At 45.7% G+C, this 144,179-nt stretch overlaps 1 protein-coding gene across 1 annotated transcript; it reads right to left on the minus strand.

Moving 5' to 3' along the window:
- Nucleotides 1–5,182: 5,182 nt before the first annotated feature.
- Nucleotides 5,183–76,023, minus strand: vipr1b (vasoactive intestinal peptide receptor 1b). Its single transcript, XM_068052195.1, has 13 exons — nt 75,961–76,023; nt 74,562–74,664; nt 56,468–56,575; nt 54,058–54,161; nt 42,770–42,867; nt 41,611–41,743; nt 16,848–17,001; nt 15,453–15,513; nt 12,907–12,973; nt 11,700–11,791; nt 9,727–9,856; nt 8,403–8,444; nt 5,183–5,371 (listed from the first exon to the last, which is right to left on the minus strand). The coding sequence occupies exons 1-13, from the start codon at nt 76,021–76,023 to the stop codon at nt 5,183–5,185; spliced, it is 1,344 nt and encodes a 447-aa protein (XP_067908296.1).
- Nucleotides 76,024–144,179: the final 68,156 nt, after the last annotated feature.

Genomic DNA, 144,179 nt, shown 5'->3' on the forward strand with positions numbered 1-144,179 from the left:
TTTTCAAAGAAGATGGAAAAACCCATAATTATCATTAATGATTCCAGGATTTTTCTCCTGGAGTTTTACTGGCAGCAGATAGATCTTTAATTCCTGGAGACTCCAGGGGAATCCTGGAGGGTTGAAACCTCTCAGTTAGCTGCCCTTCTGATACAGGAAGGGGTGTGTGTCTGTGTGTGTGCTGGGAAGGAAGGATAACACGCAGTCACCCATTTTATAGTAAGTGGTTCTGCTCACTATTGCACCCGGGGATGCTTCTGGATTACTTCCAGAGAATGAGAGTTCGAAACCCACTGTGTCAGTTTTGAGAATTTGAATTCAGTTTTGTTTCAAATTTTGAAATTGAGTAGCTGACATCTATAAAAGTGACCAATGATGCCGTCAGATTGCTCTTAAAAACATAATGGGTTCAGTAATGGCTTTGTAGGGAAGAAAACCTGTCGTCCTTGCCTGGTCTGGCCCATATGTGACTCCAGATCTACACCAACAGACTCTTAACTGCCCCTGAAGTGGCTTAGTGAGTCACTGAGTTGTATCAACCTCAGAACAACTGGGGACAGGCAATAAATGATGGCCTCATTGGCAACGTCCACATCCCCAGATCAAATGTTAAATCTAATGCTGTCTACATAAGGAAACACCTATCAGTTGCCTCATGACTAACTAGTTTCTCTCCTCCTTGTGGGGGAAGGGGCAGCCAGCTCCAACACAACACAGCTGACGCTGGAAGTCGGAACTAAATTAAGCTTCCATGGTGGACTTGTCAATCTGATACCTCAGGCAGTCACCTCTGCATAGCACTGTGGATGATTGACATGCTAGTCTGGATCACTGATGAAATCAGGATTCAAATCCTATCAATAGGATGAATTCTCCTTTCCCTGCTAGTTTGGGTCAGTGTCCACCCAGCTCCCAAAGGCATGGCATGGCTTCACAGCTACTCGTAAATTGCTTGGGGGCCTCCCGAGAGAGGTAATGGTTATACGGGTACTGTAACACAGTGCTTAAAGAAGAAGAGAACCAGGGAGTCCAACAGGACTAGACATAAACACAACCCCTTCCCATCATATTCTTCAAGCAGTTTGAAAATATAAAACTGACATTCACCAATGCAAATTACAAAGCAACATGACTTAGACTCATTAAACAGCTGTCAGAATTGTCGAGGAGTTGGCCGTTTGCTGCACTGTTCAGAAATATTTCATCCACGCCCTTTTCAAAAGTAGACCATGAAAGCAAGGCTCAAAATCTTGCTTCTGTAGTCAGCTGAGAAAATGATAATTCACCAGCAGTTTATTGCAGTTTTTTTTATGAAGAGCAACAACGTTGTTTGATAATTACATCTCCAAGTGGTCTCATGGAAACGAGAACCTCAGTCCAGTTTCCGGTCATGTACAATGGAACACACCACAGAGGATCATGGCATTTACATTCAGCCTCATTGTGGAAGAAGTCAGTCGGGTTTGTTGTGGGTTACCATGTTGAGTCAACATAACACGCACATCTGCACTTCATAGTATTGATACTCAGTTTATTGAAGGCATCCTCATTTCAATGAGTATCTTATTTCAATCTGAGGTTATAATGCCAAGAGAATTCTTAAGAAGCATCGGGCTGTTGCTGATATCTAATTGAGAAGGTCCAGTTCTCCAGCAAGCTTGATCCTAACTTCAATGTACAGTGAAGGACAAACTTTATACAAGGAACTCTGCTTTGGTATTTACAATGAGCTGTCATGGCATCAAGAGAAATTACATTCATTGCAAGGCAAATTAACATGACAATTAGATGTCCCCACAGACAATGAGGCTGATTTACAACATGGTCACTAAGTTGAACTGCAGACACAATACTTCCACTTTTATGCATACATTGACTAAAGGCAGCATGGATTTAGAGAACCAAACTATCAGCAGATTTCACTAACTGAGAGACTCTCTGTCAAGTGTGAAAACATGTTTGTTCTTTCTAACCAAGAGCATTGTCTTTAGACAAAAGGGTTCTTACATTCATGACCATTCCTCTGAATTCTTTTTTTAAATTCACTTTCGCATTCAAAGTGTTATTAAATTGATTTTGACTAAAGTCTGATGATATTAAAGGTACCTTAAGTGTATTGTATTTATGCTCACCAAGGTAAGAGATATTAGCCATGGGAACTGGAACACTGGGCTGCATCTTACAGACCCCCCAGCATCGGGGGTCGTGGCGGGGTGGGGGAGCTGGAAAATGCCTCCGGGAAAGGGCCGCTACGCACCCTGATGCCGTGAGGGCTCAGCCCGGTATTGCCGGTGGCAGCGAGGCCCTGTTACAGCTTGGCGACGGGACCGCCATTAACATATGTGAATAAATTTAAATCACTGAATTAATTACCTTTACGTTCCCGCTGTCTGTTTTTTATGGGACTGCTGACTTTCCAAATACAGCAAGTTAAGTTTTCTCCGGGGAACTGAGGCGGAGCACTGGTGGGGGCTGGGTGGGGGGGGGGAGCAGGTAGGTTTTTCAGTGTGGGAGTGGGGGCAAAGTAATATCATTGGTGTAGGGGATGGTGGGAAGGGTTATAGTGTAAAGTTTATGCATTTTTGAGGTGGGGGAGGGAGGTGTTCTGGGGGGGGGGGTGCGGGCGGAGACTTCAAGCAATTAAGTTGATGGTTATTGTGGAGTGGGAGAGGGGCAATTTAAATGGATTTACATTTTTTTATTACCTGTTCCTTTAAATTGAATTGTAGGGCTCGAAGCCCTTTAAAAATGTCTTGGGGGAGGGGGGTGCTGGGGGAAAGTGGTCTGCCCAGGCTATTTAAACGAATCGCCGTGCTGAATATCGCAATGGCTCTGCGACGTGCGGCCTGCAGGGGGCAGACCGTTATTGTTTTCATAGTAGCGGGGGTGTAAATTGCAGCTCACTTTCCTACTGCTGGCACCCATTGCCAATGGAAAACATTCCCACCTCAGGTGTATTCATAGATCATCAGTTGGGTTTGGATGAACAGGACTGTCCAGTCCCACTCAATGAAGCCAGAATATCAATGCAGATGCAGAGTAAAATTCCTGCTGTGATCTCAAAGCAGCAGACTGCAGCAATGTAACACTTTGCTATTTCCTCATCCTCGCGGCATCCATCCAGTGCGACTCTAAATATCGTGTCGATGTTTGCATTATTACAGCACGGAGCTTTGTGAGATGCAAATGTGAGTCAGAGATGGGGTGACAACGTCTGGCACGCCCTAGCTGTATCTAGCAGAGCTTTGTGATAAAGCAGGAAAGATTTGCATTCTTATAGCACCTTTCCTGACCACCGGAGGTCTCAAAGTGCTTCACAGCCAATAAAATACTTCGCTGAAGTGCTGTCACTGTTTTCACATAGAAAGTGCCATTTTATGTACAGCAAGCTCCCGTAAGTAGCAATGTGTTAATAGAATAATCTGCTTTAGTAATGTTGGTGGAGGAATAAATATTTGCCAGGGTCCCGGGGAGAACTCCCCTGCTCTTCTTCCAAAGACTGTCATGAGATCTTTTACATCCACATGAGGGGGCAGACTGGAGGGACCCAGTTTAACATCTCATCCAAATGTGCAGCACTCTCTTAGTACTAGGAACAAAGAACAGCACAGCACAGGAACAGGCCATTCGGCCCTCCAAGCCTGCGCCGATCTTGATGCCTGCCTAAACTAAAACCTTCTGCACTTCCAGGGACCGTATCCCTCTATTCCCATCCTATTCATGTATTTGTCAAGATGCCCCTTTAAACGTCACTATCGTACTTGTTTCCACCACCTCCCCCGGCAGCAAGTTCCAGGCACTCACCACCCTCTGTGTGAAGAACTTGCCTCGCACATCCCCTCTAAACTTTGCCCCTCTCACCTTAAACCTATGTCCCCTAGTAACTGACTCTTCCACCCTGGGAAAAAGCTTCTGACTATCCACTCTGTCCATGCCGCTCATAACTTTGTAAACCTCTATCATGTCGCCCCTCCACCTCCGTCGTTCCAGTGAAAACAATCCGAGTTTATCCAACCTCTCCTCATAGCTAATGCCCTCCAGACCAGGCAACATCCTGGTAAACCTCCTCTGTACCCTCTCCAAAGCCTACACGCCCTTCTGGTAGTGTGGCGACCAGAATTGCACACAATATTCTAAGTGTGGCCTAACTAAAGTTTTGTACAGCTGCAGCATGACTTGCCTATTGTTATACTCTCTGCCCCTGCGCTTTGCACTGGATGGTCAGCCTACATTCTGTGTGTAAGTCTCTGGAGTGGGATATTGAACCCACAACCTTCTAACTCAAAGGCAAGAGTACTACTCAACCAGCCCCGATCAAGATAGTGAAAATCATCAATACTACACCCATAAATTGGGTGGAAGGGTTAGCGGGGAAAAAAAGCATGCTTTTTATATAACTATTTAATTGACACAAGTCAATAAAATTTTTCAAAGCCATAAACATGGGCTGTGTAGGGAATAACCTGATTAGAAATTAGTGACTTCAGTTTGTATGCCCTAACGTCACACTCCCCGATATCTGCGTTAACCTGTGGAAAACCAGATCGACTAAAATGGAAAACATTTTACAGAACAAAGCTGGGATCTTGCATTTTGTTTGAATAACTGGCATCTAAAACCAGGTTTGTATATAACAACAACATACATTCATATAGCGCCTTTAACATAAGAAGACATCCCAAAGTGCTTCATATGAGCATTATAAAACAAAATATGACACCCAGCCACATTAGGATATATTAGATCAGACATTCAAAACTTGGTCAAAGAGGTAGGTTTTAAGGAGTGTCATAAAGGAGGAATGTGAGATAGAAAGGCAGAGAGGTGTAGGGAAGGAATTCCAGAGCTTAGGTCCTTGGGAACTGTGCAATTATACAATAATTTAACCTTGTCAATTAGTCACTCACTCAGTGATATCTGTTGGAATTGGTTTGCAGTAAATGACCACTGTCTGCGAAGCCAATCTTGACCCATCTGAAGATGATTGCCTTACCTTCTTACCATGGCAATTCAGAGACAGAAAATATCAATTCCCATTCCTTGGGGACGTTTGTTTCAATTTCCCAGGAACACTGGCTTTCAAATCAACATAGTTATGAAGTTTCGCTGTGATTTTTAAAGTTCCAACTCGGGATGTGTAGGATTTAAGTTTAACTGAACGCTCAAGGTGAGGTGTCCTGTGCTACGCAATGGAGGACTCAGCTTGAAAGCTTGACGATCTGGTTTTAGGACTGCATTTGGTAAGCATTGAGATCTGTGTGGTGCAATTGGTCCCATTGCTGCCTATGGAAGGGTGGTGGTACTTCAAGTCTCCTCCCACGTACCTCTCAATGTGCCATCGCCTCCACTTCCTCTTCAATTCAGACTGAACCTATACACAGTTAACAATAAAACAAATCAGCAAAATAAGCAATTCTGATTATCGTCATTTAAACAGAAGGGCCTTTTTAATGCTTTTTCCATCAGTTTGAAGGAACACGAGTGGACCATTCAACATTCAAGCCTGTTCCGCCATTCAGTTAGATAATGGCAGACGTGCACCTCAATCTCCATTTATCCACCTTTGCTCTGTATCACTTGATAACCTTACCCAACAACAACCGATTGATGCCAGGCCTACTCGTGTCAGCTGTGCCTCAGGTGGTAGCATTCTTACCTCTGAATCAGAAGGTTGTGGATTCAAGTCTCAGTCCAGAACTTCACCACAAAAAGCTAGGCTGACACGCCCAGTGCAGTACTGAGGGAGTGCGGCATTGGTAGAGGTGCTTTCTTTCAGACAAGATGTTAAATTAAGGCCCCGTCTATCCTCTCAGGTGCCCCAAGGCACTATTTCAAAGCAAGAGCAGGGGGGGCTATCCCTGGTATCCTAGCCAATATTTATCCCACAACCACTGGATGTCTCAAAGTGCTTTACAGCCAATCAAGTACTTTAGAAGTATAATACCTGTTACAATATAGGAAATGCAGCAGGCAATATACACAACAAGTTCCCACAAACATCAATGTGATGATGACCAGATCACCACATGCCAAAGACTTGCAGGTTGATAGGTAAATTGGCCATTAGCAATTGCCCCTAGTATAGGTAGGTGGTAGGGAAATATAGGGACAGGTGGGGATGTGATAGGAATATGGAATTAGTGTAGGATTAGTATAAGTGAGTGGTTGATGGTCGGCACAGACTCGGTGGGCCAAAGGGCCTGTTTCAGTGCTGTATCTCTAAACTAAACTAAACATCTGTTTTTGTGGTGTTGATTGAGGGATAAACATTGTCTAGCACACCAAGGATAACTCGCCTGCTCTTCTTTGAAATAGTGCCATGGGATCCTTTACATCCACCCGAGCAGGCAGATAGGGCCTTGGTTTCATGTCTCCGACAGTGCGGTGCTACCTCAGCCTTGATCTTAGCACTCAAGCCCTGGAGTGGGACTTGAACCCAGGACCTTGTTCTACCAATGAGCCACGGCTGGTTCATGTTTCAATTTTCAAAGTGCACTCTGGGATTGGGGGAGGGGTGCAGGGTGGGAGATGGGGAGAGTGATCTAACTATGCCAGTGCACAGACAACAAAAAACCTTGGTCGACTTCTCTAACAATGTGGATTCAGAGAGATGGAGGAAGGGGTTTATTGCAGGCAGAGTATTTATTGAAAACGGGAAGTTTTTTCCACCCTGCAGCCAGGAAGAACATCTGGTACCTCATCCATTGGAATATATGTTACATGCTGGAAAAAAATACAATATTTTTATAGCATCTTTCAGGACCTCAGGATGTCCCAAAGTGCATTACAGCCAACAAAGTATTTTTTGAAGTGTAATCACTGTTGTAACACAGTTGCCAATTTGCACACTCCCTCAGCACCGCACAAGGACGGTCAGCCTAGACTTCATGCTCAAGTCTCTGGAGCAGGACTTGAACCCACAACCTTCTAACTCAGAAGTGAAGAGTCAATTTGCCCACAGGAAGCTCCCACAAACACCAATGGGATAATGACCCGATAATCTGTTTTTAGGGATGTCAGTTGAGGGATGATCATTGGCCAAGACACTGGGGCAAACTCCCCTGCTCTTCTTTAAAACAGTGCCGTGGTATTTTTTACATCTGCCTCAGGGGCCGATGGTGCCTCATTCAGAAGCCAGCGGCACTGAGAATGCAGCATGCACTCAGTACTGTCAGCTGAGATTATGTGCTGAAGTCTCAGGAGTGGCGCTTAAACCTACGACATTCTGACTTAGAGATGAGAGTGCTGTCCATTTCACCATGGCTGACACACAGATATAACAGATGCAGCAATTATTTTCACTGATAAGGGTCCAACAGGACACAAAGCAGGCAGTCAGCAGGAAATAAGACTCAAAAAAAGTTATATTAGGCTTGACAAAATAAAAGAAATAACCTGCACCACATTTTCATTATTATTAATATATTAGCAGACCTCCCGCAGCATTGCTCATGGCATGCCAGAGGATAGAGGATATAACCCTACCTAGTGGTTGCAGCATGTAATTACAAGGTCACCGGGAGCTGTTTACATAGAGAATTTGTATTGTGACAGATTGCATTACAAATTCTAACGGTAAATGTTGACAGGATCTAACATTGCGACAACAGGAATGAAGGTTGCAGACAAGAAACATGCACCGATACCAGATTTTTAATTTAATGGAAGTTAATCATCTGTGGCATTGAGTCCAGATCAAGTGTTGTATCAAGGGCGAGATGGGCTTAGAGGGCTGGGAACAACTGAACAAGGTGCACAGATCTCATTCAGTGCTCAGTTTAAAGTCACAGAATCACGGAATTATACAGCACAGGAGGAAGTCATTGTCTCATTCTACCTGTGCCAGCTCCTTGAAAGTCACAATTAGTCCCACTCCCCACCTTATCATTGTTTCTTTTTCCAATTATCTTATATCTGTGTCCTCTGGTTACTGACCCTCCTGCCAGTGGAAACAGTTTCCCCTTATTTACTCTATCAAAAACCTTCTCTGCTGTAAGGAAAACAACTCCAGCTTCTCTAGTCTCTCCACATAACCGAGTTCCCACCTCTATCCTTATCTTACTGTAATATTTTGTGTTATTATTTATACTCAAAGCAAAGTTTGAGCTAATTGCACAGGAAAAAAAAGAGTAGAGTTTATTGGAACATAGATTTTTCTATGTGTTACAGGCTGAGGACCTGGGAGATGCAAAACCCACATATTACAGTGCCACAACTGTTGGGAGGATGTAATGACAGTGTGACAAGTTCGCATTTATAAATGTTGACACAGGAATTTGGAATGGGCAACAAGTTGACACAAACTGTGACAAAAATGTGTCATTTGGAAGTAGAGTCTTGTAGAGAGGCAGTGCTCATATATGTATTGTATATAGCACACAATAACTGTCTCTTTCTCTTACCTCTCCATTCAGGAAACAGTACAGCACGGCCACAATGAAACCCTGCGGAAAATAACAAGTGGAAACCATTATTATAGCATGGGCAATGTTTCAATGTTTAAGCAAGATACACTATACTATAACAGATACACTACAATCTACATTTAACATAGTCAATCTATCATAAAAAGAACTGATAACAAAGGGACATAATTACATGAATTATCAACAACTACATGCATGATTTTAATGGCTAGATTGAACTTTAACTGCGTGATTGACATAACCATAAATTCCGTCATTAGATACATAGACAAAAGCTCAGAAGGCCAAGTGAAGAATTTAGATCTCACTAACTTACACAGAGGATGGTGAATATATTTTTATATATATACTTATATATATATTATACATATTATATATATAATATATATATATAATAAATAATATATATATATGTATAATTAATTCTTTCCCAGGATATGGATATAGCTATCAAAGCCAGCATTTATTGCCCTTCCCTAGTTGCTCTCGAGAATGTGCTTCACCATAACCAACCAATAAAATCTACCACAAGGGCCTGCTTTGAACAGACAACAACTTACATTTACTAAGTGTCTTTAATGTCAAGGACAGGTGAGCAAAGAGGCAGGTTTTAAACAGTGTTTTAAAGGTAGAGGGAATTCCAGGGTTTAGGGCTTAGATGGGTGAAGACATGGCCGCCAATGATGTTGTGAAGGAAGAGAGGATACACCAGCGTTGGAGGACCTCAGAGTTCTTGGTCGGTTGTAGGGCAGGAGAACGTTACAAAGATAGTGAGGGACAGGGTCATGGAGGGATTTTAAGCATGAAAGTTTTAAAATAGAGGTGCTCGGGGTCCAGGATGATAGGTTAGCGAGCAAGAGGGGTGATGTGTGAATGGGACTTGGGACGAGTTAGGATATGAGAAGCAGAGCTCAAGTTTAGTAAACTAGGGTTGGCACAGTGGTTAGCACTGCAGCCTCATAGCTCCAGCGACCCGGGTTCGATTCTGGGTACTGCCTGTGTGGAGTTTGCAAGTTCTCCCGGTGTCTGCGTGGGTTTTCGCCGGGTGCTCCAGTTTCCTCCCACAGCCAAAGACTTGCAGATTGTTAGGTAAATTGGCCATTATAAATTGCCCCTAGTGTAGGTAGGTGGTAGGGGAATTGAGGGAAGGTGGGGATGTGGTAGGAATATTGGATTAATGTAGGATTAGTATAAATGGGTGGTTGATGGTCGGCACAGACTCGGTGGGCCGAAGGGCCTGTTTCAGTGCTGTATCTCTAAATAAATAAAGGGTGCATGAGCAATGGCAGGAATTTCTTACTTGAAAAGATCCGAGAATGAGATCAAAAACCAGCTTTATTTCCACTTCAAAGTTATCAGGGAAGAATGCGAACACAATGTAATTGACTCCAAATAGAGGAATCAGCAGAAGAGTTGACTTTGCGAGCCTCCTGTTTAAAGAGGAAAAGAGAAATCACACGTAAAGTCAGAGATTCTTCTAATAATATTGTTACGACCAGCGGGAGGAGTGCAGTCCCGCTTCTCCACAGGTCACAACATATATTTAAATTTTCCCACTTACCAAAACAATCAGATACTCTATTTTCCCCAGAATAAAGCATACCGACCAGGTTTCTTTAATAAAAACAACAAAATTATCTGTTTATTATAAACCAAGTCTTAACCAATAATAAAGTAAAACATGCACATAAACTGAAATATTAAAGCCTCTAATTTATCCTACTTCTCACACGCACACACACATGCATACAAAACCGTTAACTGGGAAAAAAATAAAAGCGATTTTTGTTTACAGCTGTTACAAAGAAATAGAAGGTCTGGAACTATGGCCTTTGTTCTGGTGAGGTGTCCCAAAGGCGAATAGGTGGTTGTCAATGGGATCTTCCTAGAACAGTTCTTTCCAGGCGATGTTGATGATCAGTTTGGGTAGGCTTCCAAGACATGCAGCTACAGAAGGTTTCAGTCAGGTTGCAGTTGCAGAAGGCTCCAAATATGTCTTACAGCAGGAAATGCAGCAACAAGGTTTTAGTTTCACACATTCAATGCAAGACTTCTTCATAGATGCAGGAATTTTTTTCAATAAAAGGATGAGCTGGCTGGATCTTCTTCTGTTCTCCTGGCAGGTCAATTACCAAACTTCTTCTGTTTTTGCCATTCAAAAATGAAACCAAAACTTTTCCTGAAAGAAGTTTTGTGACATCTATAAATCTTGGCTTGTCACTTCCCTGCAAACATCCCTTCAGGTCAAAACACAACTTCCTGCTGGACTCTTTGAAAACAGATGACTTCCAGTAATTGTTTATAGTTCCACTCTCAGTCCAAACCTTCTGGTAACTTCTTTAAAACAAAACACCCAAAGTTCAGCTTCAAGATTCCAGCATTCATGGAATCCCTTTTCAGTTTTAAAATATAGATTCTCAAGTTTCAATAAAAAAATGGAAACCCTCTTAACAATATGCTAAATGTTAATTACTGCCAATGAATCTCTGGCACTGTGACAAGTGACAAGTGTGGAGTCTCATTCCTTCATCTTTTAATTGTTGGATTTTTTTTAAAAATGGCAACTCGAAAAGCATATATCTTATCAAATTTTCCTTTTCTGTCTCTTTTTTCTCTTTTGGAATCCATCTTTCTTTCCATCTCTTTGGGCTGAATTTTGCCATTGGGTGGAAGGGGGTTCAGATGCAGGCATGCCGGCCATTCTGCACAAGAGGATGGCGTGTCGGTTATCCCGATTTGTTGCAACCTCTACACGAATTTTCCCGAGGCAGCTTCTCGGGAATGATGGCCACCTATCCAGAAGTGGTGGGCAAGAAATTAAGGTGATTAAGCTGGAAATTGAGCGGTATTTTGCCATGGAGGTGCAGCTTTGTCAGAGGCACATGGGCCCCATGCTGTGTCAGCAACTTGTCCAAGCAGATAAGGTGGCTGCACAGTGGGAAGCCATTGACCAAAGCAGCATCCATTCAATCCTTTGTATAAAAGGGGAAATCAGGAAAGAGGAGCTCATCCATTACCACTGACTGGCCGTTGTAGAAGCAGAGCTCTCGGATTGGGAGTGCTGAAAGTGCGGGGGGGTTGGAGTTGGGGGTCAGTCTGTTTACTCAGATGGCTGGTTTCCCTCACAGCAATGTCATCAGTTCACACTTCCAGCAACTTGCAGCGCGAAATAAAGTCAAGATTGAACGGACGAGGACAAGTCTAACCAACGGTGAATGGATGCAGCTGTTGCCATGCTACCGTGCATTATGGGCCATTAAGGAGAACACTTACGAGTACTGACTGGAATCGTTCAGTCCAACATCTGGGGAATGGAGCTTCTGCACCAGAATTCGAATGATACAGATGAAAAGAATAAAGTTGACCTAAAGAGGGAAAAACGAGGTTAGAACTGGGAAGCTCAGTGCAACTCTAACCAATGGATTGCAGTGATAGGCTGATCCTTTAACAGCCACCTCCCATCTCCCTGGCTACAAACTGACGCTCTTAACCAAACAGTTACAGGGTCCCTTGTACTGGTGTTAAAAACAAATGCTGCATGTATACAACAAGCCAGCGACTGAAAGGGAAAGGTGAGTTAAAGGGTTAACTCAGATCCCTTGGTGGGCCAACTCTGCTGAAAGAGAGCCACCCAGGCCGTTTTTTCTCCTTTCCAGATCTGTTGCCCGATTTGAACATCTTTCTGGTGTTTTCCCGGGATTCACCTATTTTTTCATTCCACCATGTTGAATGCGGAGCGGAAACTGCTTCACTCTCTAGCACTCCATCCACGCAAGCGTCAGCAGAGCTTACACTAGATATTAAAAGCAGCAGTACGGTTAACATGACCTGTCTCATAAATTAAAGTGGGGGGGGAATTTTAACTCCTTCTGCCAGACAGAAACTAGGTAAAATGGGAGTTAAAATCCAAACGGTGTGCCTCCTGCCTGTTTCCCACCCCCGTGGCTATTTTAACGCTGTTGTTTTGTCGGGTGCTTGCTGTGACTGCCTCATTCAAACCAGTGCCTCCTCCATATATGCAAATCGGGGGTCCTACCATTTAATTAGGACTCCAATGTTATTTTAACTGCCTACTGAGCAGGCTCAGTAAAACCAGGCAGAAACTCAATACAGGTTCTGCAATGTGACTGTAAAACTTGCTTTTCTGGGGCCCAGAGGAGGGACCGCTCTTCTGGGGCCTGGAGGAGGGACCCCTCTTCTGGGCCCCATTAAGAAAAGGTTTGGGCCACTGCTGCGTCGGGCCTCCCCTCCTTAAACTCCTCACCCCCCACCCTGTGTGGCTTACCTTACCTACTGTCCTCGTCACCCTATCCTTGTAGGCCCAAATAACACCTATTCCAGGAGAGCAGCTGGCCAGAGGGAGGTTAATGAGCCCTGCTCTCGCCATGCAGCTCCTGGGATGGTATCCCACCTGTCCCAAAGGCTTTAATACAAGAGTTAAAATCCCCACTGAACATCAACATGAATGGTGCTTCCATACCAAGATGGATATCAGAATTGGGGCCCGAATGATCCACCAGTACGGAGAGTCGATACTGTGCCAACATCTGAAAGGCAAAGAATGATTCAACAGTTAAACCAGCTAAGACTCATTTGGCTGAAGTTTATTGTCACAGAAAAGAAAGAAAAAAAGAAAGAACCTGCATTTTTTGAACAAAGATGTAACATTTGCAATTCTCCAGTCCTCTGGCACCACCCCTCTCTCTAAGGAGAACTGTAAGATTATGGTCAGTGCCTCCGCAATTTCCACCCTTACTTCCCTCAGTATCCTTGAATGAATCTCATCCGGTACTGGTGCCTTATCAACTTTAATCACTAGCCTATCTAATACCTCCTCCTTATCAATTTTTAGCCCACCCAATAGGCTGGATTTTACAGACCCCCCCACCCCCGACGTCGGGTTTCGTAGCTGGGGTGGGGGGGCTGGAAAATGCCTCTGGGAGAGGGCCGATTTTGCGGGAGGCAGCGAGGCCTCATTGCGCACCCCCACCCCTGCCGCTCAGTGACGGGACCCCCATTCACATATTCAAATAAATATAAATGAATGCATTAATTATACTTATGTCATCGCCTGAGGTCCCGCTCCGATCTTCGACTCGGTTGCCGGCACTCCTGCGGCTTCGGATCCCCATCTGAGGAAATGAGGCGGAACACTTGTGGGGACGGGGAGGAGGTAAATTTCTCAGTGTGGGGGGGGGGGGGGGTCAAAGTAACATCATTGGTGTAGGGGATGGTGGGAAGGTTTTGAGGTTAAAGTTTATGCACTTTGTGAGGTGGGAAGGTCAGGTGGACAAGGTAAGTATTTTGTTGGGGGGAAGAGGGCAAGTAATTCATTTAATTGTTATTGAGGGTGGGAGAGGGGCAGAAAAAATGTCTTTATTTATTTTTATGTCCTTGCGCTACAAATATTTAAATTTGACTGTCGGGCTCAAAGCTCTTTGAAAATGGCGTCAGTACCTGCGCACAGGCAGCTGACGCCATTGCTGGGGACAGATAGCCCCCCTTCCATGTGGTTGGGGGGGTGGCCCACCCCGGCTATTTAAATGAGCCACCATGCTTAGGATCGCGGTGGCTCCGCATCGTGCGGGCCGCGCGGGTGGACCACCATTGTTTTCACGGCAGCGGGCTTATAAAACTCAGCCCAATGTCTTAATTACCTTTTCTTTCACTATGACTTTGGCAGCATCTTCTTCCTTGGTAAAGACAGATGCAAAGTATTCATTTAATACCTCAGCTATGCCCTCTGCCTCCATGTGTAAATCCCCTTTCTGATCCCTATTCGCCCCACTCCTCCTTTTACTACCCTTTTACCATTTATATGCTGATGGAAGACTTTTGTATTCCCATTTATGTTAACTGCCAGTCTCTCTTCGTACTCTCTCTTTGCTTCTCTTATTTCCTTTCTCACTTCCCCTCTTAACTTTCTATATTCAGCCTGATTCTCAATTGTATTATCAACCCGACATTTGCAGAAACCCCAGACAGTAATTCACACCTGATGTTATTGCACTAAGTTGAACACATTTCTCTTCATCCATGCCACACACCCATACCCACTCAGTTCACTGCCAACCTGGTCATGGATCAGCAGCAACTACCCTGGCTGATTACCTCTTTCTAATCGGTGGGTGCTGAAGGTTCAATTACATCGTGACTCCTGTTGAGATGAGCCAAATCAACACATAATGCTGGCCAGCTTATTCACCTCGTGAATATTATGTCATTGTGAGAATTTCAAAATGTCTGATTTGCTAGTCTTCTTAATCCAAGTTATATCAAATCTACAGCACAGAGACAGGCCTTCAGCCTAAGTGGTCTGTGCTGGTGTATATTCTCCACATTGGCCTTACCTCAGCTAACCCTATTAGCAGATTTGTCTATTTTTTCCCTCATGTATTTATGTACCTTCCCCTGAAATGTATCTATACTATTCCCCTTAACTACTCCTTGTGGTAGTGAGCTCCACATTCTCACCACTCTCTGGGTAAAGACATTTCTCCCAATTGGATTTATTCGTGATTACCTTACATTATTATCCTCCAATTCCGAGCTTCACCACAATTGGAAACATCTTTGCTCCACAGACTGTATTGAACCCTTTCCGAATTTTCAAGACTTTGATCAGGTCACCCCTCAGCCTTCTCTTTTCTATAGAAAAGAGCCCTGGTCTGTTCAGCCTTTCCTGATCGGTATAACCTTTCAGTACTGGTATCATCCTTGTGAATCTTGTTTGCATCTTCTCCAATGCCTCTATATTCTTTTTATAATATGGAGAGAACTGTTCACAGTACTCCAAGTGTGGTCGGTGTCTTTTATATTTGTGGGGCCAGAATGAGCAGGAGTCTTCCATCTTTACCTTCCAAAGAAACACTGCTCCCTTCTTCCCTCCGCCGCACCCCCTCCAAAATTGAGGAAGGGTTGAGCAGCTCTGCTGACTTTATACCCGTTTTGGATGGGAGATGAAAATCGCTCCACATTGGGAATCCTAAAACTTGCTTTGTGGCTGAGTGAACAAACAACACTTACCCAACATCATCATAATGAATTCTAGTGATGGTCCAAGTGGCAATAAACAGCATCGGAGTCCCTGTCAAAGAATTAAAGATGATTTTAGTTCGGACACCATCCAGGATAAAGCAGTCCATTTAATGTTCATCACATCCACTGGCTTAAACATTCACTCCCTCCACCACCGTCATACAGTGGCAGCAGTGTGTACCATCTACAAGATGCACTGCAGCAACTCACCAAGGCTCTTTCGACAGCACCTTCCAAACCCGCGACCTCTACTACCTCGAAGGACAAGGTCAGCAGATGCATGGGAACACCACCATCGGCAAGTTCCCCTCCAAGTGACACCCCATCCTGACTTGGAACTATATTGCCGTTCCTTCACTGTCGCTGGGTCAAAATCTTGGAATTCTCTCCCTAACAGCACTGTGGGTGTACCTACCCCACAAGGACTGCAGCCATTCAAGAAGGCAGCTCACCACCACCTTCTCAAGGGCAATTAGATTTGGGCAATAAATACTGGCCTAGCCAGCGACACCAACATCCCATGAATGTATATAGAAAGATGGAATCAGGTTTATTTTTTCCGTATGATTTTGGAAGAGCAGGAAACCCCATCCTGCCCTAGCTCTGCGAGCTGTATTTATTGGGTGACTTAGGACACTGATCTCCTGTTCTGAACACAACTCTCACCTGTGGTTTTGCGAAATGGTTAGTTTATTCTATCACTCTCCACTCAGTATAGACTGGAGATGAAATCTGAGACCTTCCTGGTTTACATGGCTCAGCCACTCACTGGAAAATCTAACTGAGCAATCGGAAGAACTGCCCTATAATTCCTCAGCTATCCGGATCCTGTTGCCCTTTAATTCATTCTTGGGATGTGGACATCAATGGAAAGACTACCATTTATTGCCCATCCCTCTATTTGCCCCAGTGGATCTTCTTAACAGTTTGATATAACTGACTGGGTTGCTGGGTCACTTCAGAGGGCAGTTAAGAGTCAACCACGTTGGCATGGGACTGCAGTCGCAGATAGGCCAGACCGGGTACGAATGACTGGGCTCCTTTCATGAAGGACATCAGTGAACCAGTTTGGTTTTTACAACACTCTGGTCACTTCTAAGTTATTGGCATTTTTGCTGAAGATGTTTCAAACTAAACTCAAATTTTCAAAGTGCAGAGTTTGAGATCTGAACTTGTGTTGTTCAGATTATTTAGAGCAGTAGCAGAACCACAATGTCACCGTATTCATTCGCCAACGAGCATCCATCTTAATGTTTCAAATACGCTCCGAGGACCTGCAGCTCTCTACAAACCTGTGTGTGTCAAACACAAATGACAGGAATAGCCCCAAAGGGCAAATGGGAACCAGAAAAATTTGACAGCCTATGTATGGACCTTACTTACCCCAGCCGATTAGTATGTACCACCAGAAGTACTTTTTCTCCGAGAAGAACGATATAACCAGCAGCGTGTGCAAGTAGAGGCCTTCCACCAGAAGCCAGAAGAAGTTTGCCATGATGCAGTATTGAAAGAACACCATTGCAGCTTTACAGCCAACCTGAGGTGAAGAGAGAAATACATTACAATGGAAGCAAGTCGCCTTTTAGTCAAGTTTGGGAAAGCACAAGAAATGGTAGCTTGGCTCATCAAGCTTTGTCCTTCTAAAGACCTTGTACATTCTGTCCTTCAATGGACTCTACTCCACCGATTTCATTTCCTACCACAGGCACTGTATAATCTTCCCTAGCCTAGTATTTAGTCCATTCATTGAATCTCCTCAATAAGAGAGAGAGTCCAGTGCAGACATGATGGGCCAAGTCAAGAGTGTGATGGAATACTCGCCATTTGCCTGGATGGGTGCAGCTCCAACAACATTCAAGAAGCTCAACACCATCCAGGACGAAGCAGCCCACTTGATTGTTTGTGCATAGGGTGACATTCACTCCCTCCACCACTGCCACACAGTGGCAGCAGTGTGTACCATCTACAAGATGCATTGCAGCAAAGCACCAAGGCTCCTTAGACAGCACCTTCCAAATCTGCGACCTTTATCATCCAGGACAAGAGCAGCAGATGCGTGGAAACACCACCACCTGCAAGTTCCCTCCAAGCCACACACCATCCTGACTTGGAACTATATCGCCGTTCCTTCACAGTCATTGGGTCAAAATCCTGGAACTCCATTCCTAACAGCACTGTGGGTGTACCTACCCCATATGGACTGCAGTGGTTCAAGAAGGCAGCTCACCACCACCTTCTCCAGGGCAATTAGGGATGGGCAATAAATGCTGGCCTTACCAGTGATGCCCACATCCAACGAATGAAAAGTGGTCTCTTTCTTTGCCGTAAACTTTCTATGATTCTTCAATAGACACCGTTCAATCTTCTCTATCCCACCCACTTCATTTCCTTTCACAGACCTCATACAATCTATCCTCACCTAGTCTTTAGTCCATTCATTTAGTTACTTGAAGGAAAGTTATGCACAGTTTCGCCAAAGGTAGTCAAGCGAAACTCCGTAACATTTCCCACCATTACTCGAGGGCCCAGCCATTTGCTCCGATGGCATTTCCAGCAGTCTGGTAGCACCCGGACCAATGGAGTATTTCATTATCTCTCTGTATAGTCATGCTACAACTATACTTTGTTTTCCTCTTTTCAAAAGGAATGCAACTAGTGGACAGGCAGTGGCAAAGCAGAGGACATTTGGGGTCCTACTGCTTACCGGGAGACTATCAGACACAGTTACAACCTGTTACCCGAAAACACAAATTTAACAGATCACTTTAAGTGTAAATTATCAGCAGGTCTGCATGGAGCTTCTGCTTTGAACTATCTGAGTCAGGAGGAGTTATCTTTGACTAAAGGCTCATTTCCAGTCAAGTTATGATAATTATTCTATTAGACAAATATTAATAAAGCAATTTGAGATGTGACGGGGTAAGTATAATGTGCTTGGGAGGAAGGGGTGACTTTGGACCGATGCTTAATAAAGCTTTTCACCACTGGGGGTTTTCCACACCTGTCTGGCTCTATTGTACACTAATCAGTAGAGACTGATTACTATGGTTAGTCAACAACTCCATTATCATTGTATTGCGTCACTACCAGGATGGAAGAGGGCGAATAAAATCAGAGAATGGTTACAGCACAGAAGGAGGCCATTCAGCCCATCAAGTATCAAGTCTGTGCCGGCTCTCTGCAAGAATTTTTTTTTTTTAATTCATTCATGGGCTGTGGGAATCGCTGGCCAGACCAGCATTTATAGTCCATCCTTAATTGCCCTTGAGAACGTGGTGGTGAGCTGCCTTCTTGAACCGTTGCAGCCTATGTGGAGTAGGTACACCCACAGTGCTAGCGGTTAGCTATAACTGAGCGGCTTGTTAGGCCATTTCAGAGGGCATGTAAGATTCAACTACATTGCTGTGGGTCTGGAGTCACATGTAGGCCAGACCAGGTAAGGACAGCAATTTTTCCTTCCCTAAAGGACGTTAGTGAATCAGATGGGTTTTTACAACAATCGACAAGGGCTTCATGGCCACCATTAGACTAGCTTTTTAATTGTATCAGGGTTGGTCTCCTGGCTTGATGGTAATGTTAGATTGTGGTTGAGTACAATTCTGCTGCTGCTGATGGCCCACAGCACCTCATGGATGCCCAGTTTTGCATTGCTAGATCTGTTCGAAATCTATCCCATTTAGCACGGTGATAGTGCCACACAACACGATGGAGGGTATCCTCAATGTGAAGGCGGGACTTCGTCTCCACAAGGACTGTGCGGCGGTCACTCCTACCAATACTGTCATGGACAGAAGCTTCTGCGGCAGGCAGATTGGTGAGGATGAGGTCAAGTATGTTTTTCCTTCGTGTTGGTTTCCCCACCACCTGCCACAGACCCAGTCTAGCAGCTGTGTCCTTTAGGACTCAGCCAGCTCGGTCAGTAGTGGTGCTACTGAGACACTCTTGGTGATGGACATTGAAGTCCCTCACCCAGAACACATTTTGTGCCCTTGCCACCTTCAGTGCTTTCTCCAAATGGTGTTCAACATGGAGGAGTACTGAGTCATCAGCTGAGGGAGGGTGATAGGTGGTAATCAGTAGGAGTTACCTTGCCCATGTTTGACCTGATGCCATGAGACTTCATGGGGTCCGGACTCGATGTTGAGGACTCCCAGGGCAACTCCCTCCCTACTGTATACCACTGTCCCACCACCTCTGGTGGGTCTGTCCTGCTGGTGGAACAGGACATACCCGGGTGGGTATACTTGTACAAGGAACACAGAAAGTTAGCACGCAGATACAGCAATCAATTAGGAAGGCAAATGGCATTTATTTTATTTTATTTATAGATACAGCACTGAAACAGGCCCTTCGGCCCACCGAGTCTGTGCCGACCAACAACCACACATTTATACTAACCCTGCAGTAATCCCATATTCCCTACCAGCTACCTACACAAGGGGCAATTTACAAGGGGCAATTTAACTATCAACCTGCAAGTCTTTGGCTGTGGGAGGAAACCGGAGCACCCGGTGAAAACCCACGCAGTCACAGGGAGAACTTACAAACGCCGCACAGGCAGTACCCAGAATCGAACCTGGGTCCCTGGAGCTGTGAGGCTGCAGTGCTAACCACTGCGCCACTGTGCCACATGTCGGCCTTTATTGGAAGGGTACTTGAGTACAAGAATAAAGAGGTCTTGCTACAATTGTACAGGGCTGTGCTGAGACCACACGTGGAGTACTGCGCGCAGTTTAGGTCTCCATAAGGAAGGGTATACTTGCACTGGAGGCAGTGCAGCAAAGGTTCACTAGATTGGTCCCTGGGATGAGAGGCTTGTCTTATGAGGAGAAGCTGAGTAAATTGAGCCTATACTCTCTGGAGTTTAGAAGAATGAGAGGTGATCTCATTGAAACGACAAGATTCTGAAGGGGGTTTGACATGGTAGACACAGGTTGTTTCCACTGGCTGGGGAATCTAAAACATGGTGGCACAGTCTCAGGATAAGGGGATTATTATTTAGGACTGAGATGAGGAGAAATTTCTTCACTCAAAGGGTTGTGGATCTTTGGAATTTTCTACAGCAGAGGGTTGTGGATGATCCATCATTGAATATATCTAAGGCTGAGATAGACAGATTTTTAGTCTTTGGGGAAACAAGGGATATGGGGAGCAGACAGGAAAGTCGAGTTGTAACGAAGGGTCAGCCATGATGGTATTGAATGGTGGAGCAGGCTCGATGGGCTGTGTGGTCTACTCCTGCTCCTATTATGTTCCTCATCTTTATCAATTTTTAGCCCATCCAGTATGTCAATTACCTCCTTTTTCACTATGACTTTGACAGCATCTTCTTCCTTGGTAAAGACAGATGCAAAGTACCACATTTAATACCTCAGTTTTGCCCTCAGAACTCCTTTACTATTATATGCCTATAGAAGACGTCTGGATTCCCATTTATGTTAGGTGCCAGTCTCTTCTCATACTCTCTCTTTATCCCTCTTATTTCCTTTTTCACTTCCCCTCTGAACTTTCTATATTCAGCCTGGTTCGCACTTGTATTATCAACGACATCTATCATACAGCCCCTTTTTCTACTTTAACTTACTCTCTGTCCCTCTTGTCAATCAGGGAGCTCTAGCTTTGGTTGCCCTACCTTTCTCCCTCATGGGAATGTACCTTGACTTTACCTGAACCATCTCCTCTTTAAAGACAGCGCATTGATCTATTCCAGTTTTGTCTGCTGATCTTTGATTCCAATTTATCCAGGACAAATCCATCCTCATTCCACTTAAGTTGGCCCTTCCCTTGTTAATGATTTTTATGCTGGATTTCTCCTTGTCCTTTTCCATAGCTAACCTAAATATTATGATACTATGATCATTGTTCCCTTAATGTTCCCCTACTGATACTCAATCCATTTGATCTGCCTCATTCCCTGGAACCAAAACCAGATCTAGTAATGCATCATCCTTTGTTGGGCCGGGAATGCATTGATCCAGAAAATTCCCCTGAACACACTTCAAACACCCATGCCCCTCTCTGCTCTTTACACTATTACTATCCCAGCATACATTAGGATAAGTAAATCCCCCATTATCACTACTCTGCACCTCTATGTAATTTCCTTGCAAATGTGCTCCTCAATATCTCTCCCACTAGTTGGTGACCTATAGAATATAGCCAGCAGTGCACGGGCACCTCTATTGTTTCTGAATGCTAACCAAATAGATTCTGTCCCTGACCCGTCTAGGATATCCTCTCTCCCCAGCACTGTAATTTTCTCCTTAATCAATACTGCTACCCCTCCTCCTTTCTTTCCTGAACAGCTTGAATCCAGGCTGAGCAAAAAGAAAGGAAAGACTTGCATTTTGATACTGCCTTTCATCACCTCAGGCATCCCAAAGAAGTAGTTTGGAAAAGTTGTCACTTTTGTCATCTAGGAATGGTGGCTACCAATTTGCACACAGCTAGTTCCCAGGAACAGCAATGTGACGTTGAGCACATGAATGATAAATATTGGCCAGGACACTGGGGAGAAACCGCCTACTTTTCTTCAAAAAGTAGTGTTGTGGGATCTTTTACAATTCCCTGAGAGGGCAGACGAGGTCCTGGTTTAACATCTCATCTGAAAGGTGGAACCTCTGACAGTGTAGCACTCTCTCAGCACTGCACTGGAGCATCAGCCTAGATTATGCGCTCAAGTCTCTGGAGTGGGACGTGATCCACGGCAGAGCAACAAGAAGCGACTGACAGACACTGGGAAGTGACAAGCATCTTCCTTTACTGCATTTCAGTTTGTATAACCTTTCCTTAGAGTGCATTCCTCCATTAAGTCTAGCAGGCTCAAGGGGCCATATGACCTACTCCTGCTCCTATTTCTTATGTTCATATAAGCTGGGGTTGTTCTCCTTTAGAGTAGGGAAGGTTAAGGTGAGATTTAATAGAAGTGTTCAAAATCATGAAGGATTTGTAATTAAAGAGAAACCGTTTCCACTGGCAGAGGAGTCAGTAATCAGAGGGCACAAGATAATTGGCAAATATTAAGATAATTGGCAAAAGAACCAGAGGGGAGATGAGGACTTTTTTTTTTAAGCAACGAGTTATGATCTGGAATGCACTGCCTGTAAAGGGCTGTGGAAGTAGGTTCAATAGTGACTTTCAAAAGGGAATCGGATAAATACGTGGAAAAGAAAAGTTTGCAGGGCTGTGGGGAAAGAGCAGGGGTGTGAGACTAATCGGATAGCTCTTTCAAAGAGATGGCATCGACACAATGGGCTGAATGGCCTCTAACTAAACTGTACGATTCCATAATTATCTGTACTCTACAATATGAAGTATGGTTCTTGGTAGATATTAGAATGTTCTGATAAGTGATGCAAAAAAACGTGACAGTAAAGGCTTGGGTGGTGTGGGGGGGGGGGGGGGGCTGCTAGACAATACTGCCAACAATTAATTCAGGGGTACACAGTGCTGTAACGAAAGGAACGGAGTCCTACTTTGATATCCGTGTCCACTTTGAATCTGGAATATCAAACTCAAAAATTCTGACTGCTTGAATATGGCCTCCAGAAAAATAAACAGAATAATTTTCGTGTGGTTTTGACAGATCTAACTGGAGCATTGTTGACAAGGCTGATATTTAATCACTTCCGCTGTCAACCAGCAAACTCTATTATCTGGGCTGCTAGCCAGTTCTTTAAAGTCTCTGTTTTCTGCTTCTCAGAGTCTGTTAATAAAGGTTTCAGCAAATGGATCTTGACTGACAGAGCATTAAAAATGGATGTTGGATTGGTTGAAGGTGAGAATAGGAGACCTTAAAATGAATGGATTAAAAGATTCCAAAAAGGTACAAGGAAATGAGAGAATCAGGTAGGATTTCTGCTCTCAGAACCTCCTGGTGCATGTGACATCAGGATAGGCCAGGATCCCGATAGAAATTGTCCCGTTGGGCAGACGCAGCATGGGTTCATGAAGGGCAGGTCATGCTTGACAAATCTTTTGGAATTCTATGATGACATTACGAGCAAGGTGCACAATGGGGACCCAGTGGATGTGGGATGTACCTAGATTTCCAAAAGGCCTTCGACAAGGTGCCGCACAAGAGGCTGCTGCATAAGATAAGGATGCATGGCGTTAGGGGTAAAGTGGATGGATAGAGGATTGGTTGACTAACAGGAAGCAGAGAGTGGGGATAAATGAGTGCTATTCTGGTTGGCAATCAGTCACTAGTGGTGTGCCTCAGGGATCGGTGTTGGGACCGCAATTATTTACAATTTATATAGATGATTTGGAGTTGGGGACCACGTGTAGGGTGTCAAAGTTTGCAGATAACACTAAGATGAGTGGCAGAGCAAAGTGTGCAGATGACTGAAACTTTGCAGAGGAACATAGATACATTGAGTGAGTGGGCAAAGGTCTGGCAGATGGAATACAATGTTAATAAATGTGAAGTCATTCATTTCGGTAGGAGTAATGGTAAAAAGGATTATTACTTGAATGGTAAAAAGTTGCAGCATACTGCTAAACAGAGGGACCTGGGTGTCCTTGTGCATGAATCGCAGAAGGTTGGTCTGCAGGTACAGCAAGTAATTAGGAAGGCAAATGGAATTTTGTCCTTCATTGCTAAAGGGATTGAGTTTAAAAGCAGAGAGGTTATGTTGCAGCTGTATAAGGTACTGGTGAGGCCGCACCTGGAGTACTGTGTGCAGTTTTGGTCTCCTTTCTTGAGAAAGGATGTACTGGCACTGGAGAGGGTGCAGAGGAGGTTCACTAGGTTGATTCCGGAGTTGAGGGGGTTGGTTTATGAGGAGAGACTGAGTAGATTGGGATTATATTCATTGGAATTCAGAAGAATGAGGGGGGATCTTATAGAAACATATAAAATTATGAAGGGAATAGATAAGATACAAGTAGAGAGGATGTTTCCACTGGCAGGTGAAGCTAGGACAAGAGGGCATAGCCTCAAGATTAGAGGGAGCAGATTTAGGACTGAATTAAGAAGGAACTTCTTCACCCAGAGGGTTGTTAATCTATGGAATTCCTTGCCCAGTGAAGCAGTTGACGCTTCTTCAGTAAACGTTTTTAAAGCTAAGGTAGATATCTTTTTGAACAATAAAGGAATTAAGGGATACGGTGAGAGCGCGGGTTAGTGGATCTGAGTCCACGAAAAGATCAGCCATGATCTTATTGAATGGCGGAGCAGGCTCGAGGGGCCGGACAGCCTACTCCTGCTTCTAGTTCTTATGATCTTATGATCCGGCAGGGTTCTCAGCTTCAGGGTGAGGAGTGACCTGATCGAGGTGTACAAGATTATGAGGAGCATGGACAGGGTGGATAGGGAGCAGCTGTTGCCCTTAGTTGAAGGGTCAGTTACGAGGGGGTCACAAGTTTAAGGTGAGGGGCAGGAGGTTTAAGGGGGATTTGAGGAAGAACTTTTTTACCCAGAGGGTGGTGACGGTCTGGAATGCACTGCCTCGGAGGGTGGTAGAGGTGGGTTGCCTCACATCCTTTAAAAAGTACCTGGATGAGCACTTGGTACGTCATAACATTCCAGGCAATGGGCCAAGTGCTGGCAAATGGGATTAGGTAGACAGGTCAGGTGTCTTTAATGCATCGGTGCAGACTCGATGGGCCGAAGGGCCTCTTCTGCAATGTATTATTCTGTGATTCTGTGATTCAGGTGAAGATTCTCCAGAAGCCCTGTTTCACTGTGAGAGAAAAGTGGCAGAAGAACAAGAGGTTCGAGGGGATTGGAGGGGAGAAGTAGACAAGACACTTGCAAAATAGTTCTGATGACGTACCGACCCGAGAATTGTGCAGTACGGTGCTGAAGTGACCATAAAATGGCCTCCAGCAACATTGACTGCGATTAAAAGAATTAAGAAAGACTTGCGTTTCTACAGCGCTGGTCATCCCCTCAAGATGTCCCAAAGAAGTTACAGCCAATGAAGGACTTTTATTGAAGTGTAGTCACTGTTGTAATGTAGGAAACGCAGCAGCCAATTTGCGCACAGCAAGCTCCCACAAACAGTAATGTGATCATGACCAGGTCGTCTATTAGTGATATTGGTTGAGGAGTAAATATTGGGCAGCATACCAGGGAGTACTGTCGTTCAAAATGATGCCATCTGATCTTTTATGTCCACCTGAGAGGGCAGATGGGGCCTCAATTTAATATTTCATTTGCGAGATGACACCTCCGACACTGCAGCACTCCCTCAGTGTTGCACGACAGGGCTGATGTTTCCCAGCCCTATGGCAACATGCTGGGAGGTGGAAGGGCTGGTGAAACAGCAGGATAAGACATTGGGAGGATTTTTTTTTAATGAGATGTGGATATTGCTGGCAAGGCCAGCATTTGTTGCCCATCCCTAATTGCCCTTGGCTGAGTGGCTTGCTGGGTCATTTTAGAGGCCTAAAAAAAAAGAAATCAACCACATTTTAGAGGGCAGTTAAGAGTCAACCAAATTGCTATGGGTCTGGAGTCACGTGTAGGCCAGACCAGGTAAGGGCCTCAGGGACATTAGTGAACCAGATGGAATTTTGTGACAATCGATGATAGTTTCATGACATCATTACCGAGACTATTTATTTATTTTTATTTATTTAGAGATACAGCAGAAACAGGCCCTTCGGCCCACCGAGTCTGTGCCGACCATTAACCACCCATTTATGCTAATCCTACACTATTTCCATATTCCTACCACATCCTCACCTGTCCCTATATTTCCCTACCACCTACCTATACTAGGGGCAATTTATAATGGCCAATTTACCTACCAACCTGCAAATCTTTTGGCTGTGGGAGGAAACCGGAGCACCCGGAGGAAACCCACGCAGACACAGGGAGAACTTGCAAACTCCACACAGGCAGTACCCAGAATTGAACCCAGGTCGCTGGAGCTGTGAGGCTGCGGTGCTAACCACTGCGCCACTGTGCAATTATTCAATTTATAATTAATTGAACTGTCATGGTGGGATTTGAACCCATGTTCTTACAGGCATTCAGGCCTCTAGATTACTAGTTCACTGACATTACTACTACGGCATCACTGTCCCGTCAAAGATGCCATCTTCCATCTGTCATGGCATATTACCAGTGGTGGGGGCCTCAGCAATGCGGCCACCCTTTGGGTGGCTAAATGAACCACTTAAATGCCCAATTACGGGCCACTGCCCACCCCTGCTGGCATTTTGCCCACATTGGGAGGGCTTGCCGCCAGGTAAACCCTGGCGGCCTCCCAGCGGGTTCTGGGGGGGCGGGGGGGGTTTGCTGTGGTGGGAGGCCCTACTTAATGGCCGCTCCATGGCCCATGGAGGCCCCGAGGTGGCAATGACTGCCCCATGGCTGAGGTGCCGCTGCTGGCATTTGACCCTCCCTCTCCACCACCCCCAACCCACTTGCTGGGGCCTGCCTGCCTGGTCCCAGCTTGCTGAAAGAAACTTACCCATTTCCGAGGATGCCTCAGCATTGAGGTGCCCTCTTCTTCATGCTGCAGCCTCAGCAGTGGTGCTGCCGAGGCTGCCGGCCCTCTGATTGGGAGGCGGGCCGCTAATTGCCCGCCACCATTGTCAGTCCCGGCAACAGGACTCTTGCCATGGTGGAAAAATGCAACCCAGTGGTGTCAGTCTTATTGTGTTACCCAGTGAGTCACTGCTGAAACCGGGATGTAGGTTATCCACGTGGGGGTAAACAGCCGATTTTAGCCACATACACCATTTCTTGTGCGCTTCACCTGGTCACCAGATGGAGAATCCTAGAGAAATCCAGCTGCTTGCATATATCTTATCACAACTGAAAAGCTCGGATTGCTGTGCTATTCATCAGACTGTGTAAAATGAAGGGAGAGGGAACAGCAGGTTAACTACAGCCCTTTATGTTACAGAAATCAGAAGCCAGATTCTTTGCTTTTACCCCCTTTATGAAGGATATATTGCTGTTCTCCCTTCGTCAGATACAGGAGAAATGCCGTGAACAGATGCCCCTCTACATTGCTTTCATTGATCTCACCAAAGCCTTTGACCTCGTCAGCAGACGTGGTCTCTTCAGACTACTAGAAAAGATTGGATGTCCACCAAAGCTACTAAGTACCATCACCTCATTCCATGACAATATGAAAGGCACAATTCAACATGGTGGCTCCTCATCAGAGCCCTTTCCTATCCTGAGTGGTGTGAAACAGGGCTGTGTTCTCGCACCCACACTTTTTGGGATTTTGTTCTCCCTGCTGCTTTCACATGCGTTCAAGTCCTCTGAAGAAGGAATTTTCCTCCACACAAGATCAGGGGGCAGGTTGTTCAACCTTGCCCGTCTAAGAGCTAAGTCCAAAGTATGGAAAGTCCTCAACAGGGAACTCCTCTTTGCTGACGATGCTGCTTTAACATCTCACACTGAAGAGTGCCTGCAGAGTCTCATCGACAGGTTTGCGGCTGCCTGTAATGAATTTGGCCTAACCATCAGCCTCAAGAAAACGAACATCATGGGGCAGGACGTCAGAAATGCTCCATCCATCAATATTGGCGACCACGCTCTGGAAGTGGTTCAAGGGTTCACCTACCTAGGCTCAACTATCACCAGTAACCTGTCTCTAGATGCAGAAATTAACAAGCGCATGGGTAAGGCTTCCACTGCTATGTCCAGACTGGGCAAGAGAGTGTGGGAAAATGTCCCACTGACACGGAACACAAAAGTCCGAGTGTATCAGGCCTGTGTCCTCAGTACCTTGCTCTATGGCAGCGAGGCCTGGACAACATATGTCAGCCAAGAGCGACGTCTCAATTCATTCCATCTTCGCTGCCTCCGGAGAATACTTGGCATCAGGTGGCAGGACCGTATCTCCAACACAGAAGTCCTCGAGGCGGCCAACATCCCCAGCTTGTACACACTAATGAGTCAGCGGCGCTTGAGATGGCTTGGCCATGTGAGCCGCATGGAAGATGGCAGGATCCCCAAAGACACATTGTACAGCGAGCTCGCCACTGGTATCAGACCCACCGGCCGTCCATGTCTCCGCATTAAAGATGTCTGCAAACGCGACATGAAATCCTGTGACATTGATCACAAGTCGTGGGAGTCAGTTGCCAGCGTTCACCAGAGCTGGCGGGCAGCCATAAAGACAGGGCTAAAATGTGGCGAGTCGAAGAGACTTAGTAGTTGGCAGGAAAAAAGACAGAGGCGCAAGGGGAGAGCCAACTGTGCAACAGCCCCGACAAACAAATTTCTCTGCAGCACCTGTGGAAGAGCCTGTCACTCTAGAATTGGCCTTTATAGCCACTCCAGGCGCTGCTTCACAAACCACTGACCACCTCCAGGCGCGTATCCATTGTCTCTTGAGATAAGGAGGCCCAAAAGAAAAAAAGAAAGAAGAAATATTGGCCTTGGAGGGGGTGCAGTGGAGATTCACCAGCATGATGTGAGTGAAAGGATTTCACCCGAAGAACAGATTGCATAGACTAATGGTGTATTCTCTTGAGTATAGAAGATTAGGGGTGATCTAATTGAGAGGTTTAAGATGATTAAAAGATTTGATAGGGTAGATAGAGAGAAACTATTTTCTTTGGTTGGGCAGCCAAAACAAGAGGGCATAACCTTAAAATTAGAGCCAGATCATTCAGGGATGATGTCAGGAATCACCTCTTCACACAAAGGGTAGTGGAAATCTGGACCTCTCTCCCCCAAAAAGCTGTTGAGGCTGGGCCTGTCAGTTGAAAACTTGCCATGGATTTTTGTTAGGTTAAGGGTATTAAGAGATTTGGAACCAAGGCGGTTAGATGGAGTTAAGATACAGATCAGGCATGAACCAATCCAAAAACAAAATGCTGCAGATGTTGGAAATCGAAATAAAAACAGAAAGTGCTAGAAATACTCAGCAGGTCTGGCAGCATCTGTAGAGAGAGAAGCAGAGTCAACATTTCAGGTTGATGACCTTTTATCAGAACTCCAGTTTCTCTCTCCACAGATGCTGCCAGACCTGCTGAGTATTTCCAGCGGTTTCTGTCCTTATTGGACAGATGACGTGTTCCATCATGACACTGTAGCATGTGGGATAGGTCTGATGCATGAGTGAATCTCTTTCTGCACCTTCAGTTTTGTATGTCCGTATCACTAGCATAGAGAAGATTATCAAGACAGATCCCCAGTGTACACTGGATGAACAATAAGCATGGCCCCGGTTTTCCTCAATAAATCAAATTACATGCATTATTACATGGGATTATTGGATTTTCACCAGTGTTTTGGATCAGACCTATCGGGATTACTGCGTTCAATACTGGGCACTGCACCTTAAGAAAAATATACTGGCCCTAATTAAAGGGCCGATTCACCAAAACCTGGCCACATCTCTTACTAAATCCAGCAGTGGACCTGGACAGGGTTAAGAGAATAAAAGGCACAAGGTTTCTCTTCAGGCACAGAAAAATAAGGATAACGTTTCAGCCTTGGAATTTCTCCCTTCGCCAAGATGTCACTTCCCAGCACATTCACACTGGATTCAGTTACCGTCATTTGAAAGAAATAAAACATTTCCTGCGAGAATCTGCTCAGTTGTTCCAATCATTGCAATGGAACAGTTTAGCCTTCCCTCTCCTCACTCCCCTGCAACCCCACCAACCAAACAACCAGCAAAAGAAAAACCTACGTGACTTCAAACACAGTCTTCTGTCAGTTCTACCTGCTGCCTGTGTTTACCACTTTCAATTCATAGAAACATAGAAAGATTTACAGCACAGGAGGAGGCCATTCGGCCTATTGAGTCCATGCAGGGTGCAACAGAGCTATCCAGCCTAATCCCACCTCTTGGTCTTGATCCATAGCTCCATAGGTTATGGTACTTCAAGTGCCTATCCAAATACTTCATTAAATATGATGAGGATTTCTGCCTCTTCCATCCTTTCAGACCCCTACCACCCTCGGACTGAAACAAATTCTCCTCAACTCCCCTCCAATCCTTCTACCAATTATTTTAAATCCATGCCCCCTGGTTATTGACCCCTCTGCTAAGGGAAATAGGTCTTTCCCATACATTCTATTCAGGCCCCTCATAATCTTACACATCTCAATTAATCTCCCCTCAGCCTCCTCTGTTTCAAAGAAAATAACCCCAGCCTATCCAATCTTTCCTCATAGCTAAAATTTCAGTCCTGGCACCATCTACGTAGACCTCCTATGTACCGTCTCTTGTGTGAGCACATCCTTCCTGTAATGTGTGATCAGGACTGATGTCATGCAGGCCCCCAATTGCCAAGAATGAGGCATATTAATTTCACCACATGGACCTTAAACTTCAAATTGTTGCTGGGAAGAAGAGAAGGCCTGTGACAAGGGGTTGCCAGGCCCCTGGCTGCAAAGACATTTTTGCATATTAACAGACTGTGTTTGGGAACAAAGGAGCTATTCCCTGCTCCAATACAATCCACAAACAGACGTGGTCAAACCAGTTCGTCACATGACTAACCTGCTTGGCAGTTTGGGTTTTTTCTGAATTGTATAGTTTGAACTAAGAGCCGGCAGAAAGCTGTTTGCTCCCGGATTGAAAAGACTTCTCCTGGCTGGCTTGCCACATCCTCTCCTGTCTGCTCCCATCTCTTTCTCACGGAACTCCAAAACCCACTGAAGACACATGAACCCCAAGTGGGAAAAGTCTCCGACAGTAAACAAGGTTCAAGAAGAATACTGGGCCCCAACAAAAAGCAAGACCTACCTGCAATCAAGGACTCTACAGTGAGCTCAAGGAACCGTAACAACAACTCTTCAGCTATTGCCTCAAACCTTTCCATTTTATTTCTTCTGCTCTTTTCTGTCTCTATTTGCATGTGTGTATCGTGTATGTATGCTAGCCTGGGCATGGCGTGTATCGTAGACGTTAACCGAATTAGAGTTTAAGTTTAATAAATTTCAACTTTTCTTCTTTAAACCTAAGAAAGCCTGTTTGTGCTGGTTTCTTTGCCTTATAATTGGAAAGTGGTGAACAAGGATTCACCAAGGGGGAGCTCAAAACAGTGTTTAAAATTAAACCCTGTTCCAGTAAGACCAGGCGAGGGCTGAAAGGGAACCCTAGACCTCTTTCTCACCTGGTCTAAACACCGTATACAATACTCCAGCAATGGTCAAACTAGTGTTTTATACAGTTCCAGCATAAACTCCCTGCCTGTATGTTCTCGGCCTAGGCTGATAAAAGGTAAATGATCCTGTATGCCTTCTTAACCACCTTATCTATCTCTGCTACCTTCATGGGATTACATAGGATATACGGCACAGAAACAGGCCATTCGGCCCAACCAGTTCATGCCACTGTTTATGCTCCACTCAAGTCTCCTCCCATCTTTCCTCATTTAAATCTATCATTGTAAAGCTCTATTCCCTTCTCCCTCATATGTTTGTCCAGCTTCCCCTTATCTGCATCTATACTAGTTGCTTCAACCACTCCCTGTGATAGTGAGTTCCGCATTCTCACCACTCTCTGTGTAATGAAGTTTCTTCTGAATTCCCTATTGGATTTCTTGGTGACTATGTTACATTGATGTTCTCTAGTTATGCTCTTCCCCACAGGTGGAAACATTCTCTCTGAATCCATTTTATTAACACCTTTCATAATTTTAAAAGACCTCTATTTAGTTACCCCTTAGCCTTCCTTTTTCAAAAGAAAAGAGACACAGTCTGTTCACCCTTTCCTCAAACGTATACCCATGCATTTCTTGTAAATCTTCTCTGCACCCTCTCCAGTGGCTCTGTATCCTTTCTATAATATGGCGACCAGAACTGCACGCATGGTCTAACCAAAATTTGAGATAGGTTTAGCATAACTTCCCTACTTTTCAATTCTATCCCTGCAGAAATAAAGCCTAGTACTCCGTTTGGTTTTTTTATGACCTTGCTAACCTGTGGCACACCTTTTAGTGATTAGTATATTTGTACTCCGAGATCCCTCTGTTCCACTAGCTCCCCCCATACGCTTACACCTTCCAAATAATGTAACCTCCCTATTCTTCCTAACAAATTGTACTACCTCACATTTACCTGTGTTTAGTTTCATTTGCCAATTAGTTGCCCATTCTGCAAGTTCTCCTGTCCTCCCATAATTTGTTCCAGTATTATCGATCCCCCCAATTAGAGTCATGGAGTGATACAGCAGTGAAACAGGCCCTTCGGCCCACCGAGTCTGTGCCAACCAACAACCACCTATTTATACTAATCCTACATTAATCTCATATTCCCTCCCACATCCCCACCATTCTCCTACCACCTACCTACACTAGGAGCAATTTACAATGGCCAATTTACCTATTAACCTGCACGTCTTTGGCTGTGGGAGGAAACCGGAGCACCTAGTGGAAACCCACACGGTCACAGGGAGAACTTGCAAACTCCGCACAGGCAGTACCCAGAACCGAACCCGGGTCGCTGGAGCTGTGAGGCTGCGGTGCTAACCACTGCACCACTGTGCCACCCTGCTGCCATTGGCAAATTTAGAAATTGTGTTTTTGATTCCAAACTCCAAATCGTTAATGTCAATTGTAAATGGCACTGATTCTTGTAGAACGCAACTTTCCACCTTCTGCCACTCTGAATGACTACCCTTTACTCCCACTCTCTGCTTTCTGTTTTGAAGCCGGAAGCAATCCATTCTGCCACGCGTCCCGACTCTGCATTCTCTGACCATTGGTCAAGAAATGGGACACCTTATCCAAGGGCTTTTGAAAATCCAGATAAATTACATCTACTGCATAACCATTTGTTACCTCCTCAAAAAATTCAATGATGCTGGTCAAGCAAGATTTTGCCTTTTGAAATCCATGCTGACTTTACATTATTATACTTTACTTTTCTGGATGTTCTTCTATTCTCTCCTTTAGTAGGAATTCCATTATATTTCCTACCACCAGTGTTAAGCTGATTGGTATAATTCCCTGGGCATGTTCTGTCCCTACTTCTTAAATATAGGAATTACACGAGCTGTCCACCAGCCTTCTAGCACCACACCTTCTTCTAAAGAATTACTAAATATGTGTAGTAATACCTCTGCCCTCTCTTCCCTTGATTCTTTTAAAACACATGGATGCAATCCATCTGGATCAGGGTTTTTATCCTCTTTGAGTTTGATTAGTTTATTCAATACATTCCCTTTTTAAAAAATTTCACTTATCTCATTGCTCATCTCATCATTCAATGTCATGTCAATCTGTTCTATCTCCCTGGTAAATACTGAAGCAAAATAATTGTTTAATATTTCTGCCTCTCTCTATCATTATCTGTGGTATTATCCTGTCTATCCTTTAATGGTCCTATTCCCATCCCATTTAAAAAAAAAATTGACATGTCTATATAATATTTTACAATTTGTTTTATGTTCCATGCTAATTTAATTTCACAGTTCCTCTTTGCCTTCCTAATGTTTTTTGACTTCTCTCCTAATCTCTTCATTATTCTCCCTTATGCACTTCTCTACTGTTGATGTGCTTAACGTATGCCTCTTTCCTAACCCTCAGTTGTTCCCTTATGTCTTTTTTTTTTATTTGTTCATGGGATGTGGGCATCACTGGCCAGGCCAGCATTTATTGCCCATCCCTAATTGCCCTCGAGATGGTGGTGGTGAGCCGCCTTCTCAGAACGTTGCAGTCCATTTGGGGTAGGTATACCCACAGTGCTGTTACGAAGGGAGTTCCAGGATTTTGAACCAACGACAATGAAGTAACGGGGCGATATACTTCCAAGTCAGGATGGTGTGTGGCTTGGAGGGGAACTTGCAGGTGATGGTGTACCACCTTCTGGGTGGTAAAGGTTAGGGGGTTGGAAGGCACTGTCAAAAGAGCTTTGGTGAGTTACAGCAGTGCATCTTGTAGATGGTACACACTGTTGCCACTTCGTGTCGGTGGTGGAGAATGGGGTGCCAATCAAATGGGTTGCTTTGTCCTGGATGGTGTCGAGCTTCTTGAGTGTTGTTGGAGCTGCACTCATCCAGGCAAGTGGAGAGTATTCCATCACACTCCTGACTTGTGCCTTGTAGATGGTGGACAGGTTTTGGGGAGTCAGGAGGTGAGTTACTCGCTACAGAATTCCCAGCCTCTGACCTGCTCTTGTAGCCACAGTATTTATATGGCTACTCCAGTTCGGTTTCTGGTCAATGGTAAACCCCAGGATGTTGATAGTGGGGGATTCAACTATTGTAATGCTGTTGAATGTCAAGGGGAGATGTTTAGAATCCCTCTTGTTAAAGATGGTCATTGCCTGGCATTTGTGTGGCGTGAATGTAACTTACCACTTATCAGCCCAAGCCTGAATGTTGTCCAGGTCTTGCTACACATGGATATGGACTGCTTCAATCTCTGAGGAGTTGCAAGTGGTGCTGAACATTTTACAGTAAACATCCCCACTTCTGAGCTTATAAAGGAGGGAAGGTCATTGATGAAACAGCTGAAGATGGTTGGGCCTAGGATACTACCCTGAGGAACTCCTGCAGTGATGTCCTGGAACTGAGATGATTGACCTCCAATAACCACAACCATCTTCCTTTGTGCTAGGTACTCTCCAGCCAGCGGAGAGTTTCCCCTCCGATTCCCATTGAGTCCAGTTTTGATTCCATACTTGATTAAATTCTGCCTTGATGTCAAGAGCACTCATTCTCACCTCACCTCTTGAGTTCTGCTCTTTCCTCCATGTTTGGACCAAGACTATAATAAGGTCAGGAGCTGAGTGGCTCTGGTGGAATCCAAACTGAGCATCACTGAGCAGGTTATTGTTGAGCTTAATAGCACTGTCAACGCCACCTTCCATCACTTTGTGAATGATAGAGAGTAGGCTGATGGGCGGTAATTGGCCAGGTTGGATATGTCCTGCTTTTTGTATACAGGACATACCTGAGCAATTTTCCACATTGCAGGGTAGATGCCAGTGTTGCAGCTATACTGGAACAGCCTGGCTACAGCCGCAGCAAGTTCTGGAGCACAGGTCTTCAGCACTATTGCCGGAATATTGTCAGGGCCCATAGCCTTTGCAGTATCCAGTGCCTTTAGTCATTGCTTGCTATCACGTGGAGTGAATCGGATTGGTTGAAGTCTGGCATCTGTGATGCTGGGGACCTCAGGAGGAGGCCGAGATGGATCATCAACTCTGTACTTCTGGCTGATGATGGTTGCAAATGCTTCAGCCTTATCTTTGGCACTGATGTGCTGGGCTCCCCCATTGTTGGAGATGGGGATATTTGTGGAGCCTCCTCCTCCTGTTAGTTATTAACTGTCCACTGCCATTCGTGACTGGATGTGGCAACACTGCAGAGCTTAGATCTGATCCATTGTTTTTGGGATCACTTAGCTGTCTTACATGCTGCTTCTGCTGTTTGGCATGCAAGTATTCCTGTGTTGTAGCTTCACCCACCTGACAGCTCATATTGAGGTATGCATGGTGCTGCTCCCGGCATGCCCTCCTGCACTCTTCATTAAACCAGGGTTGGTCCCCCCAGCTTGATGGCAATGTTAGAGTGAGGGATATGTCGGGCCATGAGGTTACAGATTGTGGTTGAGTACAATTCTGCTGCTGCTGATGGCCCACAGCGCCTCATGGATGCCCAGTTTTAAGCTGCTAGATCTGTTCAAAATCTATCCTATTTAGCACGGTGGTAGTGCCACACAACATCATGGATGGTATCCTCAATGTGAAGACAGGACTTGGTCTCCACAAGGACTTTACGGTGATCACTCCTACCAATACTGTCTTGGACAGATGCATCTGCGCAGGCAGATTGATGAAGCCGAGGTCAAGTAGATTTTCCCCCTCTTATTGTCTCCCTCACCACCTGCCGCAGACCCAGTGTGGCAGATACATCCTTCATGTCTTGGCCAGCAGTGGTGCTACTGAGGCACTTTTGGTTTTGAACATTGAAGTCCCCCACCCGGAGTGCATTCTGTGCCCTTGCCACTCTCAGTTTTTCTTCCTATTGGTGTTCAACATGGAGGAGTACTGATTCATCAGCTGAGGGAGGGCAGTAGGTGGTAATCAGCAGGTGGTTTCCGTGCCCATGTTTGACTTCATGGGGTCCGGAATCAATGTTGAGGTCTCCCAGGGCAACTCTGTCCCGACTGTATACCACTGTTCCACCACCTGTGGTGAGTTTGTCATGTCGGTAGGTGATGGTGGTGTCTGGGACACTGTAAGTTATGATTTGGTGATTGTGACTATGTCAGGCTGTTGCTTGACTAGTCTGTGGGACAGCTCTCCCAAATTTGGCACAAGCCCCCAGATATTAGTAAGGAGGACTTTGCAGGGTCGACAGGGCTGGGTTTGCTGTTGTCGTTTCCAGTGCCGAGGTCGATGCCGGGTGGTTTGTCTGATTTCATTCCTTTTAGACTTTTCTCTAGTAGTTTGGCAGAACTGAGTGGCTTGTTAGGCCATTTCAGACGGCATTTAAGAGTCAACCACTGGAGTCACATGTAGGCCAGACCAGGTAAGAACGGCAGATTTCGTTCCCTAAGGACATTAGTGAACCAGATGGGTTTTTACAGCAATCTGGTAGTTTCATGGTCACCATTACTGAGACTAGCTTTTTTAATTCCAGATTTATTAACTAATTTAAATTGAGTATGTTGAAAAAGAGACATGCTGTCGAAGCTTTTTGTCTTGCTCTCACCAGGACAATCCGCAAGAATACCAATGTAAGGGAAAGCTACAACTTTATACTTTGAGAACAAAATAAGTGACAATCATTCAGTGGGTCATTCCTCAGGGCAATGCCTTGACCAATCAGAGTCAAGCTGCCTGGTTTAAATTTCAAACAAAGCTTGGCAGTTAACTGTCAGTCCTCATAAATTGGTGCATTCTCCATGGCAATACTTCGACCGAGGTTCACTTGCCAACCAATCAGCACTCTCTTCTCATACAGTATAAAGTTGTTGTTTTCCCTTACATTGATATTCTTGCGGATTGTCCTGATGAGCCTTAGACAAAAAGCTTCGACAACATGTCTCTATTTTCAGCAATACTCAAGTTCTGTACTACCAAACAACTATTTGAATTTAAATTCCACCAGCTGCTGTGTCCCCAGACCATTAGCCTGGTCCTCTGGATTGCTAGCCCAGTGACATTACCGCGATGTCACCGCCTCCCATACATTCCCGTCATCCATGGAGTCACACTAATGTTTAGTTTGTTCCTTTTAGCAGAATATATTTTAGCTGCACTCTGGGAAACATTTAAAACGATGTTCAACATTGATGTTCTACATTGTTGTTCTGCATCATTGTTTGCCGATGTTGTTCCCATTTTATTTTCCCAAGCTTTTTTCTCAGCCCCTCAAAATCAGCTTTCCTCCAATCCATGAATCTGTTTTTTGTCATACTTATGTCCTTCTCTATTATCATCTTAAAACATATTATATTATGGCCACTTTTGCCTAGATGTTCCCCTACATTTACTTCTCTTATCTGCTCTGGTTTATTCCCCATTACTAGACCCAATAGCAAATCTTTCCTCGTCAGGCTTTCTATATATTGGGTTAGAAAGGAGTACTGCACACATTGTAGGAACTCTGTTCCCTTATCTCCTTTACCTACCTCTTCTGTCCAGTTAATATTAGGGTAGTTGAAATCCTCCATGATTATAATTCTATATTTTTCACTCAATTCCCTAATTTTTCTGCATATTTCTTCCTCCACCCCCCTTCCACTATCAGGTGGTCTGTAGACTACACCTATAAGTGTGATTGATCTTTTATCTCTCACCATATATCCATTTTGTCTTGCTGATAGCTGCCTCCTTTTTTCTACTACCATTATATTTTCCCTAATAAGTACAGCTACTCCATTTCCCCTTCTCCCCTCTCTAACTTTTCTAAATATGTTATACACTGCAATGTTCAATTCCCAGTCCTGATTTTTCTGTAGCCATGTCTCCATAATCCCCACTATGTCTGGTTCCTCCCAAAGCATGATTGCCACCAGCTCCCCAGTTTTATTACAGACACTGTGTGCATTGCCAAACAGGCATTTTAAACTCATTTTTAATAGGACTTCCTCTCACTGAATGCTTCATAATGTTTAGACTCCTGTCCTATAACTTTCATTACTCCCTTGAGATCAATGTCCTCTCTTACTTTATTCTTTCCTATGCTCTCCTTCCAAGTTTTGTTTACATCTTGGCTGCCCACGTTTCTTGTAGATCCCGCACCCTCCATCTTACCAGTTTGAAGCCTTTGCCACTTCTGCACTTCTCAGAATCCTACCATTTATTTTGTATTCCTTTGCCTTCTTTGTCCTCCCCAATGCATTTCCTCACAATTCTCCGGATTGAATTCCATTTGCCACTTTTCTGCCCATCTGACCAGTCCGTTGATATCTTCCTGCAGTCTACAGCTTTCTTTCTCATTATCAACCACACGGTCAATTTTCGTATCATCTGCTAACTTCTTAATCATGCTCCCTACAATTAAGTCTAAATCATTGATATATACCATGAATAGCAAGGGACCCATTACTGAGCCCTGGAAACAGCCTTCCAATCACAAGTGCCCCCTTGACCATTACCCTTTGCTTCCTGCCACTGAGCCAATTTTCGACCCAACTTGCCCCTTTGCCTTGGATCCCATGAGCTTTTAATTTTCTGAACAGTCTGCCAAGTGGGACCTTGTCAAACGCCTGGCTAATATTCATGTAGACTACATCAAATGCACTATCCTCCTTGTTACCTCCTCAAAAATTGAATCAAGTTATGTCGGCCTCCTTCTATGCCATAAATTATTCTATAAATGACCTTCCCGTAACAAATCCACTTGACTGTCCTTGATTGATCCGTGCCTCTTTAAATGACTATTTATACCGTCTCAGAATTTTATCCATGAAAAGGGATGAGCGATTTTGGCTACCAGGTTAGATTGGAGAAGCTGGGGTTGTTCTCCTTGGAGCAGAGGAGTTTAAGGTGTGATTTGATTTGATAGAGGTGTACAAGATTATGACAGGTTTAGATAAGGTAGACAAAGAAAAACAGTTCCCATTAACTGATGGCACAAGGACTAGGGACACAGATTGAAGGTTTTGGGTAGGAGATGCAGGGGGGATGTGAGGAAGGACTATTTTTATGCAGTGAATGGTAATGGAACTCACTGCTTACGAGGGTGGTGGAAGCTGGGACAATGAATGATTTCAAAAAGGAAATTGGATGGGCACTTGAGGGAAATAAACTTGCAGAGCTACCGGGACAGAGGGGAGGAATGGAACTGACTGGATTGCTCTCAGGAGAGCCTGCATGGACTTGATGGGCTGAATGATCTTATTCTGTGCTGTAATGACTCTATGGCTGTATAATTTGCCCAGCAGTGAGTTTAGGCTGATTGGTCTGTAATTACTTAGGCTATCCCTTGCTCCCTTTTTAAACAATGGTATGTTAGCAGTTCTCCAAGCCTCTGGCATGATGCCTGTAGTCAGAGAGGATTGGAAAATGATGGTCAGAGCCTCTGCTATTTCTTCGCTTGCTTCCATTAGCAGCCTGGGATACATTTCATCCAGGTCTGGGGAATTATTCACTTTGAAGGATGCTTAACACCTTAATATTTCCTCCCTCACTATGTTTATCCCAACCAATATTTCACACGCCTCCTCCTTAACTACAATGTGTGCTTCATCCCTCTCTTTGTGATAACAGACACAAAGTATTCATACTGCAGAAAGCCTCACTGAGTTTAGAAAGTGCGTGAGTGAAATTAAAAACGAAATTAGGAAAGCAAAGTATTCATTAAGAGCTATGCTCATGCCTTGCACCACCAGACATAAGCTTGTTTTTTGGTCTCTAATTGTTCCTACCCTTTCCTTAGTTATCCTCTTGCTCTTTATATATCGATAAAAAAATCTTTGGGTTTTCCTTGATTTAACTTGCAAATATTCTTCCATGCCCCGTCTTTGCTTTCCTAATTTCCTTTTTGGTTTCACTCCCGCACTTTCTAAGCTCAGACTTTCTGCAGTATTGAACTCTTGGCATCTGACATAAGCCTCCTTTTTTTGCCTCATCCTACTCTGTATGCTCTTTGACATCCAGCGGGGGATCTACATTTGTGAGTCCCACCCTTTATCTTTGTGGGAAGATATTTGTTCTGAACTGTCTTTAGCTCCTTTGCTTTCAGCCTGACCTTTCAGAAATGTATACTGACAATCTTACAGATTACATTGCTACTCACTACCTTCAGAGCTGGGCTTTATCCCACTCACTTCGATGAAATCCTCCCATTCCCTGGACTCTCCTCCTGATGGTATCCTTCCTACTGCGCTCAAGATATATGCCTAGGAATTCGCCTCATTTCTACCCATTTCTTCATCTCTCTTATCATTGATGTTCCTCCAAGTGTTCCATTGATGTTCCTCCTAAGCTCCAAATAAATTGTTCTTCACCTTCTTTCGCCTCTCTGTTTCCGCACTATGTTAAAGCTAAGATTTTTGCAGCACCTTCAGTTGTAGATTAATTTTTCACAAAGCCTCAAGACTGTGGAATTCCCAGAGCCCTCGAGAAAAAGGAAGAATAACAGAAAGGTAGAGTCTTAATGGCCATTCAGCCCATCGAGTACATGCCAGCTCTAAGTAGAGCAATCCAATCAGTCCCATTCCCCAGCTGTATCCCTTGCAAGTTTATTTCCCTCAAGTGCCCATCCAACTTCTTTTTGATATCATTCATCGTCTCTGCTTCCACCACCTGTGTGGGTAGCAGATTGCAGGTCATTACCACTCACTGCGCAAAAAGGTCCTTCCTCGCAACTCGCCCGCATCTCTTGTCCAAAACCTTCATTCTGTGTCCCCCAGTCCTTGCACCATCAGCTAATGGGAACAGCTTTTGTCTACCTTATCTAAACCTGTCATTATCTTGTCCACCTCTGTCAAATCTCCCCTCAATCTTCTCTGCTCCAAGGATAAAATTTTTAAAAATGACCCTTGCCCACAGGTTGGCTCCTCACAATAGGTAGTGAGGCTGCTCTGGGATCTGACAGGCAGCTTCCTTCTGGTGAGGTTATGAAGTGGTCAACTGGAAGGGGTAAATGGTCTGTTGGGTCTGCTTGCAGTAACAAATCATCACACCAGGGTTTTCTTTAATTAAGAGTAGTCTGAACAGAAGCTATCCATGCCCTTAAACTTTCCTTCCCCTTTAAACATGCGGCAAATTGAATTTGACAGTAAGGGACTTCAGCTACTCTGTACTTACCGAGACCATGGAGCAGTGATCTGATTCTCCAGCTTCAAACAAGACGAGGTCTTTGATAAAGACAGCAATGGCCCTCAGGATGAAGGACATAAATAAATGCATGTGGATGTAATTTCGTGTGCAGTGCAACTTCCTGCGGGGAAAGTGAACAGTGATTATCACATTAACGGCCCATATGGAGGAGATAGCCGTTAAAAAAAAAAGTCCAATATCACAACAGGGCATGTTAACAGGGAACAATGGCAGGCAACCTGCAAGTGTCAAGTTGTCAATACATTGACAGGGGACAGTGCTGGATCCTGCTCATTGATCACTGCTGTCCTTAATGACCTGAACTGGGTCTGGACTCTCAACACAATGATTTCAATGATGTCTGATCCAGGATCAGCTCTTTCTGTCCCGTCTCCCTCAGCTTTCTCATTCTCCTGCCAGCAGATACCCCTATGTTTGAATTGCAATCCCCTTTAACCCTCTGCTCCTCAGACTATTGTAAAAACACCCATGGCATGTAAACAGCAGCATGGGTTAGTGGGGCTGAATGGCCTATTTCTGTGCTGTACATTTGATGTAATTCTGTGGGGTGGGTGGGGGGGGGGGGTAATATTAGGTGAAGTGTAAAACAGGCAATAATCGAACAACTGGCCATTAAACACCTCTTCCCACTTTTAGTTCACTTGACTTTTATTGCCTAAAGACAAAATTTGTGTCTTGATCATATAGATGGGAGCCCGTCCCATCTTTCTTGAGCACGGATTGGCTATCACAGTTGTCAATCAAGTGCTGCTTGCCTTGTAGATCCTGTGAGGCCTTAACCGCCTCTTTCAGCTTCTCTCACCATCTCTCCTGTGAATGAGGGATTGAGTGAGGGATGCCCTCCAATACCTCACTCCACGGGCCATTCTTTACCCAGGAGTAGCCAGCTAGCTGGTTAACTGAGTTGAGCATCGCAGTCAAGCTCACCTGTGTCATCACCTTATGCCTACAAAAGGAGGGAAGCCAATGATTGGTTAAGAAGGAATTTGCATTTATATAGCGTCTTTCACAACCTCGGGATGTCCCGAAGCCCTTCATGGCCATTGACATGCTTGTCACTGCTGTAATGTCGGACAGGGCTAGGAACGAAGGCATCACTGCAATGAAAATGCACATGATGTCCTACCTGAAAATCGAAAGGATGATCATAGCCACTGTCAGAGAGAAGAGAGATAAACTGTGACCAATGGTGTAACCGGTCTTCACTGCTCTGTAGAATTCTCTCTGAGGGGGAAGAAAGGAACATTCATGTGATTATCGTCTCAGCCTGTTCCTGCACCACTGAACTGGTTCTTCATATCTTGACTCTATTTTTTCTTCCCTTGTCTCGTCTCTTCCTTCGACATCTGTGACTCTTCCAATGCCCTCCGTTACTTTAACAATTTCCATTTTCCTGGCCCTAACTGTCTTCCTCTCACTATGGACATCCAATATGTCTACACATTTTCTTGCACTGTGAGAACAGCTGAAGATCCGAGAGCACAGCAGCAATAAAAGCAGCAGCGGAGAGAGAGAGCAAGTGAGTGACATGGGGGGGGGAGAGAGAGAGAGACAGAGAGAGGGCGAGCGGGCATCACAGGGAGAGAGAGGGACATGGAGGGGGGAAGAGAGGGACAAGCACAAGGGAGAGAGAGAGAGGGAGGGGGAGAGAGAGGGGAGGTAGAGAGAGAGGGGAGGTAGAGAGAGAGGGGAGGTAGAGAGAGAGGGGAGGTAGAGAGAGAGGGGAGGTAGAGAGAGAGGGGAGGTAGAGAGAGAGGGGAGGGAGAAAGAGAGGGGAGGGAGAAAGAGAGGGGAGGGAGAAAGAGAGGGGAGGGAGAAAGAGAGGGGAGGGAGAAAGAGAGGGGAGGGTGAAAGAGAGGGGAGGGTGAAAGAGAGGGGAGGGTGAAAGAGAGGGGAGGGTGAAAGAGAGGGGAGGGAGAAAGAGAGGGGAGGGAGAAAGAGAAGGGAGGGAGAAAGAGAAGGGAGGGAGAAAGAGAAGGGAGGGAGAAAGAGAAGGGAGGGAGAAAGAGAGGGGAGGGAGAAAGAGAGGGGAGGGAGAAAGAGAGGGGAGGGAGAAAGAGAGGGGAGGGAGGGAGAGAGAGGGGGGAGGGAGAGAGAGTGGGGAGGGAGGGAGAGAGTGGGGAGGGAGAGAGTGGGGAGGGAGGGAGAGAGAGAGAGAGAGAGAGAGAGAGAGAGAGTGAGTGAGAGAGAGAGAGAGAGAGAGAGGGAGTGAGAGGGAGAGAGAGAGAGCGAGGGAGGGAGAGAGAGAGACAAAGAACTGCAAGAGGAAACCAAGAAAAAAAAATCAAGGATTGACATCACAGGAAAGCAGGTAAGTGATTGGTTGATGAGTATTTCTCTTTTCTCTCACTGAACTAGGGCAGGCTTTCACATTAGGAGCCAGGAAATTAATAACCTTAATCAGGGTGAGTGTAATAGGGAGTGAATTAATAAGAGTAGTAACACACAGCAGGTCTAGAGGCATTAATTATAATTCATAGTTTAAACAAGGTACCAACTAGATTCTAAAACAGGGAATAACTTTCTTTTTTAGATCATGTGACCTGTTGCTTGCAATACCTGCACCAGGTGGGAACTCCAGGACAACACGTGCCTTGGGCGATCATGCGTGTCTGAGCTTGAGGGGCAGCTGGAGCCACTACGGAGCATCAGGGTTCAGGATAGTTTCCTGGATTGTACGTTCCAGGAGGTGAACCCCACTGACAGTAATAGTTCAGGATGCCAGGTGGGTGGCCATCCAGAAGTCTAGGAAAGGCAGCAGGTACAGGAGTCTTCGGGGTGTGTGCATTCTCAAACTGCTTCTCAACATTGGAGACTGCTGAGTGTGACAATACCCTGAAAGAAGGCAGTGCAGACCATGGCACCAATGGGCAAGGGACTGTACATGAGTAGAAGTGTAGACAAAGTGTGGAAATGCAGTTGTTATAGCAGATTCCATAGCCGGGGGCACACAGGCATTTTTGTAACCATCATCATGAGCCCCGCATTGTGTGCTGCCTTCCTGGTGCCAGGGTAAAGGACATCACGGAGATGGTGTAGGATATTCTGCAAGAGTGAGCCAGACGTTGTGGTACACATTGGTACCAATGACATAGAAAGGGCAGGTAGAGAGGTCATATGGTTAGATTTTACAGATCTAGGGAGGAAGTTAAATAGGAGGACCTCAAAGGGAGTAATCCAGAGATTACTCCCACATGCTAGAGAGTAGAAATAGGGAGATAGGGAGGATCAGGCTTGAAGCATGGTGCAGGAGGGAGGGATTCAGATTCTTGGGGCATTGCCTTCTGGGCAGAAGGCACCTATCCAAAAGGGACGGGCTGCATCTCAACAGGACTGGGTCGAGTGCCCTCATGGGGAGGTTCACTAGTGTGGTTGGGGAAGAGTTAAACTTAATTTACAGTGGGATGGGCACCAGCATATAGAAGTAGAAAAGAGCAATAAGGTGCATAATGTGAGAGTGATGGACAGTACTAGAGAAGAGAGTAGTTCCACGTTAGATAGGAGCAGACTGAGAAGGGCTATGAGGAATGCAAAGACAGGATTACAATGCATGCATGTAAATACACAAAATGTGGTGAATAAGGTTGGTGAGCGACAAGCACAAAGAGCAGTATAGGAATATGATGTCGTGGCAATAATGAAAAAGTGGCTTAAAAATGGTGAGGACAGGGCACTTAATATACAAGGATAAAGTGTTCAGAAAAGATAGAGAATGAAAAAAGGGAGGTGGGGTGGCAGTGCTTATTAGGGAAGACATTGTATTATTGGAAAGAGCCGATGTCCTTGAGGGGGCAAGGGCAGAATTCATTTGGTTAGAGTTGAGGAGCAAAATGGGTCTGATCATGCTACTGGGCGTATCCGAAAGGCCTCCAAATAGTGAGAGAGAGAGGTGCAAATCTGCAGGGAAATCACAGAGATGTGCAAGAGATATAGAGTGGTGATATTGGGGGACTTTAATTATCCAAATATCGATTGGGATAATGGTAGCATAAAGGGAAAGGAGGGGGTGGAAATTCTGGATTGTGTTCAGGAGAGCTTCCTTGATCAGTATGTTCTCAGCCCAACTAGAAAGGAGGCATTGCTGGATCTGGTGCTGGGAAATGAGGTGGGCCAAATGGACCAAGTGTCTGTGGGGGAGCACTTGGGTAAGAGTGATCATTGTATCATAAGGTTTAGACTCATAATGCAGAAAAGCAAGGAACAATATAAGGTAGAATGGTTAGATTGGAAGAGGGCTAATTTCAATGTGATAAGGGATCTAGCCAGGATAAAATGGAACCAAAAACTGACAGGAAAAACTGTATCAGAACAATGGGTTATCTTTAAGGTAGAAATGCTTCAGGTACAGGCTAGGAACATTCCAACAAAGGCAAAAGGTAAGAGAACCAAAAACAGGGCTCCTTGGATGTCAAGGTAGATAGAGGGTGTATGATGCATGTCAGGTAAATTCTTCAAATGAGAACCAGGGCAAATACAATAAGTTGAGAGGGGAGGTGAAGAGGTAAATAAGACTGGCAAAGAGAGAATATGAGAATAGAATGGTAGTTAACATAAAAGGGAACACAAAAATCTTCTACCAGCATGTAAATAGTAAGCAGGTAGTAAGAGGTGGAGTGGGGTCTATTAGGGGCAAAGAGGGTGATATATGCTTAGAGGCACAGGGCAAGGCTAGAATACTCAATGAGTAATTTGTATTGGTGTTTACTAAGGAAGAAGATGCTGACAAAATATCATTAGATGGGGAATGGTAGAGGCAATGGATGGGGTGAAAATTGATAGGCAGCATGTACTGGAAAGGTTGGCTATGCTTAGAGTGAGCAAGTCGCAAATATGACAACTTTATTCAAGGAAGGGTGTAAGGACAGTCCTAGCAACTACAGGGCGGTCAGTTTAACTTCAGTGGTGGGTAAGGTTTTAGAAACAATAATCAGGGGGAAAAAAATCAAAAGGTACTTGGAGAGGTTTCAATTAATTAAGGAGAGCCAGCACGGATTTGTAAAAGGCAGAGTGTGCTTGACTAACTTAATTGAATTATTTGATGAAGTAACAGAGAAGGTTGATAAAGAGAAAGCAATAGATGTTGTCTGTATGGATTTTAAGAAAGCGTTTGAAAAAGTACCACATAAAAGGCTGCTTAACAAAATTGAGGCTCATGGAATAGGAGGGCCAGTGTCCAATTGGATAAAAAAAATTGGCCTAAGGACAGAAAGCAGTGATTCATGGTAAATGGTTATTTTTCAGACTGGAGGATGGTAGACAGTGATGTTCCCCAAGGGTCAGTGCTGGGACCACTGCTTTTTTGCTATATATAAATGACTTGGATGTTGGAATACAGATTAAAATTTCAAAATTTGCTGATGATACCAAACTTGGAGATGTGGCAGACAGTGAGGATGATACCAATCGACTGCAATGGGACATAGATAGGCTGGCAGAATGGGCAAACAAGTTGCAGATGGAATTTAATACAGAGAAGTGTGAGGTGATGGATTTTGACAGAAGGAATAGAGAGAGAGACAATATAGACCTAACGGCACAGTTCTAAAGAGTGTGCAGAGACAGAGGACCTGGGGGTGCATGTGCATAGATTTTGAAGGTGGCAGGGCATATTGATAGAATAGTTAGTAAAGCATATGGGATCTTGGACTTCATAATTGAGGCGTTGAGCAGAAAAGCAGGGAAGTTATGCTGAACTTTTATAAAACTCTGGCTAGGCCATAACTAGAGTATCGTGTCCAGTTCTGGTCACCACAGTTTAGGAAGGGTGTGAGGGTCCTTGAGAGGGTGCAGAAGAGATTTACCAGAATGGTTCCAAGGATGAGGGATTTTAGGTACAAGGTTGGGTTGGAGAAGCTGGGATTGTTCTCCCTGCAGAAAAGGAGATTGAGGGGAGATTTGATAGAGGTGCACAAGATTATGACAGGTTTAGATAAGGTAGACGAAGAAAAGCTGTTCCCATTAGCTGATGGTACAAGGACTAGGGGACACAGATTGAAGGTTTTGGGCAAGAGATGCAGAGGGAATGTGAGGAAAAACTTTTTTTACATAGTGAGTGGTAACGACCTGGAACTCACCACCCACGAGGGTGGTGGAAGCAGAGTCGGTGAAATGTTTCAAAAGGAAATTGGACGGACACTTGAGGGAAATAAACTTGCAGGGCCACAGCGGGGGAATAGGAATGATTGGATTGCTCTACGGGGAGCTGGCATGGACTTGATGGGCTGAATGGCCTCCTTCTATGCCGTAATAACTATGACTCCATGGGGGAGAAAGCCTGTTTAATAGGGTGGGGCAATTAGAGATGGGAGGCTATGTGATGTAAACTCCAGCAACACAGCAAGTATTGTTAGCAACCCAAACGCACTTTATCTTGCTAATAAATGAGAAGGATTATTCAGCGTCAATGGTCATTAGCAACCACAGTTAAAAAATGGGCCAGAACCTTTGCACAATAGATCACCTCTTGACATTGTCAGGAACACAAAGAATTATTTATAACCTCTCTGAACATTCTGCAGCTGCTGGTGTACAATGGGAGGACTTCACATCAAGACTACTTTTTGTTATGGGCATCAGTCAAATTGTACAGGGCGGGGCGGGGGGGGGCGGAGGTGGGGGAGGAGTAGTTTTCCCAGGGAGTGCCTGGTTAGCGAATATATAATAAACATATAAACTTTGTACAAATTCTACTCTGATTGTAAATGATTTCTGCTAGCTAGCTGGAGAAATAATTGTCACTGCAGTAAATCTTTTAACAAGCATCATAAAAATCTCCGGTGGTAGTTTTTTTTTTATATTGTGTTGCCTGCAAAAACTCTTTTGTCTTTGAGGTGAAGTTTTTTGCCAGTCGGGTAGGCCTGGATTTTCCATGGCTTCTCCTCCTGCCAATGTGAGAAGAATCTGCCCTCAGCGTTTTCTTAATGTGATTCTTTGTTTTAGTAGCAACCAACAAATTAGTGGTGTGAATGTGCAAGGGGAAATCTTGTTGTTGTACAGAACAGGAGTCCATTCAGACCAGCTTCTCTGAAAGAGCGACTCACTTATTTCCATTTCCCCTGCTCGAACCCTTTAAAATGTTCCTTTTTCAATATTTTTTCACTTCCCTTGTGGGAAGTCAATGTCTCTGCTCAGGTATTTCACACCCTATTAATCCTTTGCTCAATCTTACTTTTTCCTAACCTCTCCCTTTGTCTGTTGGGTGATGATCTTAAATTTATGCTCTCTAGTTACCAACTGACTGAGGAAAGTGGAATGAGATGCCTTCGTTCGAGAGTAGCTGTTCTCTTTAAATCCTCCTTTCTAATTTCTCCCCTGTCCACTGGAGGAGCTGACTCAGGCTGCGTCATCTCACCAGAGGGGCCTTTCTCTGTGTGTGAGCCGAGACCCTCGGGAGTATTAATTGGCCACCTTTGAGCCAGTTTTACGGAGCCAAATTTTGCCACCTAAAACAGAGATCAGGCCCCCCAACACGTGCTATTGATGGGCCCAGCGCCTGTTTTAGAATCCATCTGAAAAATCAGGCCGACCCGAGTGGAGCAGGCACCGGGCCTGCTTGCTGAGCTTTTCCTGGCGAGGGTGCGGCCGAGTAAGTGTCCTCCAGCAGGAAGGCGAGTGATTTAAATTTGGTGTGGAGCCACAAGGAGTTGGAGTGGCCCTGCCAGCACTGCAGAGCTCCCAGTGTCCGGCCCACGGACGTGCCTGCACCCTCCCCCTGCCACCACCCAGTTTGTCCATTCCCCCATTCCTCATGACTTACCAGAGGGCCGCTGCTGGCGAGGAATTGAACAACGAGCCAGCTGGCTTTGAAGCTTCAACATGATCGCGCCAGCTCATGATTGAGATGAGGCCCAAGACCCAATTTTGGGCATGCATCAGATCTCTTCGGTTGGGGTGCACGCTGTCTGTATGCCATTGGTTACTTGACCATAACCAATTTCTACCCCCTTAACATTGGCAGATTATTACATGATGGGGCATTACAACGGAGTTCAAAACTCACAGAGGCACATGCCAGCTATAGGAACCATTGGTTCCCACTATCCCCCTCAATTCTTTCTAACCAAGGCACTTAGGCCAATTGTAGCTCTCCCATTTGCCAGCATAAAGCAGTAGGATCAGTATTTTCCAGGATCTGCATTAGGCAGGCTATCCACCAGATTACCCCTGCCTTGGAGGGAGTGGGGTGGGGTGGGGGTTACGAATAGGTGAGAATTATCCCCAGGCTTCCTCATTGCTACCCAGTTATGGTGCATCCACTGGGAAGGCTGAGGGAGAAGTAATCTTGGAAAGATATCTTCCCCTTTCTATTCCTGTTCCATGGCCCACTATTCTCACGCCCAGCTCCATTTGACACTGTTGCATCTCAGTGAACAGTGTCTGAGGATGTCTTGTGCAGGCTCGGCTCTGACACTCCGTGTAGAGGGGATGGCTAATTTATTCATTCATGGGATGTGGGTGTCGCTGGTTAGGCCAGCATTTATTGCCCATCCCTAACTGTCCTTGAGAAGGTGGTGGTGATCTGCCTTCTTGAACCACTGCAGTCCATGTGAGGTAGGTACACCCACTGTGCTGTTGGGAAGGGAGTTTCAGGATTTTGACCCAGTGACAGTGAAGGAACGGTAATAGAGTTCCAAGTCAGAATGGTGTGTGGCTTGGAGGGGAACTTGCAGGTGGTGGTGCTCCCATGCATTTTCTGCCCTTGTCCTTCTAGGGGTAGAGGTCGCAGTTTTGGAAGGTACCTTGGTGCGTTGCTGCAGTACATCTTGTAGATGGTACACACTGCTGCCACTGTGGGTCGGTGGAGGGAGCGAATGTTGAAGGTGGTGGATGGGGTGCCAGTCAAGCAGGCTGCTTTGTCCTGGATGGTGTCGAGCTTCTTGACTGTTGTTGGAGCTGCACCCATGCAGGCAAGTGGAGAGTATTCCATCACACTCCTGACTTGTGCCTTGGTGGACAAGCTTTTGGGAGACAGGAGGTGAGTTACCTGCTGCAGATTTCCCGGCCTCTGACCTGCTCTTGTAACCACAGCACTTATGTGGCTACTCCAGTTCAGTTTCTGGTCAATGGTGACCCCCAGGATGTTGATAGTGGGGGATTCAGCAATGGTAATGCCATTGAATGTCAAGGGGAGATGGTTAGATTCTCTTTTGTTTGAGATGGCCAATGCCTGGCACTTGTGTGGCACGTATGTTACTTGCCACTTATCAGCCCAAGCCTGGATGTTGTCCAGGTCTTGCTACATATGGACATGGACTGCTTCAGTACCTGAGGAGTCGCAAATGGTGCTGAACATTGTGCAATCATCAGCGAACATCCCCACTTCTGACCTTAAGATGGAGGGATGGTCATTGATGAATCAGCTGAAGATGGTTGGGCCTAGAGCACTCCTGCAGTGATGTCCTGGGACTGAGACGATTGACCTCCAACAACCACAACCATTTTCCTTTGTGCTAGGTATGACTCTGACCAGTGAGAGTTTTCCCCCCAATTCCCATTCACTCCACTTTTGCTAGGGCTCCTTGGTGCCACACTCAGTCAAATGCTGCCTTGATGTCAAGGGCAGTCACTTTCAACTCACCTATGGAGTGCAGCTCTTTTCTCCATGTTTGGACCAAGGTTGTAATGAGGTCAGGTGCTGAGTGGCCCTGGCGGAACCCAAACTGAGCATCAGTGAGCAGGTTATTGTTGAGCAAGTGCCGCTTGAAGGCACTGTTGATGACACCTTCCATCATTTTGCTGATAATCAAAGGGTAGACTGATAGGGTGATAATTGGCCGGGTTGGATTTCTCCTGCTTTTTGTGTACAGGAGATAACTGGGCAATTTTCCACATTGCTGGGGAGATGCCAGTGTTGTAGCTATACTGGAACAGCTTGGATAGAGGCGTGGCTAGTTCTGGAGCACAGGTCTTCAGTACTATTGCTGGAATGTTGTCAGGGCCCATAGCCTTTGCAGTATCTAGTGCCTTCAGTCGTTTCTTGATATCATGTGGAGTGAATCAGATTGGCTGAAAACTGGCATCTGTGATGCTGGGGACCTCAGGGGGTGACCGAGATGGATGCAAATACCTCAGCCTTGTCTTTTGCACTGATGGGCTGGGCTCCCCCATCACTGAGGATGGGGATATTTGTGGAGCCTCTTCCTCCTGTTAGTTGTTTAATTGTCCACCACCATTCATGACTGGATGTGGCAGGACTGCAGAGGTTAGATCTGATCCGTTGAAGTAAAGAAAATATCTTTCTTTGTAATCTGGGGTATTGGAGAAATTCTTTTAGTTTAGTTATAATAAAAGTTTTAAAATGTGAACTCTTTCTGTGTAATTCTTTAAATTGGTCTGGGGAACTCAAATCCCGTGTTTTAACATTCACTGTCTCACTGAGGTGTTAACACTGCCCCTTCCACCAGCCTATCTATGTTCTCTTGAAGGCTCCCTCCCCCATCACATTCTCAAGAGCAATTAAGGATGGGCAATAAATTTTCAAAGTGACTCCTGATAGCACAGAGCTTGCACAGAGCGATCGCAGACGTCATCCGTGCCAGTATGAATGCACGCATGCACGTGCATGACATCACCACACAATGACATCACCACTCCTCAATAAGCGTCTCCATTCACCCGAACAGTACCTGCTACCTTCCACCATCCCTGACACTTCACCCCGCTTGACCACTCGCTCCCCGCCACGCCGCTGCCTTCCCTCAGCCATTTGCTCCCCCGCCCACTTCCCCACCGGCCACATGCCCCACCTTAGCCGCTCGCTCCAGACCTCGCCGCGGCTTCCCCCACCCCCACTCCCCTGGGCCGATCGTTCCTCGCTCCTCGCTTCCCCCTCCCCACCCCGCTCACTCCCCGCTTCCCTCACACCACCCGCCAGCCGCTATCTCCAGGCAGCGTCACTTCCGTCCTCTCGCCCACTCGTTTCTACGTCACCCCTCGCGGTCCGCCTTGCTTCTTCACGCTGCACAGCGGGGAACGATCGAACATGGGAGCGAGTGGCCGAGAGGAGCGAAGCAGTGCGACCTGGAGCGAGTGGCCGGAGAGTGGGGTGGGAAGCGAGGAGCGGGCTACGATCGGCCCAGGGGAGTGGGAGGTGGGGGGAGCAGCGGCGAGGTCTGGGGCGAGCGGCTGAAGGGAGAGGGGGGCTGGGAGCAGGGAGCGAGTGGCCGGAGAGCCGGGTGGGGAAAGTGGGGAGTGAGTGGCTAAGGGAAGGCAGCGGGCAGCAAGTGGCGAGAAGACGGGCGTAGGAGGGACCGGCAAAGCAGATCGCACTGGCAGGAGGGAGCGGTGGGGGCTGTAGGGGTGGGATGGAGGCAGCGATGGCAGCCATTGTGGGGATTCTCAGGTTGAATTTGTTTTCGTGATAAATTGAGCAGCGGCATCTTTAATCCTGGCAGTTGCCTGAGACATTGCACACAGTGACGTTTCAGTGGAAGAGGCTGCATTTGCACATGTGCTAGTATTGCGCCTCTTAGTGGTTGCATTGTCAGCAAACGCAGCCATAAATTTTCGCCTAGCCAGTGACACCCATATCCCATGAACCAATTTAAAAAAAACATCCTCAGAGCTGATTTGCTGAATCTGGCACAGAGCATCAGGGAACCTCAGGGGCCAAATCCCTCATTTTCCTTCTATTTCACAAAATTACATTGAATTTACCCACAGAAACAGGCCATTCAGAGACTTGGCCTATATCAGTGTTTATGTTCCATACAGACCTCCTCCTACCCTATCAGCATATCCTTCTATTCCTTTCTCCCTAAGTTATCTAGCCTCCCTTTAAACACATCTGTGCTATTTGTTTCAACTACTCCTTGTATTAGTGAGCCCCACATTCTCACCACACTCTGGGGAAAGAAGTTTCTCCTGAATTGCCCATTGGATTTATTAATGACTATCTTAATTTTAAAACCCCTGGTTTTGTATTGCCCCCATAAGTGAAGGTATATTCTTTATCCTATCAAACCCCTTGATAATTTTAAAGACCTCTATCAGGTCACCTCCGAGTCTCTTCTCGGGATAAGAACGTCACTTTGCTCAATATTTCCTGATGAACGTAACCTCTCGGTCTCATCCTTGTAAATCTTTTTTGCACCTTTTCGAGTGCCTTTATATCCATTTCGTAATATGGAGTCCAAAACTGTGTACAGTATTCCAAGTTTGGTCTCCCCAAAGTAACATAACTTCTCTGCTCTTCAATTCTATTCCTCGAGAAATGAGCCCCAGTGCTTTGTTTGCATTTTTTGTGGTCATGTTAACCTGATTCATTATCCATTTAAATGGTGGGAAAGCCTGGGGTCCTGATGGATGTTACCGGGAAATCTGCCCTCACAAATCGGCCTTTTTGAGTTACACATGAGTCACTCAATGAGATTACAGGGAGGTGCAATGAGGAGCAGAAACAGGAAGGTGACAAACCTCCTCGTTGGATGGTGTACTGTTGTTGTTATATCCACAGGCCAAGAAGTAGGAGAGTGAGAGATCCGCCCAACCTTTGCTGGTACAGTTCCTGCTGACATTGGCTGGAAGGCAAATATTTTGCGTTTATTAATTATTTTGGACAGACACCGAATTGTAACGCAACATATCTTGCATTTATATAGCGCCTTTAATGCAGTTAGATGTTCCAAGACATTTCACAGGAGCGTAAACAAACAAAAAGATTTGTCAGGAGCACATAAAGAAAGACCTACATTTATATAGCACCTTTTACAGCTTCAGGGAATCTCAAACTACTTTACAGCCAACCCATCCTGAATCTTTCCTGATGTTATAACATCTGCATATCATCCTTGTAAACCAGTTTAACACCTCCATCCGATGGACTTCTTCAAAACATCCACCTCGGCTTAATGTCTTATCTGAAAGACAGCACCTCTGACAGTGCTGCGCACCCTCAATAGTGTTCTGGGAGTGTCAGTCTAGATTTTGTGCCCAAGGGCTGAATTTTTAGCTCCTGATGGGGGCGGACACAAAGGCGGGTAAAAATTGCCCCGCCAATTTTCTTTGAGGCCCTCCCGGCCTTCCAAGCCGCAGGACGCCCTGTCAAGGGGGTTTCCCCTCCACGATGGTGGCCTTGCTGCTGAAACTATTTTTTAATTTTAACAATTTAATAAGTTGGAGAGAGGGCACCTCAAGTTAGAGGCCTCTTCCCCTCCACCCCCCACCCCCTCTCTCTTTTACCTGTGCTGCAGGCTGCAACTTTCTCAGTGCTGGAGGACGTCCAGCATCAGGAGTCTTCCCGCCGTCCTTAATCGAATGGTGAGCCCTCCCTCTGGCCATCAATTGGCCAATTCTGGGAAAATCTCTGCCAGGTGACTGTTGCCCACAGAGTGTGGCCTTCTAACCACGATTTAACCCCGGCGGCGGGGTCCCGACCCAAAACCCAAAAATCCTGCCCCAAGTCTCTGAAGTGGGAGTTGAATCCACAACTCTGTAATTCAGGAGGTGACAGTGCTACCAGCCGATTCACAGCTGACACGGCAGCAACTCTCCATAGAAACACACAAACTACCCGTACAACGGTTTAATACCAACCTGATACCGTTGGTTAACCACTGAAGCCTCACCTGACGCGGGCACACATTGCAAAGTCTTCCATATGATTGCCTGGGTGGATGTCAAATTGTCAGCGATCGTGCACTCGCCTTCAGGCAGGACTTCAGGCTGGGAGCATGACATAATGTTATCTGACACTCTCAGAGATGTGAGGGTAAATTCCACCATCTACAAGGCACAAGTCAGGAGTGTGATGGAATACTCTCCACTTGCCTGGATGGGTGCAGCTCCAACAACACTCGGGAAGCTCGACACCATCCAGGACAAAGCAGCCTGCTTGATCCACCACTGTCAACATTCACTCCCTCCACCACCAACATACAGTGGCAGCAGTGTGTACCATCTACAAGATGCACTGCAGCAACTCACCAAGGCTCCTCCGACAGCACCTTCCAAACCCACGACCTCTACCACCTAAAAGGACAAGGGCAGCAGATGCATGGGAACACCAACACCTGCAAGTTCCCCTCCAAGCCACACACCATCCTGACTTGGAACTATAATCACCGTTCTTTCACTGTCGCTGGGTCAAAATCCTGGAACTCCCTCCCTAACAGCACTATGGGCGTACCTGCACCAGATGGACTGCAGCGGTTCAAGAAGGTGGCTCACCACCACCTTCTCAAGAGCAATTAGGGATGGGAAATAAAGGCTGGCCTAGCCAGCGATGCCCCCATCGCATGAATGAATGAGAAAAAAAATTTCAACATGGCGCCCAGCTATGGAACTGGTCTTGCAGATCAGCTTCCTTGTCAGGAGGCCCATCCAGAATGTCAGTTTTGCAGCTGGGCAGCCATGTTGAAAATCTACCCCATGAAATCCATTTTTCTTTTTGAACAACTGTGAAAATCAAATAAAACATACACTGGTGAGGTAAACAGAGCTAGGGGGTTCCCGCTGGCAAGTGAAATGGTTAACAGAAGGGCTCCAAATTTAAGGTAATCCCATAACAAAAATTAAAAAGGTGCAGCTTGGTAGATCTTTCTTTATGCAGAGGTTGGTTACAATGTGGAACTCTCCAGCTCTAAACGCTGGTGAAACAGGGCAAAGGTCACTTCATTGCGTCAAGGAGCCATCAAGACACAAGACAGTCGGTTCTGCTGGGGGTGTCCTACATGGCGAGGGGCAGTGAAGGAGGGGGAGAGAACTCTCCAAGAGGTAGGCTAGTCCGTTCAGTCACCAGCTCATGGGATGCTGTATCTGGGCCCACCTAAATAAGGTGAGCGAATATATCACTGGGGTGCAAAAGACAGTGAGAGCCATGAGTTACCTTCAACGTCCAGGAAGAGTGCAGGCAACAGTGGACAAGGCATCACGACAATCTCCCCAACCTCAGCAGGAGGCCAGCAAGTTATATTGTCCCACATTCCTTGGCATCCTGCAAATGAAAACATTAGTCCTTAAAGTAGTCAGAGCCCAAAACATTAGGCCTTAAAATCATTGGGCTCTAAAATGTGGTTCGACCTTAAATTTAAACCGACAGAAAAGCCACAGGCTACAGCTCACAGTTTTCAGAGATCTGATTGCTATCAGTGTGGTTCATTGCTGGGGGTGCTGGACTGTGGTATCACCCATAGGTCTTAAAAACCCAGTGTAACAACTTAAATAGAGGGCACTGAAGTTCTTGGCACTATTACTAGCTGACTGGTGGAAGTGTTGCATCGCTCTATTTTATTGCCTGTAAGACAGAAGAATGTGCATTGAAGCACCCAATATACAGAGTCACGACCCTCCAGTGCAGTATTGAGGGTCTCTGTATTGTTGGAGGTGATACCTTTTGGATGAGACATTGAACTGAGGGCTCATCCACCCTCAGGTGCCAGTGTGGGGGAAGTCATTGGCATATTGATAACGTCACTGGGTTAGTAATCTAAAAGGCAAGTGGCAGCTGGTAGAATTTAAAGTCAATTAATTAATTTTAAAAATCTGGAATTGAAAGCTAGTCTTAGTGTCATGGCACCATTGCTATCATTGATTGCTGTAAAAACCCATTGGGTTCACTCACGCCCTTTAGGGAAGGAAATCTGCCATCCGTACCTGGTCTGGCCTACATGTGACTCCAGACCCACAGCAATGTGGTGGACTCTAAACTGGACTCAGTTCAAGGGCAATTAGGGATGGGCAACAAATGCTGGCCTTGCCAGTGACACCCACATCCCATGAAAAGAATTTTAAAAATTCAAAAGAGAGTTCTCTCAGAGTGCTGGTTGACATTGTTCCTATCAAGCACCACTGCTAAAACGGGGTTATCTGGTCTTGCATCATTTTGCTGTTTATGGGAGCTTGCTGTGCACAAATTGGCTGCCTACATTATTACAGTTGACTCTACTTCAAAAGTCGACTTTGGGAAGTCCTGAGATATGATGGCTGCTATATAAACTCTTTCTTACTTTCTATAATGACTTCATTAAAATAATTTAGCACAAGCACATTCAATCAGAAGTGCGTTAAAAATACCACACAGAGGAATTTCAAATTCCTGGTAACGGCTGTACGAAGGTCTGAGGGCAGATACCAACTAGTGATCGGGCAGGATTCTATGCTTTGGGTCAGGATCCAGACATCAGAGTAAATGGAATTCCCGACTCCGGACCGTGTCGGGAGCAGTCACATGACCTCGATTTTGCCTGAATTGGCCAATTAGCCAGGGGGTGCACTTGCCATCCAATTAAGGACGGCGGGTGGACTCTCGAAGCTGGGGAGGGCCAATAGGAGGCTGTCTACCTTGGATGGAGCTGCAGCCTGCCTTTGCAGCTAAGGGAGACATGGAGAAGGCCCCTCAGCACTGTTAAAACTTCAGTAGTAAAAAAATGGCCACAGTTACTGGGCCACATTGTGGAGGGGGAACCCCTCTACTGGGAGACTTGGGGCAGGTGGGATGGAGTGGGGGGAGGGGGAGATGGGAGGGGCAGGCCTCAAAGTCTGCCTGGAGTGCTGACCCATCCCACAAGGCACATCCCCCGCCGCATCGATTTCCTCTGTGTCTTGTTTCCTTATCTAACAGAAGTGGTACACCCACCCTTCCTTAGTTTCTATTTTAGCCAAAATGTTTTGATGAATTTTAACAGTCATTATCAAATAATCCTGATGCAATCTGGCTACCTAATTATTCACGGCTATTACAGCCATGTTTTCTGGCCTTTCATTAAGATATTGCTGTCAAACATATCAGATTAACATCTGAAGCCATAATTGTAAGGCTCTAGGCCCCAGCATACTGTGAAGATATTGGCTGATCATTATTCTGTTCAGTGTTGATTAGCACAGCAAAGGATCTCCTGCTGAATTTAGTGTCTGAAAGTGCTGTCACTGGAAGTTCAATGAAGTACAACAGTGGATGTGAGGAGAATTCCTACTTGGCATATGCACACCACCCTGACTGGGACACACATCTTTAAAAGGATCACTGGAGACCACCGCCAAAAATGTAGTCTTTTCTCCTTAAAAAAAATGCTTACCTGAATGTGATGCTGGGAGGGTGAAGAGTGCCCGTCTCCCAGCTCCAGGACTATCCTGAAGACTGTAGGTGACCCCAGCTCAAGCTCCCCCCGATCCTCTTCCACCCCACCCCCACCATCAGTCACACTTTTCTCATCAACATCTCCTCAATCACAAATTCAAACATCTATATTTATAATGGACTTGCCTCTGTAAATCTTCTCACCATCACTGGCTATGCTGTGAATCTCAATGTTCTCGCTCAGCTTGGTTGTCACGTTGGTTGTTTTCATCAAGGACACAGTTTTTAAAAAATTCTTTCATGGGATGTGGACGTCATTGACAAGGCCAGCATTTGTTGCCCATCCCTAACTGCCCTTGACAACGGAGTGGCTTGCTAGGCCAATTCAGGGGGCAGTTAAGAGTCAACCACATTGCTGTGGGTCTGGAGTCACATGTAGGCCAGACCAGGTAAGCATGGCAGATTTCCTTTCCTAAAGGACAGTTTTCCCCCCTCTCAGTAGTTTGTCTTTTTCGTTTCTACGATTTTCTCTTTTTAAATGTTATTTATTTTGCATTTTTCTCTGTGTTGCCTCCCCCGTCAATCTTTTAGCCGAATCGCATGTCTCCTCACTGGTGCCCAGTGTGACCCGCCACAGTGGTTTCCTGTGGCCAGTTCTTAGCCTCTGGTCTCTGTGCATGCTTCATGTGGCCTGCATTTGGTGCTTAATTTTAACTCAACCCGCCCTGTGAGGAATTGACAGGGTTGAACTGAGCTTTATAGCCTGCCCCCGTTCCCAATCTGCTCTCCGCTAAAGTCACTGGGGTGTTAAATAGGTGGTTGATCCAATCCCGTCACTTGCCCTCCGGGGGTGGGGGTGGGGGGGCAGTAGGGTTGCCAACTCTGCCTGGGTGTATTCCTGGAGGCTGTATCACATGATCTTCCCTTGCGAGCTTCCCCACTTCCACATTCTTGGCATTGGCCTATCCTCCAGGCGCACTGCCTCCTCCTGGCTGTTTGGGAAAGTGAACACTTTGCTTGACAATCTGCTTGGGTAACAGTCTTTTCTTCACCATCGCCAGTAGTTTTATAACAAATAGATGAAACTGTTCAAATTAAATGGAAAGAATCATAGAATGGTTACAGCACAGAAAGAGGCCATTCGGCCTGTCGCGTCCATGCTGGCTCTCTGCAAGAGCAACTCACCTAGCCCCACTCCCCTGCCTTTTCCCTGTAGCCCTGCAAATTTTCTCTCTTCAGATGTGTATCCAATTCTCTTCTGAAAGCCACAATTGAATCTGCCTCCACCACACTCTCAGGCAGTGCATTCCAGATCCTAACCACTCGCTGTGTAAAAAAAAAATTCTCCTCATGTCACTGCTGCTTCTTTTCCCAATCACCTTAAATCGGTGTCATCTGTTTCTGGATCCTCCCACCAATGGGAACAGTTTCCCCCTACCTACATTGTCCAGACCCCTCATGATTTTGAAAACCTCCATCAAATCTCCTCTCAACCTCTCTTCTCTAAGGAGAACAGACCCAGCTTCTCCAATCTATCCACATAACTGAAGTTCCTCATCCCTAGAACCGTTCTCATGAATCTTTTCTGCACCCTCGCTAATGCCCTCACACCCTTCTGAAAGTGTGGTGCCCAGAACTGGACGCAATACTCCAGTTGACGCCATGATCTTGTTGAATGGCGGAGCAGGCTCGAGGGGCTGAGTGGCCTATTCCTGCTCCTAATTCGTATGTTCGTATGAACCAGTGTTTTATAAAGGTTCATCACAACTTCCTCGTTTTTGTACTCTATGCCCTTATTCATAGAGCCCAGGATCCCGTATGCTTTATTAACTGCTCTCTCAATCTGCCCTGCCACCTTCAACGATTTGTTCACATATACCCCCAGGTCCCTCTACCCCTGCACCTCTTTTCGAATTGTACCATTTATTTTATATTGCCTCTCCTCATTCTTCCTAACACAACGTATCACTTTACACTTCTCTACATTAAGTTTTACCCGCCGCGGGCCCGCCCATTCCACCAGCCTGTCCATGTCCTTTTGAAGTCTATCACTATCTTCCTCACAGTTTACAACACTTCCCAGTTTTGTCATCCACAAATTTTGAAATTGTGCCCTGCACATCCAAGTCGACACAATTTTTATTTTTCAATGCCCCTATGATTTCTCACCCAGTTGGTCCTGGTAGCAGTATCCTGGAGATTAAATCTTCAATTCTTGGTGACTTCAGGAAAATCCTGGAGGCTTAGCAACCCCATGGGGTTCGGTTCAAATGAAACCTCTTGGTTGTGATTTGCTGTGTACATTGCCTCCATATGTTAACTGGTACATTTGAAGTAAATAGTCTTAATCGGTGAACATGTCTGCAACTGAGGGCACAGCTGCTATATAGAGGAGTCATTATAACACAGTGGAGGCCATTCAGACCATCCAGCCCATGCTGGCACATATGTGACTAAAGCCATACAAGGCCTTAGAGTTGGGCCACACTCTGTGCTGAGTCAACTTGAAGAAAGAGGTTGTGTTTATACAGGACTTTATCTCACCCCAAGTACATCTCAATGCACTTCGCAATGAGTCACAGTTATATCAGCAAACACAGGAGCCAATGTGCACACAGTTAGATCCCACAGACAAACAACATTAACTTACTTTACTTTTTTTGGCTAAGGAAGGACATCAGGAAAACTCCATTCTCCCCTTCTGTGTCCACCTGAAGAGGGCCTCAGCTTATCATCTCATCTGACAGGCACGTCCAACAATGCAGCATTCCTTTTTTTTTTAGAGATACAGCACTGAAACAAGCCCTTCGGCCCACTGAGTTTGTGCCGACCCATTTATACTAATCCTATACTAATTCCATATTCCTACCACATCCCCACCTGTCCCTATATTTCCCTACCACCTACCTATCCTAGGGGTAATTTATAATGGCCAATTTACCTATCAACCTGCAAGTCTTTGGCATGTGGGAGGAAACCGGAGCACCCGGAGGAAACCCACGCAGACACAGGGAGAACTTGCAAACTCCACACAGGCAGTACCCGGAATTGAACCCGGGTCGCTGGAGCTGTGAGGCTGCGGTGCTAACCACTGCGCCACTGTGCCGCCCCTTCGATCCAGCACCGACAAGCTACCCTAGGCTATGTGCTCAAGTGATTGCGTATAGCTTGTAGCCATTACCATCTGAATTCAAAAGCAGCCAATCTATTAACAGAGCCACTCATTGACCTTATTTTGCCCAGGGCTATGGGGATTGAGCAGGGACTGGGACTGACTGAATAGCTCCGTGGACAGCCAGCGTGGACTCGATGAGCCGAATGGCCTCCTCTGTGCCATAAATGCCTCTATGACTCTATTAAGGCCCCTCTGTTAGGGTGGAGGAGTGCAGTGGGGACACAGGAAATTGGTCAGGTTTCTTGCTTCAGTTGCCCCGACTGAGAAGTCCATACGTGCAGATATCAAACGAGGGTGGGATCAGACTTGATGGCCGCCCTACATAGTCGAATAGTCTGCAGAATCTTACTCTTCAGGCTCACAAGGATAAAACTGGACAGGTTGTGGCTCTTTTCTCTAGAAAAGAGAAGGCAGAAGGGCTGACCTGATAGAGGTTTTCAAAAAGGTATGTGTGGGTACAGTAGGATATTACTAGACTAGTAAGCCGGAGGCTTGGAAATACGAGTTCGAATCCCACCATAGGAGCTGGTGGAATTTAAATTCAATTAATTAATAAAAAACCTGGAAATGAAAACTAGTCTCAGTGATGATGCCATGAAATGACCACGAATTGTTGTAAAAACCCATCTGGTTTACTAATGTCCTTTAGGGAAGGAAATCTGCTGTCCTTACCTGGTCTGGCCTACATGTGACTCCAGACCCACAGCAATGTGGTTGACTCAGCTGGCAAGCGCAATTAGGGATGGACAACAAATGCTGGCCTTGCCAGTGACACCCACATCCCACGAAAGAATATAAAAAGGAACCTCGCATGGAACATAAACACCAGCACAGACCTGTTGGGCCGAATGGCCTGTTTCTGTGCTGTAAATCCTATGTGAAGAATAGCCACTTGGGGATGGCCCTGGAGGCAATACAGTGGCCAGGACCTTCAGGAAAGAAGTTGAGAAAACCATTCCATTTCCGTTCAAAGAATAATTGATCCTCCCCCAAATCTGATCCTCCCCCAAAAAGCTGTGAGGCTGGGATTGGGTCAACTGAAAATTTCAAAAACGGAGACCGATAAGATTTTTATTCGGAAAGGATATTAACGGTTTCGGAACCGAGGTGGGGAGATGGCGTTGAGATACAGATCAGCTGAATGGAGGCGGAACAGGCTCGAGGGGCTGAATGGCCTCCTCCTATGCTGCATCTGGAGAGAAGGTGATGAGAGTCTGGCAGTAATAAACAGCACTGTTCACGCTGAGACCTGTCAATCACTCAACTCGAGTTGAGTCCTGCCCTCTCTTGACCAAGCTAACTCGATACCACTGCATTAACTATGACAATACTGCTGCATCCACTGCTAAGTCAGGACTTACAGGTAGGCCAATGCTCAACAGCTTATTCCTGCAGACCGGCCAGCACAACATCTCGGAGAGTAAATAGGATGTCAAATACACCTTTGGCCTTTCAGCTTTGGTCTAGCTGATACTTAGCAAGGTGGAGCAGCTAAACCCAGGACAATACTGTTTTGCGTATCAGGGTGGAAGGTCAGACGGCCACAAGGTCAGGCCCACATAGGGCAAATTTAGAATAGGCATAAGGGCCTGTTTCTACACTTAGAATGACATGAAATCACAGCACAGAAACAGGCCGTTTGTCCCTACAGTTAACAACGGTGTTTATCCTCTATATGAGCAGCAGCCTTTATCTTATCTTATGTGTCCACAACCCTTTATTCCCCCTCCCCTCAATCACCTTTCCAGTCTGTTCCTCAACATTGACATGGCCTCTGTATTAATCACATCCATCATCTTCAAAGAGATTCTCATGCACTTAATCCGAAATCTCTTACATTTAATGTGATATCTATGTCACCTCACTCCAGACCTTTGAACGACTGGAAACATCTGGGGACAGTGGGGCGTTGGGGGAGCGATGGGGTTCATTTTAACCTCACGTCCCTAGTAACTGATAGGATCAGCTTGAATGGAACGTGGAGTCGGTTGGAGTGGAAGATAGTTGGAAGGGAATAATTTCAGGATTAAAAGCACCTTGGTTGAAATAATATTAAATTATTAAAGAATACAATTCATTCAAACAGGTAATGAGTGAAAAACAAATCATAGCTCAGTCAGGCTTATTTTTACCTGTTTATTCATGAACCTGAGGGAACTTGAGAATTAATAAAAACAGCGAGATGTTGGGATCTGAAAGGGTGGTGGAAATAAATTCAATAGTAACTTTCAAAAGGGAACCAGATGGTGAATAGTGGGGGTCAACTAAACAACAAACTGCAGGAGGAAGCTCCACAAATAGCCCCATCCTCAATGATGAGGGAGTCCAGCACATCAGTATGAAAGACGAGGCTGAAGCATTTGCAACAATCTTCAGCCAGAAGTGCCGAGTGGAAAATCCATTTCGGCCTCCTCCTGAGGTCCTCAGCATCACAGGTGCCAGTCTTCAGTCAATCTGATTCACTCCACGTGATATTAAGAAACGACTGAAGGCACTGGATAGTGCAAAGGCTATGGGCCCTGACAATATTCCAGCAATAGCGCTGAAGACCTGTGCTCCAGAACTTGCCGCGCCCCTAGCCAAGCTGTTCCAGTACAGCTACAACACTGACATCTTCTTGGCAATGGAAATTTCCCAGGTATGTCCCATACAAAAAAAGTAGGACAAGTCCAACCTGGACAATTACTGTCCGATCAGTCTACTCTCGATCATCAGCAAAATATGGAAAGTGTCGTCGACAGTGCTACCAAACGGCACTTGCTTAGCAATAACCTGCTCAGTGACGCTCAGTTTGGGTTCTGCCAGGGCCACTCAGCACCTGACCTCATTACAGCCTTGGTTCAAACATGGACAAAAGAGCTGAACTCAAGAGGTGAGGTGAGAGTGACTGCCCTTGACAGCAAGGCAGCATTTGACCGAGTATGGCATCAAGGAGCCCCAGCAAAACTGGAGTCAATGGGAATCAGGGGAAAACTCTCCGCTGGTTGGAGTCATACTGAATGCAAAGTAAGATGGTTGTGGCTGTTGGAGGTCAATCATCTGAGCTCCAGGACATCACTGCAGGAGTTCCTCAGCGTAGTGTCCCAGGCCCAACCATCTTCAGCTGCTTCATCAATGACTTTCCCTCCATCCATAAGGTCAGAAGTGCGGATGTTAGCTGATGATTGCACAATGTTCAGCACCATTCACAACTCCTCAGATACTGAAGCAGTCCGTGTCCAGACCTGGACAACATTCAAGCTTGGACTAATAAGTGGCAAGTAACATTCGTGGCAGACAAGTGCCAGGCAATGACCATCTCCAACAAAAGACAATCTAACCATCTCCCCATCACATTCAACGGCATTACCATCGCTGAAACCCCCTCTATCAACATGTTGGAGGTTACCATTGACCAGAAACTGAACTGGAGTAGCCATATAAATACTGTGGCTACAATAACAGGTCAGAGGCTGGGAATTCTGCAGTGAGTAACTCACCTCCTGACTCCTCAAAGCCTGTCCACCATCTACAAGGCATGGGGATGATGGTGACGTAGTGGTAATTTCACTGGACTAGTAATGCAGAGCCCAGGCTAATGCTCTGTGTACATGGGTTCAAATCCCACCACAGCAGATGGTGAAAGTTGAATTCAACTAATAAATCTGGAATTTAATTTTAAAAAAGCTAGTCTAATGATGACCACGAAACCAGTGTCGATTGTTGTAAAAATCCACCTGGTTCACGAATGCCCTTTAGGGAAGGAAATCTGCTGTCCTGGTTTGGCCTACATTGACTGGAGACCCACAACAATGTGGCTGACTTTTAACTGCCCTCTGAAATGGCCTAGCAAGCCACTCAGTTCAAGGGCAATTAGGAATGAGCAATAAATGCTGGCCTTTCCAGTGATCAGCCCATATCCCACAAACAAATAAAAAAAGTCAGGAATTCGATGGAATGCTCTTCACTTGCCTGAATGACTGCAGAATCAACAACACTCAAGAAGCTCGACACCATCCAGGACAAAGCAGCCCACATTCACTCCCTGCACCACCGACGCACAGTGGCAGCAGTGTGTACCATCTACAAGATGCACTGCAGCAATGCACCAAGGCTCCTTAACCAGCACCTTCCAAACCCGCGACCTCTACCACCTAGAAGGACAATGGCAGCAGATGCATGGGAACACCACCACCTGCAAGTTCCCCTCCAGGCCACACACCATCCTGACTTGGAATTATATCGCCGTTCCTTCACTGTCACTGGGTCAAAATCCTGGAACTCCCTTCCTAACAGCACTGTGGGTGTACCTACCCCACACAGACTGCAGGGATTCAAGAAGGCAGCTCACCACCACCTTCCCAAGGGCAATTAGGGATGGGAAATAAATTCTGGCCTGGCCAGCGACGCTCACATCTCATGAAACAAATGAAAAAAAAATACTTGAAGCAAAAATTGTAGGGCAAAGGGGGAGTGTAACTGCTTGGATAGCTCTTACAAAGAGCTGACATAGAAATGATGGGCCGAATAGCCTCCTTCTGTCCTTCTAGGATTCTAAGTCATGGATTTAATTTGAAGCTTCTCTTCTTGCCTTCCTGTCAATAGCAGCTGGACCAGGGCTGGACCAAGGTAGACATGGATGCTTACTTGTTATGGAGAGGATATGGAGACTGGAAACTCAACTCGTGTTCAACAGGTGGCAAGGTTGCAAAGAGTCTAGCTCAGCAGGATACAATGGCTGGGGAGGTGGATGGAGTCAGCGGCCAGGATTTTGGAGTTTGTGTTGGGGTGCGGAACAGCTGAAGACGATGGCATCGGTCTTACCAATGTTTAGCTGGAGGAAGTTTCGGTTTATTTGGACGTTGGATCAACAGTCTGACAACACAGAGGCATCTGAGAGGTCAGGAGAGGTGGTGAATAACTGGGAGGTCATCAGCATGCATATGGAAGCTTACCCAACGCCACCAAAAGGCAGCATGTAGACGAGGAGGAAATGGTGTGGAGGTGGGGAGAGATACGCAAGAGGGGAACCAAACAAGGGTTCCCCTCCCACCTTCCGCCACTAGCCACTGAGCTGGGAAATGAAGGACTGGAGGTTGGAGGAGGATGGTGCGGTCAACCATGTGAAAGGCTGGAGAGAGACCAAGAAGGGTTATTGCACCAAGGTGACTGTCACAGAGGCCGTCATTTGTGACTTTGATAAGGATCTTTGCAATGCTGTTGTATGTGGGAGGAAACCTGACTGAGAAAGTTTCAGGAAAGATGGGCACGAATTTGAGAGATGGCAACACATTCACAGAATGGAGAGGAAAGGGAGGTTGGAGATGGGGCGGGAGTGGGGTAAATGGTGGGTTCTTTTGAAAATGGAGGTGGTTTTCAAAAGCTGAAGGGAGGGAACTGCTAACAATGCCAGATAACATGGAAGCAAAGGCTCATACAACCATGAATTTATCCTACAGCATGAACAAGGCAAACCCAACATATCCATGAATATGTCCAGCAGATATGGCATAGAATAATTGTTCTGTGTACGTGCCTGTTTATCGGAACAAGCTCATAGCAGAACCATAAATTTGCCTTATGTTATCAACAGAGCAAACAGGCTGGTAACACAAGGCAACTCCCTATGTAAATGGTATAGAGAGTATGAGAGAGCCAATCTTGTATTTTCATGTCTCACCATTTCCCTGTTGCTGTGCTGAAGTCATTCTGCTGGTGTACATTCCTTGACCATTGGTTGGCTCCCAGTGAGTTGCCCAAGTGGCCATTGCTTGCGATGACCCGTGGCCTTGAGGCTATTACACAGCTTAACCCTTTCCTGCCCTCACCCGTCACTCACACACGCAGCACAGCAAAGGGAAATTACAGCTTTTCTGGTATGGTATGAGCTCGGAGTCAATGGCCTCAATATTAAGCCCCACCCCCCCCAATCATGGGCGGAAGGGTCGTTGTGGGGGGGAAGGGGTTAAAAATCTTTAAATGTGAAAGCGTCCCCAACCTGCCACGAGTGCACTTGCCACCATTTTCACGGAGGCGGGTTTGCGTGGCGTGTAGATGTGCTGCTGTGGGGAGGCGGATTGCTTCATTAGCATATTTAAATCAGGCTCTCGCGGAGCAATTGGGAGCCTGATCTAAATTTAACTACTGCTGCCCGGGTTTCCCAGGGCTTCGGAAAGTCGGTAGTGAAAAAGAGGCGGGAGCTGCCGGCTCCAATAAGGGAAGGGGGAGGCGTGGCGCAAGGGTAATGTCACTGGACTAGTAAGCCAGAGCCCCAAGCTAATGGGTTTGCATCCCACCACATCAGATGGTGAAATTTGAATTCAATTAATAAATCTGGAATTAAAAACTAGTCTAATGGTGACCTTGAAATGATTGTTGTAAAAACCCATCTGGTTCACTAATGTCTATTCGGGAAGGAAATCTGCTGTCCTTACCTGGTCTGGCCTACCTGCAACTCCAGACCCACAGCATTCCCTCTGAAATGGCCTAGCAAGCCATTCAGTTCAAGGGCAATTGAGGATGGGCAATAAATGCTGGCCGATCCAGCAATGCTCATATCCCACGAATGAATAAAAAAAGTGCCTTTTCCAGCACACCTTGTAGACCGGGTGGAGCAGGAGTGCTTGCCCCTGCCCTCAAGGAACCCTCCTGCTGATCGTGGCCCTTTTCGCAACCCCCACCCCCACTTCCAGAGTGCCTCTGTCTTCTTCCCTCACCCTGAACCCCACAAGTCCCAGTCTGTGGCCTTTCCCACTCCCGAATGCCTCTCTCTTTCCCTCTCCCTCAAATCCCAGTCTCAGGCCCACTCCCCTCTTGATTTTCTCTCTCTTCCCCCCCCTCCCTCAATTCCACGATCTCCAGCCTTCTCCCATCCTGACCTCTCTTCCACCTTCAGGAAACCATAATCCCTGCTCTTCTCCTCCTGCCAATTGCCTCATCTCCCTCCCTCAAGTCCCAGGCTCTGACCTGCACTGCCCTCCTCTACCCCTCAAGCCCCAATCCCTGGCCTTCCATCCTGATGATTGCCGGATCCCAGTCAATGTGGCTTGCTGCCGGCAGGAAGCAGAAGAAAATTACTTTTTTTTTAATTCATTCATGGGATGTGGGCATCACTAGCCAGGCCAGCATTTATTGCCCATCCCTAATTGCCCTTGAGAAGGTGGTGGTGAGCTGCCTTCTTGAACTGCTGCAGTCCATTTGGGGTAGGTACACCCACAGTGCTGTTAGGAAGGGAGTTCCAGGATTTTGACCCAGCGACAGTGAAGGAACGGCGATATAGTTCCAATTCAGGATGGTGTGTGACTTGGAGGGGAACTTGCAGGTGGTGGTGTTCCCATGCATTTGCTGCCCTTGTTCTTCTAGTTGGTAGAGGTCGCGGGTTTGGAAGGTTCTGTTGAATGAGCCTTGGTGAGTTGCTGCAGTGCATCTTGTAGATTGTACACACTGCTGCCACTGTGTGACGGTGGTGGAGGGATTGAATGTTTGTGGATGGTGTGCCAATCAAGCGGGCTGCTTTGTCCTGGATGTTGTAGAGCTTCTTGAGTGTTGTTGGAGCTGCACCCATCCAGGCAAGTGGAGAGTATTCCATTACACTCCTGACTTGTGCCTTGAAGATGGTGGACAGGCTTTGGAGAGTCACGAGGTGAATTACTCGCCGCAGGATTCCTAGCCTCTGACCTGCTCTTGTAGTCAAGGTATTTATATGGCTACTCCAGTTCAGTTTCTGGTCAATGGTAGCCCCTAGGATGTTGATAGTGGGGGATTCAGCGATGGTAATGCCATTGAATGTCAAGGGGAGATGGTTAGATTCTCTTTTGTTGGAGATGGTCATTGCCTGGCACTTGTGTAGCACAAATGTTACTTGCCACATATCATCCCAAGCCTGGATATTGTCCAGGTCTTGCTGCCTTTCTACACGGATTGCTTCAATATCTGAGGAGTCACGAATGGTGCTGAACATTGTGCAATCATCAGCGAACATCCCCACTTCTGACCTTATGATTGAAAGAAGGTCATTGGTGAAGCAGTTGAAGATGGTTGGGCCTAGGACACTACCCTGAGGAACTCCTGCAGTGATCTCCTGGAGCTCAGATGATTGACCTCCAACAACCACAACCATCTTCCTTTGCGCTAGGTATGACTCCAACCAGCAGAGAGTTTTCCCCTTGATTCCCATTGACTCCAGTTTTTCTAGGGCTCCTTGATGCCATACTCGGTCAAGTGCTGCCTTGATGTCAAGGGCAGTCACTCTCACCTCACCTCTGGAGTTCAGCTCTTTTGTCCATGTTTGAACCAAGGCTGTAATGAGGTCAGGTGCTGAGTGGCCCTGGCAGAACCCAAACTGGGTATCACTGAGCAGGTTATTGCTAAGCAAGTGCTGCTTGATGGCACTGTTGATGACATCTTCCATCACGTGACTGATGATTGAGAGTAGACTGATGGGGCGGTAACTGACCGGGTTGGATTTGTCCTGCTTTTTGTATACAGGACATAACTGGGCAATTTTCCACATTGCCGGGGTAGATACCAGTGTTGTAGCTGTACTGAAACAGCTTGGCTAGGGGCGCAGCAAGTTCTGGAGCACAGGTCTTCAGTAATATTGCTGGAATATTGTCAGGGCCCATAGCCTTTGCAGTACTACTACTTTTGCTCCTATTTCTATGTTCTTGTGTTACCGCTCTAACAAATGCAGTTGTATGTTTTATTGTTAAATTGTATGGTGCTGCATATAAGCAAAATAGTTGGTGGATCATATACTGCTGTTGCAGCCTATTGGAACTCAATAATCAACACCTGAAATTAGGTTAATCAAATATCAACATACAAATGCATTAATATTCGTATGGGATTCCAGTGCCTTCCAGTATCCAGGACCTTCAGTCGTTTCTTGATATCACGTGGAGTGAATCAAATTGGCTGAAGTCTGGCATCTGTGATGCTGGGGATTTCAGGAGGAGGCTGAGATGGATCAAACTCAGCACTTCTGACTGAAGATTGTTGCAAATGCTTCTGCCTTATCTTTCGCACTGCTGGGCTCCCCTATCATTGAGGATGGGGATATTTGTGGAGCCACCTCCTCCAGTTAGTTGTTTAATGGTCCACCACCATTCACGGCTGTATGTGGCAGGACTGCAGAGCTTAGATCTGATCCATTGGTTATGGGATCGCTTAGCTCTGTCTATTGCATGCTGCTTATGCAGTTTGGCATGCAAGTAGTCCTGGGTTGTAGCTTCACCAGGTTGACACCTCATTTTGAGGTATGCCTGGTGCTGCTCCTGGCACGCCCACCTGCACTCTTCATTGTATCAGGGTTGGTCTCCTGGCTTGATGGTAATGGTAGAGTTGAGGATATGCCGGGCCATGAGGTTACAGATTGTGGTTGAGTTGAGCAATTCTGCTGTTGCTGATGGCCCACAGCCCCTCATGGATGTCCAGTTTTGCATTGCTAGATTGTTCGAAATCTATCCCATTTGGCATGGTGATAGTGCCACACAACATGATGGACGGTATCCTCAATGTTAAGGCGGGACTTCGTCTCCACAAGGACTGTGCGGTGGTCTCTCCTACCAATACAGTCATGGGTAGAAGCATCTGCAGCAGGCAGATTGGTGAGGACAAGGTCAAGTATGTTTTTCCCTCGTGTTGGTTCCCCCACCACCTGCCGCAGACCCAGTCTAGCAGTATTGTCCTTTAGGACTCTGCCAGCTCGGTCAGTAGTGGTGCTACTGAGCCACTCTTGGTGATGGACATTGAAGTCCCCCACCCAGAGTACATTTTGTGCCCTTGCCACCCTCAGTGCTTCCTCCAAATGGTGTTCTACATGGAGGAGTACTGAGTCATCAGCTGAGGGAGGGCGGTAGGTGGTAATCAGTAGGAGGTTACCTTGCCCATGTTTGACCTGATGCCATGAGACTTCATGGGGTCCAGAGTCGATGTTGAGGACTCCCAGGGCAACTCCATCCCTACTGTATACCACTGTGCCACCACCTCTGCTGGGTTTGTCCTGCCGGTGGGACAGGACATACCCAGGGATAGTGATTGCAGTGTCAGGGACATTGTCTGTAAGGTATGATTCCGTGAGTATGACTATGTCAGGCTGTTGCTTGACTAGTCTGTGGGACAGCTCTCCCAACTTTGGCACAAGCCCCCAGATGTTAGTAAGGAGGACTTTGCAGGGTCGACAGGGCTGGGATTGTCGTTGTCGTTTCCGGTGCCTAGGTTGATGCCCCGTGGTCCCACCGGTTTCATTCCCTTTTATTGACTTCATAGCGGTTAGGTACAACTGAATGGCTTGCTAGGCCATTTCAGAGGGCATGTAAGAGTTAACCACATTGCTGTGGGTCTGGAGTCACATGTAGGCCAGACCAGGTAAGGACAGCAGATTTCCTTCCCTAATTAGTGAACCAGATGGGTTTTTACAACAATCAACAATGGTCTCATGGCCATCATTAGACTAGCTTTTTAATTCCAGATTTATTAATTAAATTCAAATTCCACCTTTTGCTGTGGTGGGATTCGAACCCATGTCCCCAGATCAATACCCTGGGTCTCTGGGTTACCAGTCCAGTGGTAATACCACTATGCCACCGCCTCCCCTTTGAAGTCCTGCCATTAATGTTAGCCAGACTTCCACACCTTCGGTCTCAACATGAACCCCCACCATTTTCATCCTCCCCTGAATCCTCCCCATTAATATCAGGACCATCGAGTTTACATTTCAGCTGTCAGGGAGCAAGCTATCTGTGCTTAAACAGAAAGCAATCACTCCTCTACCCTGTGCTCAGAGATAATGCCTCTTGAATTTAAAGAGATAAGGAATGCGGATGATCTTTCCCTGAGATATCAGCAATACCTGTGCTCAATGTTCGAGCCAAATTCTGTTTCCTATGTCTGGGATGAAAGGTCTGGAGTGTGTCACCTGGATCAATACTGCTTGCTAATACAAAACAGATGCCTATCACTTTTTAATACATAGAAGGCAGCGAGCTCCCTAACAGTCCACTAAGAGTTATTGGGGATATTTCAATGGTAACAATAAGTAATACAGTAATAAGGAAACATTTACAGGGCTATTGGGAAAGAGCGGGGGAGTGGGACTAATTGGATAGGTAATTCAAAGCCATTCTGTGCTGTATGATTTGATGATACAGTTTTACAGTCAGACAAACAAACACACATGGGATATAAATAGGTGTGTGTATATATAAAATCTGTAAGAAAAGCTTTTATAAAAATATATATAATGTAGATACCGAGCCTATTAAACTGAACGGGATTTAGTTCCCTCTACAGCAGGTGTGAAACACATCTCAAAATATGTGACCCACTTGCTTGTATTTACTTACAATTAAAACTTTCATTTACGAGACGTGGGCGTCACTGGCAAGGCCAGCATTTATTGCCTATCCCCAAATCCTGGCAGTGAGCCACCTTCCTGAATACAACTGAGTGGATTGCTAGGCCATTGTAGAGGGTGGTTAAGAGTCAACCACATTACTGTGGGTCTGGAGTCACATGTAGGCCAGACCGGGTAAGGACAGCAGATTTCCCTAAAGGACATGAGGGAACAAGCTGCATTTTCACGTCAATCCAGTGGCTTCATGTTCACCATTACGGATCCTAGCTTTTTCATGCCAGCTTTTATTTAACTAATTGAATTTAAATTCCCCAACTCGTGGGGGGACTTGAATGCATGTCTCCAGATCATTGGTTCAGGTCTCTGTATTGCTGGTCCAGTAACATAACCACTATGCTACTGCACCTAATGTGCAATATTTAACATGCAGTCTCTATCTATCTCTCAAGCTGTCAACTAACCGATTGCTGTCTTTTCCAGCAATCCATGTGGGTTTATAATTGTTGCACAGTTGAAATAAAATGTATCCTATAACTTGTAACGTTGGAGCCTTTTTAGGAGGATAAAAATATTCTAAGGTTCGGAGGTCTCTGTGACAGAATCTGATGAGCTTTCCCTACCTCTCAGGGAGCGCTGCACTGGCGGAGCTGCTGTCTTTCAGATGCAATGTTAAATCAAGGCCCAGTCTGCCCTCTCAGGTGGAGGTAAAAGACCCCACAGCACTATTTCAATGAAGAACAGAGGCATTCTGTCCAGTGTCCTTCGACCAGACATCACTAAAACAGATGATCTGGTAATTATCTTGATGCTGTTGGTGGGAGCTTGCTGCGTGCAAATTGGCTGCCACACGTCCAACATCACAACAGTGACTACACTTCAATACAAGTAATTCATTGGCTGTAAAGTCATAGAGCACTGAAACAGGCCCTTTGGCCCACCGGGTCTGTGCCGACCAACAACCACCTACTTATACTAATCCTACATTAATCCCGTATTCCCTACCACATCCCCACAATTCTCTTACCACCTACCTACACTAGGGACAATTTACAATGGCCAATTTACCTATCAACCTGCAAGTCTTTGGCTGTGGGAGGAAACCGGAGCACCCGGAGGAAACCCACGCGGTCACAGGGAGAACTTGCAAACTCCACACAGGCAGTACCCAGAATTGAACCCGGGTCACTGGAGCTGTGAGGCTGCGGTGCTAACCACTGCGCCACTCCCGTACTTTGGGATGCCGAGGTTATGAAAGGCGCTACATAGATGCAAGTTCCTGTTTCTTTCCTTTGCTCCCTCTCTCATTGTTACCCTTTTCTTGTCCATATTAATCTGTGTGTTTCTGGGATAGTGCTCCAGGGCCCCACCCCCCCCTCCCAGTGTAGTTTGCTTACCTATCTCGGAGCTCTGATTGTCTGTGGTGAGCTTCCTGAGACACTCCTCGTGTAGCTGTGTAATCTTCAGCACGATCTCGCAGGCTGGATGCACACACAGCACCTGGAGACAACACAGCCCTGTCAGAAGCTGCGTCATTATAAAGGCCACAAAATGTCAAACTGGGAAAGCTCATGCACAAATTCTGAACTTGCTCTTGCTATGGGTGCGCTGATTTTATTGCAGACACATTAACGCACGCGAGTGCAGATGGTGTCCACAGAAGCACAGAGCTGCCTGGGGCCTCCTTGGTCTATATGGGTCCATGTTTCATCGGCCAGCACCTTTAACCATGATCTTAATTTTAAGATAATTGGCAAAACAACCAAAAGGGGGAGTTTTTTTTTTAAAGCACCGAGTTATAATCTTGAATGCCCTGCTTGAAAGGGCAGCAGACACAGTTTCAGTAATAACTTTTGAAAGGGGATTTGGAAACATACTTGTAAAAGGAAACATTTGCAAGACAATGGGGAAAGAGCAGGAGCAAGTATTGGACAGCTTTTTCAAAGAGCCAGCATAAGCACGATGGGCTGAATGGCCTCCTTCTGTGCTCTGGGATTCTACACGATCTCTAACAATCAGAGTCTCCATCGTCACCTCTCACTATTTAAGCAATGTACAACACTTAGCCTAACTCCTAAAAACAAAAGCTAGTTTTAAATTACCAGGTTTGTCTCGACTATGTTTTTTGAATGTAGCACTGAGGCACATTATGCTTCTATAGGAGTGTGGCTTTTCATCAAGAAAGTTCAATCTGTATCTTTTTATTGCGGTTTACTCCTCATCTCCCCTGAAGGCACTGAGCTGTTGCCCAGGTACAGTTTCACAAGCATGAATACCTCGACCAAGTGACCATCTTTCATATGGGGGATCCGGAGTGGAAAACCCTGTTTCCTTTATCCCAGTCTTCCTTAAACCAACTGTAGTTATCAGAACCCTGGCATTCCAACTGCAACAACGATAATTAGAAATTAATAGCTACAGTTCATTCATGGCCATACCCCTTAATGTTAATGGTGGGACCCACCAATACTGATTTTTAAAAAATCACAGTTGTAAATAGAGAATTTTTTTTTATAATATATTTTATTAATCCCCGAACAATGATTGAAGAATAATTTAAAATGATAGTTAATAAAACTATTTTTAAACTACTTCCCTGTTACGATCTTATTTAATACTAATCTATTTTCTTTCTATTTACACCAGTTATAATTAAAGTGTCACTGGTCTACTAACCTGATCTCCCTGTATTTTGGTGCATTATAAAGGAGACACACACACAAAATAACCAGGCTGTTTTTAAAATCCGGCGGAATTTTTAAACCTGGTTGGTCCCACGTTAATGCAATGACTTACCCGGGGGATCTCGCTCTGGGTCAGCAGGGCTGCGAACAGGACGGAAACTTGGCCGAACTTCATTGCGCCCAGCTTGCGCCCCTCGCTCAGAGTTTCGCTGCCGGCGGAGCAGCTTCAGCGGGATCGGGAGCAACTCTCCAGCACTCCCGGTTTACAATCATCCTTCCTTTGCAAAGGTGCTGCTTCAGTTGGAAAATAAATAAAAAACATTTTCTTTATAAACCTTTAAAATAACCTTACAACAAACACACAAAACTGGAATCCTAGAGTCTGGGTTTCTGACATTTATATGAAGCCAGTACAAGTTTCTGAAGCTGATTAAATTCTTTCTCTTCAGCCCCACTCTGTGATCTGAATCCAGGTTTGACTGTGTCACTCCTGTATACATTTCCTTCTCCTGATTGACAGTGGCAAAGACCAACCAGGAACCACGCTGCCTCGCCTTTCACCAATGGCAGCACACTAAAGGGGCGGGACTATCAGGTACCTGATACAATCATTGCTTTATGATGTATTTTAGATTTTAGGAAGATAAGCTTTTCCACCGAATTACATAGAAATCACAGCTCAGCAAACAGCCTCATTCAGCTCATGCAGTGTTGGAGTGTTGCAGTGCTCCTAACCCCCAAGTGCCTACCCTGTCTCTGTTACAATGACTAACTCCCCTTATCAGACTCTCATGACCCTCTGTGTAAAAGAATATTTCTCCTGCTCTCTCTCTCTCTATGCACTCACCCTGTTGCTGTTTTTCAGGTGAGACATTAAACTGAGGCCTTGTCTGCCCAGTTGGGTGCACCGAAAATATCCCACGACAATAAAGAAGGACCTCACACCCCCACCCCTATGTCCTGGCCAATACTTGTCATCACTAAAAATAGATTACCTGCTCATTTATCTCACTGCTGTTTGTGGGAGTTTGCTGGTCCTACATTACAATAGTGACATTTCGAAAAGTACGACATTCCCTAATTACTGACTCCATCCCTCTTCTTGGCAACTGTCTGAGACTGAACCGGACTGTTCACAACCTTGGTGTCACATTTGACCCCAAGATGAGTTTCCGAGCACATATTCACGCCATCACTAAGACCACCTATTTTAACCTCTATAACAACTTGACCCCTGCCTCTGCTCATTTGCTGCTGAAACCCTCATTCATGCCTCTGTTACCTCTAGACTTGGCTATTCCAGTACACTCCTGGCCGGTCTCCCAAATTCTACTCTCTCTAAACTTGAGGTCATCCAAAACTCTGCTGTTTGTGTCTTTACTCACACCAAGTCCTGTTCACCTATCACCCCTGTGCTCGCTGACCTACGTTACCTCCCAGTTAAACATTACCTCGATTTTAAACATTCTTATCCTTGTTTTCAAATCCCTTCATGTCCTCGACCCTCCCTATCCCTGTAATCTCCTCCAGCCCCAAAATACCTGCACTCATCTAATTCTGGCTTCTTGTACATCCCTGATTTTAATCGTTCCACCATTGGTAGCTGTGCCTTCAGTTGCCTCGGCCCTAAACTTTGGAATATCCTCCCTACACCTCTCTGACTCTCTACCTCACCTTCCTCCTTTAAGACACTTCTTAAACCCTAGCTCGCTGGTCAAGCTTTTGGCCATCTGCCTTAATATCGTTTTATGTGGCTCAGTGTCATTTTTTGCTTTATAACATTGCTGTGAAGTGCCTTGGGATGTTTTATTAGATTCAAGATGCTATATAAATATAAGTCATTTTTGTGCATGACCAGTGAAGTGCTTTGGGATGGCCTGAGGTTGTGAAAGCCGTGATAGAAATGTGAATCTTTCACATTGAATTTTGTCTCTACATTTCCCCTGATTTTAGTGCCCTAGTCTGATACAAGTGAAGATTGAAGTATTACTGCTGGATGCTCTGTATATAGAGGGAGATGGTGGAATAATGTTACTGTCACTGGGTTTGTAATGTAGAAAGTCAGCCCGGGCACATGGGTTCACATCTCAGGACAACAGCTTGTGGAATTTAAATTTAATTGATTGCTTAAAATATCTGCAATTGGCTAGTCTTAGTAATGCCATGAAACTATCATTGATTGTTGTAAAAGCCCATCTAGTTCACTGGTCTGGCCGACATATGACAGTCATGTAGTTGACCTCTGAAATGACCTAGTAAACCACTCAGTTGTCAAGGGCAATTAGGGATGGGCAACAAATGCTGGCCTTGCAGGGACACCCATGAACGAAGAATAAAGCGTTCATGCCGTTAAATAGAGATACTCATAGTGGTTCTTGGCCTCCTGGATATTCTCATGCTGACTCAGTATTAGATTAGGAAATCACTGAATAATACAACAAGCCTGCAACTTTGACCTTGCACCACCTCTCCCACTGTCCCAGTCAGTCTTCTGTCCACAGATGTAAGAGCCAACTTAACAGCACCAGGCGACAAATGGAAGAGATTCTGCTTCATCGCTTCAAGATCAGCCACTGAGGTACAACATAGGAAACACATCAGCCAATTTGCACACAGCAGGATCCCATGCACTTCAATGACCACATAATCTGTTTTAGTGATGGCAGCTGAGCAAATAGTAGAATCATAGGAAAATTACAGCACAGAAGGAGGCCATTCAGCCTGTCATGTCTGTGCCAGCTGAAAAAACTAGCCGCCCAATCTAATCCCACCTTCCAGCACCTGGTCCATAGCCTTGCTGCACTTCAGGTGCATGTCCAGGTACCTTTTAAAAGAATTGAGGGTTACTGCCTCCACCACCAATCCGGGCAGTGAATTCCAGACACACACCACCCTCTGGGTGAAAAAGGTTTTCCTCATGTCCCCTCTAATCACCTTAAATCTGTGCCCCCTGGTAATTGACCTCTCCACTAGGGAAAACAGGTCATTCCTGTCTACTCTATCTAGGCCCCTCATAATTTTATACACTTCAAATAAGTCACCCTTCAATCTCCTCTGTTCTAAGGAAAACAACCCCAGCCTATCCAATCTTTCCTCATAGCTGCAACTTTCAATCCCTGGCAACATTCTTGTAAATTTCCTCTGTACTCTCTCCAGCGCAATTATGTCCTTCCTGTAATGAGGTGACCAGAACTGTACGCAATACTCCAGCTGTGGCCTAACCAGTGATATCCATGACCATTGCACCAGGGAGGCAACAAACCATCCTGGAATCATGTCTGCGACCACAGAAATGCCTGTCTGTTCCCCTAACTACAGAATCCCCTATTACCATTGCTCTCTTGTGCTTTCTCCTCCCTCCCTGCACAGCTGAGCCACCCATGGTGCTCTGGATGTGACTCTCACTGCACTCTCCAGAGGAACCCTCTCTCCCATTGGTACTCAGAACTGAATACCGGTTAGAAAGTGGGATGTCCTCCGGGGACTCTTGCACTACCTGCCTTGACCTTCTTGTCTGTCTGGCAGCCACTCAGTCCCTCTCTGCCTGTGCTCTCTTAGGCTCCGGGGTGATTACCTCCTGAAACGTGCTATCCACGTAGTTCTCTGCCTCGCGGATGCACCACAATAGCTCCAGCCGCTGCTCGAGGTCCGAAACCCGGAGCTCAAGCATCTACAGCTGGAGACACCCTGTAGGTGTGTTTGTCAAGGACACATGGTGCGTCCACAACTTCCCACCTGCCACAGGAGACACATTCCACTGGGACGAGCTGCCCTGCCTTTAAGCTGCCCTTAGCTTTACAAACTGACTATTGCTAATGTAATAAGTGGAATAACTTGGCAGTCTCTTGCCAATCAACATCTTCCCCTGTAAAGTGGAGGCTGAAAAGGTAGAAAAGAAAAGAAAGACTCTCCTCCCCCTAATCAATAAAATCCCTCACACACAACTCACAGCCTGACTCTGTCCAAACAGCACTATTCTAATTAGTAATTATTATTAAATTACACTAATTAAAAAACCTTAGTAGTACTAACCTTATCACTTACATGGTAGCTATTTGTGGGTTTAAAAAAAAGAACTTTCCCCCCCCCCTGATGTTTAAGCTATATACAGGCAATAACAAGCTGTTACTTATCCAGCCAATCAGCTTACAGATCTCCCGTGATGTCACTGTAAGTTTTTTTCCTCTTTTGAAACCCAGCGCGCGCCGACACAGAGAGAGAGAGAGAGAGAGAGCCCACTGACTGCCGCTACTCCGGATTCACCTCCTCCCAGGTGTGCCACCGACTGCAGCTCCGGATCAGCCTTCTCCCAGGTCCGCTGTCGACTTCTGCATTGGATCCATCTCCTCCCAGGTGCACCATCGACTTCTGCTCTGGATCCGCCTTCTCCCAGGTCCACCATCGACTTCTGCTCTGGATCCGCCTTCTCCCAGGTCCGCTGTCAACTTCTGCTCTGGATCCGCCTTCTCCCAGGTCCGCTGTCAACTTCTGCTCTGGATCCGCCTTCTCCCAGGTCCGCTGTCGACTTCTGCTCTGGATCCGTCTTCTCCCAGGTCCACCATCGACTTCTGCTCTGGATCCGCCTTCTCCCAGGTCCGCTGTCGACTTCTGCTCTGGATCCGCCTTCTCCCAGGTCCGCTGTCGACTTCTGCTCTGGATCCGCCTTCTCCCAGGTCCACCGTCGACTTCTGCTCTGGATCCGCCTTCTCCCAGGTCCGCTGTCGACTTCTGCTCTGATCCGCCTTCTCCCAGGTCCGCTGTCGACTTCTGCTCTGGATCCGCCTTCTCCCAGGTCCGCTGTCGACTTCTGCTCTGGATCCGCCTTCTCCCAGGTCCGCTGTCAACTTCTGCTCTGGATCCGCCTTCTCCCAGGTCCGCTGCCGACTTCTGCTCTGGATATGCCTTCTCCCAGGTCCGCTGCCGACTTCTGCTCTGGATCCGCCTTCTCCCAGGTCCACTGTCAACTTCTGCTCTGGATCCGCCTTCTCCCAGGTGTGCCACCGACTGCAGCTCCGGATCAGCCTTCTCCCAGGTCCGCTGTCGACTTCTGCATTGGATCCATCTCCTCCCAGGTGCACCATCGACTTCTGCTCTGGATCCGCCTTCTCCCAGGTCCACCATCGACTTCTGCTCTGGATCCGCCTTCTCCCAGGTCCGCTGTCAACTTCTGCTCTGGATCCGCCTTCTCCCAGGTCCGCTGTCAACTTCTGCTCTGGATCCGCCTTCTCCCAGGTCCGCTGTCGACTTCTGCTCTGGATCCGTCTTCTCCCAGGTCCACCATCGACTTCTGCTCTGGATCCGCCTTCTCCCAGGTCCGCTGTCGACTTCTGCTCTGGATCCGCCTTCTCCCAGGTCCGCTGTCGACTTCTGCTCTGGATCCGCCTTCTCCCAGGTCCACCGTCGACTTCTGCTCTGGATCCGCCTTCTCCCAGGTCCGCTGTCGACTTCTGCTCTGATCCGCCTTCTCCCAGGTCCGCTGTCGACTTCTGCTCTGGATCCGCCTTCTCCCAGGTCCGCTGTCGACTTCTGCTCTGGATCCGCCTTCTCCCAGGTCCACCATCGACTTCTGCTCTGGATCCGCCTTCTCCCAGGTCCGCTGTCAACTTCTGCTCTGGATCCGCCTTCTCCCAGGTCCGCTGCCGACTTCTGCTCTGGATATGCCTTCTCCCAGGTCCGCTGCCGACTTCTGCTCTGGATCCGCCTTCTCCCAGGTCCACCATCGACTTCTGCTCTGGATCCGCCTTCTCCCAGGTCCGCTGTCAACTTCTGCTCTGGATCCGCCTTCTCCCAGGTCCGCTGCCGACTTCTGCTCTGGATCCGCCTTCTCCCAGGTCCGCTGTCGACTTCTGCTCTGGATCCGCCTTCTCCCAGGTCCACCATCGACTTCTGCTCTGGATCCGCCTTCTCCCAGGTCCGCTGTCAACTTCTGCTCTGGATCCGCCTTCTCCCAGGTCCGCTGCCGACTTCTGCTCTGGATCCGCCTTCTCCCAGGTCCACCATCGACTTCTGCTCTGGATCCGCCTTCTCCCAGGTCCGCTGTCAACTTCTGCTCTGGATCCGCCTTCTCCCAGGTCCGCTGCCGACTTCTGCTCTGGATCCGCCTTCTCCCAGGTCCGCTGTCGACTTCTGCTCTGATCCGCCTTCTCCCAGGTCCGCTGTCGACTTCTGCTCTGGATCCGCCTTCTCCCAGGTCCACCATCGACTTCTGCTCTGGATCCGCCTTCTCCCAGGTCCGCTGTCGACTTCTGCTCTGGATCCGCCTTCTCCCAGGTCCACCATCGACTTCTGCTCTGGATCCGCCTTCTCCCAGGTCCGCTGTCGACTTCTGCTCTGATCCGCCTTCTCCCAGGTCCGCTGCCGACTTCTGCTCTGGATCCGCCTTCTCCCAGGTCCACCATCGACTTCTGCTCTGGATCCGCCTTCTCCCAGGTCCACCATCGACTTCTGCTCTGGATCCGCCTTCTCCCAGGTCCGCTGTCAACTTCTGCTCTGGATCCGCCTTCTCCCAGGTCCGCTGCCGACTTCTGCTCTGGATATGCCTTCTCCCAGGTCCACCATCGACTTCTGCACTGGATCCGCCTTCTCCCAGGTCCGCTGTCAACTTCTGCTCTGGATCCGCCTTCTCCCAGGTCCGCTGCCGACTTCTGCTCTGGATATGCCTTCTCCCAGGTCCGCTGCCGACTGATGCTGCTCCGGTCTAAGGTAGGCAAGTGCCTCGAGCCCCGCTCTTTATTTCCACAGGCTCCGCTCTGGCTCCGCCTCCTCCCAGGTCCACCGCCGACTGCTGCTGCTCCGGTCTAAGGTCAAAATATTGCCCAAGACACCAAGGAGAACTCTTCCAAATAGTACCGTGGTATCTTTTATATTCACCTGAGACAGCAGACTAGATCTTGCCTTTATTTATTTTATTTAGAGATACAGCACTAAAACAGGCCCTTCGGACCACCAAGTCCGTGCCGACCATCAACCACCCATTTACACTAATCCCATTACCCTCTCACATCCCCACCTTCCCTCAATTCCCTACCACCTACCTCTACTAGGGGCAATTTATAATGGCCAATTTACCTATCAACCTGCAAGTCTTTGGCTGCGGGAGGAAAATGGAGCACCCGGCGAAAACCCACGCGGTCACAGGGAGAACTTGCAAACTCCGCACAGGCAATACCCAGAATCGAACCTGGGTTCCTGGAGCTGTGAGGCTGCGGTGCTAACCACTGTGCCTTAAGGCCTCATCTGAAAGATTGCATCTTTGACAGTGCAGCACCCCCTCAGTACTGCACTGGAGTGTCAGCCTGCATTTTTCCTGCTTTAGTCCCTGCAGTGATATTTGAACCTACAACATTTTAACTTCACTGGCAAGAGTGCAACACACTGAGCCACACCTGACACCTTATTAGTAAAATAGCATTAAAGTACCTTTTACAATAGCAGTTTTTCCATATCTGTTGTTAGCTTGCATTTGGTTTTTGGCAATTTACCATATTGCCATATTGTGGTAAGACATTGATCGTCGGGTTGGGTCTCTTGGAAAGGTTCATGCCCAAAACACGACTACCTTGTCTTATCTCTCTCCAGATGTGGATGAACCTGTCTTGTCTTTGTGTGATGGTGTAAATGGGTGATGGTGATGGCAGTCTATTTTACATTTTTCTTTTTTTCTTATTCCTAATAAAATTAATGAAGAGATGTACCCAGACTGTCCACTGGCAATAGCCCGTTTTACACTATCGAACAAGGTCCTAATCTACCCCGGTGTGTCTTTCCACAATGAGTTTCTTTCAATTGCCCAGCACTTGCCATTTGTTTTTTATCTCTGTATATTTGGGTGGGTTAAAGCACTAGAAGAAGGACTTGCATTTCTATAGTGCCTTTCACAGCATCCCAAAATGTTTTATAGCCAATGGAGTGTTTTTGAAGTGTATTCACTGTTGTAATGTTGTACTGTTGTAGAAAACACAGCAGCCAATTTGCACACAGCAAGCTCCCACAAATAGCAATGCGAACAGTTCTGGTCTCCATATCATAAAAAGGGTATTGAGGAGGATATGGAGAAGGTGCAAAAAAGATTGACTAGAAACCATACTACCAGAACTGAGAGGTTATACCTATCAGGAAAGGCTGAACAGGTGGGGATCTTTTCTCCAGAAAGGAGAAGACTGAGGGGCGATACAGGTCTTTAATATTATGAAAGAGTTTGCTAGGGTAGATGTAAAAAATATATTTCCACTTGCAGGCAAAACCAGAACTCGGGGCCAGAAATCAGGTTAAGGGATAGGTCAGTAGAGATGCAGTGGCAGACATTTAAGGGGATATTTCAAAACACTCAACAAAGACACATTCCAGTGAGAAAGAGAAGGACGCATCATCCGTGGCTAACTAAGGAAGTTAAAGATATTATCAAATTGAAAGAAAAAGCGTACAGTTCAGTGAAGAGTAGTGGCAGGTCAGAAAATTAGACAGGATATAAAAAACAGCAAAGAATGATTAAAAGAATGAGAGAAATTAGAGTATGAGAGAAAGCTAGCTAGAAATAGAAAAACAGATAGTAAGAGTTTCTACAGGTATTTTCTACAGTGGTGCAGTGGTTAGCACCGCAGCCTCACAGCTCCAGCGACCTGGATTCAATTCTGGGTACTGCCTGTGTGGAGTTTGCAAGTTCTCCCTGTGTCTGCGTGGGTTTTCTCCGGGTGCTCCGGTTTCCTCCCACAAGCCAAAAGACTTGCAGGTTGGGAGGTAAATTGGCCATTATAAATTGCCACTAGGATAGGTAGGTGGTAGGGAAATATAGGGACAGGTGGGGATGTGGTAGGAATATGGGATTTGTGTAGGATTAGTATAAATGGGTGGTTGATGGTCGGCACAGACTCGGTGGGCCGAAGGGCCTGTTTCAGTGCTGTATCACTAAACTAAAAGAGTAAGTAAAGTGAGTGTTGGGAATTAATAATTGAAAATAAGGAAATAGGAAAGGGCAGAAGAAGTTAACTGATTTTTTTGCATCTGTCTTCACTGTAGAGGATACAAATAACATCCTCGAAATAATTGTGAATCAAGAGTTGAAAGGGAGGGAGGAACTTAAAACAATTACCATCACCAGGGAAAGGGTACTGAGAAAATTATTCTTGATGGACTTCATCCTAGGGTCTTAAAAGAAGTGGCTGCTGAGATAGTGGATGCATTGGTTTTAATTTTCCAAAATTCCCATCAGTTTGGAAGATACAAATGTAATTCCGCTATTCAAGAAAGGAGGAAGACAGAAAGCAGGAAACTACAGGCTAGTTAGCTTAACATATGTGATAAAGAAAATTCTGGAATCTCAATACAATCAGGCAGAGTCAACATGGTTTTGTGAAAGGGAAATCGAATTAGAGTTCTTTGAGGAAGTAACAAGCAACGTGGATAAAGGGGAACCTGTGGATGTGATGTGCTTGGATTTCCAGAAGGCATTTGACAAGGTTCAAAGGTTACTGAACAAAATAACAGCCCATGGTAGAGGTGTAACATATTAGCACGGATAGAGGATTGATTAGCTAACAGGAAACAGTAGGCATAAATGGTTTGTTTTCAGGTTGGCAAACTAGTGGAATGCCACAGGGATCAGTGCTGGAGCCTCAACTATTTACAATCTATATCAATGACTTGGTTGAAGGGACAGAAGGCATGGTTGCTAAATTTGCTGATGACACAAAGGTAGGTATGAGAGTAAGTTGTGAAGAGACATAAGGAGTCTGCAAAGGGATATAGATAGGTGAAGTGAGTGGGCAAAGTGGGCAGATCGAATATAATGTGGGAAAGTGTGAAATTGTCCACTTTGGCCAGAAAAATAGAAAAGCAACTGTCATGCTGTGCCCCCACCTGCCAAGAATGAGGGATATTAATTTCGCCACATGGACATTATATTTCAAATTATTACTGGGAAAAAGAGAAGGCCTGTTACAAGGGCTGCCAGACACTTGGCTGGAAGACATTTACATACCAATGTGTATCCACTTAACCCACAATAGACTTTGAGCACCAGGCATTGAAGGCAGGGAAGCACATTCTAGGCCCTGCTAAGATGATACAATCCACAGATCCAAGATGTGGTCAGACTAGCTAGTCACGTGACTAACCTGCTTGGCCAGCTGGGGTTTTCTCAATGGTACAAACAGTTTGAACTGGAAGTGTCTGTTTGCGCCTGGGCTAAAAAGACCTCTCCTGTCTGTCTGCTCCCATCTCTTTCTCACGGAACTCCAAATTCACTGAAGACACATGAACCTCAAGAGAGAAAAGTGTCCTACAGCGAACAAGGTTTAAGAAGAATACTGGACTCCAACGAAAAGCAAGATCTACCTACAATCAAGGACTCTACAGTGAGCTCAAAGATCTGTAACAAACACCCTCTTCAGAGATTGCCTCAAACTTTTCCACTTTATTTCTTCTGCTCTGTTCTGTCTCTATTTGCATGTCTGTATCGCGTATGCATGCTAGTGTGGGTGCGTCGTGTATCAGTATGGTGTTAACAGAATTAGAGTTTAAGTTTAATAAATTTCAACCTTTCTTCTTTAAACCTAAGAAAGCCTGTTTGTGCTGGTTTCTTTGCCTTATAATTGGAAAGCGATGAACAAGGATTTACCAAGGGGGAGCTAAAACATGGTGCGTTTAAAATTAAACCCTGTTATGGTAAGACCAGGTGAAGGCAGAGAGGGAAACCTAGACCTCTTTCTCACCTGGTCGTAACAGAAATGTGGGTGCTACCATCCTGGAGTTTACCCACAAAGGAGAGAGATTGGAAGTGGGAAGCCAAATTGTTCCCAATCAAAAAACAGCGAGATTTCAATACAGGTTTTCTTGTGGTTGTGTGTGATTGAATACTAACATGTCTGCAACTGAAGCTAGTGGCTCTCCAAGCCAGGGTGAAGTAACTCAGGATAATTTAAAAGCACTGTCTATGCAGTAGTTGAGGAAAATGGCTGAGCAGTGTGGGATCACTGTACATGGCAAGGCTAGGAAGCCTGAACTCCTAAGACTAGCGGCCAACAATTTTTCCCTTGAATCTGAAGAAGCAGAAACAGGGTTAGAAGTAGACCCAGATAGGGTGCAGCAATGAAAGATACAATTGGAACAAAGGAAACCTGTATGGAGAGATAGGAAAGAGAGAGAGAGAGAGAGGCAGGAGACGGAGAAAGAAAGAGCCTTCCAGAAGGAACGCGAAGAAAAAGAAATACAGGAAATAGCAGCAGGGAGGTGGAAGAGCAGATTGGGAAACAGATTTTGGAAAGGAGCAGAAGTCACAGGGTAGTAATTATGGGGGATTTCAACTTCCCAAATATTGATTGGCAACTCTTTAGATCGAATAGTTTGGATGGGGTAGTGTTTGTGCAGTATGTCCAGGAAGCTTTTCTGACTCAGTAAGTAGACTGCCCGACCAGAGGGGAGGCAATATTGGATTTGGTACTAGGTAATGAACCAGGGCAAGTGATAGAGCTGTTGGTGGGCGAGCACTTTGGAGATAGTGATCACAATTCTGTAGCATTCACTGTGGTAATGGAGAGGGATAGGTATGTGCAACAGGGCAAGGTTTACAATTGGGGGAAGGGTAGATATGATGCTGTCAGGCAGGAACTGAGGAGCATAAGTTGGGAGCATATGCTGGCAGGGAAGGGCACGGTCGAAATGTGGAACTTTTTCAAGGAGCAGATAGTAGGGGCCATTGATAAGCATGTCCCTGTCAGACAGGGAAGGGATGGTCATGTGAGGGAACCGTGGTTGACAAGAGAGGTTGAGAGTCTTGTTAGGAAGAAGAAGGATGCGTATATAAGGTTGAGGAAAAAGGGCACAGGCATAGCTCTGGAGGGATACAAGATGGCCAGGAAGGATCTGAAGAAAGGGATTAGGAGAGCTAAGAGAGGGCATGAAAAATGCTTGGCGGGTAGGATAAAAGAAAACCCCAAGGCCTTTTACGCGTATGTCAGAAATATGAGGATGACTAGGGGGACCGTAGGTCCGGTCAAGGACAATAGCGGGAGACTGTGTGTTGAGCCGGAAGAGATAAGTGAGGTTTTGAATGAGTACTTCTCTTCGGTATTTACGAATGAGAAGGGGTGTATTACTGAAGAGGACGGTGTGAAACAGACTGGTAAGCTCGAGGAAGTGCTCGTTAGGAGGGAAGATGTGTTGGGGTTTTTGAATAACTTGAAGATAGACAAGTCTCCCGGGCCTGACGGGGTATATCCAAGGATGTTATGGGAAGCAAGGGATGAAATTGCAGAGCCGCTGGCAATGATCTTTTCATCTTCTCTGTTGACGGGGGTGGTACCAGGTGATTGGAGGGTGGCAAATGTTGTGCCCCTGTTCAAGAAAGGGAATAGGAACAACCCTGGGAATTACAGGCCAGTTAGTCTTACTTCGGTGGTAGGCAAGTTGATGGAAAAGGTGCTGAGGGATAGGATTTCTGAGCATCTGGAAAGACACTGCTTGATTCGGGACAGTCAGCACGGTTTTGTGAGGGGTAGGTCTTGCCTCACAAGCCTGATTGAATTCTTTGAGCAGGTGACCAAGCAAGTGGATGAGGGTAAACCAGTGGATGTGGTGTACATGGATTTTAGTAAGGCATTTGATAAGGTCCCCCATGGTAGACTTATGGAGAAAGTCAGGAGGCATGGGATAGTGGGGAATGTGGCCAGTTGGATTAAGAATTGGCTAACTGATAGAAGGCAGAGAGTGGTCTTAGATGGTAAATACTCAGCCTGGAGCCCAGTTACCAGTGGCGTGCCACAGGGATCAGTTCTGGGTCCTCTCCTGTTTGTGATTTTTATTAACGACTTGGATGAGGAAGTCGAAGGGTGGGTCAGTAAATTTGCAGATGATACAAAGGTTGGTGGAGTTGTGGATACCGAGGAGGGCTATTGTCGTCTGCAAAGGGACTTGGATAGGTTGCAGTGCTGGGCTGAAAAGTGGCAGATGGAGTTTAACCCTGAAAAGTGTGAGGTCGTCCATTTTGGAAGGACAAACACGAATGCAAAATACTGGGTTAACGGTAGGGTTCTTGGGCATGTGGAGGAGCAGAGAGACCTTGGGGTCTATGTGCATAGATCGTTGAAAGTTGCAACTCAAGTGGATAGGGCTGTGAAGAAGGCATATGGGGTGTTAGCGTTCATTAGCAGAGGGATTGAATTTAAGAGCCGTGAGGTGATGATGCAGCTGTACAGGACCTTGGTAAGGCCTCATTTGGAGTACTGTGTGCAGTTCTGGTCGCCTCATTTTAGGAAGGATGTGGAAGCCTTGGAGAGGGTGCAGAGGAGATTTACCAGGATGTTGCCTGGAATGGAGAATAAGTCTTACGAGGAAAGGCTGAACATTCTAGGCCTCTTCTCATTAGAACGGAGAAGGATGAGGGGTGACATGATAGAGGTTTATAAGATGATCAGGGGAATAGATAGGGTAGACAGTCAGAAACTTTTTCCCCGGGTGGAGCAAAGCGTTACAAGGGGTCATAAATTTAAGGTGAAGGGTGGGAGATATAAGGGGGATGTCAGGGGAAGGTTCTTTACCCAGAGAGTGGTCGGGGCATGGAATGCCTTGCCTGGGGAAGTTGTTGAGTCAGAGACTTTAGGGACTTTCAAACGGCTTTTAGATAGGTATATGGATAAAGGAGAATGATGGGGTATAGATTAAATTGTCCTTGACAGAGGACAAAGGATCGGCACAACATCGTGGGCCGAAGGGCCTGTTCTGTGCTGTATTTTTCTATGTTCTCTATGTTCTAGGAGGAGGAACGAGAGAGAGAGAGAGAGAGCGAGAGAGAGAAAGAATATTCTGGAAGGAATGAGAAGAAAGAGAGCTGAAGCAGCTTGAGTTAACTAGGGGGTGACAGAGTAACCCCAGTGAAAGCATGGCCAATATGGAGGCCAGGGCTGGGTACAAAATTGTTAAAACTAGCTCAACTAATCCCAAAATTCAATGAGGAAGATGTGGAAGAATTTGTGTCCTTCGAGAAACTGGCAAGGCAGCTAAAATGGCCAGCTGAGTCCTGGTGTCTTTTATTACAAAGCAAGCCAACCAGAAAAGCCCATGAGGTTTATTCCCTGTTGTCAGAGCAGAGTTCATCAAAATATGAACTGACCAAAAACGCTATCCTTGGAGCATATGAATTAGTACCTGATGCCTATCACCAAAAGTTCAGAACCCTCAAGAAGCAAGCTAATCAAACTTATCTGGAGTTTGAAAGAAGTAAGCAGCTGGCTTTTGACCAGTGGCTGAGGGCTCTTAAAGTACAGCTCAGCTATGAGAATCTCAGAGAAGTAATTCTGTTGGAGGAATTTAAACACTCTCTCCCACTTTCCACAAAGACCCATGTAGAGGAGCAGCGGGTCCAGAGAGCACGGCAAACGGCTGTTCTGGCTGATGAGTTTGCTTTAATTTATAAGTCGCTGTCCCGGGGAGAACCTTTCCTAATCACCCCCACAAATCCAAAAGGACAAAGGGTGGGAAGGTGAGAGGAGTCCAAGCAGTCCTGGGAGAGAAAGGAAGGCAGGAGACACAGGGAGCCCTCCTCCAGCTAAAAAGGAAGGTGTTGTGAAGAGTAAGAGTGAGACCTGGAGACCTGTGTGCTTCCATTGTAATAAAGCAGGGCATTTAAAAGCTGACTGCTGGAAACTAAAGGGAAAACCTGTAGGATTAATCAGGGCACGCACGCTCAGTGAAGAAGGGAACCTGATGGAAAGCACAGCAGAACAAACTGTGGTTTTAACTGCTGTCAGAGTGAGACCCAGGAAGCTTACTACTGCCAGTGCAGGAAAATCTAATAGGATTCCTGAAGGTGATCAGGGTTTTGTCTCTGAAGTGAATGTAACCTCACACCCCTTGAGTGGGGCCAGCAAGCCCATAGTAATTCCCAGGGACACAGGGGCCACTAGATCCCTTTTACTGGGAAAAGGCCTGACCTTTCCTCCAGAGAGTGCAGTGAACACCAGAATGGTGGTGAATGGTGTTGGATGGCAGTGTATGCCTGCACCTGTACACCGGGTGCACCTGGAGTGCGACCTAGTTTCGGGACCAGTGACCCTAGGGATGGTCCCTAGTTTGCCTGTGGACGGGGTTGACCTGCTTCTAGGTAATGATCTGGTGGGGGTGAAGGTGGTAGCCACCCCAGTAGTGAAAGAAAGACCATAGGAGGTCAGAGAGACAGGGCAGTGGCAGGAGACAGTCCCCTGCAGTTCCCCTGAATGTGTAGTGGATCAGACCATGATCAAACCAGCTCCCCTAGAGGAGACTGAATTAGCACTGCAGGCAGATGACCATGACGTCTGACTGTCTGACACTTTCTTTGTAAAGTTAGAAGACCCAGGGAATGAATTAAATACATTTTCCCTAGCTGAGACTCAGCGAGCTGACCCAGTATTGCGAGAGTTAGCACAGGCTGCCCAGTCTGAAAGTGAAGCAGAGGGAGTCCCTGTTTGCTACTATTTAAACAATGAGGTACTGATGAGGAAATGGAGTTCTCCTCACAGACCTGAGAGCAAGGAGTGGACAGTAGTTCACCAGTTAGTGGTGCCGCAGAGGTACTGGGGAGAAATATTAAGAAGGGCCCACGAGACTACAGTAGCTGTACATGCCGGTATATGAAAGACCAAAGCCCGCATAAGACAGCAGTTTGACTGATCAAAACTCCACAAAGATGTGGTGGAGTACTGCAGGAGATGTGCCAGGTTGAGAGGAAACCTCAACCTACAGTGAAACCTGCACCCCCATGTACCGGTGTTAGGAGAGCCCTCCAGCAGAGGGCTGGTGAACTGTAAGGGACCCCTGCTGAGAACAAAAGGGGACAGACAGGCACTAGGCTGGCAAATGTTTAGAAAGGGAAGGGGGAAAGGAGACCAAGAGGGCAGGTTAAAGGAAGTCCGGGAGGAATCCCGGATGAAAACCCTAACTGTCCTGTCAGCCAACCCTGAAAAATGTGAAAAGTTAGACCCCACATCCTCCTATGTAAATGCAGACACTAGAAGCACCCCACCAGAGTGGCTAACAGCATTTACAGGAACCTTCAGAAACAAAAAAGACCTCTGGGGGCAGAGAAACCATGAAGGTGATGCCTCACCTTGTTGAAGAGCCGCAGGGGAGTGTAGTAGAGTCTGCACAAATACCTGCAGGCAGGAGTGTTCCAGAGGACAAAGGGGAGATTAGCAAAGAATCTTACCTGTAGTCAGAAAAAAGAGAACCACCTATCCCCCTAAAGTCAAAAACATTTGCAGAACTCAGCAAAGCACTGAAGGAGAGTTCAGGATAGACCCACCCACTACTGACACTCCTGAGAAAAAAAATTCGATCTTAGGGCTAATTAAATCTAACCCGCCCCGACCTCAACAGGAACAAAGACCCTCGGCAGTCATGGAAATGGGCAAACTGAGAAAAACTTCCCCAAAAACCACATGTTTGTTGGAACACCAAAGTAGTAAGCTTTAGGATTTATGAATGAATGTGGATGAATGAGAGAGAGAGACGCGTGGTTTTTACCCTGTATCTTATATTTTCTCTCACGACCTTTTTTAATGAAATGCGCTTTTCTCAAATTGCATTTCATTCCACTGGGTGTGGAGGTGTCATCCGGGGCCCCTACCTGCCAAGAATGAGGCATATTAATTTTGCCACATGGACATTAAATTTCAAATTGTTGCTAGGAATAAGAGAAGGCCTGTTACAAGCACTGCAAGACACTTGGCTGGAAGACATTTACATAACATTAGGGACACGAGAGGTTACTCCCCTTATCCATTTCACCCACAAAAGACTTTGAAAACCACACATTGAAGGCAGGAAAGCGCATTCCAGGTCCTGCTAAGATGAAACAATACATAGAGTCAAGACGTGGTCAGACTAGCTAGTCTCATGACTGACCTGCTTGGCCAGCTGGGGTTTTTTGACTGGGACAAACAGTTTGAACTGGAAGTGTCTGTTTGTTCCTGGATTGAAAAGACCTCTCCTGTCTGTCTGCTCCCATCTCTTTCTCACGGAACTCCAAATCCACTGAAGACACGTGAACCCCAAGAGAGAAAAGCCTCCTGCAGCGAACAAGGTTTAAGAAGAATACTGGGCCCTAACGGAAAGCAAGATCTACCGACAATCAAGGACGCTACAGTGAGCTCGAAGATCCGTAACAAAAATCCTCTTCAGATATTGTCTCAAACTTTTCCACTTTATTTCTTCTGCTTTGTTCTGTCTTTATCTGCATGTGTGTATCGCGTATGCATGCTGGCGTGGGCGCGTCGTGTATCAGTATGGTGTTAACAGAATTAGAGTTTAAGTTCAAGTTGAATAAATTTCAACTTTTCTTCTTTAAACCTAAGAAAACCCATTTGTTTTGGTTTCTTTGCCTTATAATTGGAACGCGGTGAACAGGGATTCACCGAGGGGGAGCTAAAAACACAGTGTGCTTAAAATTAAACCCTGTTATGGTAAGACCAGGTGAAGGTTGAGATGGAACCCTAGACCCCTTTCAAACCTGGTCGTTACAGCAACATATTATTTAAATGGGGAGAGATTGCACAACTCTGAGATGCAGAGGGATCTGGGTGACCTAGTACACAAAACGTAAAATGTTAACATGCAGGTAGAGCAAAGTGATTAAGAAGGAACATTCAATGTTTAATGCAAGGGGACTGGAATATAAAAGTAGAAATGTTTTGCTACAGTTGTACAGGGCATTGGTGAGATCACATCTAGAATATTGTGTACAGTTTTGATCTCCTTACTTAAGAGAGGATATAACTGCATTGGAAGCAGTTCAGAGAAGGTTCACTAGACCGATTCCTGGGATGAGAGGTTATCTGATGAGGAAAGGTTGGACAGGTTGGGTCTGTATTCACTGGAGTTTAGCAGGACGAAAGGTGATCTTATTGAAACATTTCAGATCCCGAGAGGACTTGACAGGGTGGATGCTGAAAGGATGTTTCCCCTTGTGGGAGAGACTAAAATTAGAGGCACAGTTTAAAAATAAGGGGCCTCCCATTTAAGACAGGGATGAGGAGAAATATTTTCTCTTAGAGGGTCGTGAGTCTCTTCCCCGGAGAGCAGTAAAGGTAGGATCATTGAATGTTTTTAAGGCGGAGGTGGACAGATTCTTGACAAATATGGGAGCCAAAGGGTATCGGGGATAGGCAGGAAAGTGGAGTTGTGTCAACAAACATTTTTCTTATTCGTTCATGGGATATGGGCATCACTGGCCAGGCCAGCATTTATTGCCCATCCCTAATTGCCCTTTAGAAGGTGGTGGTGAGCTGCCTTCTTGAACCGCTGCAGTCCATGTGGGGTAGGTACACCCACAGTGCTGCTAAGAAGGGAGTTCCAGGATTTTGATCCAGCGACAGTGACGGAACAGCGATATAGTTCCAAGTCATAATGGTGTGTGACTTGGAGGGGAACTTGCAGGTGGTGGTGTTCCCATGCAACTGCTGCCTTTGCCCTTCTAGGTGGTAAGGTCGCAGGTTTGGAAGGTGCTGTCGAAGGCGCCTTGGTGTTTTGCTGCAGTGCATCTTGTAGATGGTGCACACTGCTGCCACTGTGCATCGATGGTGGAGGGAGTGAATGTTGAAGGTAGTGGATGGGGTGCCAATCAAGCGGGCTGCTTTGTCCTGGATGGTGTTGAGCTTCTTGAGTGTTGTTGGAGCGGCACCCATCCAGGCAAGTGGAGAGTATTCCATCACACTCCTGACTTGTACCTTGTAGGTGGTGGACAGGCATTGGGGAGTCAGGAGGTGAGTTACTCTTCGCAGGATTCCTAGCCTCTGACCTGCTCTTGTAGCCATGGTATTTATATGGCTACTGCAGTTCAGTTTCTGGTCAATGGTAACCCATAGGATGTTGATAGTGAGGGTTTCAGTGATCTTAATGCCATTGAACGTCAAGGGGAGATGTTATCTTGTTAGAGATGATCATTGCCTGGCGCAAATTTTACTTGCCACTTATCAGCCCAAGCCTGGATATTGTCCAGGTCTTGCTGCATCTCTACATGGGCTCTTTCATAGAGTCATAGAGAGATACAGCACTGAAACAGGCCCTTTGACCCACCGGGTCTGTGCCGACCAACAACCACCCATTTATACTAATCCTACATTAATCCCATATTCCCTACCACATCCCCACCATTCTCCTACCTACACTAGGGGCAATTTATAATGGCCAATTTACCTATTAACCTGCAAGTCTTTGGCTGTGGGAGGAAACCGGAGCACCCGGCAGAAACCCACGCAGTCACAGGGAGAACTTGCAAAGGCAGTACCCAGAACCAAACCCGGGTCGCTGGAGGTGTGAGGCTGCAGTGCTAACCACTGCGCCACTGTGCCGCCCCCTCTGAGGAGTCTGAGGACTCTGAGGAGTCGCGAATGGTGCTGAATATTGTGCAATCATCAGTGAACATCCCCACTTCTGACCTTATGATTGAAGGAAGGTCATTGATGAAGCAGCTGAAGATGGTTGGGCCTAGGACACTACCTTGAGGAACTCCTGCAGTGATGTCCTGGAGCTCAGATGATTGACCTCCAACAACCACTGCCAACTTCCTTTGTGCTAGGTACGACTCCAACCAGTGGAGAGTTTCCCCCTGATTCCCACTGACTACAGTTTTACTAGGGCTCCTTGATGCCATACTCGGTCAAATGCTGCCTTGATATCAAGGGCAGTCACTCTCACCTCGAGTTCAGCTCTTTTGTCCATGTTTGAACCAATGTTGTAATGAGGTCAGGAGCTGAGTGGCCCTGGCGGAACCCAAACTGAGCGTCACTGAGCAGGTTATTGCTAAGCAAGTGCCGCTTGATGGCACTGTAGACGACACCTTCCATCACTTTACTGATGATTGAGAGTAGGCTGATGGGGTGGTAATTGGCTGGGTTGTATTTGTCCTGCTTTCTGTATACAAACAGATCAGCCATGATGTTATAGAATGGCAGAGCAGGCTCGATGGGCCGAGTAGCCTACTCCTTCTCCTAGTTCTTATATGTGTTCATATGTATGTAAATTGTTGAGGTTCATGGGTGGGCTTAGGGAGTGAGGGCCTAACATGTGATGTAGGTCAGTGAGCGCGGGGGCCATGGGTGAACGGGGATTGGTGTGAATTTGGAAACAGGCCGCAGAGTTTTGGATGTAGAACGGAGTGGAGGTGGGGAGAGGCTGGCAGTGCCTGTGGACCCTCCATGATGACTGTCAGGAGAGCAGGGGGATAAAAACTGAAGGAAAATGTATTTTTATTTCTTTGTTATAACATTGTGTAAAACAAGTAACAAAGCAAAGTGTGTTCAAGTGATGGTGATTGATCTGACACTGTGCATTGAGCTCTGCCTCACTATCTGCGTCCTTCACAGGAAATGGGAACTGATGCTGCTTGTTTACAACAAATTCAGATAACCCTCGGGTCTTCCTTTTTGCTTCACTAACTCACTGTCAGGGCCTCTGCGTGGCTCGGAGGCAGTTTCTCTTGAGTTCGGACATAGCAAACATCATAATTTTCCTCGATGTGCTTAATGTGAGGCAAGTCCAGCAAATTATCTTTCCAGCATACCTGTTTATCTGAAAAGGTGAGACAAATTAAAAGCATTCTGGGAGTGAAAAGAAGTACTTGTCATTTTTATAGCACCTTTCACGACCTCCTGGTCTCCCAAAGCGCTTTCTAGCCAATGTAATGCTTTTGAAGTATATTTACTATTGTAATAGAATCAGAGAAAGTTTACGGCACATGAAGAGGCCACTTGGCCCATGCATCTGCACTGGCCGAAAAACAAACCACCCAGCCTAATCCCACCTTCCAGCATTTGGTCCGTAGTCCTGTAGGTTACAGCACTTGAGGAAGCAAATGTGGCAGACAACTTGCGCACAGCAAGCTCCCACAAACAGCAATGTGATAATGACCAGATCATCTGTTTCAGTGATGTTGTTTAAGGGCGAAATATTGGCCAAGGCACCAGTGAGAACCCATTCACTCTTCTTCAAAATAAACTATCATGGAATCTTTCCCAGTCTCCTGAGAGGGCAGATGGGGGCCTCGGTTTACTGTCTCATCCGAAAGGCAACACTGCTGGGTTTGGATGACAATCCAACAGCTTTCTGGTCAATACCCAAGTTTTAATTTAGTTATCATTCTGACCAATGGTTTCTCCCATTGGTTGTGACTTTGATTTTTACATCTGATACAATCACCTCATAGTTATAGAATTATAGAATTGTATAGCACAGAAAGAGGCCATTTGGCCCATTGTACCCGGGCTAGCGCTGTGAAAGAGTTATCCAATGAGTCCCGCTCCCTTGCTCTTTCCCCATTGCCCTGCAAATTGTTCCTTTTCAAGCCCTTTTTAATGTTGAACGATTGAATCTGTTTCCACTGCCATTTCAATCTGTGCGTTCCAGATCAGAATAACTCGCTGCATTCAAAATAAAAATTCTCATCTTCCCTCTGGTTATTTTGCTAATTACCCTATATCTGTGCCCTTCGGTTGCTGACCCATCTGTTATTGGGAACGGTTTCTCCTTATTTACTCTATCAAAACAGCAATATTTTTCAACACCTTTATTAAATCTCCTTTTAACCTTCTCTGCTGTAAGAAGAACAATCCCTGCTTTTCTAGTCTCCCCGCGTAACTGAATTCCCTCCTCTCAGGGACCATTCTAGTAAATCTCCCCTGCACCCTCCCCAGGGCCCTGTCACCCTTCCTAAAGTGTGGGGCCCAGAATGGAACACAATACTCCGGCTGGGGTCCAATCAGTGCTTTTTGTTTTAAAAGAATTATACTTATAGTTACCAGCAACCCAGAAGTCAAGAGTTGATAACCTCCTCATGGCATGTTGCAAGACAGTGTGACAGCTTCATTATTCAAAGGTGCCTGTCCCTGGAGCACTGTCGAAAGCTGTGAGCACTACACAGATTAATGAAAGAGTTATAACTGAGGGGAGAGCAAGATGTTCTAATTAAATGGTTACTGGATGAAGAAAGCTCTTCAGTCCACACAATCTTATTCTTCTATCATACCAAACACCTTTTACTTTTAAAAAAAAATCTACCTGAGCAGCAAGGACCCCGAACCGATGTCTTACCTGAACGTTGACACCACTTTACAACATAGGTGCAGAGTTCAAAACCTATAACCTCTCCAAAGGAGCGAGTAATACCAACTAAGCCATGTCAAGCTGTGAAGCTGACAAAAAATATAATTCGCACCCGCCCCACCCCATAACACTGATGCTCATAAAAGCAAAGTTTGGCATCATCTAATGACTAATACCTGATTTAGCTCATCTTCTCTCCTACCCTTTTTAACCCTTAGTGGTGCCATGTCATGGATCTGTGCTTTTCACCAAGGTTATTCAATAAGAAACAACTTGACTTTGACCCATTGCCAAGGGTGAAGTCTTAACTTCCTGACACCACAACAGATACCGACTCCAATTTTAACGCATTCCACTATTTCCTACCTACTCTTGTAAACTCTCTATAGTCCTTCAGTCTATATTGCTCACCCAAGCAAAAAAGCTGCCTGTAGCTCATGGTTCCCATCCCATAGCACACTGAATGTTGTCAGATCTGTACACGTTGGGCTTTTTTTTTTACAGACGAGAAGTTTTCTAAGATAACAGCCATCTAATTTACATTTAATCACAGCTCCACTAATAACATACATCAAGGGAGAAACATTACAAATTCGTCATTTTATAATATAAGGTCTCTAGGAATCTTCACCCGACACAGTAATCCTGAACAGCCTACCAATTATAATGTAAAGTTGTTATTACTCTACAAGTATCATTATAATTATAATATAATTAGTCTTTACTTTGACTTCTTCTCTCCTAGGTTCTTAATTTTGTGGAAATCATTTGGGGGGGATTTTAAACAACCATACCTGGTGGGAACAGGGTTGGTTGCACAGTGACAATCTTCACGTCAGTAACCTTGAAGTACTCATCGCCATGCTTTCACCTGTATAAGACACTAGTTCAGCCTCAGCTGGAGTACTGCATCCAGCTCTGGGCGCTGCACTTTAGGAAAGACGTGAGGGTATTGGAGAGAGTACAGAAAAGATTCACGACAGTGGTTCCAGGGATGAGTAATTTCAGTTATGAAGATAGATTGGGGAAGTTAGGACTGTTTTCCTTGGAGAAGAGAAGGCTGAGAGGTGATTTGATAGAGGTATTCAAAATCATGAGGGGTCTGGACAGAGAAGATAGAGAGAAACTGTTCCCACTCATGAAAGGATTGAGAACAAGAAGGCACAGATTTTAAAGTACTGTGTAAGAAAAGCAAAAGTGACATGAGGAAAAACTTTTTCTCGCAGCGAGTGGTTAAGGTCTGGAATGCACTGCCTGAGAGTGTGGTGGAGGCAGGTTCAACTAAGCATTCAGAAGGGAATTAGCCTGTTATATGAAAAGGAAGAATGTGCAGGGTTACGGGGAGAAGGTGGGGGAATGGAACTGTGTGAATTGCTCTTTCAGAGAGCTGGTGCAGACACAATGGGCCGAATGGCCTCCTTCTGCACTGTAAAAAAATTCTGTGATTCTGCATCTTGCCCTCTGCCATATTAATGTGTCTTTATTTTAGGCTCCTGAGGTCCGTGCCTCATGAAGACACTCTAGTTGGCATCTTACGATGTCATTCAGACCCCAATGCAATATTAACATCAACTTTCCCTCAGGCAGTCTTGGGGTCTTTACTAGCCCCCCAGTAAAACTTATAGTTCACAGAATCAGAATCAGAAGGAGGCTATTTGACCCATCGTGTCTGTGATGTCTCTTTGAAAGTTACTACTGAATCTGCTTCCACCACCTTTCAGGCCGTGCATTCCAGATCACAACAGTTCGTCGTATAAAAGATTCTCCTTATTTGTCTGTTGATCTTTTGTCAATTGCCTCAAATTACCAACCCTCCTGTCACTGGAAACAGTTTATCCTGATTTAGTCTATCAAAACCCTTCATCTATGTCCTCTCACTAACCTGGCAACTCAATGATCTCCGCCTCCAGAACAGTCTTCCTATTGGAAGTGGTGGTTTTAAGACACGACTCTGGCTGGAATTTGGGCTAATTTTAAATTCAGGGCAGAAATCTGATGGATCCAGGTGTTATGAACCCTGGACTCTGTAACAGGATTATATTTTAAAACCTGTGATTTTTAAAACTTTAAGGTGGAGTCTGAAAAGTCAGGTGACCTCACATCCAATTTGCTTAAGAATAAGACACAAATCCTGGTTACCAGGACAACAAAAATCAAAGAAATTTTTTAAAAAGCAGAGACTGCAGGGGTAACACAAAATTTTGAAGTACCTGGATAGAGTGGAGGTGAAGAATCTATTTACCTTAGCAGAGAGGTTAGTGACGAGGGGGCATAGACTTAAAGTGATTGGTAGAAAAATTAGAGGGGAGACGAGGAAATACTTTTTCACTCAGAGAGTGGTGATGGTTTGGAACTCACTACCTGAAAGGGTAGTTGAGGCAGAGATCCTCAACTCATTCAGAAGGAAGATATGTACCTCAAGTGCTGTAAGCTGCAGGGCTATGGACCAAATGCTGGAACGTGGGATTCAAATAGGTGGATCGTTTTTTGGCCAGCACAGACACGATGGGCCAAGTGGCCTCTTTCTATGATCCTAACACTTGACGAACGATGGGTTTCACCCTCCCAGTCTTTTGGATCATAAACAAGGAGTCAATGATTCTGAGCGTGCAAATGTACCCGGCAGCTGTTAACACCTGGAAACAATGGAAGGCCCAGGTGGCTCTGTGAAACCAGACTTCTGGACTTTCCATACTGGAAAAGGACAATGAGCTATTGATATTTGGTTCCAGATAAATTTAACAGATTTTCTGGAAGTAGACAGCCTGTAAGAAAGGAAGACAACCAGTGGTGGAAGCCTCAAGGGAGAGAGAGGGAACACCTGCTCTTGGAAGGTGGGTACAGTGAAAGGCTGCAAAGACTTGAACCTGTTTTGAAAGTTGAAGCTTGTGGAGAGGTAGAAGAGCAACAGAATCACCAATGGATCACTTTATTCACTGACGTCCAAGTTGAAAGTGCTTGGAGAAGTGAGCGAAGTGGACATTGATTTTGAGAAGGTCTGGGTGATCCAACCCATCACAACTGGGAGGAGTTTGGGACTTTTAACTGCAAAGATTTTGCCAACAAAGAGGACTGTAATGTATAATGTGGTGTGAGGTTTTCATGTATTTTAATAAGTAAATACTGTTTGTAATTTGGGGTATCAGCTACTTACAATGGGGATTTCTTTTAGTTTAGTTGTTATAATAAGTCTTCAAACGTGAAATCCTGTTGTTTAATTCTTTAAATTGATCTGGGGGGTTCATATCTCGTATTTTTAACGTTAACAGCCTCACTGATGTCCTAACACCAGGTCAGGCTCCCACCTAAATTCTGACTCCCTTCTTTGGTCCTTCCTGACCTGAGAACATTGGGCCCTATAAATGTGCCTCTTTGGTAAGGGTTGAAGATTTGAGTTGAAATGATATATGTCAGGCAGCTAACGATGTACTAGCTCCACTCTGAACTGTAAGAAATACTGGGGCCATTTTCTTGTTGCAGCTTGCACGAGGTCTTAAAGGACCCTTGGTGAGGCCGCTCCATGTCCAGGATCAATCAGCAGAGTGTGTATGGTTCAAGTTCTGTCCATTACTAGCTGAAATTTCCATTGTGGGACTAGGTCCCTGATTAAAGTACGTTAACAAAGCCCCCATCCATTTGAGACCAGTTCGAAAATCAAGTTGGGCAGGCTTCGGGATGTCAGTGAATGACAGGTCTTTTAAAATATTTTGTCCTCCTACTGCCTCATTTTTCAGCATGATAGGTCAGTAGGCAGACCATCGCCCCCAATTGTTTTATTCATTTTCTTCTTTCCAACGCATAAATGTTCGAACAGGAACTTGCAATGTTTATAGTGATTGCCCATTTTCATTGAACTTCTCAAGTGCAGTTGACACAAAGGTGGCATCTGTGAAGATGATTTCACACTTAGTGCACTTCAGGTTCAGTGGAGTTGGTGGTCAGGTCAGGGTTGCCAGCAGGAATTGGGTTGGCTTTGCCAATGAGAGTTGAGTCGGGGCTGCCAGCCAGCGTCGGGTGTGGCATCTGCCAGGCGTCCTGGATTAGTAAGGGGGAATGTTAGCTGTACCCCCTTTGACCCTGCCTCAATTGGCCAATTGCTGCTAACTGACCCTGAAATTCCGTGGGTGTTTTCCCTATCTCCCAATGGAGGTCCAGTCGGAAATGTGTGGAACCTTAAACAAAAGGGTGTCAATGTCTGAAAACAGCCATTTGCACTGTTTTCCCGGGGGTTCTACTGCTACTGCTGGTTTGTCACTGCTCTTTCAATGGGTAACCGGGAAAACTTGAGGAATTTCAGGGATGCTGTCCTTAACAAGGATTATCAGGTAAGACTGAATGAGCTGGGGCTCCTTTCCTCAGAAAACTGAAGGGTGACCTAATAGAGACCTTTAAAATTATGAAAGGCTTTGATAGAATAGATCTAAAGAGGATGTTTCATTGTGGGGGAGCCAAAACTAGGAGTTGTAAATACAAGATAGTCACGAATAAATCTAATAGTGAATTGAAGAGAAGCTTTTTTTTGGTTTGGATGTGGAACTCGCTAACACAAGGAGTGATTGAGGCAATTAGCATAGAAGCCTTTAAGAGGAAGCTCGTTAAGGGAGAAAGGACTAGAAGGATATGTTTCTGTAACTTCTATGTAATAACAGTTCTTAAAAGTGCAATTTGTTTATAGACTAATATGTGTAATCACATTGTCGAATGACCTAAGGCTCAGAGTATCAGGGAAATGAGGTAAAACCTCTTGCTCACCTGTTTATTCACTTGTTCTTCCTCAATAAAATTGACAGAAAGAGGAAAATGATTCACTGGCTGTTGAAAGAGATTGGAACAGTATCTATCAAAGAAGGACAATACTGTGGATGCTGGAACATAAAAAGAACGATAATGCTGGAGATTCTGGACCGATCAGCGAGCATCCATTGATATAGAACACAAAGGAGTCGACCATTCAGCTGAAATCCCTTTGCAAAACTAATGCAACACCTGGACAATATCCAGGCTTGGGCTGATAAGCGGCAAGTAACATTCACACCACACAAGTGCCAGGCAATGACCACCTCCAACAAGAGAGAATCTAACCATCTCCCCTTGACATTCAACGGCATTACCGTTGCTGAATCCCCCAATATCAATATCCTAGGGGTTACCATTGACCAGAAACTGAACTGGAGTAGCCATATAAATACTGTGCTAACAAGAGCAGATCAGAGGCTAGGAGTCCTGCAGTGAGTTACTCACCTCCTGACTCCCCAAAGCCTGTCCACCATCTACAAGGCACAAGTCAGGAGTGTGATGGAATACTCTCCACTTGCCTGGATGGGTGCAGTTCCAACAACACTCAAGAAGCTCGACACCATCCAGGACAAAGCAGCCCGCTTGATTGGCACCCCATCTACAAACATTCACTCCCTCCACCACCGACGCACAGTGGCAGCAGTGTGTACCATCTACAAGATGTATTACAGCAACTCACCAAGGCTCCTTAAACAGCACCTTCCAAATCTGCGACCTCAACCAACTAGAAGGACAAGGGCAGCCAATGCATGGGAACACCACCACCTGCAAGTTCCCCTCCAAGTCACACACCATCCTGACTTGGAACTATATCGCCGTTCCTTCACTGTCGTTGGGTCAAAATCCTGGAACTGCTTTCCTAACAGCACTGTGGGAGTACCTACCTCACATGGACTGCAGCAGTTCAAGAAGGCAGCTCACCACCACCTTCTCAAGGGCAATTAGGGATGGGCAACAAATGCTGGCCGAACCAGCGACGCCCACATCCCATGAACGAATTTTAAAAAAATAATCCCTTTGCAGAACTGATGGATGTTACAGATAATCAAGACACTACCTGTCTCCACTGCAGCCTCAGCTCATCTGTTGCTGAAAGCTCATTCACGCCATTGACTTGACTATCCAATGCTCTCTGGCTGGCCTCCCATCTTCCACACCCTGTAAATTTGAGGTCATCCGAAACTCTGTTGCCTGTATCCTGACTCGCACCAAATCCCTTTCACTCATCACCCCTGTCCTCATTGACCCACATTGACTCCCAGTCCGGCAACGCCTTGATTTTAAAATGCTCATCCTTGTTTTGAAATCCCTCCATGGCCTTGTCCCCCCCCCCATCCCCCTTCCCCCACCCCTCCAACTCTGTAATATCCTCCAGCCCCACAACCCTTAAATTCTGGTCTCTTGCGCATCCCGATTGTAGTCACTCCACCATTGGCAGCAGTGTCTTCATTTGCCAAGACGCTGAGCTCTGGAATTTCCTCCCTAAACTTCTCTGACTCCCTCTCCTCCTTTAAGATGCTCCTTAAAACCTACCACTTTGACCAAATTTTTGGCCACTTGTCCCAATATCCTTATGTGGCTACATTAAAGGTGCTATATAGATGCAAGTTTTGTTGCATTGGATCTTCTCCCGACTTTCCCTTGTTGTGTTCCTTTTGCAAATGTTGTTCATCTATAACATCTTTCCGTTCTGGGGAGGGGTTTATAGTTGGAAAATCAACTGTCTTGTGTTCTGGACAGATGCTGCCTGATGCACTGAGTGTCGCCAGTGTGTTCTGTTTTTTCTCTTCTTTCTCTAGCTGCTGAAGGAAATGAATTTGGGGAGTCACAATGTAATCTGCAGTGGGCATGTGTCCAAAGTACAATAATTAACCTGCGCACTATCATTGGCAATATCATTCAGGGAGGAGGCAAAGGCTGGCTGCTGTGGGAGAGGGAGAATCCCACTAGTATATTAAATGATGCTGCAGAAAGGTCAGCACTCCTGATCTAGAAGTACTTTCAATGCAAAGTCTTTCACCATGCAGCCTGCAAGCACCTTTGCTAACTTTTCACTCTGTTATTTTTTTTGACACTCTGAACCCGACGGGTGAACAAAAAGACTGAGACGCGGAGGAATTTCTTCACTCAGAGGGTGGTGAATCTGTGGAATTCTCTACCCCAGAGGGCTGTGGAAGCTCAATCATTGGGCATGTTCGAGACAGAAATTGAGAGATTTCTGGATATTAATGATATCAAAGGATATGGGACTAATGGGGAGAAATGGCGGAGAGGTAGATGATCAGCCATGATCTGTTTGAATGGTGGAGCAGGCTCGATGGGCCGAATGGCTCATGCTCCTATTTCCTATGACCCTATGAAATAGTAGTTTCCAACAGGCCTTTTAGCCCAACCAGTCTGTGTTTGTGTTTATCCTTTTCACGAGCAGTATCCTAATTCCATGCCCATTGTCACCATCCTTTTTCCCCATTTCCTTCAATCACCGAGCTTGACATAGGGTCTCTGTTTCAGATACTAAGACTGATTTGCACATTCTACAGCGTCACGACTGTGACTCAGTTGGTAATGTTCTTACCTTTGAGTCAGACGGTTCTTGGTTCAAAATCCCACTCCAGGACTTGAGTGCAAAAATCAGTGTTGACATTCTAGTGGAGTGCTGCACTGTCTGAGGTGCTGTTTTTCAGTGGCCCTGCCTGCCCTTTCAGGTAAAGGCGAAAGATTCCATGACACTATTTCTGCATCCTGATCAAACATGAAAAAAAAACAGTGGATAAGCAAACTGAACAAACTAAGATGAAATGAAATAAACATACAAAAAAAATGTAAAAAAGAAAAAATAACTAAAAATAAAAGGAAAAGGGGGGTCAGTCATGCACTGAAATTATTGAACTCAATGTTCAGTCCGGCAGGTTGCAGTGTGCCTAATCAGTAAATGAGATGCTGTTCCACGAGCTTGCGTTGATGTTCAGTGGAACACTGCAGCAAGCCCAAGATAGAGATGTGAGCATGAGAGCAGGGGGGAGTGTTGAAATGGCAAGCAACCGGAAGCTCAGGGTCCTGCTTGCGGACTGAGCGGAGGTGTTCTGCAAAGCGGTCACCCAGTCTGCGTTTGGTCTTCCCAATGTAGAGGAGACCACATTGTGAGCAGAGAATACAGTATACTACATTGAAAGAAGTACAAGTAAATCGCTGCTTCACCTGAAAGGAGTGTTTGGGGCCTGGGATAGTGAGGAGAGAGGAGGTAAATGGGAAGGTATTACACCTCCCACGATTGCAGGGGAAGATGCCATGGGAGGGGGACGAGGTGGTGGGGGTAATGGAGGAGTGGACCAGGCTGTCGCGGAGGGAATGACCCCTTCGGAATGCTGACAGGGGAAGGGAGGGGAAGATGCGACTGGTTGTGGCATCACGCTGGAGGTGGCGGAAATGGCGGAGGATGATCCTTTGGATATGGAGGCTGATGGGGTGGAAAGTGAGGACAAGGGGAACCCTGTCACGGTTCTGGGAGGGCGGGGAAGGGGTGAGGGTAGAGGTGCGGGAAATGGGCCGGACACGTTTGAGGGCCCTGTCAACAACAGTAGGGGGGAATCCTCGGTTGAGGAAAAAGGAAGACATATCAGAAGGGCTGTCATGGAAGGTAGCATCATCAGAGCAGATGCGTTGGAGATGGAGAAACTGGGAGAATGGAATGGAGTCCTTACAGGAGGTAGGGTGTGAAGAAGTGTAGTCCAGGTAGCTCTAAGACCCATCGTTCTAGACTCTTCAGCCAGGGGTAAAAATCTCTCAGCATCTATCCTGTCAAGCCCGCGAAGAATTTTATATGTTTCAACAAGATCACCTCTCATTCTTGTAAACGCCAGAGAATTTAGGCCCATTTTACACTAATAATGAACATTGTTGGGTGATGAGTGCTGTTGATACGGAGAAGTAACAGGGTAGAAAAGGAGAGCAACAATATGCGGGAGCACCTGTAAGTATCAGCCTTCAAGTACAGTAGAGAGAAAATGGGACAGGAGCAGAAACTGAATGGCCTTAACTCTCTTCTGACAGAGAGAAGTTCTGACGAAAGGTGATTGACCTGAAACGTTAACTCTCTTTCTCTCTTTCCACAGATACTGCCAGACCTACTGAGTATTTCCAGCATTTTCTGTTTTCATTTCATATTTCCAGCATCCGCAGTATTTTGCTGTTGTACTGGATAATCTTGAGTTTGGTTTTGGTGGGAGGCTGTACGATTAGTACCTTCCTTAGAAGTGGACAGTGTCAGACCTGATAAAAGGCCTTGGAAATGTCCATTGTGAAGACACCAACGTGTTCAAGGGTAGAGTTCCAGAGACAGGTAATGTATGCAGCAAGATCGTCAGTGGAATGGCCATGTGTGTCCAGCACATCACAAAAAATGTTGGGATGAGAGGGTTGTCCTATGAGGAGAGATTGAGTAAAATGGGCCTAAATTCTCTGGCATTTAGAAGAATGAGAGGTGATCTTGTTGAAACATCTAAAATTCTTCGCGGGGTTGACAGGATAGATGCTGAGAGAATTTTTCCCCTGGCTGAAGAGTCTAGAACAAGGGGTCTTAGACTCGGGATAAGGGGTCGGCCATTTAGGACTGAGATGAGAAGTTTTTTCACTCGGAGGGTTGGTGAATCTTTGCAATGCTCTAACCCAGAGGGCTGTAGATACTCAGTCATTGGACATTTTCAAGGTTGATAATGATAGACTGTTGGGCTCTAAGGAAACCAAGTGATATGGGGAGTGGGTAGGAAAATGGAGTTGAGGAATTTGAAAGCTGACTGGTTTATCATGTAAAATAGGGTGGTAGTTGGAAAGATGGAGAGAGATTATGTTCATTGAGGTTAGAATGGACACATCAAATTTCCAAGAGATTATGTCACAAACTGCATGACAGAATCACAGAATTATAGAATCATTACAGCACAGAAGGAGGCCATTCGGCCCGCTGTGTCTGCACCATCTCTCTGAAACAACAATTTACCTAGTGCCACTCCCCCCGTCTCCCTGTAGCCCTGCACATTCTTCCTTTTCAGATAATAATCCAATTCACTCTTGAATGCATTGATTGAATCTGCCTCCACAACACTCTCGGGCAGTGCATTTCAGATCCTAACCACACAAATATAATGTGAAAAAATGTGAGGTTATCCAATTTGGTAGGAGGAATAGATGTGCAGAGTATTTCTGAAAGGGTAAGAGATTAGAAAGTGTAGATGTACAAAGGTTGGCCTTGTCAATAAGTCACTGAAAGCTAACATGCAGGTGCAGCAAGCAATTAGGAAGGCTAATGGTATCTTAGCCTTTATCACAAGAGGATTCGAGTATAGGAGTAGTGAAGTCTTGCTTCAATTGTATAGAACCTTGGTTAGACCGCACCTGGAGTACTGTGTGCAGTTTTGGTCCCCTTACCTTAGGAAGGATATTATTGCCACAGAGGGAGTGCAACGAAGGTTCACCAGACTTGTTCCCGAGATAGCGGGACTGTCCTATGAAGACAGATTGGGGAAACTAGGCCTGTATTCTCTAGAGGTTCGAAGAATGAGAGGTGATCTCATTGAAACCTACAAAATACTTAAAGGGATAGACAGGGGAGATGCAGATAAGATGTTTCCCCTGGTTGGGGAGTCTAGAACCAGGGGACACAATTTCAAAATAAGGGGGAAGCCACTTAGGACCGAGATGAGGAGAAATTTCTTTACTTGGAGGGTTGTCAATCTTTGGAATTCTTTACCCCAGAGGGCTGTGGAAGCTCAGTCATTGAGTATGTTTAAAACAGAGATTGACAGATTTCTAAATATCAATAATATAAAGTGATATGGGGATAGTGTGGGAAAAAGGCATTGAAGTGGGTGATCAGCCATGATCTTATTGAATGGTGGAGCAGGCTCGATGGGCTGAATGGCCTACTCCTGTTCCTATGTTCCTATGTTTTCTGCATGAAAAAAATTTTCCTTTTGCCACCATTGCTTATTTTGCCAACTACTTTACATCTGTGAACTCTTGTTCTCGATCCTTCCATCAATGGGAACGGTTTCTCCCTAATTACTCTGTTCAGACCCCTCATGATTTTGAACACCTCTACCAAATCTCCTCTCAACCTTTACTTCTCCAAGGAAATCAGTCCCAACTTCTCCAATCTATCTACATAACTGAAGTTCCTCATCCCTGGAACGATTCTCGTGAATCTTTCCTTCACTCTCTCTAATGCCTTCATACCTTTCCTAAAGTGTGGCACCCAGAACTGGACAGAATACTCCAGTTGAGGCCGAACAAGTGTTTTATACAAGTTTAACATAACTTCTTTGCTTTTGTACTCTATTCCCCTACTAATGAAGCCTAGGATACTGTATGCTGTATTAAACGTGCTCTCAACCTGTCCTGCCACCTTCAATGATTTATGCACATATACACCCCTCCCTCTGCTCCTGCACTCCCTTTAGAATTGTATCCTTTATTTTATATTATCTCTCCGCATTTTCCCTACCACAATGAATCACTTCACACTATTTTCTGCGATATTTCCACCCTCAATGATGGAGGAGCCCAGCACATCAGAGCAAATGAAAGGGCTGAAGCATTTGCCAGAATTGTGGATGATCCATCTCGGCCTCCTCCTGAGGTCCCCAGCATCACAGATGCCAGACTTCAGGCAATTCGATTCACCCTCTGGGTAGAGATGTTTTGCATGAATTCTTTATTGGATTTATTGGTGGCTATCTTATATTTATGTGAAGCCTGTAGTGGTTAGTTTATATGCATGATTGGATATGTGATGGCCATTGCAACTGTGGAGCCCACCACCTTCTGAGTGATACATGACATGGTACGTTTTTGCAAAGGGAGGTAATCAGCAGCAGCATGAAGTGCAATGCCTATTAGAAAATCCTGGAGCAAATTGCCTTAAGTGGCAGCAACATCAGGCTAGTTACTCATACACGAAGCCCACATCTGTTAATGATCCCAGCATAATAATTGGCAAATTAGTCAGGAAAAGAAATATTCATTAATATTCATATAGCACGACTTGTTTTAACATTGACAATGGGAGTGTGGCTCAGTTGGTAACACTCTTGCCTTGGTATTAAAAATTGTGAGTTCAACCCCCACTCCAGGACTTAAACATAATAATTAAGGCTGATACTCCAGTGCCATACTGAGGAAGTGCTACACCGTTGGTGGTGCCATCTTTTGAATGAGATGGAACAGTTATAACACAGTAGGAGGCCACTTGGCCTGTCATGTCCACGCGGGCTCTCTGCAAGAGCAACTCACCTAGTCCCACTCCCCTGTCTTTTCCCCATAGCCCAGAATTTATTTTCTCTTCAGATAATTATTCAATTCCCTTTTGAAAGCCACAATTGAATCTGCCTCCATCACACTCTCAGGCAGTGCATTCCAGATCCTAACCACTCGCTGCGTACAAAAGTTTTTCCTAATGTCGCTGTTGCTTCTTTTGCCAATCACCTTGAATTGGTTTTCTCTGTTTCTTGATCCTTCGGGCAATGGGAACAGTTTCTCCCTACCTACTCTGTCCAGACCTCTCATGATTTTGAACACCTCTATCAAATCTCCTCTTACTGCTCATTAGGTTTACCCAGTCAATATGCAGATTTAAGTCACCCATGATTACTGTATTACACATGTCACATGATTCTCTAATCTCCTGATTAATACCATGCCCCACACAACTACTACTGTTTGGCGGCCTATAAACAACCCCTACCAATGTTTGCTGCCCCTTGCTGTTTCTTAGCTCCACCCAAACAGATCCAACATTTTGTTCTCCCTTACTAACGTACTGATCCCATCCCTCATTATCAGCACAACACCACCTCCTTTTCCTTTGCCTGTCCTTCCTAAATGTCAAATATCCTTGAATATTCAGTTCCCAGTCTTGGTCACCCTGTAGCCACGTTTCCGTAATGGCACTTAGATCATACCTATTTACCTCTACTTGTGCCTTTAAATCATCTACCTTGTTACAAATGCTGCGTGCATTCATGTAGAGTGCCCTTAACCTTGACTTTTGGACATTATTCTGCATTCTAAGCCTTGTTGATTCTTGCCTTTGTTTCACCTAATGTCACTTGCTACTTTTCTACTTCCTGTTACCAACTTTACTTCCTTCCAATTTGAGCTACCCCTCAGGTTCCCACCCCCCTGACAAGCTAGTTTAAACCCTCCCCAACAGCACTAGCAAATCTCTCTACGAGGATATTAGTCCTGTTAAGGTGTATTCCGTCATTCTTGTTCAGGTCCCACCTGCCCCAGAACCGGTCCCAATGCCTCCGAAATCTGATGCCCTCCCTCCTACACCAGTTCTGCAGCCACATGTTCAATTGATCAATCCTCCTATTCCTACACTCACTAGCACGTGGCACTGGGAGTCATCCTGAGATTACTGCTGTTGAGGTCCTGCTTTTTAATTTCCTTCCTAATAAACATTTTTAATGTATTTGGATGGAATCATGAGGGCAAATGTTGAAAGCCCCATAATTAAGTAATTGATAGCCAGGCAGTGAGCGTAGGTGCTGCTATTTTATCTATTTGTATCATTGTAATCTTAGAGAAACTATAAATTCGGTTTATCCTTCAAATCTTCATGAGGACATGAACCCACAATCTTCTGACTCTAGAGCTCACAGTACGACCCTCAGCCAAAGCTGACTAATTGAATTCAAATTTCACCATCTGCTGTGGTGAGATTCGAACCCATGTCCCCAGCGCATTAGCCTGGGGCTCTGGGTTATCAGTCTAGTGACATTACCACTATGCCACCGCCTCCTCTAAAATAGCTAAAATTGGATAGAATTTACAGCACGAAAACAGGTCATTCAACCCTAATGGTCTTATGTTGGTGTTTAGTCTCCACACGAGCCTCTACCCACCCTATTTCATCTAACCCTATCAGCATATCCTTCTATTCCTCTGTCCCTCCTGCATTTATCTAGCTTTCCCTTACATTCAGACGGAGTGTAACTCTGGCTGTTCTACATTACTGAGACAGGGTGCTTAAATCTTAATCTATTGGAGCAGCATCTCCAATGCTCAGCCTAGCTCATCTCCCCTCTCAGTGGGATTAAACCATTAGCGTCAGGATCTAGGTGACATTTGAAGGCAGTTTTATATTATTGGATTACGTCTATCAGGAATTGGTTTATAGCTGCCTGAATTCATTTTATATCAGACCCTTGACGTCCTTCAGAGATGTAGCTCTAGCCTGGATTGAAAGTTAGATGTCAGAGGTAAAAAGACAATTTTCTAATTCCCTTCTCTACCTCATTGGTGGCAAAGAAAAGGCCTTATTTTGTGATTTTGGTTTTCATTAGTCCAAATGGCACTTGCATGACACAGAGCAGAAAAATATCAATCTGGACATTTCAATACTTCAAACTTCCTCCCACCCCAAGAAGTGCAGTCATGAAAAATTGATGACTTAAGGAAGCTGTTACACTGAAAGTCCACAGTCTTGAAAAATAAGGACCTATGTTACGTATGAACGTACGAATTAGGAGCAGAGGTAGGCCATTCAGCCCCTCTAGACTGCTCCACCATTCAATAAGATCATGGCTGATCTGTTTGTGTCCTTTCAGTGCAGCAGCTTTTTCGGGAGCAGAGTGTGAGCGAGTGAGCAGCTGGGAAAGTCAGTTTGAAAGTAAATTTAATTTCCTTTTGTTTTTCGGTGGAGGCCAGGGGGCTGCTGGGTAAGTAAAACACTATATATTTGGGCGGTTTAAAATAACTTTCCTTTCAGTGCAGCAGCTTTTTTGGGAGCAGCGTGTGAGCGAGTGAGCAGCTGGGAAAGTCAGTTTGAAAGTAAATTTAATTTCCTTTTGTTTTTCGGCGGAGGCCAGGGGGCTGCTGGGTAAGTAAAACACTATATATTTGGGCGGTTTCTGAACCCGAGACACCACACTTGTAGTGTCTCCCACCCGCCCTCCTCCTCTAACCAAAAAAAAAAGGACTCGGTGGGGTGTTTATAAGGTAAGGCTTTTTCGATTTCTCTGGTTTTATTGTGATTGGTAAAAACTTTTCGTTCCTTTTTCATTTAACTAAGTTTAAACTTAAGATTAAAAATGGCAGGAGATCTCAGACCCGTATCATGCTCCTCTTGCTCAATGTGGGAGCTCAGGGACATGGCTGATGACCCTGGCTCCTTCACGTGCAGGAAGTGTGTCCAGCTGCAGCTCTTGTTAGACCGCATGACGGCTCTCGAGCTGCGGATGGACTCACTTTGGAGCATGCGCGATGCTGAGGAGGTCGTGGATAGCACGTTTAGTGAATTGGTCACACCGCAGATTAGGATTGCTGAGGGAGAAAGGGAATGGGTGACCAAAAGGCAGAGAAAGAGCAGGAAGGCAGCGCAGGAGTCCCCTGCGGTCATCTCCCTCCAAAACAAGTATACCGTTTTGGATACTGTTGAGGGAGATGGCTCACCAGGGGAAGGCAGCAGTAGCCAGGTCCATGGCACCGTGGCTGGCTCTGCTGCTCAGAAGGGCGGGAAAAAGAGTGGAAGGGCTATAGTCGTAGGGGATTCGATTGTAAGGGGAGTAGATAGGCGGTTCTGTGGTCGAAAACGAGGCTCCCGAATGGTATGTTGCCTCCCAGGTGCACGGGTCAGGGACGTCTCAGATCGGCTACAGAACATTCTAAAGGGGGAGGGTGAACAGCCAGTTGTCATTGTGCACATAGGCACTAATGATATAGGTAAAAAACGGGATGAGGTCCTACAAGCAGAGTTTAGGGAGTTAGGAGCCAAGTTAAAAAGTAGGACCTCAGAGGTAGTAATCTCAGGATTGCTACCAGTGCCACGTGATAGTCAGAGTAAAAATGAAAGAATAGTCAGGATGAATGCGTGGCTTGAGAGATGGTGCAGGAAGGAGGGGTTCAGATTTTTGGGACATTGGGACCGGTTCTGGGGGAGGTGGGACTATTACAAATTGGACGGTCTACACCTGGGCCGGACTGGAACCAATGTCCTTGGAGGTGCTTTTGCTAACGCTGTTGGGGAGGGTTTAAACTAATGTGGCAGGGGGATGGGAACCAATTGAGGTCAGTTGACAGTGAGGAGGTAGTAACAAAAGCCTGTAAGAAACTAGATAATGAAGTCAGTGTGACTAAGGGGAAGAGCAGGCAGGGAGCAGATGATGAATATAAAGGGACTGGTGGTCTGAAGTGCATTTGTTTTAATGCAAGAAGTGTAGTTGGTAAGGCAGATGAACTTAGGGCTTGGATTAGTACCTGGGAGTATGATGTTATTGCTATTACTGAGATCTGGTTGAGGGAAGGGCATGATTGGCAACTAAATATCCCAGGATATCGATGCTTCAGGCGGGATAGAGAGGGAGGTAAAAGGGGTGGAGGAGTTGCATTACTGGTCAAAGAGGATATCACAGCTGTGCTGAAGGAGGGCACTATGGAGGACTCGAGCAGTGAGGCAATATGGACAGAACTCAGAAATAGGAAGGGTGCGGTAACAATGTTGGGGCTGTACTACAGGCCTCCCAACAGCGAGCGTGAGATAGAGGTACAAATATGTAAACAGATTATGGAAAGATGTAGGAGCAACAGGGTGGTGGTGATAGGAGATTTTAATTTTCCCAACATTGACTGGGATTCGCTTAATGTTAGAGGTCCAGATGGAGCAGAATTTGTAAGGAGCATCCAGGAGGGTTTTCTAGAGCAGTATGTAAATAGTCCAACTCAGGAAGGGGCCATACTGGACCTGGTGTTGGGGAATGAGCCCGGCCAGGTTGTTGAAGTTTCAGTAGGGGACTACTTTGGGAATAGTGATCACAATTCCGTAAGCTTTAAAATACTCATGGACAAAGACGAGAGTGGTCCAAAAGGAAGAATGCTAAATTGGGGGAAGGCCAACTATACCAAAATTCGGCAGGAGCTGGGAAATGTAGATTGGGAGCAGCTGTTTGAAGGTAAATCCACATGTGATATGTGGGAGGCTTTTAAAGAGAGGTTGATTAGCGTGCAGGAGAGACATGTTCCTGTGAAAATGAGGGGTAGAAATGGCAAGATTAGGGAACCATGGATGACAGGTGAAATTGTGAGACTAGCCAAGAGGAAAAAGGAAGCATACATAAGGTCTAGGCGGCTGATGAAAGACGAAGCTTTGAAAGAATATCGGGAATGTAGGACCAATCTGAAACGAGGAATTAAGAGGGCTAAAAGGGGTCATGAAATATCTTTAGCAAACAGGGTTAAGGAAAATCCCAAAGCCTTTTATTCATATATAAGGAGAAAGAGGGTATCTAGAGAAAGGATTGGCCCACTAAAGGACAAAGGAGGAATGTTATGCTTGGACTCAGAGAAAATGGGTGAGATTCTAAACGAGTACTTTGCATCGGTATTCACCGAGGAGAGGGACATGACGGATGTTGAGGTTAGGAACAGATGTTTGATTACTCTAGGTCAAGTCGGCATAAGGAGGGAGGAAGTGTTGGGTATTCTAAAGGGCATTAAGGTGGACAAGTCCCCAGGTCCGGATGGGATCTATCCCAGGTTACTGAGGGAAGCGAGAGAGGAAATAGCTGGGGCCTTAACAGATATCTTTGCAGCATCCTTAAACACGGGTGAGGTCCCGGAGGACTGGAGAATTGCTAATGTTGTCCCCTTGTTTAAGAAGGGTAGCAGGGATAATCCAGGTAATTATAGACCGGTGAGCCTGACGTCAGTGGTAGGGAAGCTGCTGGAGAAGATACTGAGGGATAGGATCTATTCCCATTTGGAAGAAAATGGGCTCATCAGTGATAGGCAACATGGTTTTGTGCAGGGAAGGTCATGTCTTACCAACTTAATAGAATTCTTTGAGGAAGTGACAAAGTTGATTGATGACGGAAGGGCTGTCGATGTCATATACATGGACTTCAGTAAGGCGTTTGATAAGGTTCCCCATGGCAGGCTGATGGAGAAAGTGAAGGCGCTTGGGGTCCAAGGTGTACTAGCTAGATGGATAAAGAACTGGCTGGGCAACAGGAGACAGAGAGTAGCAGTAGAAGGGAGTTTCTCAAAATGGAGACGTGTGACCAGTGGTGTTCCACAGGGATCCGTGCTGGGACCACTGTTGTTTGTGATATACATTAATGATTTGGAGGAAAGTATAGGTGGACTGATTAGCAAATTTGCAGACGACACTAAGATTGGTGGAGTAGCAGATAGTGAAGGGGACTGTCAGAGAATACAGCAGAATATAGATAGATTGGAGAGTTGGGCAGAGAAATGGCAGATGGAGTTCAATCAGGGCAAATGCGAGGTGATGCATTTTGGAAGATCCAATTCAAGAGTGAACTATACAGTAAATGGAAAAGTCCTGGGGAAAATTGATGTCCAGAGAGATTTGGGTGTTCAGGTCCACTGTTCCCTGAAGGTGGCAACGCAGGTAAATAGAGTGGTCAAGAAGGCATACGGCATGCTTTCCTTCATCGGACGGGGCATTGAGTACAAGAGTTGGCAGGTCATGTTACAGTTGTATAGGACTTTGGTTCGGCCACATTTGGAATACTGCGTACAGTTCTGGTCGCCACATTATCAAAAGGATGTGGATGCTTTGGAGAGGGTGCAGAGGAGGTTCACCAGGATGTTGCCTGGTATGGAGGGCGCTAGCTATGAAGAGAGGTTGAGTAGATTAGGATTATTTTCATTAGAAAGACGGAGGTTGAGGGGGGACCTGATTGAGGTGTACAAAATCATGAGAGGTATAGACAGGGTGGATAGCAAGAAGCTTTTTCCCAGAGTGGGGGTTTCAATTACTAGAGGACACGAGTTCAAAGTGAAAGGGGAAATGTTTAGGGGGGATATGCGTGGAAAGTTCTTTATGCAGAGGGTGGTGGGCACCTGGAACGCATTGCCAGCGGAGGTGGTAGATGCGGGCACGATGGAGTCTTTTAAGATGTATCTGGACAGATACATGAATGGGCAGGAAGAAAAGAGATACAGAAGCTTAGAAAATAGGCGACATGTTTAGAGAGAGGATCTGGATCGGCGCAGGCTTGGAGGGCCGAAGGGCCTGTTCCTGTGCTGTAATTATCTTTGTTCTTTGTTCTTTGAATTCCACACTCCCATCTACCCCCGATAATCTTTGATTCCCTTGCCTAACAAGAATCTACCTCCACCTTAAAAATATTCAGTGAACCCGTCTCCACCACCTTCTGAGGCAGAGAGTTCCAAAGTCGCACAACCCACCGAGAGAAAAAAATTCTCCTCATCTCTAAAAGGGCAATCCCTAGTTTTAACACAGTGTTCCCCCCCCACCCCAAGTTCTGGACTCACCCACAAGAGGAAACATCCTTTCCACATCCACCTTGTCGAGATCATTCAGGATCTTATAAACTTCAATCAAGTCTCCCCTCACTTTTCGAAACTCCAGTGAAAACAAGCCCAGTTTGTCCAACCTTTCCTCATAAGACAACCCGCTCATTCCAGATATCAATCTAGTAAACCTCCTCTGAACCGCCTCCAATGCATTTATATCCTTCCTTAAGTTAGGAGACCAAAACTGCACACAGTATTCGAGATGTTTTGGTCACCGACCCTTTCTTAAATCAAATGATTTTCAGTGTAATCAATATCTGAAATATGCCTTCTCCATTTTACTCCAAACTTTCTCAACCCTCCAAAGGTGCCAGTACCCTATAATTTACCTCAGGGCATACCCTACTGCTGGCAGAGCAGGTCGGAGAATTGGTAAGTTTAACATACAACTTTTGGTAACAAATGCATAACTAAATGCATACTTTGGTTCAGTCTTCACAAAGGAGGACAAAAATATCATACCAGAAATGTTGGGGAACACAGGGCTCAGTGAGAGAGAGAGGAACTGAAGGAAATCAGTATTAGTAGAGAAATGGTGTTGGGGAAATTGATGGGATTGAAGGCTGATAAATCCCTAGGGCCTGATGGTATTCATCCCAGAGTACTTAAGGAAGTGGTCCTAGGAATAGTCATCTTCCAAGATTCTATAGACTCTGGAACAGTTCCTACAGATTGGAGGGTAGCTAATGTAACCCCGCTATTTAAAAAGGGAGGTAGAGAGAAAGCAGGGAATTATAGACCAGTCAGCCTGACGTCAGTAGTGGGGAAAATTCTAGAGTCTATTATCAAAAATTTTATAGCAGAGCACTTAGAGAACAGTGGTAGAATCGGGCCGAGTCAGCATGGATTTATGAAAGGGAAGTCATGCTTGACAAATCGACTCGAATTCTTTGAGGATGTAACTAGTAGAGTTGATGAGGGGGAGCCAGTGGATGTGGTTTATTTGGACTTTCAGAAGGCTTTCAACAAAGTCCCACGTAAGAGATTAGCGTGTAAAATTAAAGCGCATGGGATTGGGGTTAGTGTATTGCGATGGATAGAACATTGGTTGGCAGACATGAAACAAAGTGTAGGGATAAATAGGTCTTTTTTCGAATGGCTGGCAGTGACTAGTGGGGTAGCACAGGGATTGATGCTAGGACCCCAGCTATTCACAATATATATTAATGATTTAGATGAGGGAACTAAATGTAATATTTCCAAGTTTGCAGATGACACAAAACTGGGTGGCAGGGTGAGTTGTGAGGAGGATGCAGAGAGGCTTCAGGGTTATTTGGACAAGTTGAATAAGTGGGCTAATGCATGGCAGATGCAGTATAATGTGGATAAATGTGAGGTTATCCACTTTGGTAGCAAAAAAAGGAAGACAGATTATTATCTGAATGGCTATAATCTGAGAGAGGGGAATATGCAGCGAGACCTGGGTGTTCTCGTACACCAAGGCTCCTTTGACAGCACCTTCCAAACCTGCGACCTCTACCAACTAGAAGGACAAGGGCAGCAAATACATGGGAACACCACCACCTGCAAGTTCCCCTCCAAGTCACACACCATCCTGACTTGGAACTATATCACCGTTTCTTCACCTTCGCTGGGTCAAAATCCTGTTACTCCCTTTCTAACAGCACTGTGGGTATACCTACCCCAAATGGACTGCAGTGGTTCAAGAAGGCAGCTCACCACCACCTTCTCAAAGGCAATTAGGGATGGGCAATAAATGCTGGCCTGGCCAGTGACGTCCACATCCCATCAATGAATTTAAAAAAAAGTTGCTGAAGCTAAGCATGCAGGTGCAACAGGCAGTAAAAAAGGCAAATTTGTTGGCCTTCATAGCGAGAGGATTCGAGTACAGGAGCAGGGATGTCTTTCTGCAATTATACAGGGCCTTGGTGAGGCCACACCTGGAATATTGTGTGCAGTTTTGGTCTCCTTATCTGAAGAAGGATGTTCTTGCTATAGAGGGAGTGCAGCGAAGGTTTACCAGACTAGAGATTGAGTCGGTTAGGATGATATTCGTTGGAGTTCAGAAGAGTGAGGGGGGATCTCATAGAAACCTATAAAATTCTAACAGGACTTGACAGGGTAGATGCAGGAAGGATGTTCCCGATGGTGGGGGAGTCCAGAACCAGGGGTCAGTGTCTAAGGATACGGGGTAAACCATTCAGGACTGAGATGAGGAGAAATTACTTCACCCAGAGAGTGGTGAGCCTGTGGAATTCACTACCACAGAAAGCAGTTGAGGCCAAAACATTGTATGTTTTCAAGAAGGAGTTAGCTGGAGCTGTTGGGTCTAAAGGGATCAAAGGATATGGGGCGAAAGTGGGAACAGGTTACTGAGTTGGATGATCAGCCATGATCATAATGAACGGAGGAGCAGGCTCGAAGGGCTGAATGGCCTACTCCTGCTCCTATTTTCTATGTTTTTATGTTTCTAAATACCTGCCCCAAGCAAAATCTTGTTGGGATGGTGGGGCAGGGGGATGGGAGGGTGGGGATTGGGTGTGGTGGGTAGTTCAAAACTAGGGGCTATAGGCGTAAGATAGTCACTAATAAATCCAATAAGGAATTTGGGAGAAATGTCTTCACCCAGAGAATGGTTCGAATGTGGAGCTTGCTACCACAAGGAGGCATATAACATAGATATAAGGAGAAGCTAGATAAACACATGAATGAGAAAGGAATAGAAGGATATGCTGATATGGTGAAATGAAATGAAGTGGGAGGAGGCTCGTGTGGAGCATAAATAAGGGCCTGTTTCTGTGCTGCAATTCTATGTAATTCTACGTTTCATCTCATAACCTACAAAACATTTAGTGCTGAACCCATTAATAGTTTTTTCCCGTGCATTCGTGGCACGGCAGAAACATCCATTGAATACTTACATGGGCCTGTACAGCAGCAGGGGGGTAATACAGACAAAAACCTTCAATTCAGACTGTGCTCACGCAGAAGTCTTAGAAGGACTCAACACACAAAACCTTTATATAACTCAGGGTGACGCTGGCAAGATAACATCTATTGCCCATCTCCAGTTGCCCTGAGAACGTGGTGGTGGAGTTTCTCCTTGAACTGCTGCAATCCTTGTGGTGGTGGTGCTGCCGTAGTGGTGCTACACAGTGATGATGAAGCAATGGTGATATCTGTTCCAGTCAGGATGGCGGGAGACTTGGAGGGGAACCTGTAAGTTGTGGTATTGTAAGCTGTGAATCAGTGGGTAGCATTCTTGCCTCAAAGTCAGATAATTGTGGTTTAAGCCCTGCCAATTATTTCATCCTCATTGTATTTCTGTTTGTGGGAGCTTGCTGTGCACTTATTGGCTGCAGCATTTTACCTAGCCTCTGCCTGAAACCAGTTAAAACTCACTTCCCTTCCGTAGAGTCTGTTCCAATCGCTGTTCATGCGATGGTCAATTCACCAATTTGAAAGTATTTCATTGGCTATTAAGCACTTTGCAGCTTGCTGAGGTAGTTTAAGGTGCTATATAAATGCAAGTCTTTCTTTCTGTAAACCAGCTTGCGGCAGTACTCTATGCTTACAAAATTTTCTGTCTCTTTTCAGCTCAGATTTCCAGCATTTGCTGTTTCGTTTCTCGGTCTCTGCAGACCATTCTATAAGTTGTGCAATTTTATTGACAAAACTTTTCTTCCAGGCACAGTCTTAGCAGAATGCACACGGCTGTGCAACCTGTTTCTTTAATGTGAGATCTTCAGAACATTGCTAGACAATTCAATCCTCGGTCTCTGAACTGCTTACAGAGAAACAGATGATCAAAAAGAGAATGGCAAGTGGTTCAGTGAACTACCTCGGAAAGTATCTGAATAGGTTTGAAGCTAATGTGAGACTCAGCACTATCCCAAAGTTATTCTCAATCCTGGAACATTTAATTGCAGGGTTTGGTCTAATTATATATTTAGCTGAACAGCACATTATTGTTAGTGAGGCAGGAGGGAGATGGAAATTAACAAGCAGTTGTCAGTGGACTAAAAAGTCAGGATGATGAGCCGACTGGCATTTTTCTCACTCCTACCTTCTTGAGGTCTTATGTTCTCATGACACTTCATTGATTTACAGGTCTATTGGTGCAGAATCTTGAGGGGGTGGTGCGGAGGATCTGAACATGATGTCGCTTATTATTCTGTCCTTTCAATTTTGGCACCTGGCTTCAGACTGATGAGGATGAATGTTTTCTTCCTTTTCTGATGAATTGACAAGACCAATGCGATTGTAGTCAAGCCAGTTCCCAAAGGACACTCGCAAAAACAAATACAAATATCCTCATGCTTCAGCACCAGCTGGCACCATTTTGCAATGTCAGTCAGTGATGGTTAGCAAGGGAAGTGCAAATACCGCACTGATACAGGTGGCTGTTCATAGGATAAGACCGCGGCGCTAATAGCCTCTAAAATATGCGTTGTGCCATTCTCTGAGCTGGTGGCTGAGAGTATAAGATTGAGTGATGGTGTGTGCCTTCATCTGCATTCCTTTCTTCCTTCTCCGACAGGGAGGCTTCCAGTTCTGGGGTTTCTGAAATGAAAAAACAGATGAGGGTTGGGTTGTGGTAAGGGGCGAGGAGAAGTTTTATTTGTCCAAAGAGCGCGATCAATGAATGACTGCTCTTGGCATGGCCTCTGATACAAAGTGCCTGTTCACTGACAAGCCCCTCTAACATCTCTCATTACACTAGAAAAGAGAAGACTGAGACCTGAGTAATAGAGGTCTTTCATATTACAGAAGGGTTTGATCGCCTACCAATGATAGGGTAGATGTAGACAAAATGTTTCCATTTGAGGGAGAGTCCAAATCGTAAGGCTATAAGCATAAGATAGCCACTAATAAATTTCATGAGGAATTCAGGAGAAACCTCTTTACCCAGAGAAGTGCTTGCATGTGGAACTTGTTACCACAAGGCAAAGTTGAGCTGAATAGAATAGTTGCATTTCATGGAAACTAAATAAACACATGTGGAGAAAGGAATAGAAGATTGTGCGAGTAGGGTTAGATAAAGAGGGATGGGAGGAGGCTCATGTGGAGCAAAAACACCAGCATGGACCAGTTGAACGGAGTGGCCTGTTGCTGGGCTATAAACTATAGATAGTAAGAAGTGCGTGCATACACACTCTGCAACTTGTGAGTCAGAAGAGATGGTGGGAAGAGGGAGAGGTGGGATGAGAGAAGGAGGATTAGTTACCCTCATATAGATACCCTCATCATCAATCTCTCCAGCCTCACTACTGGCCAAGACCTCAGAGACATCCCTGCCAACGATGGCCAGCACTCTATATAGGCTAAAACATGCAGGCGTGAGCTTATTCCAGTTCTTTCCTCCTTCCTCCTGATATACACCACCTTCTCCTGCAAGAAAGAGGGAAGTGCATCAGCAAGTATCCAGCAATAGGTTGGGTGATATGACTGTCATGGTTGAATAGCTGTCAGTGTTTGCGAGCTGTGAGTTGTGGGTGTGGCTTGCAATAATGCTGAGTGTGTGAGGGTGAAGTGAAGCATATGAATTTTAGCTTTGAGTCCTGATTGACAGAGATGGATGACTGGGGTACAGTGAACTGAGCAGTGGATAAGACAAATGGTGCAGTTGGTAGGATATGCTATTTGAGAATGAACTCACTCACTTTGACAGCTTGTGTCAGATCATTAAACTTCTTCCTGCACTGCATCTATGCTCTTGAAACAAAATTGCTGGCACTGATTTTCTAGTGCATTGTCTGAAAACCTTGGTGCTTGCACTTTCACATGTCACAGCCTAGATTCATTTTCAAAAAACTCTCACTAATTCTTGCAGCCACAAAGCAACTCCCTTCTAAGAGGTTCAGGCTGCCTTTAAGTCGGGCTAACCACTTGCCATATTGGGCCCACTACTGATGGGTGCAGCCAATGAACAACACAGGGAGTGCTGACTGTAGGTAGCAATCATTTAAAAAAGCAGGCAGCACCAATTTAACGTGCTGCCTGCGATATAATGAACGGGCAGGGGTTAATCGTGTACCACGATCCCCAGGCCCATTTGCAGGAGTTAGCCAATTTATTCCCACAGAGCACAGAAGCAGGCCATTCAGCTCATCATGCCTGGGCTGGATCTTTGAAAGAGCTATCCAATTAGTCCCACCCTCCTGCTCTTTCCCCATAGCCCTGCAAATTTTCCTTTTCAAATATTTATTCAATTGCCATCTCAATTACTATTGAATCTGCTTCCACCACCCTTTCAGGCAGAACTTTCCAAATCGCATGGAAAAAAAACTATTCATTTCCTCACCCGCCACCAATTCGTTTGCCAATTACCTTCAATCTTTATTGTCTGCTTACCAACCTTCCTGCCAGTGCAAACAATTTCTCCTGATCTAATCTATCAAAACCCCATGTAATTGTGAACACCTCAATTAGAGTCATAGAGTCATAGAGTTATACAGCATCTATATCGTCCTGTCATCTAAGGCTTTCCTCCTCACTATCTACGTGTCATCAGCGAGCTAACTGATCATACCTCCTATATTCATGTCTCAATCATTAATGTACACTACAAACAGCAAGGGTCCCAGCACTGATCCCTGCGGTACACCACTGGTCACAGGCTTCCAATCGCAAAAACAGCCCTCGACCATCACCCTCTGCCTCCTGCCACTAAGACAACTTTGGATCCAATTTGTCAAATTACCCAGGATCCCATGGACTTTTACTTTCTTAACCAGTCTCTCATGCAGGACCTTATCAAAAGCTTTACTGAAGTCCATGTAGACTACATCCAACTGCTTTACCCTCATCTACACATCTAGTCATCTCCTCGAAAAATTCAATCAAATTTGTTGGACACGATCTCCCCCTGACAAAGCCATGCTGACTATCCCTGATTAATCCCTGCCTCTCCAAGTGGAGATTAATCCTATCCCTCAGAATGTTTTCCAGTAGTTTCCCTACCACTGATGTTAAACTCACTGACCTGTAATTACTTGGTTTATCCCTACTACCCTTCTTGAATAATGGTACCACATTTGTAGTCCTCCAGTCCTCTGGCACCTCTCCTGTGGCCAGAGAGGATTTGAAAATTTGTGTCAGAGCCCCTGCAATTTCCTCCCTCGCCTTACATAACAGCCTGGGATAAATCTCATCTGGGCCTGGGGATTTATCCACTTTTAAGCCTGCTAAAACTGTTAATACCTCCTTCCTTTCAATGATAATTTGTTCAAGTATATCACAATCCCCCTCCCTGATCCTTACACCTACATCATCCTTCTCCATAGTGAAAACAGATGAAAAGTAATCATTTAAAACCTCACCTATGTCCTCTGGCTCCACACACAGATTGCCACTTTGGTCCCTATTGGGCTCTACTCTTTCCCTGGTTATCCTCTTGCCCTTGATATACTTAGAAAGCGCCTTAGGATTTTCCTTTATCTTGCCCACCAGTGTTTTTTCATGCCCCCTCTTCGCTTTCCTAATTACTTTTTTAAGTACCCCCCCCCCCCACACTTTCTATACTCCTCTAGGATCTCCGCTGTTTTCAGCACTCCGAATCTGCCATAATCCTTTTTTTTTCCTTATCCAATCCTCTATATCCCTTGACATCCAGGGTTTGGACTTGTTGGTCCTATCCTTCACCTTAAAGGGAACATGTTGGCCCTGAAGTCATAGTGCTACAGCACAGAAACAGGCCCTTCGGCCCAATGCGTCCATGTCGGCCATCAAGCACCTATCTATTCTAATGCCATTTTCCAGCACTTGGCCCGTAGCCTTGGATGCTATGGCATTTCAAGTGCTCATCTAAATACGTCTTGAATGTTGTGAGGGTTCCTGCCTCTACCTCCCCTTCAGGCAGTGTGTTCCAGATTCTAACCACCCTCTGGGTGAAAACATTTTTCCTCAAATCCCCTCTATACCTCCTGCCCCGTACCTTAAATCTATGCCCTCTGGTTATTGACACCTCCGCTAAGGGAAAAAGTTTGTTCCTATCTATGCCCCTCATAATTTTGTACACCTCAATCAGGTCCCCCCTCAGCCTTCTCTACTCTAAGGAAAACAACCATGGCCGATCCAGTCTCTCTTCATAGCTGAAACGCTCCAGCCCAGGCAACGTCCTGGTGAATCTCCTCTGCACCCTCTCCAGTGCAATCACATCTTTCCTATAGTGTGGTGACCAGAACTGCACACAGTACTCCAGCTGTGGCCTAACTAGTGTTTTATACAGCTCCATCATAACCTCCCTGCTCTTATATTCTATGCCTCGGCTAATAAAGGCAAGTATCCCATTTGCCTTCCTAACCACCTTATCTACCTGTGGTGCTGCCTTCAGTGATCTATGGACAAGTACACCAACTCTCACTATTTCCTTTTTGTATGACTCCCACTGGTCTGATGTAGACTTTCCTACATGTAGCTGCTCCCAGTCCACTTTGGCTTAAATCTTCCCTTAATCTTCTCTGCTCTAACATGTTGTAGTGTTGTACTGCTATACTGTCTTTGATTAGCAAATTTAGCACAGGCCTGGGATTGAACTGCTGCACCACACCACTTAGTAACATAACACACGATGCATTTACTCATTAATCCATCTGCCACGTGCTTTGTTTTGACATAAAAGTGTCACCTTTAATGATCCACGGCCCACTGAAGTGTTTTGTGATAATGTCTAATAAATAGTAATCTAAATCTTGCTGCTGTCGTCAGAAATACCATTGGCTTTATGCCGGGGCTAGGTATCAGCAAATTTGCTTTGTGCCTTCCTTTTACTTACCAGCAGCTTTTGGTGCGTAATCATGTAAAGCAGGAATCACGACGATCCCCTCATTAATACTGGATGTGATGGACCTACTCCAGGAGAAAGGGCCACATATATTTTGTTGTGAACATAACCTGCCGATATCAGTCTTCAGCTGAAGAGCTGAAATAACGTAACACTACTTAATCCAGCACCAGGAAACACGAGATACTGAGCCCTGGCTGTGATAAGGCAGGAAGAATGATATCTTTATTGCGTCTGTTATCAAAATGAAAGAAAACAATGATCTTGTATGCTGTCTATTATTATTTAAACTATTGGATCTGTATGATTGAGCACTGAGGGTGTTAATGAATCATCAATCATTTGCAGTTAAGCCTGCGGCTTCTCTTTTGTTTGAATTTGCGATGGCAGTGTTGGTTCACTAATGTCCCTTCAGGGAAAGAATCCCACCATCCTTACCCGGTTTGGCCTACACGTGACTCCAGTCCCACAACAATGTGGTTGACTCTTAACTGCCCCCTGAAGTGGACTAGTGAGAAACTCAGTTGTATCAAATCTGCTCTCATCAGCAGTTCAAGATGGCTCACCACTACCTTCTCAAGAGAATATAGGCATGGGCAATAAATGCCAGCCTGATCAGCAATGCCCACATCCTTATTCTTAATGCATTACTTCATTAGAACACTGTTTTAGTCCCTCATGACAGGTAACATTGTGCACTCCGATCTGATGCGCCCTCCCCTACACTTCATCATTATTTGCCCTGCTGTTCCATCGCAGATGATGCGAATACAGGAATCAGGGCAAATAAATGGGAACAGTGTAACCAATTCAAAAGGCTCTGGCTTGGGGAAATGGGCCAACAGGTGGCAGATGCTGTTCCATATTGATAGTTGTAAAATAATTAAAATAGGACTGAGGAACTAGAAGAGGGAAAATATATTCCATAGAATTTAGGAACAGGAGCAGACCATTCAGCCCCTGAAGCCTGTCCTGCCATTTAATTAGATCATAGCCAATCTGTATCTCAATTCCGTTTACCCACCTTGGTTCTCAAACCCTTAATACCCTTACCTAACAAAAATCTACCAATCTCCCTTCTGAAATTTTCAATTGATCCCGAGCCCCAACAGCATTTTGGGAGGAGGGATTTCCAGATTTCCACAACCCTTTCCTGAAATTTGCCCTGAACACCCTGATTCTAATTTTTACGTTATGCCCCCTTGTTGTCTGAGCAGCGGTACAAGATGTTGATCAGGAAAAAGATAGAGGAGCTTCCCATAGTCCTGCAAATCTTTTCTCTTCAGATAATTATCCAATATAAAGAAAAATAGTAAGAACTACTACAGATATTTAAAAAAGAAAATAGTGAACAAAGTGAGTGTTGGTCCTGTAGAAAGTGAGTCTGGGGAATTAGTAATGGAAAATAAGGAGATGGCATTTGAATTGAACAGGTATTTTGCATTGGTCTTCACTATAGAGGGTACAACTAACATCCCAGAAATAGCTGTTAATCAGGAAGTGGAAGGGAGGGAGGAACTCAAGAAAATTACAATCACCAGGGAAGTGGTACTGAACAAATTGTTGGAGCTGCAGGCTGACAAGTCCCCGGATCCTAATGGACTTCATCCTAGGGTCTTCAAAGAAGTAGCTAGTGAGATAGTTGATGTATCGGTTTTAATTTTACAAGATTTGTTGGATTTGGGATTAGATTAGATTGGAAAACCGTGAATGTAACTCCTTTATTCAAAAAGGGAGGGAGACAGAAAGCAGGAAACTATAGGCCAGTTAGCTTAACATCCATCTTAGGGAAAATGTTAGAAGCTATTATTAAAGATGTTATAGCAGGCAGTTAGAAAAATTCAAGGTAATCAGGCAGAGGTAACATGGTTTTGTGAAAGGGAAATCATGTTTAACCAATTTATTGGAGTTCTTTGAAGGAGTAACATGTGCTGTGGATAAAGGGGAACTGGTGAATGCACTGTACTTAGATTTCCAGAAGGCATTTGATAAGGTGCCACATCAAAAGTTATTGCAGAAAATAAAAGCTCATGGTATAGGGTGTAACATATTGGCATGGATAGAAGATTGGCTAGTTAACAGGAAGTAGAAAGTAGGCTTAAATGGGTCATTTTCTTGTTGGCAAGATGTAACATGTCATGTGCCACAGGGATCAGTGCTGGGGCCTCAACTTTTTACAATTTATATAAATGACTTGGATGAAGGGACTGAAGGTATGGTTGCTAAATTTGCTGATGACACAAAGATAGGTTGGAAAGTAATTTGTGAAGAGGACATAAGGAGGCTACAAAGGGATATAGATAGGTTAAGTGAGTGGGCAAAGAACTGGCAAATGGAGTATAATGTGGGAAAGTGTGAAATTGTCCACTTTGGCAGGAAGAATAAAAAAGAAGCATATTATCTAAATGGTGAGAGATTGCAGAGTTCTGAGATGCAGAGGGACCTGGGTGTCCTAGTGCATGAATCACAAAAGGTTAGTATGCAGGTACAGCAAGTAATCAGGAAAGCTAATCGACTGTTATCGTTTATCGCAAGGTGAATTGAATACAAAAGTAGGGAGATTATGCTTCAGTTATACAGGGCATTGGTGAGACCATATTTGGAGTACTCTGTACAGTATTGGTCTCCTTATTTAAGGTAGGATGTAAATACTTTGGAAGCAGTTCAGAGAAGGTTTACTAGACTAATACCTGGAATAGGCCGGTTGTCTTATGAGGAAAGGTTGAACAGGCTAGGCTTGTATCCGCTGGAGTTTAGAAGAGTAAGAGGCGACTTGTTTGAAACATATAAGATTCTGAGGGGTCTTGACAGGGTCGATATGGAAAGGATGTTTCCTCTTGTGGGAGAATCTAGATTTAGGGGTCACTATTTAAAAATAAGAGGTTGCCCATTTAAGACAGAGATGAGGAGAAATTTTTTCTCTGAGGGTTGTGAGTCTTTGGAACTCTCTTCTTCAACAGGTGGTGGAAGCTGAGTCTTTGAATATTTTTAAGGCAGTGGTAGATTGATTCTTGATAAGCATAGGGGTGAAAGGTTATCGGGGGTGGTGGGAATGTGGAGTTGAGGTTACAATCAGGTCAACCATGATCTTGTTGAATGACGAAGCAGGCTTGAAGGGCCGAGTGGCCTACTCCTGCTTCTAATTCGTATGTTTGTGTTCCCTATTGAAAGTCATGATTGAATCTGCCTCCACCACACTTTCAGGCAGTGCATTCCAGATCCTAACCACTCACTGTGTAAAAAAGGTTCCTCCTCCTGTTGCCATTGGTTCTTTTGCCAATCACATTAAGTTGGTGTCCTCTGGTTCTCAATCCTTGCACCAATGAGAACAGTTTCTCTCTGTTTCTGTCCAGCCCCCTCATGATTTTGAACACTGCCATCAAATCTCTTCTCAACCTTCTCTGCTCTAAGGGGAACAACCCCAGCTTCTACAATCTATTCACGTAACTGAAGTCCCTCAGCTCTAGAAACATTCTCGTAAATCTTTTCTGCACCTTCCAAGCCTGCCTTTTTACTCTGCATGGGCACTTACTTTAAGACTGGGATCTCACTGTATACTTGAGGCAGAGACACATTTACCATGTAGAGTGGTTGGAACTAACACATCATCTGGAGTTATCCACTCTGATACGCTTCCCATAATCTCAGGTGAACGGACATTCATACAGCCAAATTTCACTGAATGACAAATGGTCAAAAACTGCCTTGAGGAAGATGAATGCTTTTTCTGCTCACCGGAGACTCGTTCTCGACAAGAGCTTTCACACTGCAGTACAGCAAATCTCCCAACCTAAGGCCACACAGTCACCTGAAAGATTTATATAGGACTGAAAACAACATCACTGTCCTTACCTTGGCTGACGCACTTGGCAAAGTTATGGGTTTAATACGTCTTAAATGAGATAATTCATCTTTCAGCAATGGAAATTTACAGTGCTAAATTCTGCGCCAAGCTAAATGACATACAGCTTGCAACACTTCCCTGCTCCCTCTCCCTCTCCTGATACTGGCCAGAAATCAACTTTATTTATTTACCAGATGTAGGAGTTTCTGATGTACATTAATTGTGTGGTAGTCCAATTACAAGTTATTCCCTCCATGTTGCGGAAGAGTGAACTCCTCCTGCTGTTTATCCCTTTCATATTGTTGTTGGGTCTTCCCGTGATCAAATGTTCTGGACCCATTCCGGAGAAGATTCCTTTAAATGAGAAGTGTAATCATATAGGACCCAATCTAGCGGAGACCTCTTTACATGAGGAGTGTAAACACATAGGCCTAGAAGATGGACCATCACCATTTTCGGGCACACAGTGGGGGGGTTAGTGACCCCCAACCCCTCACACCCCCCTACCTCTCCCTGTAAGATGAGGCCCAAGGCTGGTCAAAGGATTTCAAGTTGCACCTTTGTTAATGTCACAGCAGCTATTAGGTGAGAGTTGTCTGGAATCAGGGCCTGGGATAGAGGTTGGAGATTGTCCTCAACTGGGGTCACAGATTAGGCCAGTGGTCGGGTCAGGGGTCTGGAATTGGGTGTTGGCAGAGGAGGCCAGGGATCTGATTGGGGGAAGGGAGAGGAGGTGAAGGATCCAATCGGGGGAAGGGGGATGAGGATCTGATTGGGGGAAGGGAGAAGAGGTGAAGGATCTGATTGGGGGATTGGAGAAGAGGCTACGCATTTGATTAGGGGACAGGAGAGGAGGTCAGGGTAGGGGTCGATTGAGGGTCATGAGTAGGTCAGTGGGAAGGTGGGGGGTGGTGATTGAGGTTGGGAGAGAAGATGAAGGGGCAGTGATAGGGTGTTAGGAGAGGAGACTGGGGAGGGAGGCGGCTGGGGACTGTGAAGAGAAGACAAGAATGGGGGTGATGGGGGGGCGGGGTGGGGGGGGGGTGTTGCAAGTAGACAGCTGGGGGTTACATTGGGTACATAGGAATTCAGGAACATAGGAAATAGGAGTAGGCCATTCGGCCACTCAAGCCTGCTCCATCATTCAACTAGATCATGGCCGATCTTCTACCTCAATGCCATTTCCCCACATATCCCCATAGCCCTTGATATCTTGAATATCTAGAAATCTATCAATCTCTATCTTGAATATATTCAATGAATGAGCCTCCAGAGTCCTCTGGGGTAGAGAATTCCTAAGATTCACCACCCTCTGAGTGAAGAAATTCCTCATCTCAGTCCTAAATGCCCTACCTCTTATTCTGAGACTGTGTCCTCTAGTTCTAGACCCCCAGCCAGGGGAAACATCCTTCCTGCATCTGCCCTGTCGAGCCCTGTAAGAATTTTGTTATGCTTCAATGAGATCATCTCTCATTCTTCTAAACACTGGAGAATACAGGTCCAGTCTCCTCAATCTCTCCTGATAGGACAATCTCGTCATCCCATGAATCAGTATGGTGTACCTTTGTTGCACTCCCTCTATGGCAACTATATCCTTCCTGAGGCAAGGAGACCAAAACTGTACAAAATACTCCTGGTGCGGTCTCACCAAGGCTCTATACAATTGCAGCAAGACTTCTTCACTCCTATACTCAAATCATCTTGCAATAAAGGACAACATACCATTTGCTTTCCTAATTGCATGCTGCACCTGTCTGTTAGCTTTCAGTGACTTATGAACAAGGACACCCAGGTCCCTTTGGATATCAACACTTCCCAATCTCTGCATTTCTGTTTTTCCTACCAAAGTGAATAACTTCATACTTTTCCACATCATATTCCGTCTGCCATGTTCTTGCCCACTCACTTAGCCTGATTAAATCCCCTTGAAGCCTCTTTGCATCCTCCTCACAACTCACATTCCCAAGAAGGGTCACTGACCCGAAACGTTAACTCTGCTTCTCTTTCCACAGATGCTGCCAGACCTGCTGAGTGAATCCAGCATTTCTTGTTTTTGTTTCACATTCCCATCTAGTTTTGTGTCATCAGCAAACTTGGAAATATTACATTTGGTCCAAATCATTGATATAGATTGTGAATAGCTGGGGCCCCAGCACTGGTATTGGGAGTAGGTTCAGGGTTCGATCAGGAGAGCCTAAGGATTGGGAGAGGAGGCCAAGGAGACTGATTGGAGATTTGGATAGGAAGCCGGGATCCAGGAGCTGAGGTCGGGAAAGCAGGCTGAGGCTGGGAGGGGTATATCAGGGGTTAAAAGCAGCAGTGATCTCAGGTGTGGGGCTAAATGTGTGTTCGGGAAGAGTCAAAGTGCTTTCATCCAGGTGGGTTACTTTCCTTCTTCATGGCAGATGTTGCCCACAGCTGATTTCCCTGAGTGAAGCCTGTGATGACACAGGTTGCCTCAGGTCAAACCAATCTTGGAGGCGGGATCTCAAACAATCATTAGCAACCATAAGCAAGGGCCTAACACCTGCTTAAGGCATGCGGAAAGGACATCTCTTGTTTGTCCCTTCCCAGTATGATGGGTGGCGCATTTCCAGCTGGAAAGCCAATGACTGTCAGTAAACTTTTTTTATTAATTCGCAGAATGTAGATGTCACTGGCTAGGACAGCATTTATTGCTCATCCCTAATTGCCCTTGAGAAGGTGGTGGTGAGCTGCCTTCTTGAACTGCTGCAGTCCATTTGGGGTAGGTACACCCACAGTGCTGTTAGAAGGGAGTTCCAGGATTTTGACCCAGCGACAGTGAAGGAACGGCGATATAGTTCCAAGCCAGGATGGTGTGTGACTTGGAGGGGAACTTGCAGGTGGTGGTGTTCCCATGTATTTGCTGCCCTTGTCCTTCTAGGTGGTAGAGGTCGCGGGTTTGGAAGGTGCTGTTTAAGGAGCCTTGGTGAGTTGCTGCAGTGTATCTTGTAGATGGTACACACTGCTACCACTGTGTGTCGGTGGTGGAGGGAGTGACTGTTTAAGGAATGGATGTGGTGCTGATCAAACTGAGGTCAGACGGCTGAAGGGGGTGTCTAGGGGGTATAGATACAGCAGAGCAATGTGTACCAACATAGACAAATATTGCTGCCAGCTCAGCTTCAGTCACTTGCTAATGACAACAGAGCTTCCTGCTGCCAAACTATACCACCAGTAGCCTTCTGATTTGGAATGCTGATAGAGGGCTGAATTTTGGCTTTGGGGACAGGAAACAGGAGCTGGGACTGTTTCTGGGTCCCAAACCCACCCCTCAGGGGAAACAGTTGGAATTTTGACTGGGGAGCCCCCTTAATTCCTTAATTATCACAGAGACAGATTCCCTGTATAATTAAGGATGGCGGGCAGGATCTCAAAGCTGAAGGACCAATCAGAGGCCTTCCAACTTCAGAGGAACACCCATCTGAAGTACAAGGTAAGTAACTGAGAGGGTGCTTCAACAGGAAGATGTCCTCTCTCTAACTTTTTACAAAATGTATTTAAAATATAGAAAAGGCAGCCAGGCTACCACAGTGAGGGTATGAGGGTGGGAGGGGGGGGGGAGTGGAGGGGGAGTCCCTATACAGGGCAACCTTTGTCTCAACCCAGGCAGGCAGAGAGGGCCTGTGGGACTGCTTGGAGCACTGGACCCCTGCTTGCCCTGGGTGCCTCGCTTCCAGGCTGTTAAACAGCCCCCCTGTCACCTTAGCTCTTAACCTGGGTTTGGTCAGTTTGTGACACAATGAAATACCATGCACAGCTGCTAATTTCATAAATTAGACGGGAGCCACAACTGTTACAGGCAGTTCTCAAAAGCCAGAAGACTGCCAAGGCAACAGCTCAAAGGAAATTGCTCTCCAATTCCAAATCATTCTGCCACTGACACATTTGCTTCTGATTGCAATCTGAAGATTTAATATGCCCATCAAGTCTGAATGAAAAAATGTTTCCGTTGTGTAACATATATCTTAAAGTTTGAAAGGAATTGCAGATAAATGTGACTTTTGGTGCTAACTGGGTAAAATGCTATGGGGAAACTATTGATGGACTTAAGTTTTTTTTACCTTTAAAGTAGCTGAAAAATAAGTGCATTTATTTAACTGCTAAGTATCACTCAAATCAAGCATACGTCTTCATATATATTTTTTTGAGGATACATTTTTGAAAGATTGAAGAAATGTTAAACTTTGGGGTTTACAAAGGGGGTCATGTAAAGGCCACTTGACTTTGAAAAAACTGTCCCTGGAAATGTTTTTTAAAAGGGGCACTGAGCGGTCTTGTGAGGAAAACAAGCCTTTCCAGGAAACCACCTGACTTCCAGCTCAGTAAACGACAGAGAACTTTGGACACCTGGAGTAATTGTTTACAAAGAAGTGACAGGTGAAGATTGATGGAGGTCAAAAGGTTGCCCTCCTGTTGTCAGTTTCACTTTTGAATTGATTTGAGTTAGGGTTGAACTGTATAAAAAGGGAAAGAACTTCCAAGGAGAGAAGAGAACTTGCAAGGAGAGAAGAGAATTCCCAAGGAAGGAGAGAAGACCACAACCCAGCTCAGCTTTCCAGTACCTCTCTAAAAGACCCCGAGATGTCCACTGTGTCAACTTATCTCGTCTCCTGTTTTTGACGAAAAGCCTGCTGAATTAATTCTCAACGCCGCCTAAAAGATTCCAGTGACCCACCTACGTGTAGTCGGAGGCCAGACTATATGCCAGTTTTGGTACACAACCTATTTTATCTGCTATTTCTTCAAGAATGAGCAAGGATTCAGCCCAAGTGTCCTTTATTTTGTCTGTAATAGAGCTCTAAAAATCCTTTTATTTTTCTGGTTAACCGGTGTATGCGTGTGTGATGGGCTAAGGTAAAAAGGCAACTTTAATATTTCAATGTGTGTGTTTATGCTTTACTTCATTACTGGTTAAGACTTGTTAACTAATAACTTTGTTGTTTATTAAAGAAAACTGGCTGGTGTGTTTTATTCTGAGATAAGAATAGAGTCTATCATTGACCGTGTCGGAAAGTGGGAAAAAATATAAATATATGTTGTGACCCTTGGAGAAGTGGAACTAGAATTATCAGTGTACTCCTCCCACTTCGGTCGTAACATTACTAAGTTCACATCGAGCAGCTATTCCCTGAAAGGAATGCAACCCTGCCTCAACTCTGACAATCTAGCAGAGCAAAGGTTCCTTCAATTTTTGTTTGTGCTTATTCTCCCAGGCTATCCTCTTTTGTCCTGGTGGCATTGAGCATTCATTGGCCACTCTCCTGCGGGGCTACTAGCGTGCTGCTAGTTTAGCCAAGCAGCTGTGGGCAATTCGACTGTAGGTGGCATCACAACCAAGCCAGGTGGTCACTTCAACTCAATTGAGGGAAAGAAAGAGTTTCAGAAAGAGAAAGAATGAATGAAAGAAGGAAAGTAGACTTCCACCTTTATGGTATCTTTCATGACGTCAGGACGCCTCAAAGTGTTTTACAGCCAATTCCGCACTTGTTGAAGTTTAGCCAGCTGTGGGTAACAATCTCACTTCTGAGTCCGAAGGTTGAAGGTTTAAGATCTGCTCCAGAGACTTGAGCACAAAAAATCTAGGTTGACACTCCAGTGCAGTACTGAGGGGGTGCTGCACTGTTGGAGGTGCCGTCTTTCAGATGCAGCATTAAACCCAGGCCCCATCTGCTCCCCCGAGGTAGATGCCAAATGTCCCTTGGCACTATTTTAAAGAAGAGCAGGGGTGCAAATTGACTTCTGCATTTCCTGCATTATAAAAGCTTCAAAAGTACTTCATTGGCTGTAAAGCACTTTGTGGCATCCTGATTTTGGGAAAGGCAGTAAATAAATACAAGTCTTTCTCTTTAACTTAGAAAATGCACCATTCAATTTACAAGGTCTCATGAACAGCAATGATATAAGAACGTAAGAACATAAAGAATAGGAGCAGGCATAGGCCATTCAGCCCTTTGATCCCGCTCTGCCATTCAATGAGATCATGGCTGATCTTCTACTTCCAACACCATTATCCTGCACTATACCCGACCAGATCATCTGTTTTAGGTGTTAGTTGAATGATAAATATTGGGGGCACATTAAGGAGAACTCCCCTGCTCTTCTTCAAAATAGTGCCATGGGATATGAGAGGGTAGATGGAGCCTTGGTTGGCTGAGACCTAGGACATGAGAGCAGCTGTGAGGTTATTCTAGAACTGCATAAAGCACTTGTTAGGCCACAGCTAGAGTACTGCATACTGTTCTGGTCACTGCATTACAGGGGAGATGTGATCGTATTAGAGAGGGTACAGAGGATGTTGCCAGGAATGGAGAATTTTAGCTATAAGGAAAGATTGGATTGGCTGGTGTTGTTTTTGTTGGAACAGAGGTGTATAAAATTATGAGGGGCCGAGATAGACTGGATAGTGAGGTCAATAATCAGAGGGCATAGATTTAAAGTAATTGATACGAGGATTAGAGGGGAGTTGAGGAGTAATATTTTCACCCAGAGGCTGGTGGGGATTGGGAACTCACTGCCTGAAAGGGTGATAGAGGCAGAAAACCTCATAACATTTAAAAGGCACTTGGATATGCACTTGAAATGCCATAACACACAGGAGTGTCAGCCTAGATCTTCTGCTCACAATGTCCTGACAGTCCCACTTTCCAACAGATGTCACCAGTGATCAGGAGCATGAACCTGGCTGATTACACATCCACCACCCCTCTCTAGTCCAGAAGCACTGAATTATATTGTACTACCCTTACTGTCAGTCCCTGATTTCCAATCAACCAACTCAGCACCAATGTTCCCTTTAAACTGCATGGCCACGTAGCAACCCAAAAATTCCCATGCATAAGTTGGCCCAGTTACGTTACCGTGTGTGTAGGCCGCACAAAAATATTTAAAGGGCCTGCACACTCCAGAAAAGAAGTAGAGCATCCGTTACTCAGAACAAAACAACATTCTGTGTAGGCTAGTATTGAATTTGTTTACACCTTTAACCACACGGTCATATTGACTGTTTGAAATATATAGCTTGTCATATTGTAGCTTGTAATATCTGCCAGTTTAATCCTGTTAAAAGAAATACACAGTGCCTTTCACAACCTTAGGATGTCCCAAAACACTTTACAGCCAATGAAGTGCTTTGAAGTGTTTTTTTATTCATGCATGGGATGTGGACGTCACTGTCTAAGCCAGCATTTATTGCCCATCCCTAATTGCCCTTGAGAAGGTGGTGGTGAGCTGCCTTCTTGAACCGCTGCAGTCCATGTGGGGTAGGTACACCCACAGTGCTGTTAGGAAGGGAGTTCCAGGATTTTGACCCAGCGAAGGTGAGGGAACGACGATATAGTTCAAAGTCAGGATGGTGTGTGACCTGGAGGGGAACTTGCAGGTGGTGATGTTCCCATGCATCTGCTGCCCTAGTCCTTCTAGTTGGTAGAGGTCGCGGGTTTGGAAGGTGTTGTCTCTAAGCAGCCTTGGTGCGTTGCTGCAGTGCATCATGTATACGGTACACACTGCTGCCACTGTGCGTCAGTGGTAGAGGGAGTGAATATTGAAGGTGGTGGATGGGGTGCCAATCAAATGGGTTAATTTTCCCTGGATGTTGTCAAGTTTGTTGAGTGTTGTTGGAGCTGCACCCATCCAGGCAAGTGGAAAGTATTCCATCACACTCCTGACTTGCACCTTTTAGATGGTGGACAGGCTTTGTGGACTCAGGAGGTGAGTTACTTGCCGCAGAATTCCCAACCTCTGACCTGCACTTGTAGTCACAGTATTTATGTGGCTGGTCCAGTTCAGTTTCTGGTCAATGGTAACCCCCAGGTTGTTGATAGTGGGAGATTCAGGGATGGTAATGCCATTGAACATCAAGCGTAGATGGCTATATTCCCTTTTGTTTGAGATGGTCATTGCCTGACACTTGTGTGGCGTGAATGTTACTTACCACTTATCCGCCCAAGTCTGGAAATTGTCCAGATCTTGCTGCATCTGGACACGGGCTGCTTCATTATCTAAGGAGTTGCAAAACATATAAATATAGAAAATATGAGCAGGAGTAGGCCATTTGGCCCTTCGAGCCTGCTCCTCCATTCATTATGATCATGGCTGATCGTCCAACTCAGTAGCCTGTTCCCGCTTTCGCCCCATACCCTTTGATCCCTTTAGACCCAAGAGCTATATCTAACTCCTTCTTGAAAACATACAATGTTTTGGCCTCAACTGCTTTCTGTGGTAGTGAATTCCACAGGTTCACCACTCTCTGGGTGAAGAAATTTCTCCTCATCTCAGTCCTGAAAGGTTTACCCCGTATCCTTAGACTATGACCCCTGGTTCTGGACTCCCCCACCATCGGGGACATCCTTCCTGTATCTACCCTGTCATGTCCTGTTAAAATTTTATAGGTTTCTATGAGATCCCCCTTCACTCTTCTGAACTCCAGAGAATATAATCCTAACTGACTCAATCTCTCCTCATCCGTCAGTCCCCCCATCCCAGGAATCAGTCTGGTAAACCTTCGCTGCACTCCCTCTATAACAAGAACATCTTCCCACAGATAAGGAGACCAAAACTGTGGCCTCACCAAGGCCCTGTATAATTGCAGCAAGACATCCCTGCTCCTGTACGCGAATCCTCTCGCTACAAAGGCCAACATACCATTTGCCTTTTTTACCGCCTGTTGCACCTCGTGTACATGAACACCCAGGTCTCATTGCATATTCCCTTCTCTCAGTTTATTATCGTTCAGATAATAATCTGCCTTACTGTTTTTGCTACCAAAGTGGATAACCTCACATTTGTCCACATTATACTGCATCTGCCCACTCACTCAACTTGTCATTGTGCAATCATCAACGAATATCCCCACTTCTCACCTTATGATGCAGGGAAGGTCATTGATGAAGCAGGTTGGGCCTATGACACTACCCAGAGGAACTCCTGCAGTAATGTCCTGGGACTGAGATGATTGACCTCCAACAACCACAACCATCTTCCTTTGTGCTAGGTATGACTGCAACCAGTGGAGAGTTTCTCCCCTGATTCTCATTGACTCTAGTTTTGCTAGGGCTCCTTGATGCCATAATCGGTCAAATGCTGCCTTGATTTCAAGGGCAGCCACTCTCACCTCACCTCTGGAGTTCAGCTCTTTTGTCCATGTTTGGACCAAGGCTGTAATGAGGTAAGGAGCTGAGTGGCCCTGGCGGAACCCAAATCGAGCATCAGTGAGCAGTTTATTGCTAAGCAAGTGCTGCTTGATGGCACTGTTGATGACACCTTCCATCATTTTACTGATGATTGAGTCGACTGATAGGGCAGTAATTGGCTGTCTTCAGTACTATTGCCAGAATATTGTCAGGGCCCATAGCCTTTGCAGTATCCAGTGACTACAGCTGTTTCTTGATATCACGTGGAGTGAATCGGATTGGCTGAAGACTGGCATCTGTGATGCTGTCGATCTCAAGAGGAGGCCGAGATGGATCATCCACTTGGCACTTCTGGTTGAAGATTGTTGCAAATGCTTCATTCTTGTTTTTTGCACTGATGTGCTGAGATGCCCCATTGTTGAAGATGGGGATATTTGTGGAGCCTCTTCCTCCTGTTAATTGTTTCTTTGTCCACCGCCATTCATGACTGGATGTGGCAGGACTGCAGAGCTTAGATCTGATCCGTTGGTTGTGGGATCACTTTGCCCTGTCTATCACATGCTGCTTCTGCTGTTTGGCATGCAAGTAGTCCTGTGTTGTATCTTCACCAGGCTGACATCTCATTTTGAGGTATGCCTCCTACTCTGTTCATTGAACCAGGGTTGGTCCCCTGGGTTGATGGTAGTGGTAGAGTGGGGGATATGCTGGGCCATGAGGTTACAGATTGTGGTTGAGTACAATTTTGCTGCTGCTGATGGCCCACAGCGCCTCATGGATGCCCAGTTTTGTATTGCTAGATCTGTTTGAAATCTATCCCATTTAGCAAGGTAGTAGTGCCACACAACATGATGGACGGTATCCTCAATGTGAAGATGGGATAGTGTAGTCACTATTGTAATGTAGGAAATGCAACAGCCAATTTGCGCACAGCAAGCTCCCACAAACAGGAATATGCTAATGATTAGATCATCTGTTTTAGTGATGTTGGTTGAGGAATGAATCCTGGCCCAGGACACCAGGGAGAATGCCCCTGCACTTCTTCACAATAGTGTGATGGGATCTTTTACATCCACCTGAGAGGGCAGGCAGTTCAATGTCTCATCTGAGAGACAGCACCTCCAACAGTGCAGCACTCCTTCACTACTGCACTGGAGTATCAGCTTGGATTTATGTTGACCATCAAATGTACAGCCGCGATCGTACTACAATGCTTTAATTGTTTGCATGTTGATACAGAATTTCTACCTCAGTTTACCTTGACAGATCACACTGTTAATGGTGCATTGAACTCAACATCTCACTGTGCGAATGGGGTCTTCAGCTGAACACATCACACTGTTAATGGTGTATTTAACAGGACACGACACATTGTTAATGCTTCATAATATACACGAGTACACTATACACAAATACAATACTGTGCTGTTAAACACCAGAACAAAAAAGAGAGAAATACAAAACAATTATATATCACTTTCATAATCGCAGGATGTCTCAAAGCACTGTACAGAAAATGAAGGACTATCGCTGTTGTAATGTAGGAAACACAGAAGTCAAGTTGCACACAGCATTCCCACCATCAGCAATGTGATAATATGCAGATAATCTGTTTGTGTTAGTAACATTGATTTGACCGATCAGCAGAACACCAGGATCACCAAGAAGCCATGAATAGGAGAGAGCTGACGGAGCCCTTGTTTGATGTTGTAATCAGAAGACAGCACCTTCGACAGTACAGCACTCACTTCATACTGCACTGGAAAACGAACCCAGACTTTATGTTTAAGTCTCTGGAAAGTGAACCCACAGCCTTGTGATTCAGAAGATCAAGTGCTACTCATTGAGCTGCAGCAGCCACTTCATATACCGGTCAGGATTTTGCAGGCACTGAAGCCACTGACCTCGAAGGAGGCTGCCCACAGCCGAATTGGCTGCCCGCCTCGTGGGCTGGGTAGCCCTGCCAGGCCCTGAGCCCACCTTGGCCAAAATGGCCAGCGCTGGGAGCAGTGGCGGAAAACCAGCATGCCGACCAGTGCCAGAATTTTCAGGCCCTGCCGAGGTTGAGGTTGAGGAGGCGGACGGGGCCCGAAAATACCGGCACTGGTCGGCATGCTGGTTTTCCACCACTGCTCCCAGCGCTGGCCATTGTGGCCAAGGTGGGCTCAGGGCCTGGCAGGGCAACCCACCCCCACGAGGCGGGCAGCTAATTCGGCTCATTAAGAGCCTTGTTAATGGCAGTGAAAAGAGGCCAACTGAAATTTTCCCAATGTGATGCTTCCTGATGTGACGAGGGTGCAATTTAACTGCCGGGAGGCAGGCACCCGGTGGCTGGCACTCCAGGCAGGTCTAGAGGCCCTCCCTGCCTGCCTGGATGTGGGTGCAGCAAGGCTGCACTGTGTAGGGATTCCCCCCCAAAAGTGGTGGCCTGGCCGCTTTTTCTGTTTTTCATTTACATTTTTAAAAGAGTTGATGCAAGGGTACTGTTACAGTCAAGTGAGGAGGGGTCGAAGGGCTTCCCTCTTTTCTCTCTCCCTGTTTGACCACAACAGGTTTGATTCTTTCTTAAAGTGGATGTACTGGTCAGGGGGAAAACACTCCGCTGGTTGGAGTCATACCTAATGCAAAGGAAGATGGTTGTGGTTGTTGGAGATCGATCATCTGAGCTCCAGGACATCACTGCAGGAGTTCCTCAGGGTAGTGTCCTAGGCCCAACCATCTTCAGCTGCTTCATCAATGACCTTCCTTCAATCATAAGGTCAGAAGTGGGGATGTTCGCTGATGATTGCACAATGTTCAGCACCATTCGCAACTCCTCAAATACTGAAGCAGTCCGTGTAGAAATGCAGCAAGACTTGGACAATATCCAGGCTTGGGCTGATAAGTGGCAAGTAACATTCGTGCCGCACAAGTGCCAGGCAATGACCATCTCCAACAAGAGAGAATCTAACCATCTCCCCTTGACATTCAATGGCATTACCATCGCTGAATCCCCCACTATCAACATCCGAGGAGCTACCATTGACCAGAAACTGAACTGGAGTAGCCATATAAATACCGTGGCTACAAGAGCAGGTTAGAGGCTAGGAATCCTGCGGCGAGTAACTCACCTCCTGACTCCCCAAAGCCTGTCCACCATCTACAAGGTACAAGTCAGGAGTGTGATGGAATACTCTCCACTTGCCTGGATGGGTGCAGCTCCAACAACACTCAAGAAGCTCAACACCATCCAGGACAAAGCAGCCCGCTTGATTGGCACCCCATCTACAAACATTCACTCCCCCCATCACCGACGCACAGTGGCAGCAATGTGTACCATCTACAAGATGCACTGCAGCAACGCACCAAGGCTCCTTAGACTGCATCTTCCAAATCCGTGACCTCTACCAACTAGAAGGACAAGGGCAGCCAATGCATGGGAACACCACCACCTGCAAGTTCCCCTCCAAGTCACACACCATCCTGAATTGGAACTATATCACCGTTCCTTCACTGTCGCTGGGTCAAAATCCTGGAGCTCCCTTCCTAACAGCACTGTGGGTGTACCTACCCCACATGGACTGCAGAGGTTCAAGAAGGCAGCTCACCACCACCTTCTCAAGGGCGATTAGGGATGGGGAAATAAATACTGGCCTGGCCAGCGATGCCCAAATCCCATGAATGAATTTAAAAAAAAATTCAGTAGGTGTTTGATTACTTACTTGCTATGATCATAACAAGAACCAATTGGACAGGTTTTCTTGAGTTTACAAAGAAAGAGGTTAACTTTATTCTACCTAAACCGAACTAATAAAAATAATAAACAATGCGCTAACATTCACTCACAGTGGAGGTTTTTGCACACACATTATTAGGCTACAGAGTGAGGAAAGGTAGATTGGTTGAGTTAGAGTCCATAGAGATACAGCACTGAAACAGGCCCTTTGGCCAGAGAACCCAGCAGAAACCCACACAGTCACAGGGAGAACTTGCAAACTCCGCACAGGCAGTACCCAGAACCAAATCTGGGTCACTGGAGCTGTGAGGCTGCAGTGCTAACCACTGCGCCATTGTGCCAGCTGGCTTTTGGTCCTGAGGCTTACAGTTTGAAGAGGTGGATGACTGATTCGGTGAGTCTCTTGGAGATAGTGATGCGGATGATTGTAGCCAGAGTATGCAAAGCTGGTCAGTCAACAGGCAGGATTTGAAAGCTTTCAAGCTGGAATGGAGAGAGAGAGAGAGAGAGGGATCCCCAATCGGGTCTGCACATGTCAGAGTCCTGTTGCTTCTCCTCTGCTACAGAGAAAACACCAGCTTAAAACCACAGATGGGGAGGAGCTTGTCACATGACAGTCACTCAGTGATTCAAAGCATAGCAATTAGCAGTATTTCTCTCCTTGCTGAGAGAACAGTTAGTTCCTTTGAACTTCCTGGGTCTTCGTTCTTGCTGGGAAATGCACAGACATTTTGTCTCCCTCCTCACAGTCCTTTGCAGTATAGGTTACAATGTAGCAAACTAGGTGATCATCTTAAGATGCTAGCAGTCATCCTGTTTTAAATGTCTTTTTAAAAACAAAAGTAAAAATTCAGATCTCCAGGTCAGTGGACCAAAGACAATTATCATTCAACAAAACACAATGGTGTAACAGTACCTTCTTGAAGCACCCTCTCAGTTATTTACTCTTTACTGCAGCCTGATGCTCCTGTCAAGCTGGAAGGCCTCCGATTGGCCCTCCAGCTTCGTGAGCCTGCTCGCTGCCCGTAATTGGACAGGGAGCCTGTTTCCATGCCAATTAAGGGGCCGCCCCGGTCAAAATTCCGAAGAGTGACTACTTTACCCCTGCCGACCGCCAGGGACGAGCTCAGGGCTCGGATACAATCCCAATTCCCATTTCCACTGCCAAAGCAAAACTTCAGCCCATTGTGTTCTCCAGCGTGGATTAATTTGAATCTGACATCAATTCAGAGGGATCTCCAGGAGTCCAACATCGGTGATGTCATCAAACAGGATAAGCAGCCAATTAACATTCAAGAATTCTCAGTCAGCAAACTAGGAAGTAAAATGCATTGATTATTCTTCACTTTTTATAAATATTGTGGGGAGTGAAATAAAATTTGGAACATACACATGAACATACAGCTGAAATATCATGAACTAACTTTTTAAAAAAGTAATTTTAGACCAGACCATGGCACCAATGGGCAAGGAACCACACAGGAGGGAACAGCAAAGAGTAGAAATGTAGTCGTTTTAGGAGATTCCATAGTTAGGAAGACAGACAAGAGTTTCTGTAGCCATCATTATGAGTCCCACATGGCGTGCTGCCTCCCTGGTGCCAGGGTAAAGAACATGATGGAGCGGTTACAGAATATTCTGCAGGGGGAAGGGAATGAGCCAGAAATTGTGG

This window comes from Heterodontus francisci, chromosome 2, assembly GCF_036365525.1.
Source record: "Heterodontus francisci isolate sHetFra1 chromosome 2, sHetFra1.hap1, whole genome shotgun sequence".
NCBI classification, from domain to species: domain Eukaryota; kingdom Metazoa; phylum Chordata; class Chondrichthyes; order Heterodontiformes; family Heterodontidae; genus Heterodontus; species Heterodontus francisci.

What these genes read in the sequence shown, in the direction of transcription:
- vipr1b (XM_068052195.1), bottom strand. Translation starts at nt 76,023, where the DNA reads ATGAAGTTCGGCCAAGTTTCCGTCCTGTTCGCAGCCCTGCTGACCCAG. An exon ending in ATCATCCTTTCGATTTTCAG is followed by an intron (nt 41,744 to 42,769) that starts GTAGGACATCAT and finishes CTTTCCCCGCAG; the next exon opens with GAAGTTGCACTGCACACGAA. An exon ending in CAATTCTGATATCCATCTTG is followed by an intron (nt 11,792 to 12,906) that starts GTATGGAAGCAC and finishes TTCCCTCTTTAG; the next exon opens with GTCAACTTTATTCTTTTCAT.